This window comes from Dipteris shenzhenensis, chromosome 30, assembly GCF_047967505.1.
Source record: "Dipteris shenzhenensis isolate YYH24624 ecotype China chromosome 30, Dip_SZ_1.0, whole genome shotgun sequence".
NCBI lineage: Eukaryota > Viridiplantae > Streptophyta > Polypodiopsida > Gleicheniales > Dipteridaceae > Dipteris > Dipteris shenzhenensis.
In genome coordinates, this window is record NC_141625.1 from 34,176,238 (window position 1) to 34,320,416 (window position 144,179).

Genomic DNA, 144,179 nt, shown 5'->3' on the forward strand with positions numbered 1-144,179 from the left:
AGGAAATGGCATGCAAGGAACAAGACACTGCTAACCGATCCTCATGCTCAAGATGAAGATGCCAACTTTTCAGTTAATCAGGATCATGTAAGCTTTAAAAAGAGGACTCCAATGTCCGTTATGATTTTCCTCCACTTAATTTTTCAAAGTGTCTAATGATGCTGGGGATGGTGATGTAAATGCAAAATTTCAATGACACTTATAATGGGGTCCCTAATCTAGTAGTTGTGGCCTCTTTGCATTTCTTTCGGATTTTTCCATAGGATATACCTCTCCACATACCAACACTAGAAGACCAAGAGCTTTGATTAAGGTCAAAAGTTGTGTTTGAAAAAGAAGGCATGCATAACACCCAATTTTTGCCACCCCATCACCTTTTTTATCGAATCTCTCAAGGGCTCCTTGACCGAGACCAAGTTGTCCAAGCTACCCAATCTTTTGGAATCCTTCAACTCGCTTGATCCAAGGATGGATCGACATCAAGAAGGGCGGCATGTTAACCGCATTGACTAGCAATGCCATTTTGATGATTTTGAGTAGCGGAGTCAGTAGTCGGGCTGTGCCTTGGAGCCAATTGTGTCCAAGAGGGTTGTAAAGCATGAGTCAAGAGAGTGGTAAAGAAGCATAGGGTTGGACCTCTCTTCAACGTTGGATTGTATTTAAGGGACGAATTTTGAATTTGGTCTTCAGTTGTTGTATGCATCCTTTGGGAGTACAAGCTCAAGCTCTATTTCTCCTTCATGGTGTTTGATTTGCTTCCATGGTATGCCTTTTTGGATTGCCACGCTTGCGTACCCTCTCTCTTCTTCCTCTTCCCCTTCCCCTTCTCATCCTCTTCTTCCTCCTTTCCCTTCCCAGTAGGGGAATTTTGGATTCAAAAAGGGCCTCTTGTTGAAGGTTTCTTTCCTCCTCCTCATTGGTGGAAAAAATGTTTCCCATTCCAAGTTATCCAAGTAAAGATGTGTCTCTATCCTTGGAACATCTCGTGGAGTTGTGTAGATGGTTGGATCAAATTTGATCCAATGTTTGGAGATTGAAGGTGATTTGAAAGAGGTTTTAAGGCCCATAATGGCAAATAGCTTGGTAGTTGATGATGGAGGGCCATTAGATCTACTTTAGATTTAATGGCTTCAAATGCTTTCTAAATGAATGGTGGCCAACCATTAGATATACCTTATATCTAATGGCTACAAATGCTCCCAAGAAGAAGGGCAATTGGCCATTAGATCTAAAGTAGAACTAATGGATGAGAGAAGAAGCATGCGATGGAGTGGATCTTGACCGTGGGATGGTATTCTAATGACATGGCTAGATAATGGCACACCCCACGAACTAGAGGATTGAAATTTCAAAATGCCTACTTACGTGCCCACTTAATGCTTCTCCCACTTGGGGCACCCTTTTCTTTGGGCCATTAGATCGGGTTGCCATTGACTGTAGGTGGGCAGTCCCTACAGTCCTACCACATGGTGCACTCTTGGTGCACTCTCTTGCTCCTCATGTGCAAGACCTCTTACACCATCCAATAAGTCAAAAAATCACATTTAATACATCTAACCAGAGACTTTTCACTAGGTGACCATCACCTTTTCACATGTAATCAGGATCTTAATCCATTTTTTAAATCCTCCCCTTATTAGGACCTTTTTGAGCCCAAAATTTCCCTAATTCCTTCTCCTTCTTATGGAGTCACAGTGCAGGTGCTTTGATTTCTAAGTCAAAATTCTCCAGCTCTATCCTTATTCCTTAGCTACTTGGATAGCCCGCTTCTGTGACTCGTCCCAATTCACATGCAATGCAATTAGTGTCTCTTGCCTCGTTTCTCACCATATGCCTTGGATACCCCTCTTTGCCAAGTAATGGATGAGGTGTACTCTACAGTGCTGCCCCTCAGTACTGCACATAATTAATTAATTGCTGCTCATCTCCAGTCCCATTGCCAGTGCCAGTCCCTGGCAAAACCTCTTGTTTTTGGCTCAAGCATTGTGTATCATAATTCCCATTAATACACCTAAGGTGCACCTGTGTGGCTTGGGGGATAATTTGGACTGGAGCTATTAAAGTCTCCGTCTCTGTAGATAGGGATTTCTTGGCCCCTCGATGGTTCGAATCGGAGGGCTTCATCAACTATTCCACTACTTTACCTCCATGGTTACCCCGTCCATGGTTACCCCGTCAACTAGTCTATATCTTCCCAATGGTTAAGCCTTCCTTCATGACTATCATTTGTTAATCCTTAGCAATATTAATACAGTCGATGATACCTAGTTTAATAGTAGGTTACATCTCCATTTAGGTATATCACGGATGACCCATAGTGACATAAAATAATTTTATATCCCTACAACGAAATTCACGTTATTGTCCATATATATAATTTTATTTGTTTAGCTATAATTGTGAATATAGATATATCCCCAATATTATATGCATGGATGCATTAATCTATAACCACACAACTCCCTTAGTCATATGTCTAGACTTTTGATTGGTAAATCTCTGATTTATAAATGTTTTAACCATCTACACTTGGGGTTCCATCATTACTCCTCATATTCGGGATCTAATATGAAGGATATTCTAACTCATATCACTCTATGCTAGTGGTAAAATACCTATACAATAGGTATTTCCTAGTCCCATCCCCAATGGGAGGGTATATAATTGTGTGTGTGTGTGTGTCCCACCAACCATAATCCTGCAGGTCCGCACACAATCCAAGTGAGGGCAATAGACCACCCATCACTATGGATTGGGTGGGACTACTGCCCCACAAACACATAAAATATATATTTAGTGGAGATATGGATCCAAATTATATATGTACCCAACCACTTTCTCAATTTTTGAGGGTTCAGTTCGCATTTGGGGAAATCTTATTAACTTTTTGCTCTTACCCCCTTTGAATCCATTCTTTTCAAAATTCTCGATCAATTTCTTAATCTATATAAAAGCATTGAAATCTTCTTTCTCTGTGTATAATATGGGCCTTATTTTGGAAAGGATAACCTTTTCTGAAAATGATAACGGCCTATTGCTTTGTGCCGAGATAAACTTACATATCAAGTAATCAAGGGATTCAGTCTTGTCATATTTGCTTGTCACTGCTATTCCATTTGCTCTATTGGTGATCGAGATGGTCATACCTAAGAACTTTGCTTTTATACCTATCATATCACCATCTTCTCCAACTTGCTTATCCACCGTGGTATCCTTTATTTCCACTTCAAGCTCCACTTCCCAAGAACTTCTGTTAGGGCTCTAATACCATGTTAGAAAAAGGAAATCCAAGAGGGTATCTTGTAGCAGTGGAAGACTGATAGATGAGCTCGGGAATTGTACACGGAAGTGTTTCACTATGGAATCAAGCTTCATAAACGTCTATGTACTTCACAACCATTCATGTGTGTGCAAGCCAAAAAACAGATTGTGCATCAAGACAAATATAGAAGCAACACTTATGTAGTTCCATTTGTCGACACAAAAGACACAATACAATATCAAAATGTTCTCCTACTATATGCTTGGGGATAGATCTAAAGTGGGTCTATCTCTACATTCTTCTATTGTTTGAAGAACTCATCAGGGGGACCAATTTTGATCAACAATATGCCATCCATATATCTAAAGAGGCACCCAAATCTCAATAATCTTATCCAATCTTTATTCCTTCATAATTTCTTAATAAAATTGAACTCAAACCAACGTAGATATAGATTACACCACAAGGGTGAATAGGAAAATCCCATGGGTATACCTGAGATTTGTTTGAATATTTGGTCTGCTAGTCTCAGGTGCATGTTTTCTAGGAGCCACATATTGAGCTTAATACATTCCTGTTGGGACGAAGATGTCAAGGTCTTACTTCTCCTATTGCTCCATGAAGCTTTTCTATTTCTCCAATTTATATTGAGATATCATTTCTTTATACTTCCATAAGCCATATTGATAATTTCTGATAAATTTTCTTTCAATCCATACTTCCCTTCTAAGGGGATGTTTTCATAACATTTTCCAATATTGACTGTGAAAACTGAGTAGATTTCTCTTGGTAAATTCAGCTTAACTTTGTAAATGGAATTGACTAGCCAACAAGCACTCACATTGATATTGGCTTCAGATCTTATCATATCTTGAAGCTCCCTCAATAATTCCATGATGGGATCAATGCAAGCTTGTAATGCAAAAGTAATTAAAGAAGCCAATTCCAAGAACACACAAAGGTGGGCGTTAATAATCCATCTGAAAGTATTTTTATGGGCTTTATAAGTCGCCATCAAATATGGTAGTGAATGAGAGTTAAGAGTAATGTTCAAGTGAAAGTCTGTAATATCCTTGACCAGTCGGTCTAGGATGTATGGGTCATCCATCTGCTTGAAGTCTTTGCTAGATAATCTCTGCATTGCTTGGTCAACAATAAATTTCTTACAAATATAAGCCGGAGTTGAAGTAGACTTGTCCATAGATGTAATGAGGAAGGAAGTTGTTAATCTCCTATTTCTTTCTCAATGTTATGAGTTCTCATGGGATTCTCTCTCTCCTCAATTAATAACCTCTTCCTTGTAGCCAATCTCTGTAGGTAATTTCCGCAAAACACTTTAAATTCTTCTTCCATTGGTCTCAGAATTTCAAATAATAGTGGGTTCAGTGTCTATAATTGGTCCCAAATCATAACCAACGTATCCAATGTCCCTTCAATACTTAAGTGTTTCCTAGGGATGTGTCCCAAGACTTTCTTGATATATTCCTTTAATGTGTTCTCATTTATGATCCCATTATCAATAGTACATATTGTGAAGATAGTAGGAGAGAAGGAAGGAGTCTCACTTGCAGCTTTCTCACATACACAATGGGGGAATACACACAAAGGTGGAGGCTGAAAACAGTTTTCCTCTTCTTAGTTATGTAAGCCAAAAGAACTCTAGTACAAAGAAATAGAAGAACCCTATATGTGGGTCTCAAACCAAACTCAGCTAACTAAGGTGGCATACTAACTGAGCCACGAACTAGAGTACATAAGGATAGCTGTCATCCAGCTATCATTCATGGGCGGTGTACCAACCGCATCTGCTGTGAGTCCTCTCAACGGAAGCAAGAACGGAAGAGGGAGAGAGAGAAACAGAGAGCCACACAAGTTTTGGTGGGTGCAGAACTTCTTTTTCATTCATTTATATATGTGTTTGAGTATTGTACATAACTGGGGTAAAGGCACAGTGACCTTTAACCCCCACAACCTCCCACTTAAAGGACAATGTGCCTTTAAGGGAGAACAATCAGTGAGCATACTATCCAATGCCCATCAATACACGACAATACTCAAACCGCTGACTAGGTAGACTCTTCGTCAGCATATCTGCAGGGTTATCATCTGTATGAACCTTGACAAGCTCTATGCGCTTGTCCTCAAGTACCTCCCTGATGAAATGGTACCTGACCTCAATGTGTTTGATCTTTGCATGAAAGACCGGATTCCGTGCTAGCTGAATAATAGCACTCATGGAATCACTATGCAATGTCGGTACACCTCTATGAATCCCCAAATCTCCCACTAGCCGATCAAGCCATATAGCCTCCTTGCAACCCTCTGTGGCTGCAACATACTCAGCCTCTGTGGTAGACAAAGCAACACACTTCTGTGTGCGAGACATCCACGACACTGCACTACCTGCAAATGTGAACACATAACCAAAAGTGGATCTCCTACTATCCACATGCCCTGCATAGTCTGAATCTGTGTACCAAGTACACGCATGTCTCCTCTACCAAAGCAGATGCACATCTCCTTGGTACCCTTCATGTACCTCATGATGCACTTAACTACCTCCCAATGCCTCTTTCCTGGATTAGCCATATACCGGCTAACAACTCCCACTGCAAATGCAATGTCTAGTCTAGTAGCTATCATAGCATACATAAGACTCCCAATTGCTGATGCATAAGGAACCTTGGCCATCATGGCCCTTTCCTCATCTAATTTGGGACTATCTGTATGACTCTGTTTCACATATGGAGGCAATGGAGTACTCACTGCCTCCCCCCCCTCCATATTGAAACGCTGCAATACTTTTGTAACATACTCTTTTTGTGAAAGCCAAAGGAGTTTCCTACTCCGATCACACGTGATGCGCATACCAAGAATATGACCTGCAAGTCCCAAATCCTTCATATCAAAGGCCTCATGCAACTTGGCCTTGAATGCATCTAGCTCATAAGTATTCTTGCTAGCCAATAGCATATCATCCACATATATTGCCAAGATTATCAGGATATTATCCTTAGCCCTTTTAGTGTAGAGGCAGTGATCAATTTCACTCCTTCTAAAACCCTGGGACCGAATGAAAGCATCAAACTTCTGATACCATTCTCTAGGCGGTTGCTTAAGACCATAGAGACTCTTCTTCAGCTTGCAAACTAAATGCTCTTTGCCCTTTTCTTCAAAGCCTTTCGGCTGCACCATGTAAATTTCCTCATGCAAATCCCCATGCAAAAAAGCTGTCTTGACATCCATGTGCATAAGCTCCATATCCTCTGCTACCACTAGTCCAAGCATGCATCTAAGTGTGGTAATCTTCACAACCGGAGAGAATATCTCATCAAAGTCCACACCCTTCTCTTCCTTGAATCCTTTAGTGACCAAACGGGCCTTGTACCTAGGCACATCATCACCTGTGACCTTCATCTTGTAGACCCATTTACATGGCAATGCTTTCTTTCCATGTGGCAAAGAAACCAAGTCCCAAGTCTTATTCTTCATAAGTGAACTCATCTTTGATTGCATAATAGCATACTTCCACTTGCGTTGATCCTCACGCATCATAGCCTCTCTGTAGCAAGAAGGCTCCCCGCAATCAGTAAGCATCACATAGTCTACTCCTGGAACAAACCTATCAGGCGGTCTAGACACTCTAGATGATCTTCTCAAGGGCATTTCAGCTTGCTGTCCCACCTGCATATCAGCCACATTTGGCTCATAATTTCCACCAATAGATGATCCATCATCTACCCTTGATTGTATACCTGTGGGAGTACTTGGTGGTACCATTTCTTGCACATTTGGTGCATGGACAGCTTGCTGTCTATCAACATATGCAGGTGGATTCACATCCTGGAAAGTGATTCTCCTCATTTCCACATCCCTCATGGGTGCCTTATGCATCTTCTTCTGATTGAAGACTACATCATGGCTGCGTATGATCTTCTTTGCTTCTGGATCCTAGAGTTGATAGCCCATCTCTCCACTTTCACCATAACCCAGAAAGATGCATTTCCTAGACTTAGGATCTAGCTCTCCATGCCTCTTCAGGAATACCACCATCCAAACTCTTACTAGGTGATCTATTGATCACATGCACTGCAGTCTTCATTGCCTTAGCCCAAAAACCACCAGAAAAACTTGCATTGGAAAGCATGCATTGCAACCTTTCTTGAATGGTACGGTTCATATTTTTTGCAACTGGATTTTGCTCTGAAGTACGAGGGGATGTGAGCTCCCTCTTAATCCCATGTGTATCACATAAATGCTGAAAGTCATGAGTGAGATACTCTCCACCATTGTCAGTCCGTAGGCATTTAAGCGTTCTACCTGACTGATTCTCAACCAAGGCCAGCCATTTCTGAAACACCTGGAACACATCACTCTTCCGAGCTAAAGCTTAAGCCCACACTTTCCTAGTTGCATCATCAATGAATGTCACATAGTATTCAGCCCCGCCTAATGATCGTGTAGGCATGGGACCACATACGTCTGAATGCACCAAATCAAGCTTTTCAAACTCTTTCTTTCCCCTTCCTTTATGGGTTGATTTAGTCTGCTTCCCATAGAGACAGTGCTCACAAAATTCAAAATCAAAGAAACTCAAATGCGGTATATAACCCAAATGGCATAAGGGTTTCATTCCATTCTGGCTCATGTGCCCCAACCTGCAATGCCACAAAGAAGTGCTTGGCTGCTCGGTTATTGCAACAACATGATCAAATACCCCTGATACATGTAAGGGATACAAAGTCCCACACTTGGCACCCCTGGCCAAAAGCATAGAGCCCTTTTGAATTTTCCAACTCTGAAAGCAAAAAGTGGTGAAAACCAGCATCATCTAGCTGACCCACTGAAATAAGACTCTTGGTCAACTTAGGCACATGTCTCACATGTTTTAAAACAAATGCAGACCCATTTGCAAAAGAAAACTTTATGTCACTTGCTCCCACTATGTCACATGCATAGTCATTTCCAAGTTGCACACAACCTATCTTTCCACTGTCATAAGTGGAGAACCATTCCCTATGGGGAGTAACATGGAAAGAAGCACCAGAATCCAAAATCCAATCTTGGGAATATGCATCATTTGAAGTGGTAAGCAACTCTGCAGATAAACTAGACATGAAGAGAACGTCATTGTCACTATCATGTGTGACTGCATTGATCTCCTCGATCTTCACTTTTCCTTTGTCCTCCCTTGGACTCTCTTCCTTTTAATTTGCACCCCAATTTGCATTCTTTTTCTTATCCTTTTGCTCTCTTTTCAGCTTGTAGCAATCCTTTTTCATATGGCCCTTCTTGCCACAGTGGTAACACTCAATGTTCCGTGCCCTGGATTTGCTACGAGACTTCCCTCTTTCTTGGGACTTCCCCCTGAATTGTGATCTGCCCCTTTGCACATTTAAGGCTGCATCCTGCTTGTTGCCGTCCATAGACTTCCATCTAATCTCCTTGGCCAACAAGCTACCCACAACATCATCAAATTTCAATACTCCACCAGGTGCAGAGTTACTGACAGCTAGACGGAAGGTATCCCATGAGGATGGCAATGAACATAAGAGAAATATTGCCTTAGTCTCCGCATCAAAATTCATCTTCTGAGCCCGAAGCTGGCTGAAAATAATATTGAATTCATTCAAGTGAGAAGTAATGGAGACCCCTTCCTTCATCTGCAGCTCAAACCACCTCTTCATGAGGTAAACTTTATTAGAGGCAGTTTCCTTCTCATAAGTGGCACACAGTTTCTTCCACAAATCTTCCGTAGTCTACTCATTTACTATTGTGAAATAAACTGACTCTGCAAGATGAAGTCTAATAGTAGACTTTGCTAATGCACTCAACTCATTCCAATCATCCTCATACATATTTGCAGGCTTAGCTTCAATCCCTGCCAAGGGTTTAATCTGCTTCTTTTAAATAAGCACATCCATTATTTGTTCTTTCCACAAAGAAAAGTTTGTCCCATCAAACTTTTTAATGCTAAAAAACTCTTTTTCAGACATGGAAGAGGATGCCATGATGCAAATGAAGCAAAAATCCCAAATGCTAGTGCCTACAAGAGAGAATCACATTAAATACCAGGTGCACCCAAATGTGTATGCCATAATAGAGTGAAAAATCACCAAAACTCATGTCTCAAAGCATCTGACTCATGTGCATATACTATGCATCCATATGAGCAAATCTGGTCCAAAAGAATAAAATAGCATCCATGTGCAAAGCATCCATAAAAATAGCATCCCACAAGGCAATTTGGGCCTATCAGCACATCCAATAAGGACCGTAATGCATCCAAATGGCCTATAAATCATCCACTGCAACCCAATGCACACACAAATGAGCGCACACTGCAACCAGAGTGATCTACATAAGGTATGCTCAAGAAATCATAGTCCTACGGTAATGACCGCTTATGAAAATAGAACCTGAGATGCCTCAAAATATGGGCGCCATTGCATAATGGGACTCAGCAAGAAAATTTGCAAATATCTCTCTTCTGCCGGAACTCCAAAATCCCAACCGATGAGTGAGAAATGGGTCAACACTTATCCACTGCCATGTGGCATAAATCTAAGGTTTCAAAACCTTAGAATGAAAAATGCATAATAGAGAGATGAAATCGAATACACAGAGATCTATAACTCAAAAAATCCTCCACCGAATCGCGTAAGAACTGAAAGGTAGGGGTTTTAAGGCATCCGAAACGCAATGGGATAGACGGTTTTGGAAACCATGGTCTCAATCACTGGGTCCAACACATGGACTGAAAAACGTTTTTGGAAATAGAGCTGTTTGTAAACTCCACCGGAGTGTAAATGATGAGCAACATAGAAGTTTTAGGACCTCCTGAGTCCACTGGAACTGACACATCTGCAAATGGTTGCTCCAAACTTGAGTTCCAACACTCGGGTAGAAAAACGCAGAAACTGACACAGTGAGTCAGAAATCCAATGAAATGATCCCAGATTCAAGAATGAAGGTGTTTCCAAGCTCCTGAAGTGAAGTGGACACCAAAAGCAAGCAATAGTTGCCTCTACAAGTTAATACGAAGTCTCTGTCATCGAACGGAACAGGGAAAAGCTCAAAAAACGACTTTTTCTTTGAAAACACTTAACAGGCTCTCAAAACTACTTGGCAAAACCAAAGTGACTTTTCCAAAGGTTCCTCCAAGGTCTCTACACACTCGGATGCAAGTAAAGTCATCTACAAAGCTTCCCACAGAGCTTCTCCTTCCTCCCACAGAGCTGCTGAGCTTCAAGCATTCACAGACGCTCAGCTAGATCACCCGGGCTCTGATACCAGTTGAGAGTGCTCTCAACGGAAGCAAGAACGGAAGAGGGAGAGAGAGAAACAGAGAGCCACACAAGTTTTGGTGGGTGCAGAACACCCTAATCTTCCTTTTCATTCATTTATATATGTGTTTGAGTATTGTACATAACCGGGGTAAAGGCACAGTGACCTTTAACCCCCACACAAGTCGGTGACATAAATGGACAACAGTCACCCTAGCATATCACGAGTGGAGCTCGATATCTCAACACTCCCCCTCGAGCTCAATCCCAATTCCTGCACACCAAGCAGGTCTCTGAACTTGCGCAGCTTCTCTGCGCCCAATGCCTTCGTGAATATGTCAGCTACCTGATCCTCTGTGCTGACATAAACTAGATCAATAAGACCTAGTAAAACCTTCTCCCGCACATAGTGATAATGCACCTCAATGTGCTTTGTTCTAGCATGATAGACTGGGTTATTTGCCAAGTGTATACTGCTCATGTTGTCACAATAAATGACAACTGGCCCATCTCCCCGATGCATATCATAAAGTAGCTTATGCAACCAAGCTACCTCACATGTAGCCATTGCTGCACCCCTGTACTCAGCCTCTGTGCTCGACAAGGCAACTGTAGGCTGTTTCTTGCTGCTCCAAGTGACTGTAGCACTCCCAAAAGAGAACACATATCCACTGGTAGATCGTCTATCAGAAATACTACCAACCCAATCAGCATCAGTGTATCCATGCAACTGTATCTGAACCCCACTCTCATAAAATAGTCCATACTGCAATGTGGACTTCACATACCTGAGTATGCGTCTAGCCGCATACAAATGCGGTTTCCTTGGAGCCTGCATAAACTGACTTACCAATCCAACAGCATAGCTCAAATCTGGCCTGGTAATAGTCATATAAATCAAACTTCCTACTATGCATCTGTACATAGTAGGGTCTTCCAGAAGCTCACCTGCATCTACACTCCGCTGCACATTCTGCTCCAAAGGAACTGAAATAGGCTTACAGCCCGTCATCCCATATTTGGACAGCATGTCCAATCCATACTGCCTCTGCAAGAGCCGTATCCCACTTGGTGATCTAATCACCTCAATGCCCAAGAAATAACGTAGCTCTCCCAAATCCTTCATCTCAAACTTCTGCTTCAATAGCATTTTCACATGAAGGATATCTTCATCACTATCACCTGTGATGATCAAATCATCAACATAAATGACAAGCAACATAATACCTTTCTCTGTTTTTTTCACATAAAGTGAGAAATCTGCCTTGGAAATCTGAAAGCCAATAGTGACAAGATACTATCCTATCTTGTCAGACCATGCTCTAGGTTCTTGCTTCAAGCCATACAAGGCTTTCTTCAACCTGCAAACAAACTCAGGATGAATAGCATGAACATAACTTGGTGGCTGCTCTATAAAGACCTCTTCTTGTAAATCACCATGCAAAAAGGCATTCTTTACATCCATCTGATGTAAAGACCATCCCTTTGATGCAGCCATAGCAATGACTGCTCTTACGGTTGCCATCCTTGCAACTGGACTCAATGTTTCTTCATAATCAATGCCATATGTCTGTGCATACCCCTTGACAACTAATCTTGCCTTGTATCTATTCACAAAACCATCTACATTGTGCTTCACCTTATAAACCCACTTACAGCCAATTGCATTCTTATCTTTAGGCAAAGGCACCAATTCCCATGTAGCATTTGCTTCCAAGGCATCCATTTCTTCATCCATGGCTTTCTCCCATTTTTCTTTTCCCATGGCTTGGTCAAAAGAAGTGGGTTCTGGTTCCTATATCATGTTGACCATATAGGCATAGTGAATGGCTGTAAATCCATCATATTTCAGCCTATCCACAGGATACCTAGCTCTGGTAGACCTGCACAAAATAGGCTCACTTCTAGATGCTCTAAAAACATCCCTGGTCTTCCTTACTCCAGGTGTAACAACAAAAGGAATACCCAACTCATCATCAATGCTCTGTTCTGAGCCATTGGATTCACCATCCACATAAGAGTGACCTACATTCACATCAAACATGGTCTGATCTACCTTCTCTTTTCCTTTTTGTGATACCTGCATACCACTATCTGCATTGCTTTGAGGAGATTCTCCTGATCTCAATCTACTTGTTCATGGCGAAGTATGTGAACCACTACTAGGGGACACTGCAGGTCCACTAATATTTTGTGATTACTACTGTGAATTCTATGCAGCATTACCATTTTGTGCATTTACATCATCAATCACGTTTATTGGTTTATACTAGATGCTCATCTCATCAAAAACAACATCTCTGCTTACTGTAAATTTATGAGTAGAAGGGTTATAGCATCTATACCCTTTCTGCTATAGAGAATAACCAATAAAGATGCACTTCTCAGCTCTTGGATCCAACTTGGACCTCAACTCATCTGGCACATGAACATAGGCAATGCAACCAAAAATTTTCAAATGAGAAATATTTGGTTTCCTACCAGTATACATCTCCTATGGCATCATGCCATGTATTGCTACAGTGGGAGTCCTGTTCATTATGTAAACTACTGTAGCAACTGCTTCAACCCAATAATAATCTGGTAGGTCTTTTTCATTTAGCATGGCCCGAGATACCTCTCTAATATGCCTGTTTTTCCTTTCTGCAAGTCCATTTTGCTGTGGGGTATGACTGCATGAATATTGCTTCTTTATGCCATGCTCCTCCAAGAACCTTGCAAACTCATTTGAGAGGTACTCTCCCCCTCCATCTAACCCTAGGCATTTTATTTGTAGTCCTATTTCTTTTTCAACCATAGTTTTAAAAGCTTTGAAATGTCCAAACACTTCACTTTTCTTTTTCATAAAATACACCCAAACTTTTATGCTGTAGTCATCAATAAAAGTGACAAAATAATGATAGCCTCCAATAGATGCAGCTTTAGTAGTCCACACATCAGAGTGGATTAATTCCAATGGCTTCTTACTCTCTTGAACATGTCTAGGAAATGGTTTCCTTACCTGTTTTCCAAAATTGACATGCTTCACATACCTTATGCATTTCTGCAACCTTGAATTTAGGCAATCCTGCAACAACATTTTGGTCCTACATTGATTTAAGTCGCTATACATTAACATGACCAATGCGTTTATGCCAGATATCAATATCTGCAACTACACCGGTCCCATGTGCAAGCATTGCTGCACTCAATTCAGGCATGTCCGCATCCAACGTAAACATCCTGCCCTTCTTTTTTCCTTTTGCTATCAAGCAGCCGTTATTTTTCATATCCTCAACAAAGCATCCATGAGGATTAAATCTGACCTGCAAGCCCTGCTCAACCATTTGACCAATAGAAACCAGGTTCTTGGTGATATTTGGGACATGAAATACATCAGATAGGTATTTCTTTTTTCCATCCTGCATAGACAAAGGAATTTTACAAATCTGCACAATAGGATGTGCAGTATCATCACCAGTCTCCACAAATCCTGATCTTTCCATTTTCCTTGCATCCTGCATCCATTCTGCATGACCTATCATGTGGTTTGATGCACCTGAGTCAGCATACCACACATCATTGCTTTCTTCTGCACTTGTCACATAATTGGTCATGTGTTGCACCATAATAGATGCTCATTTCTGTCATTACCCTGTCTACTAGAAGATGCATAATTCCCTTGCTGCAATTTTCCATTCATGATGTCATTCTGCTTTTTATAGCAGTCTTTAGCCATATGACCCATTTTACCACAGTAGTAGCATTCAACATTGTTGTTTGCATTTTGGCCTCTCTGCCATCGACCACGACCTCTTGGGCTCCCCCTGCCTCTAGAATTACCATGTCCTCCTCCATAGGACTGGTTTTCTTGAGTTTGCTGCATATTCTAATTTCTACCATGGCCTCCAGATCGGCTTGCTCTACCTCTGCCTCTACCTCTTCCAGCATTTGAGTAGAAGACAGTTTCTTTTAAAGTTCCTCCTAAAGAAGATGTTGGTAAACTGAAAGGAAAGAGTAGAGTGAACAGAAATTCAAAATACTTGCATATAGAATGAAGAAGAGTGAGGTCCTTATGTAGGCACCTCTTACATGCTCACTGACATCACTGATGACTTCAGAGCTCCACAATCATCTCCTCAATCTACTCCTAGATTCTCTCAATCATCCTATGTGGCTTACCACCACCTAACTGTGCTTATGGGCACCTAACTGTGCCTCTAGCACTTACACATAGAAACCAAGGTGTGCCTGAGGGACACATCTTGAGATATCCCAACAAACCCCCCTCAAGGGAATGCCTCAGGCTATGTCAAGGATACAGCTAGCACAAGGTGTCTCATGCCATCTCATGGTGGTCATGGATCTATCAATGGCTAGGATCTCAAGCTAGCAAGGGTTCCCATGGGTGTAAGGTAAACAAAAGGGATACAAAAAGACCTTCCAATGGTTATCTCCCCTGCATGTACATGCACACAATGTTTGCAGGAGGTACCATGGAGCAACACAAATACACATGGCCTACATCATAAGGTGACCAGAGGTGTTTACAAAACACAATAGTTTATTTCATTCATTTTGGAGGACTATCCAGGCTGAGTACCTTGACTCAACATAAAAAGAGAGATCTGGAGCATACATAGAGATGATTTTAAAAAGCATATCTTCAAAGGATGCCTCATCTTGTGGAGGCACCTCAACTGAAAGTAGATTGGCATTTTCTGTCTTTGAAGTTGCTTCCTTTTTGGCTCTACAAAACTTCTCATGATGATTGTTTTTGCCATAGTGTTTGCATGGATTGATTTTGAAGCAGTCCTTTGAGAGGTGATTTGTCTTCCCACAATGATTGCAAGGTGAAAACTTGCCCTTCTGAATTTTAATGGCATAAGCTGTGTCATTGCCTTTCCTGAGCTCCATGTGCCTTTCTTCTTCTTGGAGAGCAAAGATAATACCTTCAAGATTAGGATTAGGAAGATTTTTCAAAGTGGTAACAATATGATCATAATCTTCAGGCATACTCTTAAGCAACACTGCCATAGCATCATCTGTAGTGATAGGAGAGTTGATAGAAGCAAGTTGAGTCATAAGACTCCGCATGTAATTGACATGGGCTGCCAAAGGAGTGCCACTAACCATCTTCAATTCAAAGAAAGAGATTTTAAGTGATAATTTTGAGATGTGAGAGCTAGCACCAAAAATCATGTCAAGCTTCTGCCAAGCTTATGAAGGAGACTCTAAGTCAGAGCTGTGATGAATATAATCATCTCCTAAAGCAAGAGCAATGATACCATATGCTTTATCCTCTCTAGTGGGATCCCTTGCCGGGAGTGTCGGAGCTGAGGATTCTCCAGCATTGGAGGCTGTAGAAGAAGAAGTTGAAGTCGGTTTGACAAGTCCCCAGAGGTTTTCCCTCATCAATGCGAATTTCACCTTCATCTGCCATGTGTGGAAGCCCTTTCCATTGAACTTATCTATATTCAATATGGTAGCCATGAGAGGGTCTAACCTAGGTATTGGGTAGTGTCTTCTCTCTTACAAGGCTAAAATAACAACTGAAAGGCTTCAAAATATAGGCATTTAATGTAGGAAAGACTTGTGACCAAAATTTAATCAATGATGTTTCTTACATGCTTCACAGAGGTGGCTAAATGAAAGCTTTCCAATCAAAACCAGGTATAGCAACTCCAAGAAAAGCTAAAGCCACAGTTGTACTGATGCTATTCAAAACTTCAAAAACTCAGAAATGCTAAAGTAGCATTTTATGTAGCATCTATTTCAAAACTTTGTCAAAACTGTCAAAAAACAAAGGACTAAATTTGGAGGGCTTGTTTCTTACTCTCCATAGCAAAGGAAAAGGGGGTTTCTGAGGCAAAAGAAAGCTTATATACCATAGAAGGTCCACTGAGGAGAAGGGGCACGAATTCGTGTCAGAGTGCCATAGCTTGCCTCTTCATCTTTGACTGGTTTTTCTCTATTTTTAGATTGAATATGCAGCCATTGCTGCTCAGATTTCAGCATAGGATAGCTCAAGGTATGAAGAAGCTCCCTCTGAAAGGAATTAGAGAAGCATGGAGCAGTCTCAGAGAAAACGCAGGAAGAAAAGTCGACGATCTACATAAAATGACGACGAGCAGAGGCAGTGATTCGTTAATTCCTTGCAGCCAAGGGTTCGCCCCTTTGAGGTGTATCTCCAGTAGGAAGGGCGTGGAGAATGGCAAAGAAACGGAGGAGAACAGGCTTAAGCAAGATTTGGGAAGAAGAGGAAGAGATGGTGAAGAAGAAGATGGAGAAGAAGATGATGATGTGGCATAAATGGGATCAAGGGGGATCAAATGGCTCTGATACCATGTTGGTAAACTGAAAGGAAAGAGTAGAGTGAACACAAATTCAAAATACTTGCATATAGAATGAAGAAGAGTGAGGTCCTTATGTAGGCACCTCTTACATGCTCATTGACATCACTGATGACTTCAGAGCTCCATAATCATCTCCTCAATCTGCTCCTAGATTCTCTCAATCATCCTATGTGGCTTACCACCACCTAACTGTGCTTATGGGCACCTAACTGTGCCTCTCGCACTCACACATAGAAACCAAGGTGTGCTTGAGACATACACCTTGAGATATCCCAATAGAAGATGCACCACCATTTCTCTGCTCTTCAGAAATTAGAAGAGCAAACAACTCCTCGAAATTTGGAAATTTTTCACGGACGGCAATGGATGTCCGGAACTGTGCATAATCCTTTCCTAGACCATTCAAGGTCACAAAAACTAAATCATCATCTTCCACTGGCAACCCAATGGAAGCAAGTGCATCTGCAATTTTCTTCACCTTCATGTGGTAGTCATTGATGCTCATATTTTCTCTCTGCACATTGTGCAACTCCTGCTTGAGCTGCATTTTTTTGGCTTGCGTATTTGTGCTATAAATTTTTGCCAAAGTATCCCATGCCTCCTTTGGCATACTTGCATCCTGAATATGCACAATCATAGAAGCTGAAATACTGATAGACAGCCAGTACATAACTTTTCTGGCTCTCTCATGCCATCCTTTAAATGCCTGCATTTCCTGTTGATTGGGAACATTAGGAAGAACTGGTTCTTCTTCATTTCCTGTAATGAACTCCCAATAGCCTTTTCCCATAAGGAAATTTGTCATTCTAAACTTCCATGCTTGGAAGTTGTTCTTGTCAAGCTTTTCAGTGACAATTTGTGAAAGAGAATCAGACGCCATTACATAACACTGCAAAATATTTTGTCACTGCAAAAGACAGTTTCTGCCTCACAAGGGCAAATTTGCAAAACTGACGAAAGTGGTATTTGACCACATAGTCACTTCCTAGTGATGATTTTGCATCAACAGGCAATAAGGATGATTCTGGAACTCCCAATATCTCTGCACATAGGCATACGATGCAATTTTTATGGCAACTTTTCACCGACTTGTAGAGCAGTGGTTGCACAGGAAAAATAGGGCCTTTTTCTCAGTGCTTGCGGAGAACTTCCGCCTCCAAAACGGGCCCCAAAATGCCCTCTCGCCACACCGTGAAGGGCGTCTCAATCTGAGACAATGCACTCTTGCACTTTTTGGCTGTGCTACCTGCTGAGATTTGCTCCCAAACTCGAAAAAAGGAAAGCAACACTGGTCCTCTTACCAGGACACCACAAACTTGGTTTGCTTTCTTGAGCTCCTTACCATGAGCCAAGCTCTGATAACATGTGAAGATAGTGGGAGAGAAGGAAGGAGTCTCACTTGCGACTTTCTCACATACACAATGGGGGAATACACACAAAGGTGGAGGCTGAAAATAGTTTTCCTCTTCTTAGTTGTGTAAGCCAAAAGAACTCTAGTACAAAGAAATAGAAGAACCCTATATGTGCATCTCAAACCAAACTTAGCTAACTAAGGTGGCATACTAACTGAGCCACGAACTAGAGTACATAAGGATAGCTGTCATCCAGCTATTATTCATGGGCGGTGTACCAACCACATCTGTAGCTAACAAGTCACTAACATAAATGCACAAATATCACGAGTGGAGCTCGATATCTCAACACATACATGTCTCCATTCTTATTTGATAAACTTACTAAAGCCTATATTAATTTCCCTCAGGGTGTCACCCAAATCCAAAAAGCCATACTAGATTAGAAAATCAATAAGTAACCTCTTAATTGAAAACATTTCAAGTAGAGGGTTATTAAATAGTGCATGAATGAAGAGATTATAATTCTTTCTCTTAGTCAACAAATTTTTCCTACTATGTGGTCACTGGTAATACCAAGATACTTCTCGTATGGGATCACATACATGTCACCAATTAATCCTTGTCATCATAAAGCAGATGTTGAACAGAAAGGTTCTTAGCTTATTGAAACATCATAACATGATTCGGGTGTCCGATTACAGAAAGTGTAAACATATCATGCACAAGGAATTGGGTAGGCAAAAAGCTTAGATAAAATAATGAAGACGATTTTAAAACTCACAGTTTCTGAAAATAGAGTAGATTGGGACACAAAACTGGATTTGATTTTGTGGGCATTCAAGATAGCATTTAAATCAAGTACTAGGATGACACCCCAATGACATCATTCAAATTAGTGTATGGAATAGAGGCAGTGGTTGCCAACGAAGTGTGTCACTACCAATTTGCAACGTTTTGTAGAAAAAATAAGTCCAAAGGAGTTGATGGAATCTTTACACTATAAGTTAGACAATTGGAGGAGAATCGACTACAAAGCTGGTCCACAGCACAAATAATTCAAGAGCACAAAAAAGAATGGGTAGAGAGCAATATTAAATTCAAACTATTCAAAGAAGGAGATTGGGCTCTCATGTTCAATGCCAGGTTGGGGAAATTTTTGGGGAAGGTGAAGTTGAGGTATGATGGACCATTTAGGATTATGGAAGATCTAGACCCAGGGCACATATGCATGGAAATGTGTCATTTAAGCCAGTGAATGGTTTCCAACTCAACATGACTTGGATACGGCTAGTCCTTGGAATGTTGCATGGCTAGAATGCTGATTAGAGACATCCCATGAAAGGAGATAGGCAAGTTGTTGGCAGAAGTGGGATATACATAGGAAGACATAGAAGGGGTCATGGCAAAAAAGAAAGTCTTGCAAGGAGCCTTGGTGGTTGTTGTAGAACAGAAGGAAGAGGAGCCAGGCTGTGCTCAAAACAGCTACAAGGCAACCATACCCTAAGGATAAAAAAGAAGCATGGGAGACTGAAAAGAAAGAAGAGGTAAATGCAAAATAGGATAATCAGATTGATAGTCCTAGAGACCTTAAACATGGTCGAAGCCTTATGCATCAATCTCCACTTGCAAAAGATGATGTGGATAGCAGGGAAAATGTTTTGGAAGAAGAGGAGAACTAGTAGGAGGAAGAGCCAAGCACTTTTAATGAGGCACATGTAGCCCTTTTTGTATTACAGAAGTTTTAGACACAACAAAGATTACAATTTGTTGGCATGGACAAAGTCTATAATCAATTGTGGGAATTGAAGGATGACAATGATATCCTTTTGCATTAGAACCAGCATTTGAAGTAGGATCTATAGTACAAAGTAGAAGAACAAAAACTTTTGGTTTTGAGTTGGAACAGTTAGTGGTGGATCAAATGAAAGGTAAGTTGCAAGAGAAGGATAAAGTCAAGAAATATCTTCATAAATGGTCCCTATAAGTCCAACACGGTTTTTAGTGGAAATGGGAACATTGGCAAAGTAGAATAGGAAGATAATATCAAAAAATATAATGCTCAAAGAAAAACTAGCAGCTTTAGTCCCAGTAGAGGAACAATTAAGGGCAATGCCATGAAGAGAAGCAGTAGAACTATTTGGGACATTCAACCTAATGTAGAATTGATAGAGATGTAGAATAAGTTGTCTGAGTATATGATAGACCTATGGTCACAAGTGAGCACCAATCTATTGCACTTACAAGAACCACCAATTTAGTTTTGTGACTAGCATACTAAAAATGTGTCTAAATTTTTACTTCATATGGAAGAACAAGAATTAAGAAAATAATTTTACATGCTCAGATCCAAAGTATCCAAAATTGAGAGTTTAAAAGAGAGAATATCTTTTCTACTGGAAAATTTCAAACGGTATATCAAAGAGCAACTTGAGACATCATCAACTCAATTTGCATCACCAAGTAAACCCTTTGTAGCACTTTCTCCTATTGAACTAAAAAAAATTTTGAATATAGAAGAAACCAATGTTGAGGTAGGGTTCAATGAATCAAATTGTTTCATAGAAAAAGAGGCAACTACCACATTGATGATGGCAAAAACAATGGGATTGACAGAGCACAATGAGTGACAAATAGGAAAAGGCAGGTGATGTGACCTTAGCACTAGAGATAGAAAATTCATTAGATGTTCTCGTAGTAGAGAAGATAGTGCTTAATGCTAAAATCAACTTGTTGTGGATGATGGATGACATGCTAACACAATGCAAGGACCAATTACACAACTAATTCATTACATCACTTCGGATCTCAAGGAAGATGAGAATGACCAAGCAAATGACTTTTCACAAAAAGAAGAAATGATGGTAGTGAATATTTTCATTGACAATAAGAATACTTAAGCAAATTCACATCTTAGTTTTAGTTAGTATTTATAGTTTTGAATGCATATTTTAGTTTGCACAATTTATATTTATACTAAAGCATATATTTAGATGTTGACAGATATATAGACATTCAGATGTTGATAGATACACAAATTTTAAACACACTTGCATTATTTTGATATCTGTTTCGACCTAGGGGAATAGTGAATGGATGTGTATGGGATCTATTGGTATCTTTGTACTGCACCAAGCTATGCTAGTGGATAATCACATGGATGTGATGATTACATCAGGGAAGGAGTTTCACTAAATTTTGAAGGTAAGAAGTTTGAAGTTTTTATGGGTTCGAGTCCAAAAATTTGGTCCAAATTCCTATCCATTGAGTGTGCAAGGCGTTAACTGGGAGTTTAGTAAACCTAAAAGCATATCCAAAATGGTTTAAATATGTTTGCAATTAGAATGTTGTAATCGTCTAAAAACTACTTATCGGGTTTATCTCTGCCACATCAGCAAAGAGTTGTATCTTTGAGTGAGTGTTGTGCTCTATTTCTTTGATTATGAATGAAGAATCACATCAGAATACAATTTATTGTATATTGTGTTGTGCCTTTACTATTTTGATGTGATGCTCTATTAATCCGACTATTCTTTTGTCTTTGAGATGCAAGAGAAAGAAATGTGCCATTGTATTTGCAACTGAGTGATCTTGTGAATTCTACATGATCCGACAGAATGTATTGCCAATCCAAATATTTTTTTTTGCATGTATATCAGTGTCTTGTATTCCATTAATAGGATTTAGCAAGAGAGCATCCAATGCGCTAGGCACAATTGGTTTTATAGCTCCTGTTCCCACATTCACCTTGACTGCGGTGTCGTGATTCTGGATTGTTAGTCTATTAGTTCCCCAGTCATGGAGGACTGATGATTCCCATAACCAAGGACATCCCAATAAGATTTGATAGGATTTTTTGGGGGGATCCAAGATTGTGAATTCAAGGGAAAAGCAGACTCCTGCGACCTTTGTGGACACACCATTTACTATTCCCAAGGGTTTAGCCTGTGAATCATCGGCAAGGTGTATGTTGAAATTAGCCTTTTGCATTGGTGGGAGACCCCATTTATCATAGAGCTCCTTTGATAGGACATTTACACCTACTCCACCATCCACTATGGCTTGGACTTCATTATATGCCTTGTGGATCAAAGGCACAGTAATGTTGTGTCTGTCATCTCTCTCACCCATCTGCACAGGGATATCTTCGATGTCACTCATAGGTGGAGAGGGATTTGCGAGTTCAATCCATCCTTTGCATGGATGTTTTTATAGAAGTTATACATATATATTAATATAAAATCTAGGCAAAATTTTATTGATGTACTATTTTTTGTTTCACAATATTGATAGAACATAGTATGATTCTATATATTTTCTTTATAATTTTAAAGTAATCCTATTGAAACTTTCAAATTTTTCATGTAAAATTATCAAATCTTGGTAAATGTTTCAAACTTTTATTTTTATCGGGGCATAAAACTGTCAAAACCAATATAAAGTTTCACTTCTTAATGAAACTAACATGAAAAAATTCATGCATGATCCTAGCCCTTTTAGAGTCTCGATGAAAGTCTCAAGCCCATCTATCTAGAGACCAAACTGTGTTGGACAACCCTGTTTGACCCTAATAGTGCTCATGATCTCCTTTGGCCCCTATCCAAACTCTGCCCTGACCCTCATAAAGTTCCATGATTGCCCATATGATCTCCTAACCATATCCCAGGTCTTGCAAGCATTCAATGAGTTGCACTCTCGACACTGTGTCAAAGGCTTTGTAGAAATCTATAAAGTAGTAATAAACTCGTTGTCTCCATGCTCTAGCCTCCTCAATGACCCCTCAACGTGTAAGTATATGATCCAAGATTGCATGGCCAATCCAAAAACCATCCTATCCCTTGGTGCAGAGTACACATGCCTCTGCAAGCCCACTAACTATTGTGTCAAAGCCCTTATGCATATATCTTGGACATGAGTTGAATCATAATGGTCTTGTAGTTTTTTGGGCTCATCAGACCCTACCTTGTGGATGGGAGTGATGGTTGTAAGGGTCTAGTGAGGAAAGCCCCCTACCTTGTGAATGGGAGTGATGGTGGTAAGGGTCCAAGCATGACAAAAGCTAGTGTAGATTGCTTCATTAAAAAGCTTTGCTAAGATCGAGGCCATAAAACTAATTCCATAGGCCGCATGAACTCTATACATAGTGTCTCATGATCTTCGCCGACCATTATGGATTCATATGGATTAAGATACATAGGGGTGATTGTTGCATATCATAGGGATGATTGTTGCATATCATAGATGATCACAGATTACTTATCTAATTTTCATTTTACTTTCTAGGCATTGCTTGGACACATATGACAATCCCACCACATAAACGTATACCCAGCTCTTAGCTCTTAACCCCATTATACATAGTGAGCTTCTTATCATTCACTTGAAAGAGTGACTAATCTTGTTAGATTGCCTTATAATAACAAGATCATGTATCTACCATTGTCTAGTTTCTGAGAATAAACATAGTGGTCTAAGTGACATCTACGAAAACCTTGCTCTACCATAAACCTATCAAACTTTAAATACCACTGCCTTGGAGCTTGCTTTAAACCATACAGACTTTTCTTCAACCTCGTATCCCTTGGCTACTACATATAAATCTCTTCATTTAACCTTATTTAGAGCAACATTGAGAGAGACTCATATCAAAGCATGGAGGGGTCACATATTGCGCATTACATGGTAATCCTTCTTATATTGAAAATTCATGCATTAACCTTATGTCAATTTATGTTAATAACATGATGTTTATGTTTACAACATGTTCTTTATGTGCACAAACCGTGTTTTGTTTAGAAATGAGGGCCTTTGCCCATTTTGAATACTCAAGGCATGGAGAAATCACACTATAGAAAAAAGGCATCATACTCTAACAAGGCATGGTGGTAGTGGTGTCACCTGTAGTAGCAACGTGCTACATGAAATGTATAGATATTTGCTAGGTAGGACTCTCAAGAGAGAAGGAAAAGGAACCAAGATTTGCAAAGTAGCTTATCTCTTGACGAAGACAAGGAGATGTGCTGCTTGGAAGTCATTTAGAAGGAGTCAAGGTGTTGTGCTTTGGATGTAACATAGAATCTAATTAGGGAACCATTGGATCCATAGAGAACGCAAAGCTACTCATTGAATGAAAAATGTTCTATGATGAATAAAGTGAATTGTTTGGAGTCCATCACTTTCTCTAAATTTGGGGGGTGTGTGTTTTTTAGAGAGTCTCGTTTTAACATTCTGTGTGTGTTTTTTGGACACCCCTCCCTAATGCTCTCTTTCATCTTTATCGATTTGGTGAATAAAGTTTATTTTTTACTCCATCTTGTCAATTTGGCAGCAAATTTAATTTTCTATAAAGATTGTAGCATAATTCTCTGTTAGAAATGACCCAACAGAGGGTACACGCAGTGGAAGACTTATAGTAATGCCCAGGAGCTCACACAGTGTGCGGTGTGGGTGTGGAATCACAAACTTCTTTACTTAATGTGCGTCACATAGATGTGCAGACTCATCAATAGACAATGAACCAACCAGATAGAGAAACCACCAAAATATATATTTCCGTCCACAAATATGGACACAATACAAAAGAGATAGATCCAGAGTCCCACCAATGATGTGGTCCTCTGATCTTACCACAAGGTCCTTCTTCTATCTGCTGGCTATCTCTAGACTCGAGTCCGCGTGCTCGACCTCGAGCTTCTGTAGACTTTCCGTCCAGATCCCTTCCACCTTGCTGTCTTTGCACCAGCCTAGGTGGGCAGCTCTTCCAGCTCTCAATCTGCAGCTCCTTGTCACCTTCTTCACCTCCTGATATATAGGCCCAAGAGAGGGTTCCTTGGCTGCTCCAATCTGCTAGTTCTTGCTGCTGCAAGTGATGTGAAGTGAGGCCTCAAGGACCTCCTTTTATAGGGCCCCAAGGGCTGGTAAAAATACCGACCAGCCTACAGTAGACTGGCCGACCAGTCTGTGGCTAGTCCAGCCCTATAAGGGCTCACAACCCGGGGCTTTTATGGCCCAAACCTCCAGGGCCTTTGGCCCTCCATTCAAGGCAGGGGTCCAGCCTATATAAGGCATGCCTTCTGCCCATTGATAGCCATATTTAGTGCTCCACATCTGCGCCTGCACATCTTGCCATAATTGCGCCTCTGCCAGGCCCTCTCCCAGTTCCGTACAGAGCCGTACACCCTGTAGATGTCAGCGTCATGTGATTGCTTTTTATTCCGGGTTCCTTGTGCTGGCTACTGCTTCGCCTTTTGCTGTTGCAGATCCATCCTAGCTCCAGGTACCCTCCATCTCTTTGATTCTTGCCCACATGGCATCCAATCAGATGCCCATGTGACAGACACTCAAACCCTAGGTTCACCCCCCCATGCTCTCCTCATATGGGGGCTTACAGATGGGGAGGTGACCTTTCCAACACCCTCTCTCACCGACACATCTCGGCCCAATGCCTACACGTTCGATGACAATGCTCCAGTAACTCCCTGGTTGTAGTCCTCTTGAACCTTTCGGCGTCAAAATCTTTTCCTGCCTTTTCATCCAGTGGCTCCTGCTCCACCAGGTCTGGTTCCGCTTCCGCACACCATCCTAGTACACAGGTCCATCTTTGGTAGCACCTCCTGGTACCACCTCCTTTAGTCACGTTCCCGCCTCTGAACTCGAGCAATCCAGCCGTCACGATCTTCCAGTCGTCCCCCTCATAATGAGTGAACAACCTGCAGTCTTCCAAGCACCATGCTCTGAGGGTCTGTTTCAATCGGTCCTTCCAGTGGCAAGGTCTGCAACCAATGAATATTTCCAGATAACCTGGACCATGAACTCTCGCTGAGTTCTCAAGCAGGTACCCTTCTGGCTTCAGTACTCTTTGTCCATCACCTTCTAGCAATCTGCGTCCAAGATTTGAAGAAGCACCAATACTTCCCCTTCTGCCTTCGAAGAAGGCCAATTCCTTCCAATCTCTTATCACCTGAGACAAATGAAGAGCAGAGTCTCTCCACAGCATGCTATAAAGGCTCAAATGCAGAATATTAAATACATACCAAACTGTGATACTGCTTGAATGTTCGCTCTGAAAGCAAACTCTCATTGAGGTACCCATCAAGCGCTTGTGTAATCCTGTACTGTCCCCTTCTGAACTCCAGCATCCATCTAACCATGAGACCCCAGGGCCTTCCATGGAATCCACTCTCGTGTCAATGTCAACAGCCACACCTGGAAGGTACCAAGCGTTCCATGCTGTCCTTCACCTTCACAAAGGCATCTGACTCCTTGTCGACCCACATCTCTATGTCAGACATCCTCACTGTGATTTCTGGATCAACATATCTGACCTCAGTAACACTCGGTGATGTCACCAGGAACAACTCCTTGATTACCACATTTGCTTTGGCCTCTCCCTCTGAATCTGAGTCAGACTTCTTTTTGTTTTTCAGATCCGCCTTTTTCTTTCTGCAGTCCTTTGCAAAATGTCCTGGCGTATCACAATTAGAATACTTCTTCTTATGCTTCCTCTTCGAAGTCCCCTCGTCGTTAGAGTCGTCTTTCTTGGACTTGCCACCGTTGGGCTTGCCCTTTCCTTTGCCAACGAAATCCTTTGCCAACATCGCCTTGTCGTCTCTGTCCTCGTCGTAGAGCTTCTCCCGAGCTTCCTCCTGTAGCAGTAACGGACCCAACTCCTCAAACGTCAGGGGTTTGGTCCTCTGTCCTGCTGTCACAGCCATAACAAAGCTTTTGAAACTCCGAGGCAGTCTCCTCAGTACCATCAAGGCCAAATGGCATGAGTCTGTCTTCTGACCAATTGCTGCCAGCTGATCCCTCACCACCTTGACCTTCGTCAAATGGCTATGTACCATATCTCCTTCTTCCATATCAAGATTGTAGAGTTGATGCTGAAGAAGCACAATCCGGGAGGTGTTGTCCATCTCGTACAGATCCTTCAGGGTGGCCCACGCCTCTACTGACATCTCGACCAACTGGATATGTGGAAGAACGGAGTCCGCCGTAGTCCCTATGATTATCGCCAAGGCATGGGCATCTCTGTCTTCCCAAGCTTCAAGCTCCTCTCTGTCTACTGCCATGAGTATCTCCCCTTTCCTATCCACCATGTCCTCCGGCTTCAACTCCACTCCCGTGGTCAGCTTCCACAACTTCCGAGCCACTAAATGACTCCGGATTTACACTTTCCAAATCGGGTAATTAGTCCTGTCCAGGTTCCCAGACTCTCGAAAGTTAGAGATAGTAAAAGAGAGAAAACTGGGGGAGGAGGAAGGGAAAGCAGGGGCTGAAGAGGCTGTAGAGGTCGACATCTCTGTTGCTTATACCACACAGCAAAGTCAATTAAACTCAATTTCAGTAAACCAGAACTCCGAACGCACCTGACTGAACCTGAGTCACCCTCCTTCTCGCAAGGGCACAATCCTCCAGTCGTGAAGGTTGATTCCCTAGAGCTTCTGAATTAGGGTCGTCCTTCAGCAAGGTCCCTGCCTTCAGGCTCCCACACCTGTGAGCCTCCTACTTGGGCTCTGATACCATGTTAGAAATGACCCAACAGAGGGTACACGCAGCGGAAGACTTATAGTAATGCCCAGGAGCTCACACAATGTGCGGTGTGGGTGTGGAATCACAAACTTCTTTACTTAATGTGCGTCACATAGATGTGCAGACTCATCAATAGACAATGAACCAACCAAAAAGAGAAACCACCAAAATATATATTTCCGTCCACAAATATGGACACAATACAAAAGAGACAGATCCAGAGTCCCACCAATGATGTGGTCCTCTGATCTTACCATAAGGTCCTTCTCCCATCTGCTGGCTATCTCTAGACTTGAGTCCGCGTGCTCCCCACCTCGAGCTTCTGTAGACTTTCCGTCCAGATCCCTTCCACCTTGCTGTCTTTGCACCAGCCTAGGTGGGCAGCTCTTCCAGCTCTCAGTCTGCAGCTCCTTGTCACCTTCTTCACCTCTTGATATACAAGAGAGGGTTCCTTGGCTGCTCCAATCTGCTGGTTCCTGCTGCTGCAAGTGATGTGAAGTGAGGCCTAAAGGACCTCCTATTATAGGGCCCCAAGGACTGGTAAAAATACCGACCAGCCTGCAACAGACTGGCCGACCAGTCTGTGGCTGGTTCAGCCCTATAAGGACTCACAACCCGAGGCTTTTATGGCCCAAACTTCCAAGGCCTTTGGCCCTCCATTCAAGGCAGGGGTCCAGCCTATATAAGGCATGCCTTCTGCCCACTGATAGCCATATTTGCTGCTCCACATCTACGCCTGCACATCCTGCCATAACTGCGCCTCTGCCAAGCCCTCTCCCAGTTCCGTACAGAGCCGTACACCTTGTAGATGTCAGCGTCATATGATTGCTTTTTATTCCGAGTTCCTTGTGCTGGCTACTGCTTCGCCTTTTGCTGCTGTAGATCCATCCTAGCTCCAGGTACCCTCCATCTCTTTGATTCTTGCCCACATGGCATCCAATCAGATGCCCATGTGACAGACACTCAAACCCTAGGTTCACCCCCCCCATGCTCTCCTCATATGGGGGCTTACAAATGGGGAGGTGACCTTTCCAACATTCTCTTTGAAAATGCATCCTAAAAAAGATAAATCAATTGGAACTTGTTAAATTTAAGAATATAAAAAGTCAATAAATAAGAGAACAAGAGTGTTCAAACATAGTTTTAATAATTATCCTCACAATTTGTGTATTTACATTCCTACCAAACTGTAAACTACCATATTACTTATTTTATCTCATAGAGACTTTGGTTTTTATGGTTTGCATCTTTCTAGTAAAGATTCCTAATGCGCATTTTCGCCCTTGGTCTAGCATTGACTTTGTGAGAATACTTTGGACGTGTGATTTAAGGTATTGGATAGGGGCTTTCCCCCTCTTTACATGCTTTTCAAAACAAATTTGGGGAGTCGTTAATGTACCATGTTTCAAGTGTATACATGGATGACCAAGTATATTATGCCAAAAAAAGTTTAGAATATTCAAGACCAAAGGATGGTCCGACAGGTTACCACTAAGGTTAAACAAGGCCATGAGGGGACACCTCATCATCCAAAGGTCCAAATCCTTGCTTAGTTAAATGCCACTAAAGAGCCCTCATATCATCCTTCCCACCTACCTGCTTTTTTTAGTGCATTCCCCTTTGAGCAAGGCATTGTCTCTAAACTTGAGTTGCCTATCGAAGAACCTTCTAGGATGAAGGGAAACTTATGGATGCACTAGTATGCACGGAACAAATTTTCTTGGACTTCAAGGGAAGGTTAATCCTATTGAGCCAAAGGTCACTAAACCGAAGAAACTTACCCCCTTCGAGGCAATTTCATTTGCACACAAGGTTCGTGAAGAAGAGTATGGGTACTCTAATGCAAAGATCTTGGAGATTCTTGAGGGTGTAAATTGCAAGAGATCCCTTACAATGGAAAATCTTTCTATGAGGTGGGCAAAAAGCGTTGTCTTGAGATCCCCTTGCAGCTATTAGCAGTGAGATGGTGCAGCTCACCTCAACGCAAACTACCCCTTCTTCTCTAACAAGCACCCCCTCTTTTAAGGGTGCACCTACTTATAGGTTTTTGGGTCAAGGGGTTCTTTTTGGCCCAGCTAGATTCCAAGGGCTCAATTCCTTGGTCACGTAGATTCTCTATTCCAAGGGCCCAATTCCTCCATCACATTTAGAGTATGCCATCTAGGTAGAGTTTCCAGAGCTCCCACGCAGGAAGGCCTGCATAAGCCCCAACAATAGTATGTCACCCTCCCACAATATTCTCCCAAAGCACACTGGTTTCTACAAAAGCGTTCTAAATCTCTCCCAAATAACTTTGATATAAAGGCAAGAGGTGTGGCACCAGAAGGCTGCATCTATGGAAAGCAGGCTGACCTAGAAGGGAGGTCTTGAGCTGAAAGGGAACATTGGTAAAGCCTACATAGCCTTCGCAGCAAGGCAAACTGCCAATAAATTGACCTGTGATCTGAACTGAAAGAGGAGGTAACCATGAAACACCCCCCCGCTCCTGTAACATAGAAGCAGGAATGCAAGCAGCTCTTTAGAGGGGAGCATCCTGCTTGTTACTCCATGTGAATACTTTCAAGGCCTCATTATGAAGCTAAGCTAAACACTCAACAGATGGCTACGCTCCACAGATAGGGGCTGAACAAACTCACCAAAGGAACTTGTTGACCAAGACTTGGCCATTCAAAGCATACATACAAACAATTCACAGAGTTTCAGTCATCTATCAATTTGGACAGCTTACCGGATTGGGCTGCAACTGCAGTTTCAAGTCTGACACTAATTTATTAATGATTGGTTTGGTTAAAATTTGAACCTTTGTTAGATGTGTAATTATGTGCTGTACTTAATGGGAGGTATCTTTCGTTTTTTCCATTTTCTGTGGAATAATGCAGGTGTTCTTTTGCATTCAAGCATTCAAGCACGTATAATGTGGGGTGTCCCAATTTTTTTAGTCTTGTTCCCACAATTCCCAGTCCATGGGCAGAATTAGAATTGGACTGGAAGTTCGCTGAGATAACGAGAGACAATTAATTATGATCTGCCAGTGGAAAGAATACAAAAACAGCATACAAAATCAAGATCTTGAACTTTGCTTTTTAGGTCTTTGATCAATAAAAGCCATGCGGCGATGCGCATAATCAAATACAAGAATAAAATTTTTCAGCATTTCAGCACAAAGGATCCCCGCACAATATCCAGATAGACCCATTTTCTGGCCGCTTTTGTTAGGGACAAGAGCTACCACATCAGAAAATGTGTAGCCTGCTATTTCAAAATTCCCCACATTTCCATAGTCGGCCTGCAATACAATTTTTATGATATCAATAGGGTTATGGTCTACCATTTAGATTCCACCCGAGTTCGTGACATAAGAGCAGGTGTCCATAAAGGTGAGAATAATCCCCATCACATACCTGAGACACAACCAGTCGTCTTCCTCGAAACATTGTAGGAGTATCTGCTTCCGGATCATCAAAGCCTTGTACAAGATTACTTGGGAACATCAAGCTTGCACCAGCAGCTCCAGAGTCCAACATCAACATCACATCTCGACCGTTGACCTTTGCTAGCACATGTGGAACATTGTCAAACAGGAACATTCTCTGCCACAAGCCAATGAAACATTTGCTGTAAATGGGATAGTCAACAACTTACAGAGCAACATGCCATGCTGAAAGTAGTTTCATCATTTCTTTATATCTCTCTTTGGGTAAAGCAGGGGGTAACCATTTTAAAAACAAGATAGGTCGAAAGACAGACCTGCCACCGTAAATTTTTTGTTCTTGACAATGCTTTATATTCTGCAGGGTCATACAAAGATAGGGTCCGGTGCTTGGGAGACATCTCAATGATAAAACCATAGAACATATCAAACCCACACAACCCATCAACATCCTTTAGCAGCTTATCTATATTGACCTGCATCATTGATTCACACCACAGATGACAACAGGGTAAGTCTTGGTTCCATTGCCAAAACCGTGAACCAACTAAATGCTTCCCCAACTGTGTGCCTATGAGAACAAGGTCCACATGGTATTACAGAATTCAGAGAGTATAATAAATAACTCCACCAGAACATAATTGAACAGTAGATAAGTAAAACCACCCAGCAGGCATGGTACCCATTGTTCAGATAAAATGAATGTTGTGCTGATTCACCTCCATAAACATAGGATCTGTCAATTTCAAGGGTCCAAGTTGAAAGCTTGTTCCACGAAAAAATTGGGTCTTCATCTGCCATACAGGTAATCTTGTTACTATTGGTCCATGGACAAATACTTTATGTGTCACCTACAGATGACTGGCGCTGAACAATGCTTGATCCTTGGGCTCTTTTCACTTACCACGCCCCCACCAGAAATGCTAGTTGCATATACCTCTCCAAAACTATGCATGCCAAGTTGCATCGCCTGCTCATTACAAGGAAACGTCACGATTCTTCAATGCTTAAAACATGGACTTACTTGATTTTCAAAGAAAGAAAGACAGACTGAAGCATAAAATGCAATTAAAGCAGCATGTTGCGTATGTCAATTCGATGACTCGAAAAACTAATCATGTCATTAACTTATCGTTCTTATGAATTGGCAAATCCTGCTTTATTCCCAAGCCTAGCCTTGTACACAAAAGCATGCAGGTGCAGTCCTCACAGGTTTCTTACAAAGCTTTAACTGGTGAACCTATCCATGCACATGATATCACTACTGATACCCTAATGCAGAAATAATGTAATAGGCGAGATGTCTGACCTTGCTCTCTATTATCACTTTACTGTGTGGAATGAATGAATTCTAACGAGGAAGATACAAAAGAACTCATTCACTTTTCTGTCCGAGCTTGTGAGAAATGAGGCAAGATTGGACTGCAATGTATACTCTCCCCCCCCCCTCCTTTCCCCCCCACTTTCCCCCTTTCCCCCTTCCAGTAGAGAGTATGTGTTGTGTTTAATACTCAGCCAAAAGGCTGAGTACAACTGTGGCCTGTTGGGTGTGTGGATTTGTATGTGAGAGCATATTTGTACACTATGGTCTACATCCATCGTTGGGCACTGATGACATCAGTGGGGATGTCATAGTAGATAGTCCTTGCTACACGTGATGGAGTTTATGGTTTTCAACCTTGGAAGTAACTATCATGAATTGAAACTTCACTTGTGTTGCGTTTATAGAGGATCAGTTTGGGCATGTTCCTGGATTCATCTAGATGTATGTGTGCAGCTCATTTCTGAGCAGTCTTTTCCCACGCTCGTGGATGAATAAATTTTATGTTCTTCTCTCTTCTCTGTTGTATTCTTTTGAGTGAGATTTTGTAACAAAGAGTGAATTTACTTAGTTAGCTTTTAGTATGGTGCGCCTTTTAATGGCTTGTAAATAAATAGTTCTTTTAATAAGGGGAGCTATAAGTTGCCACGTGGCTTGTAAAAGTTTGTCGTGGGAAGGTGTCTGTCTTAACAGCTGCCATGTGTCAGCTTGTAAGAAACCCTATTTGTCAAAGTGCTCAGATTTTGGGGCTTTTTACATCAATATAAAGCTCTTGATTTCCTGATTCTCCCTATGTGCTGGAATCACGAAATTATTAGGGTTTGACCCCACATTGCAGTCATAATCCACACGCAGATGGAACCAACAGCCAGTCAACAATCTCCTGGTAGAATGCACCAAATCATGTCATATTTGGCTTGTTCTAGTCACCATAGTCTCTATGTGCTGCTCCTAAACTTTCGTGGAGATCTAAGTTCAAATGGAGTTATGAGCAATTTCGACTAGGTGGCATAGAAGAACTGCTGCAAATTTCAGATTTACAGCTCCATTTCAGGTCAGCTTTAGTGCATATGGTCACCCAGATCCATGGATGCAGCTGATAAAGTTTGAAAGTGATCTGATTTTTTGTTACTGAGAAATTTGAAATTCAGTTGCAACAGCTAGCGCAGGATAGTTATTTGCCATAGCAATTTCTTGCAATCCACGTGCAATGTTACGAATTTCTACTCCTGATTGGCTCTTCGGTTCATTTTTGGCATAAGGATCGCCTAATCAAGTGGAAAATTTCAAGTTTTCTCTCAAAAAATGTGACCTGCGAAATTAGGGCAAGACTGGAATTCGGGGCTTTTGGTACTGGAGTTGCTATTCATCTGCATACTTCCCAATCTATGCTAAATTGAGGGAGACTTACTGATTTTGACCTTTATATGGACGATTTTTGGCTACAGCATTGTATTGTTGTATGAACAGTATGGTTCAATTCTTCCATCACACTGATATATTAAACCCAAACAGTGCTTTTATATGCACCTGTGTACTATTGGGTTCTAAACAGTGCTTTTATATGTTCTCTCCCAATTTTGGGCTCTCAACAGTGCTTATATTGGTCCTTGATCTTCTTTATGGCTCCCAAGAGAGTTGGATCTCCATTGAGGAAGATACCAATAGAAGATGTTGACCCAAATGTGGAGAATGAAGCTGTGGCTGATGCAATAGGGTCAGGGGGTATAGCCATGGATGGAGACCTAATGGTTGATAAAGGTCAAAGTGATATTCCTGTTGGCAGTAAGCAGGGTAATATGGAGGGTTCTTTTCAAATGCAGACTTCTCAAGATATGGAACATCAAGGACTTGGTCAATTTGATCCTATAATACAGGCAATCAAAGAAGTTACAAATGAAATAAAAGTCAATGAGTGAGGATGCAAAATTCATTTGCAAGGAAGCTTGACCACATAAAGAGATCTCAGATTCATGAAGGAAAGAGGCCCATGGAGCAAACCATGGAGGATGACTCAGATTCTGAAACTGACACCAACGCTGAGCCTAATGGAAATCCTCATGTATTAATGTTTTCAGCAAGGAAGGCCTATCTTGTAAATGGGGGAACAGCTCAAAGGAGTAAGGAGTCATTAAGGAATAATGCCCCCAAGGGTGTCTCAGTCAAAGGTTTAATGAATACAAGGCTTTACCAGCTGAACTCAGGTCAGTCTTGCCATTTCATCAGTACATTCAGACTGCTTTAGCTGCTGAACCTAAGTTATCCACTCATCAAGACAAGGATGTCAGGGACAAGATTGTTTTATCTAAGTTAAAGGGAGACACTTATAGAGGAACGGTTGAGTAAGATGGAAGACTATTTCATATTGTACCCAAAGAGTGACCCAAGCAAGGTAAGGTTTGCTATACGTCATTTGAAGGACTATGCCCATACTTGGTGGAGGCATCTCCAGCAAGAAGGTACTCCTATCCACACTCGGGAGGATTTTAAAGAGCAAATGTTCCAAACCTTTGTATCTCCCCTGGCTAGAGATAAATTGGTATGTGAATGGCATGAACTAACTCAGCAGGGATCAATAAGGAATTACATTAAAAGGTTTTGGGAGCTATCCTTGTTTGTTTTTGGGATTGATGACAGAAGCAGGCTGCTTAGGTTCATTCATGGACCCCATCCAAGTATAGCAGCTGATGTATCAGCCCAAAGCCCAAGCACTTTGAGAGAAGCCATGAGGCTGGCGGAGCTCTATGAGCCTAAGTACAATCTCAAGGAGAGGGGTGTGAGCATTGGTCACATGGACAGCAAACCCATTAACAAGAGCAGCCCTCCAGTGGTTACCAAGCAGGTGTTACCCTCTACAACAGTGACTTCTATTCCTAGATACCCATCAGTCTATGGCAGCCATGGTGGTACCTTCAAGCCCTTCAAGGCTGAGGAGGCAAAGCTCCCAAATAGGCCCAATGTAAGAAATCCTAGATTTACTATATTTAGAAGTGTGCTAAGGAGCAGAAAGGAGACTGAATTAGCAGAGAACAAGGAATAATTGTATTGCTTGAATGTCTGTAGGGTATCTGTTGTGTCATCCATACAATTGGGCCTCTCTTATATAGAGAGTGAAGAGTCACACATGAAAAGGTGTGTACTCCAAAGTGTATGTGCATGAAGAGGTGTGTACCCCTTGTGAAGGGTGTGACCCTTAATGAGAGGGTACATTACAATAGAAATGTCTCTTCATAGAATGTCTCTTGTGAAGGGTTGTGCCTCATACGAAAGGGCATACCCTTCCACAAGTTTCCATTCATCAAACCATCCATAAGTCTAGAAATAGAGAAAGGAATACGTCACAGATCGTGACATCCCCTCCCACTCAAAATAAGACCCTGGTGGAGATAATGAACTGATGTAGAAAATATCACTGTAAATTCTGAAAATACTGCTGTAAAATGTCAGGGTACTGCTGTAAGTCTTCATCAGATTGCCAAGTAGCGTCAGAGTCGTCCAGATCTCGCCAAAGAACAAGGAATTCCGTGATAAGTCGATGTCGAGTCTCTCGCTGTTGATGGTCCAGAATACGCTCAGGAATAAGGAGAACATAATCGTCTTCGATTTCTGGGACATAATCACCTGCAGGAGGAACTACTTCATCGCCTGGAATGTACGTCTTTAGCTAAGAAATATGAAATGTTGATGGATTTACCCCATGATGGTGGTAATTCCAATTTGTAACTTAAAGGTGAATTTTTCTTGACGATCCGGAAAGGTCCATAGTATCTTGGTCGCAACTTAGGAAACACAGACTTAACCGTCTTATAGCGATGTGGGGCTACAAATAATAGCACCATGTCACCAATGTCAAATTCCAGGTGACGTCTATGTTTGTTGGCAGACCGTTGATATCGCTCTTGCGCTTTTCGCATATGATCCCTAAGTTGGAGTAGAATGTCTTGCATTTCTTGAACCAGTTAATCAGCTAGGGCCACTCGATGTTGAAGTACAAAATTCGTTGATACAATCGGAGTGTGTCCATAAGCTGCTTGGAATGGAGTCATGCTAATGGCACTATGGAAAGAGTTATTATAAGCAAACTCAAGGAGTGGTAGATACTCTTCCCAAGCTGCTAGGTGTGACTGAATATAATGTCGAAGCATTTCTTCCAGAACTTGGTTGACTCTTTCAGTCTAGCCATCTGATTCTGTGTGGTAGGCTGAACTGAACAGTAGAGTTGTACCCAAAGATTCGAACAGTGAAATCCAAAAGTGACTGGTAAACTTAGGATCTCTGTCGGATATGATATTCTTGGGCAATCCATGGTGTCGAAAGATGTGTTGTATGAAGAGTTTGGCTGTGTCCGGAGCCTGTGCACTGCTTTTGCAAGCAACAAAGTGTGCCATTTTGGACAATCGATCAACAATTACCATAATCTGAGTGTTACCTCTCGAGGATCGTGGTAATGAATCCATGGAAATACTTTCCCACCTTTCAGTTGGAACTGGAAGAGGCTGAAGAAGTCCTGTTGGAAGTCGTCGGCTTGGTTTCATTTGTTGACAAGATAAGCAAGATGTAACCATTTTGATGACGTCTCTTTTCATCTGAGGCCAGTAGTATGTTGCACTGAGTAACCGATAAGTCTTGTTGATGCCTGGATGGGCAACATAAGGAACTACATGATGCTCTTTTAACAAAAGACGTCGAACATCCTTGTCATGTGGTACACAGACGCGATCTTGATAAAACAGAAGGTCGTCCGTATAAGAATAGGATGAGAATCTTCTGTTCGGAAGTCGAAGGTTGATCTTGTGAAAGAACCTGTACAACTGTGCCGAAGTCTTTATCATTGAAATACTTCCCTTTGAATGAATTCGGAACATCCACAGATAATGTAGAGATTACCATAGCTGATGCTAGAGGTAACCTGCTGAGAGCATCTGTAACTACATTGCGTAGTCCCGGAATGTACATAATGGTCATATGAAAGTTGGCTAGAAACTCAACCCAGCGTGCTTGTCGAGCGTTCATGACTGGCTGAGTAAAAATATACTTTAAAGAGTAATGGTCTGTTTTGACCACAGAGCCGGCTCCCATGAGGTAATGTTTCCAAGAGCGATAAGCATGTACAACGTGTTGGGGTAAAGGCACATTGCCACCCCTTTATTAAAGATATGACACCTATGATTGTCTTAAGACAGTCATAGGGTGAAAAACCTAATCCTAATAAAACCTATGACTTTGTGGTGTGGCTCATCACTTCACACCCACATCTTTTGTGTCACCCCTCTCTCTCACTCTCTCCCCGTTGTACTTCTCCCTCATTCTTTCCCTCTCAACTGGTATCAGAGCCTTCATCTCTCCCTCTCCCTCTCCACTCCTGCCTACCTCTCTCTACCCCTCCCTATCCCCTCGGGCCTCGTGTCCTCAGCAGCGACAGCAGCGAGCCCATAGCGGGGCAGCGTGCAGGCAGCGCGGGTGGAGCTGGGCATTGCGCAGGCAGCGTGGGCATTGCGGGCAGAGAGGCGGTGCGCAGGTGCACGCGCAGGCAGCGCGGGCAGAGAGGCATCGAGCAAGGCGGCACGCAGGCACGCGCAGGCAGCGCGGGGCAGCCTTAGTCGCAGCAGCAGCTAGCTGCTGCTAGCTGTGTGTGCGCAACACTTCGCGCACCGTACAGCCGCTGTACGGACGTACGGCCGTCCGTACCGCCGTACTGACACCGTACACGCTGCCGTACTGTACGGACGTCGCCGTACGGGCTGCGTCAGGGAGAACATTTCGAAATTTGTTTTTTGGGATTTGTACCCTGCACAGGTACAGCAGGTCCAGCAAGTACAGTCGGTACAGCACGTACAGCAAGTACACAGGTACAGCAAGTACAGCAAGTACAGCAGTTTTTTTTTTTTTTTGGAAGAAGAAAAAGAGAGAGCACTCTGCTCTACATTCCCGCTTGTTCAGTTCTCACAACTGTGTGTTGAAGGTACAGCAAGTACCCTCGTGTCCCTCGTGCTTGAGGTGACTAGTACCACAGTGTGTGGTGGTTGCACAGTTATCTTGTTTCGGGAAGGTCAAATGCCTTGATTTTGCAGAGGGTTTTTTATGCTTTTGCTGAGTGCAAATCTCAGCTTTTGGGTGACATTTTCAAAGGGCTTTTGCCTGGAAGCTTATGCAGTGTATGCCTTGAGGCAGTGTGGAGCCAGGGAGCCCACATTGGTCTTGTTTCCGCAGTGTATTCAGTGACATTTCTGCAGGTCACATTTTGTGTACGACACCTTGAAAAATCTCAGTTGAGCCACGCTTGGCCAGGGCGCATCGAGTTTACTCGGTCCCTAACTGTCCATCGTTGACAGTGCTCAAAAGATTTTCTCTTCAGTGTTTGTACGTTGGGATCTGTGTTGTTATTGTGTACACAGGGCTGTTTATGCATTGCATTGTCAGGTGAAAGTGCCAGGAGAGCGCTGTATTTTGTATGCTACCTCAGTGTTGAGGTGTTTTTTCACTTGGTACAGGTGTCAAATCAAGGGGCTTTTGCCCAGATTTTGCTTGAGAGCACTAGAGTTACTGTTTGAGACCTTCAGATGCCTTTTATCCCCTTGGCAGAAGGGTGATTGCTTGGGATTTGTCCCATTTTCTGTTGCAGGTTTGTGACAGGCTGAAGTGTCTGGAGCCTTTTTTCAGTGAATAAAACAGTGTATGACAAGTGGTTTATGCATATAAAATCAGTGCAATACCTCATCTGAGGTGGGAGAAGTGTCCAGGACAGCAGTGTTTTGTGCTTCGTCAGCTGATGATGCACTCATAAAGCACTTGTGAAACAGCTGCAGCATTCTGAAATTACTGTTTTATGCCTATTTGAGCACGGTACAGTGTGTCAGAAGGTACAGTAACGCTTTTACTGTGGCAAGAAGGGACATGTGAAGTCTAAGTGCTTCAAGTTTATACGGGATCAGAAAGCCAAGAAGGCTGAGACAAAGGATGCAGGCAGTGGAAGCAAAGGCAAGGGCAAGGCCAAGGCAGATGACTTGGATGCAGTGAATGTTGCAGCAGAGGACAGTGACAGTGACAGACATGATGTTTTATGCTCTTCTGCTGTTATTGCACATACATTGGTTGTTGATGGCCATGACATGCACACCTGGCTCTTGGATTCAGGTGCTTCTTTTCATGTTACTCCTCATAGGGAGTGGTTTACTTCCTACACAGGTACTCATGGAGTTGTTCACCTTGGGAACAACTATGCATGTCAGATTGCAGGGATTGGCAGTATACGGATAGTATTCCCTGATGGACGCACATTTATGCTTGATGGTGTTCGCCATGTGCCGCAAATCAAGAAAAATCTGATTAGCACTGGCTTGTTGGATGACAGTGGTTACCACACCACATTTGGGGATTCCAAATGGGTGATTACTGATGGCCAGGTTGTAGTGGCTGAGGGTTATAAGAGTGATACCTTGTACCCTCTTTATGTTTCCAGTGTAGGTAATCATGTTGTTGCCATAACCGAGCTGCCAAAGGTTTCATTGTGGCATAGCCGGTTGGGACACATGTCCGTTGAAGGAATGCAAGAACTGTCACGTTTGGGTTATCTGCCGTCTCTTTCATTTTCAGATTTGCCTACTTGTGATCATTGCATATTTGGCAAGCATTCTATGACTCCTCATAAGAGGAGAACTCCCCAAAATAGAGCACCGCTTGATCTAGTGCACACTGATTTGTGTGAGATGCCACAGCTATCACTAGGGGGTGCAAAGTATTTCATTACTTTTATTGATGATGCCACACGCAAAGTGTGGGTCTATTTCTTGAAGCATAAGAGCGATGCCTTAGATGCTTTCAAGAAGTTTGTCGCTCAGGTTGAGAATCGGACAGGTCGCAGGCTGAAATGCCTCAGATCCGATAATGGGGGTGAGTATGTGTCAAATGCTTTTGTACAGTTTTGTGAAGCTAGGGGCATTAAACAGGAACTCACAACCCCTCATAATGCATCTCAAAATGGTGTGAGTGAGCGGATGAATCGAACTATTCAGGAGAAGGTTCGATGTATGTTGTCTTATGCTGCATTGCCCCATGGCTTTTGGGCAGAAGCCGTGCAAATAGCAGTTCACATAATTAACACGTCGCCGAACAAGGCTTTGGAGTTGAAAGTGCCAGAGGAGGTGTGGTCTGGCAAGCCACCTTCATATAAGCACTTACGTGTGTTTGGCTACGAGTGCTTTGCTCATATACGCAAAGAACTGCGCACCAAACTGGAGCCAAAGTCTTCCAGATGCATCTTTATGGGTTATGGTGACGAAGGTGAAATGGGGTACAGGTTATGGGATCCCGTTAAACGGAAGATTATACGCAGCAATGATGTCATCTTTAAAGAGGATAGTGTACACAAAGAACCCGTGCAACCTGTGGAATACAGGAGGGTTATTTATGATGATGTCGGACAGCAAAGAATGCCCATTTATATGCAGCAGCAGGCTGCTGCAGATAACCCTGTTCAAGAGGGTATGCAGGCTGAAAATCAGCCAAATAATTTTGCCAATGATGCACCACTGGATATGCCAACAAATGGGGCTGTAGAATAGCCAAATATGGTGGTACAGCCACCCGTCATGCATGACGAATAGGCTAGACAGCAGCCTAATCCGGAACATTTTGTTAGGAGGAGCACTCGTGTACAACGGCCTCCTGACAGGTTTGTTCCAGGAGCCAATAATGTGGCTGATTTTATCATGCTGACAGATTGTGGTGAGCCTTCCAGCTTCAAGGAAGCTATGGGAAGAACAGAGAAAAGGAAGTGGGAGAAAGCCATGCAATCTGAAATGGACTCCCTACTTCAAAATGATACATGGGACTTGGTGCAGCTACCTGCAGGCAGAAAGGTTTTGCCATGCAAGTGGGTTTACAAAGTCAAAGTGGATTCAAATGCTTTACCAAGGTATAAGGCCAGATTGGTTGCCAAGGGATTTAAGCAGGAGAAGGGCATTGACTTTGATGAGATTTTTTCCCCTGTAGTCAAGATGACTACTTTGAGAGCAGTGTTAGCTCTTGTTGCTCATGAGGACATGGATTTATGTCAGATGGATGTGAAGACTGCTTTCTTCATGGAGATCTCCATGATGAGATCTATATGAGTCAGCCAGAGGGATATGCTGTTAAAGGGAAAGAGCAGCTTGTGTGTAAGCTCAAGAGGAGCTTGTATGGACTCAAGCAGGTGCCAAGAGAATGGTACAAGAAGTTTGATGCCTTCATGCAGTCCCAAGGGTATCATAGGTGTGAGACCGATCATTGCTTGTACACCAAACGGGCAAAGGATGGCAGTTTGATGCTACTCATTCTATATGTGGATGACATGCTGATTGCCAGTAAATCTCAGCAGGAGATTAGTGCTTTGAAGAAACAACTGCATAAGTCTTTTGACATGAAAGACTTGGGTGATGCAAACCATATTCTTGGCATGCGGATTACTCGTGACAGGTCCAAGGGACTTTTGTTTCTGTCACAGAAGTACATTGACAAAGTACTGCAGAGGTTTAAAATGGAGGGGGGGAAGTCTATTAGTACCCCGTTGCCTCCACATTTAAAACTCAGCAGTAAGGACAGCCCCAGATCAGATGATGATAAGGCTGAAATGGCCAAGGTTCCGTATGCATCTGCAATTGGTTCTTTGATGTATGCCATGGTTGCCACTCGTCCGGATATTGCTTTTGCGGTGGGAGTCATCAGCAGGTATATGGCAAATCTAGGCAAGCGGCACTGGGAAGCAGTGAAAGGTGTCTTGAGGTATCTCAAGGGTACCAAAGACTTGTGCATATGCTATGGTAGGCAGGATGCATTGGTGCATGGTTTTACAGATTCAGACTATGCAGGGAATGCAGATAACCGGAAGTCTACTACCGGTTATATTTTCACATTTGCAGGAGGTGCTATATCATGGGTGTCTCGGTTGCAGAAATGTGTTGCACTGTCAACCACTGAAGCTGAATATGTTGCAGCCACTGAGGCTTGCAAGGAAGCAATATGGCTTACTCGGCTGATGGGAGATTTGGGCATTACAGGAGATATGCCAGTTTTGCATTGTGATAGTCAGAGTGCTATCATGTTGGCAAAGAATCCGGTCTTTCATCAAAAGACCAAGCACATATGTGAAATACCATTTCATCAGGGAGGTACTGGAAGACAAGCGCCTTGAGCTTGTGAAGGTGCATACTGATGATAATCCTGCAGATTTGCTCACTAAGAGCTTGCCTAGAGAGCGGTTTGCACATTGCCGCCACATCATGGGATTAGGATGAGACCATTCTTATTTTATGGTCGTGTATACAGTAACTGTATATTGCTGTAATTTTTATTCTTTTCTCCCCTTTAGGCACATTGGCCTTTAGGTGGGAGGTTGTTGGGGTAAAGGCACATTGCCACCCCTTTATTAAAGATATGACACCTATGACTGTCTTAAGACAGTCATAGGGTGAAAAACCTAATCCTAATAAAACCTATGAGTTTGTGGTGTGGCTCATCACTTCACACCCACATCTTTTGTGTCACCCCTCTCTCTCACTCTCTCCCCGTTGTACTTCTCCCTCATTCTTTCCCTCTCAGAAGAGAACGTGGGCTACTTTTTGACTGGCCTACTCTTGTAGTGCTAGCCTTTGTCACGGCTGAGTCTGCCCTTCTCGTCCAAATTGCCGACAAAAACTCATACAAAGACCTTTGTATAAATGGATGCTCAAATAAATGTGTTTGGCCTCAAGAGACTTTCATCAAGACACTAAGAGAGGTAGGCGCATGTCTCGCTGACTCCTTGGCTCAGATTCTCCTCTATGCACATGACATGGTCTTTCTCTCCTCTTCAGCTTAGGATCTCCAACGACACGTGGATGCACTTGGTAAAACCAAGGTTATGATCTCCAACACATCCAAGACAATCACACATAGAGAGCAGTTCACCTTCGAGGGGTTGCAAGTAGAGACCGTTGCATCTTACACATATACATGGGAGTTTTCTCCCGCCTAATCTTCATGATGAGACCAGTGATACAGGCCTGACTCAGCAAGGGGCATGCCACGCTTGCCACTACTGACCAGTAACCCTACACAATGGAATGATCTCAAATCATCCCTCACAAATATAGATGAACACACCCTGAAATCTCACTCAGAACATACAGCAGAGAAGAGAGAAGAAGAACTCAGACATTATCCATATAGGTGCATACGGCAGAGAAGAAGAACTCAGAAAATACAGCAGAAGAGAGAAGAAGAATTATTCTCCTCACTGATCTCTCACACAATATAGGTGCGCACGCACACACACACACACACACACACACTCAAATCTGTAACTAGACAAGCCTACAGCCAGCTAGTTTTAGCTTAATACAACAGCCTCGGTGTGAGGAATGGACAGCAGCAAACGCTAAATGTGTAGAACAACAAGAGAATATCAGATTTCATGTACAAATTACCATATGTACCTGGATTATGTGTAGATCCATAGCTAGTGAGGGGCTGCACCAGCAACAGGGCTAGGAAGTAAGATTCCTAGGCTAGGAGAAGGCATCCTAGTTCAGCTTAGAGCTGTACAAGCTTCAGCTGTAATGAGTGACAACAAGTTTGCATCAAGAAATGAATTGAGTACATAGTACAGCATAGCCCCCTTTTATAGGTGTGGGCCTGGCATCAATTACAAGCCTACTTATGGGATGGCCAGCCTATGATGCCACTTGGCAACTTATGGCTCCCCTTATTAAAAGAACTATTGATTTACAAGCCATTAAAAGGCCCACCATACTAAAAGCTTACTATGTAAATTTACCCTTTGTTACAGTCATCCGGGCCCAAAAGAAATTTGCCCTCAAATTTGCAATTGCTGTAACAAGGAATTACAATGATAGAAAAGGAAAAGTAACTCATATCTGGTCAAAACATGTTTTGAAAGCAAGTCCAATCGACACAGTCATCTCTGATATATGTTGAACTGCAACAATGATGGGAGTGTAGAAAGCATTGCAATACAATTTCTGTCAAGAATCAGCTGAGTAGATGTGGATACTGCTCTGCTATTGATGATGGCTTCCAGGATGACTCATCATCAGGTAAACCCCCCCATTTAATGTAATATTTAGTATAAGATCTAGTACCCTGTCCCTGAATCCAATAATTCTTTCAGGTATCTACTGAATTTGACCCTGCTCATCCTTTGGAGGGAGCTCCTCCAAAACCTGATCATTGGACCCAAATACTTCTTTAAAAGGGAAATGTGAAATACATCATGTATCCTTGAGGAGGAAGGCAATTCCAGCATATTAGCCACTTCACCAATTTGCTGCAGCACTTTGTAGGGACCATAATATCTGTGAGCCAATTTAACATTGGTATTCCCGTTCAGTGAGGCATATCTTGTCCTATGAAGTCTGAGAAAAACATAATCCCCAACTTCAAGTTCAAGCTTCCCTCCTATGAGCATCAGCATAGGTATTCATACGTGCTTGGGATTTCATTATGTTGTCTTTGCACTATTGAAGTAGGGCTGTCATATGAGCTATATCCTCAATAGCCTGCTGATTGGACATGGTTCCCTCAGGAATAGTGAAAGGGACATGAATTTTGTACCCATACAATGCCTCAAATGGACTCATCCCTATGGAAGTATGCTTGGCACTGTTATAACAGAATTCAGCCAAGTGAAGCCATTTATCCCATCATCCATGTGGTTAACAATAATGTCTGAGATACTCCTCAAGCCAACTATTGACCCTTTCAGTTTGGCCATCAGTTTGAGGATGGTTAGCCGTGCTTGGAGTCAGGAGAGTGCCCATGGCTTTGAACAATTCTTTCCAAAAGTGACCCATAAATTTAGCATCTCTGTCACTTACTATTGCTTGGGGCATGCCATGTAATTTGAATACATGCTCCATGAACTGAGCTGCCACCATAGAAGCTGAGTAGTGAGTCTTTGTGTGTATAAAATGTGCTGCCTTTGTAAGCCTATCCACAACCACAAAGATGCTGTTCCACCCCTTTGCTGTCACTGGTAATCCAGTTATAAAGTCCATAGAAACGTGGGTCCACTTGCCCTCAGGGATTGGAAGAGGTTGAAGCAAGCCAGCTGGTCTGAGATTTAATTCCCTATTTTGCTGACAGGGTTCGCATGCTTGGACAAATTTATATACATCTCTCCATAACCCCTTCCAAATAAAACTCTGTCTGACCTTTTCATAGGTTTTAAACAATCCTATGTGGCCAGCCATTGGAGAAGAATGCATCTCCTGAAGGACCAGCAACTTATAGGCAGAATTCTCCACAAGAAAAATCCTCCCTTTATGCCACAATAAACCATTTACTTGTAGTGAGGATGTTCTTCACATGAAGGATTTTGTAGGTCCTGGAATATGAATGCAGCTTCATTATCTGAGAGATACCCTTCTTGAATACCATGTATCCACTCTTTATACACCTCTGTGATAGAACTCAAAAGTGCACGCCCACATCCGAGATAGAGAGTCAGCCACTATATTGTACTTTCCTGCCTTATTCTCAATGTCAAAATCATAATTTTGAACTATAGAAAGCCATCTCCTTTGTGACAGATTAGTTTGTGACAGGAAATAGTTGAGTCCTATGATCTGTCTTTACCTTAAAATGACTGCCATAGACATAATGGTGCCACTTCTGAATGGCATGGAGTATACCCAACATCTCCTGATCATATTATATATACGTGATAAGTGACCTCTTTAGCATCCAACTTTCTACTCTCAAAGGCAATAACTCCATGAGGCTGCTGAAGGACTGCACCAATGCCTCTTCCACTAGCATCAGCTTCAATAGTAAAAGGGAGGGAAAAATCAGGGCATACCAATATAGGAGCTGAGGAAAGGGCAATCTTCAATTGCTAGAAACTCTTTTTCTGCATCTGATGTCCATACATAGGAATCCTTCTTGAGTAGGTCAGTGAGGGGAGTAGCAATCTTAGCAAAATGCTCAATAAATCTCCTATAAAAGGAAGCAAGACCAAGAAAACCTCTGAAATGAGTCACATTTGCTGGCTGTGGCCTTTCCACAATACATTTCGCTTTATTGGGATCCACTCTGATTCCATTGCTGCCCACAATGTGTCCTAAATATTCCACCTCTCTAGCCATGAAGTTACACTTAGTAGGCTTTGCACAGAGCTGGTGGGTTCTTAGAACCTCCAAGACCTTCTTCACATGAGAGAGATGCTCCTCCCTAGACTTGCTGTAGATGAGTATATCATAAAAAAACACCAATACAAATTTGCAGAGCTAAGGCTGCAAGATTTTGTTCATAAGGGCTTGGAAAGTGGTTGGAGCATTGTGAGGCTGAATGCCATCACCTTGAACTGATACAATCCCCTTTCAGTTCTAAAAGCTGTCTTGGGTTCATCCTCCTCTCTCATCCTTATCTGATGATAACCCGACCTATGGTCTATCTTGGTGAAGTATGCGGCTCTTTTCAAGAGATCATCAATTCTAGGGATAGCAAACCTGTTCTTTGTACGTTCCATGAATGATGTGCTCTTGGACAATTGGGCTGGCAGTGACCACTTATTTGGGTGTTTCCCAAGGACCACCTGGTTCAAATGGGAAAGAACGTTTTGGACTCATGAGGGCTCACGTCATCATCTTGAACATCATTAGTACAATCATGAAATTCAGAATCTGTTGCTTGAATATCAGAAGATATCAATCTCAAGAATCATGCTCAGTTTAGCCCCAGTTTTTGTGTTGCTTACACTCCTATGTTCCGGGGTCCACTTCTCCTCAAACAAATAGCACAAAATTTTCTTCTGTCTGTCTTCAATGATGGCCTGGGACAATTGCTTGACCACCTTATCCTTCTTGTCTTTTGAATCATCCTTGAGGTTGGGTGTCACGATCTGTGACGTATTCCTTTCTCTATTTCTAGACTTATGGATGGGTTGATGAATGGACACTTGTGAAAGGGTATGCCCTTTCGACGGGACACTTCCTATGAGGCACAACCCTTGCCCTTTCGACGGGACACTTCCTATGAGGCACAACCCTTCACAAGAGACATTCTATGAAGAGACATTTCTATTGTAATGTACCCTCTCATCAAGGGTCACACCCTTCACAAGGGGTACACACCTCTTCATGCACATACACTTTGGAGTACACAACTTTTCATGTGTGACTCTTCACTCTCTATATAAGAGAGGCCCAATTGTATGGATGACACAACAGATACCCTACAGACATTCAAGCAATACAATTATTCCTTGTTCTCTGCTATTTTCAGTCTCCTTTTCAACGCCTACAGGTTTTTCGTCAAATCAGGTTGGTTTCGTAGCCAGCCCCTGCTTGCGCCATCTCGCTGCCAGCCCCTGCTCGCTGCCAGCCCTGCTTGCGCCATTTCGCTGCCAGCCTTGCCTCGCCATCTCGCTGCCAGCCCCTGCTCGCTGCCAGCCCCTGTTTGCGCCATTTCGCTGCCAGCCCCGCCTCGCCATTTCGCTGCCAGACCCTAGCCATTTCGCTGCCAGACCCTCGCCATTTCGCTGCCAACCTTGCCTCGCCATTTCGCTGCCAGCCCCTCGCCATTTCGCTGCCAGCCCCTCGCCATTTCGCTGCCAGCCCTCGCCATTCTGCTGCCAGCCACCTCGCCATTTGCAGCCCCGCTGGTTTTTTCGGCCCTGTTGCGCCATTGATAGCCTGCTCTCCTTGGTTCGCTACATTTTCCTGCCAGATCAGCAGCAGTTTCAGCCTCCTATCGCGATGAAGACAGCCTATTAAAAGCCCATATCTGCTCCTCGCCACCCATTGCAACATGGACCTCCGGACAGAAATCTGCAGGCCTCTTCTACACAACAATTTGGCAGATTACATAATTGCCAGGTGGAGTCTTTCCATTCTACTTCTAAGGATTCTCTTGTCATTATCAAATTACAGCAAATGAAAGACGCTCCCTTAAAGCATGGAAAGCCCTGGTAATTCACCCGGCATTTCAAGGACACCTCAGGCATCATCTACCACACAATATCATGTTCAGATTGCACAACCAGCCCATTTCGGAGCTTTTGCATCGTGGGTCTTCTCTGTCACGTGCCCTCCTAGTGATTTGGACCACATCCTATACCTTCTGCGTGAGGCACCTCAGTTACATTACTTCCAAGTTCCTCAGCACAGTACAGGTTGTGTTCCACGAGACACGACAATACCCAGAACCCGATATTCCTCAAGAGTTTGCTGTCCATCTTTGGAGAGAATTTCACCCCTCACCTTCAGCATCTCCAGGGTACCCTCCACCTCCTTCAGCTCCCAGATATCCTCCTATACAGGTCGTACCTTCCCCAAGACAGTATTTATACTCTGAAGGCACTCCTTCTTCTGGATATCCTCCATTTCCGACAGCAGCTCCTTATCCCTTCTCAGATCCGTGGACTCTGCAACCTACTCCTATCCTCTCACGAGCAGTAACACCACTTTCGGCATCACTAGTGTTACCTCAGACAGGACCTCCTTTACCAGATTTCCACAGGTGGTTCCATCCTGCCTCGCCTGCCCCCTCCAACATGAGCAACCTCATGGAGCAGCCCGAATCTTTTTCCAGGAATGGTACAAACTAGAGCGTAAGTTCGCGCTTTTCTCATAGGGATCTCCAATATGTCGCAACGCTCGCGTGAAGCCTCTCCAGAGATCAAAGACTCGAGTCCAAAAAAGACCCCTGAAGTCAACGTACAAGGCGAAACACTACTGCAACTTCAAATTTCCCAGCTTCAGGACAGCATCTGCGACTTGGTCCAGAAAGTTCAACAACTTTAAGATTCTCGCAATACCACACATACATAGGATGACGTGACGCAACCAGACGACTATGCGGATTCATTCCCACCAGAGGTAGAAAATATTGAACTACGTGCTCTCTACCGTTTACTTCAAGCTTCCAAAACTAAAAGACTTGACATCAAACTTCCGGAAGCCTACACTAGTCAACGAAATCGCCGAACAGTTGACCAATGGCTCACAAAAATACGCATGTATTTTGATACTGTTGACCTCACTGAAGGCAAAAAGATCGCCTTGGCAGCCTCCCTCCTCAAGGATACAGCTTTGCTATGGTGGCAAAGATGCTTAAAGGACGGCAAAAGTGTGTTAACATGGGAACGTTTTGAACACGTGCTCTGTAAGTAGTTCATACCTGCTAATGCGGACTTCCAAGCATAGTTAGGGGGAACGGAAACGGGGAAACGGGGAACGGAAACGTTTCGGGATTTCTGGGAGGGCTGAAACGGGGAAACGCCACGTCAGCAAGGGAGGTTTACAAAAGGGAGTTTGGAGATGAGAACACACACATTTAGAATGCTACAGCCTACAGCCTACCTGTAACTTAAAATATAGTGCATAATACTTACCACATGGCACAATGTCACTTAGAACATAGAAGTTAGAAGTTAGAAGTTAGAACAAGTTACAAATTATAACTTAGAACTTGGAGCTTAGAAGTTAACTTAGCAGTGAGCAATACATATTACAAATATAAATGACAAATCTGAAATCAATGAGAAAAGCTGAAGATTGACAAGTTACAAAATGCCAAAGGCAATATAATATATGATTCATATATTATTATGTCTCATTGTCAAGAGTCAAGACTCAAGACTCAAGAGTCAAAAGTACAAAATTCAGATTCCCAAAAGCCTAGGCTCTAAGCCTTAAGGCCAACCGCTACATCACTGATGATATGATCAAAATCCATAATGTAGAATCTAGATTCTCGAATCTAGATAGCTCAGCTGCTCAAGAGTCCTCCTCCTCCTCCTCCTCCTCCTCCTCCTCCTCCTCCACTGCCATCTCCTCATCGTCGTCGTCGTCGTCGTCGTCATCCTCCCCCTCCTCATCATCATCAGTGAGGATGTCATCAGGCTTATGAAAACCAATGAACTTGTCATGAGTGTACTCTTGTCTCATCCTGTTAAGCAAACGCAAGTTTGCATTAACAAAGACAAAATCGTTCGCCTTGTGTGCTTTGAGACGGTTCCTCTTCTTTGTATGGATGTGGGCAAAGCTGCTCCACATGCGCTCACAAGAGGAGGAGCTACAACCCTGGCTGAGAATCCGAATGGCAAGCGCTTGCAGCTGTGGGGAATCAGCTCCATAATCCTCCCACCATGTAACAGACCCAACTCGAAATCTGAAATTTGAAAGATCATAAAATTCAGATATATGGCAAAGCTCATGAAATCTGAAAATTATGAATCATTAAATAGTAAAATTTAAGAATTTAAATGAGTTAGGATTACCTGTCATGCTGGGCATCTGGCCATCCAAATATGCCCTCCTTATTGCGGTAATTGGCGAGCTGGTCCTTCACTGTCCGGCGAGCCTCTGGCATTTGCACCATCTTCTGAAGAGTGAGGTTCCAACCACGGACCACCTCTGCATCACTTTGTTGTGCAGTTGCCTTGTGTTGAAACTCTGGGTCCAACACAAATGCAGCCGCATGAATGGGAGAGTAGTACTGATTCCACCTAGTCACAGCCAACTCCTCCAGCTCTTTCAACCTGTGGGGATCTTTCTCTAACACTCTGATATTTTCTATCATGCGATCCATCCCCTCATATACCTTGCCAATAAAAGGCATGTCTCCATCAACCTTTTTTAGCAACAAGACAATCGGCTTACACAAGTCATACAAGTGTGATGCATCAGCCCAAAAGTCATCGCTGCCTATGCACAAATCGTACACCAATATCCCAAGAGCCTGCTTTGAAGTGGGCCATGCATCCCACTGTGGGCTTGCCACAACCTGCTTAAGAGCAGGTCTCATTTCAATGAGTCTGCGAAGCATCACATAATTGTATGCAAACCTTGTCTCTGCATACTTCAAAAGCTCCTTCCTTGCATAGGTGCGATACAAAGAGAGAGAAAAATGATGGCGTGTAATGAACCCAACTATCTCTCTTGCATTATCAATTACAATTTTTACCCAAGGTAATTTGCCAATGTCTTTCAACAAATTATTCAAACAATGGGCAACACAAGAACTCCATTGAATATGGGGGTACCTTTGTTCCAATAATGCACCTGCAGCCCTATTGGTATTTTCACCATCTGAAACCAACTGCACAACATTAGACGGGTCCACATACTCCACTGCATCTTCCCACATCTGCATCAAAACATTTGCTGTTTTTTGTTGTACTCCGCACTATATGGAGTGTATGTACAAAGAAGATCCTCTGCAATATGCCAAAATACCCTCTAGTGATCGACTACGTACATCACTCCAGCCATCTGCTACCAAAGTGACCCCATACTTATGCCATTTCTCCTTAACAGGCTGAATGGCCTCATTAACTGCCTTCACCTCATCCTCTAGAAGCTTTCCCCTCAATGCATCAAAAGTGGGAGGGGTGTATGTGGGCCCAAAGGCTGTAATTTCAGTCACCATCTCCTTGAAATAAGCAGACCGTGCCACATTGAAACTAATCCCATTCGAGTAAAAGAAACGGGCCACGGCTGCATCTACCTGTGCCTTCCTTTTTGGATGCCATGCAGTATAAAGAGTGCTTTGCCTTCGTGTAGGTGGGAGAGGTGAAGGAGATGCAATAGGAGTAGAACCTGTAGCTCCAAGAACATGTGCACTCCCAGAAGATGAAATTGTAGTAGCAGCAGCAGAGGGAAGAGGACTCCTTTTTGCAGTAGCCATATGAGCACCTGAAGTAGCTCCTCCACCAGTGGATGCAATAGTCCTAGCTTTCTTCGCGGAAGGAAATGCCTCGACCTCTCGTGCCAACCTTGCTTTCTCTTCCTCGGATATTTCAGTGCATATTGTAATCCCCTCTCCCTTGATGCCAAGAAGATGGGCCTTCACCCTATCAGGAATCCCACCTCTTTTCAATCCACAACGCCTGCACATGAACTTGCGAGTGCCTCCTTTCTTGGAGTCGTAGCCACCCAGGAGATCGACTTGACTCCACCAAAAATCTGATTGGGTGAATTCTACCTCCAACTGAGACTCACGGGTAGGGTGTCTTGAAGCCATGGAACTTTGGAAGCTTGTTGCTTGAAAGGGAGGCTGAAACTGCAAAGAGAGCCAAGGGTTGAAACTTGAAAGAGAGGGCTGAAGCCTGAAACTTGAAAGTGGGGCCTGAAAGAGGAGGGAACAGAAGGCTGAAAGAGAGGGCTGAAAGAGGGGGCTGAAGGAGGGCTGAAGGAGGGCTGGAGGGGAGAAAATGATGATGGAGGGCTGAAGCAGGCTGCAAGAGAGAAAGGAGAGGAAAGGAGTGAATGGGGCTGAAGGAGGGCCCCTAAACCTTGAGGATGGATGGACTCTGGAGAGAGTATAAACTATGAGGCTGAAGGAGTGGAAGGAGGCAAAAATCGGAGGCAGACAGGAAGAAAACGGGGCTGGCGGCGCATCTCGCAAGACATTGAAGACCTAGAAGACATTTGTTGTCTGAAACGCAGCGTTTCAGCAACCTGAAACGCGTTTCAGGCTGGCTGAAACGTTTCAGCCAGCCGTTTCAGGGTCCCGAAACGTTTCGGGCTCTGAAACGCGTTTCAGAAACCCCTGGTCTCTGAAACGGCGTTTCAGGCCTGGCTGGGCTCTGAAACGCGTTTCAGCGTAACAGTGCTTCCAAGCACGATCTAACTCCGACAGTTGGAGCAAACAGGCTCCCTGTCTTCCTACATCTCTCAGTTCACCACATTGGTGCTGAAGATTGATGGTTTAACTGAGGATGATTGCCTTTATGCTTTCATCTCAGGCCTAAATCCCTCGTTACGCATTGATGTCCTTAAAGCAAACATCACCACCACAGCTGGCGCTATTGCTTACGCAGAGCGCATTACAGATTTCCAAAACACAGGGAAGCAGAGTGCTAATCGCACACAGAACTCTACTATGGCCAAAGGTGCTCGCCCTCAAGATAACACCAGGTTTCGAAAAAACTCCGGTAATCAAGGTCAGCGACAGTCTCAAGATCCCCAGAAAACTCAAAAATCATATGCTGGATTTCAACAAAAGCATTCCTCCAAGGATCGCGCCTCTTCTTCTTCACAAAGTTATTACCGACATCCCCAACATAAAGGTACGGCCATTGACAAGAAGACCAACTCTAGCACAAAAGGACTTTGTACCATCTGTACAGGCGACCATAGATGGTTCGATTGTCCCAAGCGACCAACGCAAAATTCCAATATGGAACCTAGCACTTCCCAAAGAGAAGATGCTACCCCAGCACAAGACAAGAAAGGCAAAGCTGCTCGAATGGCAAATACCATCCACCTGAGCCTTGCCAGCAACCCCGAACCTTCCCTGGCCACTCAAGTACTTTGTGTTCAAGGATTGATTCGTGGAACAACGGTCACTATCCTCATCGACAGTGGCTGTTCTCATAACTTTCTAGCTAGTTCTATGGTCGACAAACTTCGGTTGACCACCAGTCCTAGGCTCATGGACTATCAGATTGAACTCGCAAATGGAACTACTTTCTTGTGCAACACCAGGATAAAAAACTTGTCTTTTCGCATCCAACATTATACGGACAAGTTGAACTTCGACATCATGCCTCTTTCTCGGTACGATGTCATACTTGGACAACAGTGGCTCTACGACTATGATCCATCAATCAGTTTTCGCAGCCATACCATCTAGTTTGTCCACCAGGGAAAACTTATTGAGCTAACTGGTTCTAGGGACTCTCCTTCAACCCCAGTTGCCTCTGTCCTACAAGTAAAGAAGTGGGTTCGTAAACGTCAAGTAAAGACTTTACTTCTGTTGGTTACGGCAGTAGAGGAGACACCAACTAAGGATCCTCCTGAATACCTCAAACAACCTTTTTTCCAGCCCTACCTGGATATTTTTCCACAGGAATTGCCAAAGTAGTTACCACCTCGGCGACCAGTGGATCACCCAATCGAACTTATTCCCGGCAGTAATCCACCGTCGAAACCTCCTTATCGGGTTTCTTACACTTAAAATGAAGAAATCCAATGACAGGTGACCGAGCTACTCGACAAAGGTCACATTCGGTCCAGTCGCAGCCCTTTCGGATCTCCTGTACTACTTGTGGAAAAAAAGAATAAGTCAATGCGCCTCTGTAAGAAAATAGTACGCAGCGGAAGATAACAACAAAACGCAAGTACACGATGGAAAGCTGGAGAGAATACAAAAAATTCTGATATACCAAACTGCTGATACAACTGATGGTTGGCTGTCCACCCGTGCGCTCTACAGACAGAGCTTCGATGGTGATCTAGACAGATGCTGGACGGAGGACTATGAGCGTGAAGAACTGGTGATCTGATGATAGGGGGTGGCCACTTATATAGTGTAAGTGGTTGACGGTCGGCCCTGTAAGAGGCAGTCGGCCTAATAGACAGTCGGCCTGGAAGACCAACCGACCCTTCAGAAAACATGCCGTCGGGCAGATGAAGGATCGCGCATAGGTCATACCGTCGGGCCTGGGGCTACCGGTAGCCCCCGGACCCTGCCGCTGGGGGCTTTGCCCCCAGACCCCCACCGGGGGCCTGCGCCCCCCGGACCCCCTGCTATCGGGGGGAGCTATCGCCCCCCCGAACCCCCCCTTTGTGCAAACGGGTATCTACTCTTGGCTCCTAAGCCGTCTCATAACCATCTGGTCTACTCTAAGACCCCTTCCAATGTCTAAACTGGGGATCCCTCCCAATATCCGATACCCATCATGGCTTCTCCTCATATGGGGGCCTTACAACATTGGGTACACAGAATATTGGTGGGTTACATGAGAGGTGGACATTTGAGCTAACTCTAACACCCCCCCTCAATGTTCACCCGAAGATGAACTACGTGTTTGGACCAATGCCGAGTCGATGTAGATGCCGCAACAATAAATCACTCCCAAGAGCCTTCGTGAAGATGTCTGCGCAATTGTCCTCTGTGGGACAATACTCCAGCTCTATGACTCCATCCTCGATGAGCTCTCGTACGTAGTGATACTGGATCTCTATGTGCTTTGTACGAGCATGGAACACAGGATTCTTTGCAATGGCCATGCAACTCTGATTGTCGCATTTTAGAACCGTCGCATCTTCGATTGGAACTCCTATGTCTTGCAGGATCCTCCTTAGCCAAACTGCTTCACAAGCAGCAATGCATGCTGCCTTGTACTCAGCTTCCGTCGAAGATAGTGCCACTGTTGGTTGCTTCTTGCTAATCCAAGAGAACACTCCTGAACCAAGTGAAAAACAATATCCAGAAACTGACTTTCTAGAATCACAATCTCCCGCCCAATCTGAGTCATAGTAACCCGCCAAGGTCTTCCCTGCTCTGTAGGTAATGCCATACTCCAGTGTACCTTTCACGTACTTTAGCACACGCATCCCTGCTTTCCAATGGTTCTCTCGAGGTTGATTTGAGAACCTACTAAGTACACCAACTGCAAAGCTGATATCAGGTCTAGTGTTGCACAGAAAAATGAGACTCCCCACAAGTTTCCTATACTCCTTGATGTCGACAAGTGGTGATGCATCCTCCACTGAGAGCTTACCATTCACCTCCATGGGAGAGACCACGTCCTTACACTCGGTCATACCGAATGCCTTCAAGATCTCGCGAGCATATCTCTGCTGAGAGATGAAAATCCTGCCAGGTTTTTGCCAAACCTCAATGCCGAGGCAAAAGTGCATGAGCCCCAAATCTGTCATCTCAAACTCGGAACTCAACGACTCCCTCAACTGTTGCAGCATCTTCTCATGATCTCCTGTGATGATCAAGTCATCCACGTAAAGGACTATTACCACATACTTGCCATCCTGCTTACAAACATACAGGTTAGCATCAGAAGCACTTTTTGAGAAACCAATAGATATGAGAAAGCTATCAATCCGTTGGTGCCCTTGGGGCCTGTTTCAGCCCGTACAATGCCTTCTTTAGTTTGCAAACCTTGTTCTTTGAATTGGGCACCTCAAATCCTGGTGGCTGGAACACATATACCTCCTCCTTGAGATGTCCATTCAAGAACGCAGATTTCACGTCCATTTGAAACACCGGCCACTGCTTATGAGCAGCCAAGGCAAGTACCACCCGAATAGTTGTCATCCTTGCTGTAGGAGCAAAGGAATCCTCAAAATCAAAGCCTTCAACTTGAGAGTATCCTTGTGCAACAAGCCTAGCCTTGTACTTTTCCAAAGATCCATCAGATTTGTACTTGGCCTTCCATACCCATTTGGTACCAATGATCTTCCTTTTTTCTGGACGATCAACCAAGTCCCAAGTCTGATTCTTCATGATGCTGTCATACTCCTCTTGCATGGCAGCTTTCCAATTTGGATCCGCCATTGCCTCATCCAAATTTGTAGGCTCTTGAACTTTCATAATCTCAGCCATCAAGACCATATTGACTATGTGTTCAGAAGCCCTTTTCTGCTCCTCTATCCTCTTTGATCGTCGAAGTCCATCTGCAGATGACTCCGCCAAGTCTGGAACCGGATTCTTCTCATCAAAGAGCTGCCTTGCCCACTTTGGAAGTGGCTTACCTTGTGGAGCCAAGGCATGTTGTGGTGTTGGTGGAGTTTGTTCCTCGAAGTACTCCTCCTCATTCTGCAACTCTGCTTTAGATACGGGCACAAGGTGAGTTACTTTTACGGCTGATGATAAAGTGGAAGGGCATACCTCCTCCTCCACTGTATGTGGCTGTTCCCAAAACACCACATCACGACTGACCACGATCTTCTTTGCCTCTGGATCATATAGCCGGTACGCCTTTGACTCCTGGCTATAGCCCATGAAGATACACTTTCTGCTCTTTGGATCTAATTTCTTTCTGGTGCTATCTGGAACATGAACAAAACACTCACATCCAAATGTTCTGAAATGAGAAGCGGAAGGCTTTTTACCTGAGTAAGCCTCCAAAGGTGTTTTTCCCGTCAAGGCCTTTGTGAAGCTTCGATTGAGGATGTAGACTGCTGTATTGACTGCCTCAGCCCAAAAAGACTTAGGCAATCCTTTACCTAGTGCCATGCATCGTGCCATCTCCATGGTAGTACGATTGCGACGCTCTACAACACCATTTTGTTGCGGAGTATGTGCAGTCGTGAGTTGGCGCTTAATGCCATTCTCGTGCAAGTATGTGTCGAACTCTTTTGACAGGAACTCTCCTCCTCGATCCGTGCGAAGCTTCTTTACCTTCAGCCCGCTTTCGTTTTCCACCATCTTTTGCCACTGTTTGAATTTTCCAAGAGCTTCAACCTTATCTCGTAAAAAATACACCCACATGTATCTACTGTAGTCGTCGACGATAAGCATATAGTAGTTACATCCCCCCAAAGCTTGAGTTGGAGCTTTCCCACTGAGATCAGCATGAACCAATTGTAGAGGAGCCTTTGCCCGATAGCCGCTCTCATGTGGAAAAGCCTTCCTTTGTTGCTTGCCCATCATACAAGCTTCACAAGGTTCCTGCACCTTTGAGAGTGCAGGCAAGTGTGCAACCATCCCTGTTTTCTGCATTTCCAAAAGAATAGGATAACTAAGATGACCAAATCTTTCATGCCATACCTTACTGATGCCCACTCCTGAAGAGACTGTTAGTGCCGTCAGCTCGTAGAGATTGTTCTTCCTTACTGCCTTGCCGACCACCTTGCCCGCTGCATTAAGGATTTCTGCTCCGGTCCTCTTGAAACGCACCTCCAAGTTGCGATCAGTTATCGCAGCAACCGAAAGCAAGTTCTTCTTTAGCTGAGGAACTAGTAATACATCAGAAAGCTCTTTAGTTTCACCCTCTTGAATGGAAAGAGAGATAGTACCTGTACCTTCCACAGGGCATTTTGCATTATTACCGACCGTCACGTTCATGGGCTCTTGTAGAGGCTTGAAAGAGCTATACCAGTCCTTCTTTCTGGTCATGTGACGGGATGCTCCACTATCAAGGAGCCACGAATCATTCGTTGTTGAAACTTCTGTTGAGGAGCATATTTCTTCAATTGCAACCCATAGCTCCAACTCAGTTTCAACTGTGTTGGCAGATTCCTTACCTTTCGAAGAAGACTGTGTAGTGCCATTCTTTTCGTCCTGCTGCTTCTTTCTGCAATCCTTGATCATGTGACCGCTTTTGTTGCAGTAGTGGCACTTACCTGAAAACTTCTTCTTACCATTCTTCTTCTCTCCACCCTTCCCTTTGGATGTGGTTGAGAATGCTGCATCACTTCCGCCATCGCGGGTCTTCATTCGCATCTCCTCCTCTAAGAGCATCGCGCTAAACTCTTCAAAAGTGAGGGGTGGATTTCTTACCTGCGTGTTGAGTGTCGTGACCAACGCATCGTACTTTTGTGGAAGGATCCGAATGCACCTTCTGGCCAACTCTTCGCTGGTCTTTGTAATCCCAATCGCCGCCATCTGATCACGTAGATTCTTGATCCGTGTGATGAATGTCTCAGCTGATTCTCCATCAGAGCACCTCTCTGCAGCAAGCATATTCTCCAGATTTTGAATTCTGGTCTGATTCCGCGTTTCATACTGACCTTTCAGTATGTTCCAAGCCTCACTTGCCTTGTCTGTATGCTGAATCAGAGTCAAAACAGAATCACTTGAACTGGTAACAAGAGCGCAGAGTGCATCTGCGTTCCTTCGTTTCCATGCCCGAAGAAGATCTGCATTCGGTGGCGTTATGATGTTGGGGTTGTTTGGATTCGGTGATCCAACCGGTTCTGGATCCAATCCCAGAACAGTATCCAGAAGCTCATATGAATCCAAGATCGCGCTGATCTTGAATTTCCACAAAGTATAATTCGTCCCATCGAGCTTGCCTTCATTGAAGGCAGGTGGACGAATTCGCAACGGGGTTGGTGCAGCCATCACTCCTAGTAGCCTTTGCTAACAAAGCTCGTTGAACTTGCAATAAAGTCGTTACTCAGATAGCCTGAGCTCTGATACCATGTAAGAAAATAGTACGCAGCGGAAGATAACAAAAAAACGCAAGTACACGATGGAAAGCTGGAGAGAATACAAAAAATTCTGATATACCAAACTGCTGATACAACTGATGGTTGGCTGTCCCCCCGTGCGCTCTACAGACAGAGCATAGGTCATACCGTCGGGCCTGGGGCTACCGGCAGCCCCCGGACCCTGCCGCTGGGGGCTTTGCCCCCAGACCCCCACCGGGGGCCTGCGCCCCCCGGACCCCCTGCTATCGGGGGGGGCTATCGCCCCCCCGAACCCCCCCTTTGTGCAGACGGGTATCTACTCTTGGCTCCTAAGCCGTCTCATAACCATCTGGTCTACTCTAAGACCCCTTCCAATGTCTAAACTGGGGATCCCTCCCAATATCCGATACCCATCATGGCTTCTCCTCATATGGGGGCCTTACAACATTGGGTACACAGAATATTGGTGGGTTACATGAGAGGTGGACATTTGAGCTAACTCTAACACCTCTGCATCGACTACCGAGCCCTCAATAAGCTCACTATAAAAAACAAGTATCCATTGCCTCGCATCGATGACCTCTTCGATCAACTTCTACACGCAACACAATTCTCAAAGATTGATCTTCGTTCAGGTTATCATCAAATTCGCATACGAGAAGGCGATGAGTACAAGACAGCTTTTCGAACAAAGTATGGACACTATGAATGTTTGGTCATGCCTTTTGGGTTAAACAATGCCCCGGCCACATTCATGACACTAATGAACGACATTTTCAGGCCTTTCCTCGATAAGTTCGTCATCGTTTACCTTGATGACATCATCGTTTTCAGCTGATCCCTACATGAGCACAAACAACATCTTCACCAAGTTTTTAAAGTTCTCCGCGCAAATTCTCTCTACATCAACATTGAGAAGAGTGAGTTCTTCAAGACCCAACTCGAATATTTGGGACATGTTATTTCAGCTCAAGGCATCTCTGTGGATCCCAAGAAGGTCGAGGTAATCAGAAACTGGCCTACTCCTAAGAATGTTCATGATGTCCGCTCTTTTCTCGGATTGGCAAACTTCTACCATACAAAGGTCTATTAGTTTTCCGAAATCGCAGCTCCTATGTCCGAATTATTGAAAAGCACAACAGTTTTTCAGTGGATTCCTGAAACAGAGTATAGTTTCCAACAACTCAAGCAAGCACTCACTACCACACCAGTTATGGCTATTGCTGACCCAAACCTTCCATTTGAGGTCATGACCGACGCTTCCGACATCGCTACACGAGCAGTCTTGATGCAAGAAGGCAGAGTTATTGCTTTTGACAGCCATAAACATTCTGATATCCAAACCCGATACCCGGTTTATGATAAGGAGTTTCTTGCCGTTGTGAGAGGGAAAGAATGAGGGAGAAGTACAACGGGGAGAGAGTGAGAGAGAGGGGTGACACAAAAGATGTGGGTGTGAAGTGATGAGCCACACCACAAACTCATAGGTTTTATTAGGATTAGGTTTTTCACCCTATGACTGTCTTAAGACAGTCATAGGTGTCATATCTTTAATAAAGGGGTGGCAATGTGTCTTTACCCCAACAACCTCCCACCTAAAGGCCAATGTGCCTAAAGGGGAGAAAAGAATAAAAATTACAGCAATATACAGTTACTGTATACACGACCATAAAATAAGAATGGTCTCATCCTAATCCCATGATGTGGCGGCAATGTGCAAACCGCTCTGTAGGCAAGCTCTTAGTGAGCAAATCTGCAGGATTATCATCAGTATGCACCTTCACAAGCTCAAGGCGCTTGTCTTCCAATACCTCCCTGATGAAATGGTATTTCACATCTATGTGCTTGGTCTTTTGATGAAAGACCGGATTCTTTGCCAACATGATAGCACTCTGACTATCACAATGCAAAACTGGCATATCTCCTGTAATGCCCAAATCTCCCACCAGCCGAGTAAGCCATATTGCTTCCTTGCAAGCCTCAGTGGCTGCAACATATTCAGCTTCAGTGGTTGACAGTGCAACACATTTCTGCAACCGAGACACCCATGATATAGCACCTCCTGCAAATGTGAAAATATAACCGGTAGTAGACTTCCGGTTATCTGCATTCCCTGCATAGTCTGAATCTGTAAAACCATGCACCAATGCATCCTGCCTACCATAGCATATGCACAAGTCTTTGGTACCCTTGAGATACCTCAAGACACCTTTCACTGCTTCCCAGTGCCGCTTGCCTGGATTTGCCATATACCTGCTGATGACTCCCACCGCAAAAGCAATATCCGGACGAGTGGCAACCATGGCATACATCAAAGAACCAACTGCAGATGCATACGGAACCTTGGCCATTTCAGCCTTATCATCATCTGATCTGGGCCTGTCCTTACTGCTGAGTTTTAAATGTGGAGGCAACGGGGTACTAATAGACTTCCCCCCCTCCATTTTAAACCTCTGCAGTACTTTGTCAATGTACTCCTTCTGTGACAGAAACAAAAGTCCCTTGGACCTGTCACGAGTAATCCGCATGCCAAGAATATGGTTTGCATCACCCAAGTCTTTCATGTCAAAAGACTTATGCAGTTGTTTCTTCAAAGCACTAATCTCCTGCTGAGATTTACTGGCAATCAGCATGTCATCCACATATAGAATGAGTAGCATCAAACTGCCATCCTTTGCCCGTTTGGTGTACAAGCAATGATCGGTCTCACACCTATGATACCCTTGGGACTGCATGAAGGCATCAAACTTCTTGTACCATTCTCTTGGCGCCTGCTTGAGTCCATACAAGCTCCTCTTGAGCTTACACACAAGCTGCTCTTTCCCTTTAACAGCATATCCCTCTGGCTGACTCATATAGATCTCATCATGGAGATCTCCATGAAGAAAAGAAGTCTTCACATCCATCTGACATAAATCCATGTCCTCATGAGCAACAAGAGCTAACACTGCTCTCAAAGTAGTCATCTTGATTAAAATCTCATCAAAGTCAATGCCCTTCTCCTGCTTAAATCCCTTGGCAACCAATCTGGCCTTATACCTCGGTAAAGCATTTGAATCCACTTTGACTTTGTAAACCCACTTGCATGGCAAAACCTTTCTGCCTGCAGGTAGCTGCACCAAGTCCCATGTATCATTTTGAAGTAGGGAGTCCATTTCAGATTGCATGGCTTTCTCCCACTTCCTTTTCTCTGTTCTTCCCATAGCTTCCTTGAAGCTGGAAGGCTCACCACAATCTGTCAGCATGATAAAATCAGCCACATTATTGGCTCCTGGAACAAACCTGTCAGGAGGCCGTTGTACACGGGTGCTCCTCCTAACAAAATGTTCTGGATTAGGCTGCTGTCTAGCCTATTCGTCATGCATGACGGGCGGCTGTACCACCATATTTGGCTGTTCTACAGCCCCATTTGCTGGCATATCCAGTGGTGCATCATTGGCAAAATTATTTGGCTGATTTTCAGCCTGCATACCCTCTTGAACAGGGTTATCTGCAGCAGCCTGCTGCTGCATATAAATGGGCATTCTTTGCTGTCCGACATCATCATAAATAACCCTCCTGTATTCCACAGGTTGCACGGGTTCTTTGTGTACACTATCCTCTTTAAAGATGACATCATTGCTGCGTATAATCTTCCGTTTAACGGGATCCCATAACCTGTACCCCATTTCACCTTCGTCACCATAACCCATAAAGATGCATCTGGAAGACTTTGGCTCCAGTTTGGTGCGCAGTTCTTTGCGTATATGAGCAAAGCACTCGCAGCCAAACACACGTAAGTGCTTATATGAAGGTGGCTTGCCAGACCACACCTCCTCTGGCACTTTCAACTCCAAAGCCTTGTTCGGCGACCTGTTAATTATGTGAACTGCTGTTTGCACGGCTTCTGCCCAAAAGCCATGGGGCAATGCAGCATAAGACAACATACATCGAACCTTCTCCTGAATAGTTCGATTCATCCGCTCACTCACACCATTTTGAGATGCATTATGAGGGGTTGTGAGTTCCTGTTTAATGCCCTTAGCTTCGCAAAACTGTACAAATACTCACCCCCATTATCGGATCTGAGGCATTTCAGCCTGCGACCTGTCCGATTCTCAACCCGAGCGACAAACTTCTTAAAAGCATCTAAGGCATCGCTCTTATGCTTCAAGAAATAGACCCACACTTTGCGTGTGGCATCATCAATAAAAGTAATGAAATACTTTGCACCCCCTAGTGATAGCTGTGGCATCTCACACAAATCAGTGTGCACTAGATCAAGCGGTGCTCTATTTTGGGGAGTTCTCCTCTTATGAGGAGTCATAGAATGCTTGCCAAATATGCAATGATCACAAGTAGGCAAATCTGAAAATGAAAGAGACGGCAGATAACCCAAACGTGACAGTTCTTGCATTCCTTTAACGGACATGTGTCCCAACCGGCTATGCCACAATGAAACCTTTGGCAGCTCGGTTATGGCAACAACATGATTACCTACACTGGAAACATAAAGAGGGTACAAGGTATCACTCTTATAACCCTCAGCCACTACAACCTGGCCATCAGTAATCACCCATTTGGAATCCCCAAATGTGGTGTGGTAACCACTGTCATCCAACAAGCCAGTGCTAATCAGATTTTTCTTGATTTGCGGCACATGGCGAACACCATCAAGCATAAATGTGCGTCCATCAGGGAATACTATCTGTATACTGCCAATCCCTGCAATCTGACATGCATAGTTGTTCCCAAGGTGAACAACTCCATGAGTACCTGTGTAGGAAGTAAACCACTCCCTATGAGGAGTAACATGAAAAGAAGCACCTGAATCCAAGAGCCAGGTGTGCATGTCATGGCCATCAACAACCAATGTATGTGCAATAACAGCAGAAGAGCATAAAACATCATGTCTGTCACTGTCACTGTCCTCTGCTGCAACATTCACTGCATCCAAGTCATCTGCCTTGGCCTTGCCCTTGCCTTTGCTTCCACTGCCTGCATCCTTTGTCTCAGCCTTCTTGGCTTTCTGATCCCGTATAAACTTGAAGCACTTAGACTTCACATGTCCCTTCTTGCCACAGTAAAAGCATTCAATATCCTTTTTGCCACGGGACTGACTGCGGGATTTGGACTTGCTAGCAGTTTTCCCCTTCTGCTGAGTCCTGCCTCTTTCTTGTACCTGCAAAGCATTTGAAGACTTGCTGCCCGCATTATTCTTTCTGCTCATCTCCTCCATAAGGAGAGAGCTCTCCACATCAGCATATATAAGAGTGACATTTGAATTAGACAGGGTGGTCTTGAAAGTGTCCCAACTCTCAGGGAGGGTACACAACAAGAAAGTAACCTTGAACTCCTCATCAAGGTTCAACCCCTGTGCAATCAGCTGTGTAAAGATGGCATTGAACTCACTCAAGTGTGAGGTCATAGCTGTACCTTCCTTCATGCGAAGATCAACCAGCTTCTTCAACCAATAAACCTTACTGGCTAAACTCTTTTGGGCATACAACTCTGCTAGCCTCTGCCATAGGCCATAAGAGGTCTTTTCAGCCTGAACATTGAACACAAGAGAATCACTGAGAGTAAGCATGATAGCAGCCCTCGCGGACAAATCTAGCTCCTCCCACTCATCATCTGACATCCCAGATGGCTTGACACCCTTCACCCTTATGGGCTTAGAAATCTTCTTTAGCAGAAGTACATTCAAACACTGTTCTGCCCATAATGCATAATTGTGTGCCCCTTCCAATTTTTTTATGTTCAGAATTGATGATTCACTTCCCCCTGATGCCATATCAGATAAGGAAAGTACCTGACTCCCTGTAAGTCAAAAATGACTGAATAAAATTATGATTTCTCAGAAAAACCTGCTCTATCAAGAGCCAGGAGCACTCACAATAGTGCTGTTTTTACTGTCAAAAAGCATGCAGCAAAACAGTAAATTTCCCTCCAGTTACTGTACCTTCTGACACACTGTACCGTGCTCAAATAGGCATAAACCAGTAATTTCAGAATGCTGCAGCTGTTCCACAAGTGCTTTATCAGTGCATCATCAGCTGACGAAGCACAAAACACTGCTGTCTTGGACACTTCTCCCACCTCAGATGAGGTATTGCACTGATTTTATATGCATAAACCACTTGTCATACACTGTTTTATTCACTGAAAAAAGGCTCCAGACACTTCAGCCTGTCACAAACCTGCAACAGAAAATGGGACAAATCCCAAGCAATCACCCTTCTGCCAAGGGGATAAAAGGCATCTGAAGGTCTCAAACAGTAACTCTAGTGCTCTCAAGCAAAATCTGGGCAAAAGCCCCTTGATTTGACACCTGTACCAAGTGAAAAAACACCTCAACACTGAGGTAGCATACAAAATACAGCGCTCTCCTGGCACTTTCACCTGACAATGCAATGCATAAACAGCCCTGTGTACACAATAACAACACAGATCCCAACGTACAAACACTGAAGAGAAAATCTTTTGAGCACTGTCAACGATGGACAGTTAGGGACCGAGTAAACTCGATGCGCCCTGGCCAAGCGTGGCTCAACTGAGATTTTTCAAGGTGTCGTACACAAAATGTGACCTGCAGAAATGTCACTGAATACACTGCGGAAACAAGACCAATGTGGGCTCCCTGGCTCCACACTACCTCAAGGCATACACTGCATAAGCTTCCACGCAAAAGCCCTTTGAAAATGTCACCCAAAAGCTGAGATTTGCACTCAGCAAAAGCATAAAAAACCCTCTGCAAAATCAAGGCATTTGACCTTCCCGAAACAAGATAACTGTGCAACCACCACACACTGTGGTACTAGTCACCTCAAGCACGAGGGACACGAGGGTACTTGCTGTACCTTCAACACACAGTTGTGAGAACTGAACAAGCGGGAATGTAGAGCAGAGTGCTCTCTCTTTTTCTTCTTCCCCAAAAAAAAAAAAACTGCTGTACCTGCTGTACTTGATGTACCTGTGTACTTGCTGTACCTGCTGTACCGGCTGTACTTGCTGGACCTGCTGTACCTATGCAAGGTACAAATCCCAAAAAACAAATTTTGAAATGTTCTCCCTGACGCAGTGTCCCTGACGCAGCCCGTACGGTGGCGTCCGTACAGTACGGCCGCCTGTACGGTGTCCGTACGGCGGTACGGACGGCCGTACATCCGTACAGCGGCTGTACAGTGCACGAAGTGTTGCGCACACACAGCTAGCAGCAGCTAGCTGCTGCTGCGACTAAGGCTACCCCGCGCTGCCTGCGCGCCGCCTTGCTCGATGCCTCTCTGCCCGCGCTGCCTGCGCGTGCACCTGCGCACCGCCTCTCTGCCCGCGATGCCCACGCTGCCTGCGCAATGCCCAGCTCCACCCGCGCTGCCTGCACGCTGCCCCGCTATGAGCTCGCTGCTGCCGCTGCTGAGGGCACGAGGCCCGAGGGGATAGGGAGGGGTAGAGAGAGGTAGGCAGGAGTGGAGAGGGAGAGGGAGAGATGAAGGCTCTGATACCAGTTGAGAGGGAAAGAATGAGGGAGAAGTACAACGGGGAGAGAGTGAGAGAGAGGGTTGACAGAAAAGATGTGGGTGTGAAGTGATGAGCCACACCACAAACTCATAGGTTTTATTAGGATTAGGTTTTTCACCCTATGACTGTCTTAAGACAGTAATAGGTGTCATATCTTTAATAAAGGGGTGGCAATGTGCCTTTACCCCAACATCTTCAATAAGGGGCGCAAAGGTTTGGGGCCAATCTGTGTCTTTGACTTTGTGCAGGGGCACTCTAGCTCCCAATCTGCTGGTAATACTTTTGCGGAATCGTTAATGTAACAGTGTTGACTGGTTACTTGTTAGTTTTACTGCCCCTTGATTTATTCAAGGCCGGCTTCACTTCCAACTTCCACTGATTGAATGTTGGAAAACTGAAAGGAAAGCAAAGAGTGGACACAAACTCAGAATACTTGCATTACTTGGTTGTAGAATGAAGAAGAGTGAGGTCCTTAAGTAGGCACCTCATACATGCTCACTGACATCACTGATGACTTCAGAGCTCCACAATCATCTCCTCAATCTGCTCCTAGATTCTCTCAATCATCCTATGTGGCTCTCCACCACCTAACTGTGCTTGTGGGCACCTAACTGTGCCTCTAGCACTCACACATAGAAACATAAGGTGTGCCTGAGGCATACACCTTGAGATATCCCAACAATCCCCCCCTCAAGGGAATGCCTCAGGCTATGTCAAGGATACATCTAGTCTCATAGTTTCTCATGCCATCTCATGGTGGTCAAGGATAAATCTATGGCTAGGTTCTCATGCTAGCAAGGGTTCCCATGGGTGTAAGGTAAACAAAAGGGATACAGAAAGACCTTCCAATGGTTATCTCCCCTGCATGTACATGCACACAATGTCTGCAGGAGGTACCATGGAACAAAACATACACATGGCCTACATCATAAGGTGACCAGAGGTGTTTACAAAACACACAAAACACAATAGTTTATTTTCATTCATTTTGGAGGACTATCCAGGCTGAGTATCTTGACATAAAAAGAGAGATCTGGAGCATACATAGAGATGTTTAAAATGCATAATCTTCATGGGATGCCTCATCTTGTGGAGGCTCAACTGTAAGTAGATTTGCATTTTCTTTCTTTGCTTTGGCTCTGCAAAACTTCTCATTATGGTTGTTCTTGCCACAGTGCTTGCATGGATTAATTTTGAAGCAGTCCTTTGAAAGGTGATTTGTCTTTCCACAGTGATTGCAAGGAGTATACTTGCCCTTCTGGACTTTTATAGCATAAGCAGTGTCATTGCCTTTCCTGAGCTCCATATGCCTTTCTTCTTCTTGGAGAGCAGAGATAATACCTTCAAGATTAGGATTATGAAGATTTTTCAAAGTGGTAACTATGTGATCATAATCTTCAGGCATGCTCTTAAGTAACACTGCCATAGCATCATCTGGAGAAATAGGAGAGTTGATAGAAGCTAATTGAGTCATAAGACTCCGCATATAGTTGACATGAGCTGCTAAAGTAGTACCACTAGTCATCTTCAATTCAAAGAAAGAGATTTTAAGTGATAGTTTAGAGATGTGAGAGCTTGCACCAAAATCATGTCTAGCTTCTGCCAAGCTTCCGAAAGAGACTCCAAGTCAGAGATATGGTGTATATAATCATCACCTAGAGCAAGAGCAATTATACCATATGCTTTTTCTTCTCTTGCTGGATCCCTTGCCGGTCGTGTCGGAGTTGAAGATTGTCCAGCATTTGAGGCCGTAGAAGAAGCGGTAGGAGTAGGTTTGACAAGTCCCCATAAGTTCTCCCGCATCAATGCAAATTTTACCTTCATTTGCCATGTATGGAATCCCTTTCCATTGAACTTCTCAAGATTATATAAGGTAGCCATGAGAGGGTCTAACCCAGATATTGGGCAGTGTCTATCTCTCTTACAAGGCAAAAATAACTGAAATGCTTCCAAAGTATAGGCACTTGATGTAGCAAATAGTAGTGACTAGTTTTCAAACAATGATGCTACTTTTTGCATGCTTCATAGGAGTGGATGAAATAAACACTTTTCAATCACAACCAGGTCTAGCAAGTCAAAACAAAACTGAAGCAATACTTGTAGTGAAGTTATTGAAAACTTCAAAAGACCAGAAATGCTAGAGTAGCATTTTATGTAGCATCATTTTCAAAAGTATGTCAAAACTGTCAAAACTAGAGAGCTGAACTTGGAGGGCTCATATCACACTCTTCAAAGCAAAAGAAAGGGGGCTTTCTGAGGCAAAAGAAAGCTGGTATACCACAGTAGATCCTCTGGGAAGAAGAGGCGAAAATATGCGTCAGGTCGCCTTCACCTTCTTGAACAAAGTCGACTGGTTTTTCTCTGTTTTCTCCTTCAATATGCAGCCATTGCTGCTCAGATTTCAGCACAAGGTAGCTCTAGGTATGGAGAAGCTTGCCCTGAAAGGAATTAGACAAAGACGGAGCAAGCGCAAAGAAAACGCAGGAAGAAGATTCGACGAAGTTCGTGCAATGGCGACCAGCAGAGCGGGTTATTCTCCAATTGCTTGCAGCCCGAAATTCGCCCTAACAAGAGGGATCTCCAGCTGGAAGGGCGTGGGAAATGGGTGAGAATTGGAGGAGAACAAGCTCAAGCAAATTTTTGGAAGAAGAGGGAGAGATGGTGAAGAAGAAGAAGAGGAAGAAGATGATGATGTGGCAAAAATGGGCTCAAGGGGGATCAAATGGCTCTGATACCATGTTGGAAAACTGAAAGGAAAGCAAAGAGTGGACACAAACTCAGAATACTTGCATTACTTGGTTGTAGAATGAAGAAGAGTGAGGTCCTTAAGTAGGCACCTCATACATGCTCACTGACATCACTGATGACTTCAGAGCTCCACAATCATCTCCTCAATCTGCTCCTAGATTCTCTCAATCATCCTATGTGGCTCTCCACCACCTAACTGTGCTTGTGGGCACCTAACTGTGCCTCTAGCACTCACACATAGAAACATAAGGTGTGCCTGAGGCATACACCTTGAGATATCCCAACATTGAAGCTGGTGAGCCACAAGACTGCCAGGCATTCTGCTTCATTCCAACTCCTCTCCATTAATGCAGACAACTTCCTGCTCGGATCAGCAACCTTTGCAACATGCAGAAGGGATAGCAGCCCCACCCACGATCGTTGAGGGCAGAGGAAGCATGCAGGGGACAAAATCACTCGGCCTGCCTCTCTCCCTCCCTCCGCTCAGCCTGCCTCATATAACTTCTCATTTTCTGTCAATTTGGCAATTTAGACCGCTCTCTGTCTCTCGTGGACATGTTTCCTTCGTGAAAACACCACAAGGCCATGACCCTCTAGATTGAGAGCTCTCAACGCCCTGGACAATGTCAAGACCAAGATCCCCCTAATTTAATCTAACCAGGGAGCAGAGAGGGAGGGAAAGGCGAGAGGGAGTAGGGAGGGAGCGAGGGGCGGGAGGCAGCAGCGAGGAAAAGGCGAGAGGGAGGGAGAGAGTATATGGGGTGGGAGCGATGGAGGAGATGATTGAATTTCACCCTCAAGCTCATCGGAGATGGACAAAGCAAGATGCAGGCCGAGAGGGAAGCTTGAGAGGGAGGCAGACGAAGCTAGAATGCAGGGAATTTTTTTCATCTCAACATATCTCGGAGACGCTCCCTTGTCTTGAATGGTTACATGATGCTGTGCAGTGAAGTTCTATGCTTTGAGTTTTGTTTGTGAACAAAGGCAATCAATTAAGTTGGCTGTATTTTTCATCCTTGTGAGATAGTAGAGACAGATACACTGCCCTTAGTGATCTAAGGCCGGTTACACCCTTCTCTCTGTCAGCTCTTTCTCAGATAATCACTTTGCCATCCCTGTAGGCAGCCCATTTCCCTTCTTCCCTTGCTGCCATTACCTGTGTCATGCCTTCCCTTCTATGTTCTTGCTGTAGAAGGGTGAGGTCATTACCTTCAAGGATGCTCCCATGCTCATGAGGTTGGACCTATCTATTGCAGTTTCAGCACTAATGGTGTTGTTTGTATCTCGGTCTTCCCTACCCTCCAAGCTGTCTCACATGTAAGGTTGACTCCCATCTTGGCAAATAGGGCTTGAGCATCTGCCATTGGGGTATCTCCCACAGTGAGACCTCTAACTAGGACATTCATTGCTTTACCGGCCCATCTTTTCTCTTCCTCTAGTGTCTCAGAAATGAGCTCTTTTTTGGGAGCTGTTGATCCCTTTTTAACAACTTTTGTCCATTCAAGCATCACTTCTTTCCCCTTGTTGAGCTGTTGTGCGAACTCGGCATGTTTACCATTCATGGTAGTTTGCATGGCCTCCATCTCTTTCTTAAGAGCTGCATTTTCTGCTTTGAGCTCATCCATAACTTTGCTGCCTCCATCTGATGTTATTTGCTTGCCCTTCATTTGTTGTAGCTCAGTCCCCAATGTGTGTACTCTGTCTTGTAGCTTGGTCTTCTAATTTTCCCATTCTGCTCTCTCCTTCTCCCATTCTTCTTTGTTGGCCTTCTCCTTCCTCCATTCTTCTTGTACCTTCCCACCTTGTTTCTGAATCTCAGCCAGTGTTTTGTCGACATGCGCTCTCTCAGCCAATAGGGCCACATTGGTGGCCTCCAAGCTGTCTATTTTTTCGATCAGCACGAGGCAGATTTTGTTGAGGCATGTGAGTACCTTTGTAGTGCCTTTGTGAGCTGTCCCTGTAGAAAGGGCTTCCATGGCTGTCTCCAAAGCTAGTTTGCCCCATGTTCTTCGACTCCTGCTCTTGTAGGCATGGTGTTTCAGCCAATTAATAGAAGGTGCAGTAATTATTGGCTTGAAAGTCTGGGGAGTGGAAGATCAAACGGAGGTGTTGAAATTGACGAGAGAGAGAGAGAGAGAGAGAGAGAGAGAGAGGTTTACTAATGTCCGCGGAAGGTCAAAAAGGCCAATGAGACCAAGTATATAATACAGGAACACCCTTTATAGTGGAACTAGATGTGTTTTGCACTCCAAGCATAACACATCTTGAGCATGATTCTCAAGGACATGGGTCCTATCAAGTGTGTGTATGCCATGAGCGATTTGAGCTTTGTGAGGGTACCCTATTATAGAGTAACACATCTTGAGCATGATTCTCAAGCACATGGGTCCTATCAAGTGTATGCCATGAGCGATCTAAGCTTTGTGAGGAGGGACTGACTAGGGTCCCTGCGGGAGTCGTGGTATCTTTGAAACAAGTTGATGGGGCGCTTGCTTATTGACCCTCAAGCCAACCTTCATTGGTCTGACATATACAGAGTGTCAGAGAGTCGTGCTATAGTGGAAGCATGTCTCGATATTTTACCTTATATGTCCCCCAAGAGAACTAAAAATAAATCTTGATCTTCCCCAAATTGCCATGGTAAGTTAAACTAAGTTATCTGTGCCCTAATAAAAGATAAAAATTAACCTAAGGTCCCTCGCCGCCGTTGACATCCATCGCCATGGCTGAGATGTTTGAATGCCCCTACTCAGAAACATAGAGAGTGACACCTCTTGGCCCCAACACTTGGCACCTTTTGCGGTATTTATTTAAATTGGTTAGCTCAAAGATACAAAGGGACTCCCTTCAAGAGCTCACCCGCAGGTGCAACCCAATACAACGCCAACCCGTGGCTGTGCTAGTGACCAACTCCCAGTGCTATTACCTTGGTTCCTTCCAGCAGACATGCATATTCACAAGTAGACCAGTCTGACAGCATGCCAAGCAATGCATTTCCCATTTCCAAGCCATTACCGAGCCCAAGGCCAACCATTGCATCCCCAAGAAGAGAGTATCACAACCAGTGCCCCAATCCTCTTCCGGGCCAACGCAGGGCATCCAACCTAGCAGGAACTCAATAGGAATGGCTGTAGCAAAGAGTGTAGAAGGAAGATGAGAATTCAGCCAACAGAAAGAGCCTGTTTCAGCCCGAAACAGCTCCAGAAGTAGGATGAGAAGCGGACAGCAAACTCTAGTAGGAGAGAGCTGCCTAGGAGTGTCTTCCAGCACCTGAAAAGATCAGAGAGAAGTGCATCCAGCAAGCTGTAGCAGATCAGCCAAGAATGCGTCCACCAGAACAGAGTTTACAACCCACAAACAGCTCCGTTTTCAGTGCACCTTGCACAAGGCAGGAGCAAGAAGAGAGGCGCCCATGAATATGGTTTCAGATGCAGAAAAGAAGAACTTATATCGCAAAGAAAGTTGAAAACAGCTTCAAAATTGGCCCAGAGTGAAGGCGTCCAGGACCCAGAAGCATGCTAGCAATAGAGGGCACCAAGGGGAGGAGAACTGTCGTGAGAAAGCACGAAATTCCAGTTCAGCAAGCAAAGGAAAAGCTGCAGAAATCCGCCATGAAGAGAATGAGGCTGCTCTAGTAGGGGTGAAGTCTCAACACAGAAGGGAAAGCCAAGGAAGGGATCCAGGGGCTTCCAGAGGTGACACAAGGCAAGCAGATAGGCCACCAACAGACACCTAAGCAAAATAAGGCGTGGGATTTTTAATGCCCCTAGGGGGTCACATGGCACACCATGACCCTAGTGCAAAGGAACCAATGACCCTATTTTGAAGGATCTCTAGGGGGTCAATTTTTAAAGGATGACCCCACTCAACCAAACCAATGACCTTAGAAAATTAAACCACTCTAATAGCACCAGGAGTTGCACTTGTTGCACATAAAATCATAGGTACCTTTTGGGCATTAACTAAGGCCCCTAGCCTAGTACGCTAGGCCAAATTCAGTGACAATTAGTTTAGACACTTCACCACCATCACCACGTCCCCGTGACAAGGGAGAAGGGGAGAAGGAAGAGAGGGAACTATGACTATGTCAGAGCCGGGAGGGGAGTGCACAAAACAAGCTAAGTATGGCTGTATGGAATTGTAATGGTACCCTTTGGTCCGACCCACATGGCTTCTCGGAGACATACACAGACAGAGACATCATATTCTACACTGAGACACATGAGAGCCCAGAGAAAGGGCTGCCCACAGTGACAGGGCAGGGTACATTTGGGAGTCACTTCATAGGAGAGAATTGAGGAGAAATAGTGGAGTATGAGGCTCTGGAGGTGTAGCTGTCCTTTTCAAGACACACTTGAGACCACTCATATCTGTGGTACGAAGAGAGGAACATGCACATCATATGTGGATATGAGTACAGTTACTAGATCCCCGACCGATCTTCATTGCAGTATGCTACTTCCCTCCAGACACGTCATCATATGCCCATGATGTCACTACAGAGGGACATAGCCCTTATGAGACGATACATGATGATATCGTAGAGTTCTCTAGACAAGGAGACGCCCTCCTTCTAGGGGATTTCAATGCAAGGACGAGGGATAGGCAAGTGGGCTTACTTGACTTCACATAAGAGAGACCCCCACATGATGCCGGAGTTAGATACAGCAGAGCTTGGGATTCGGAGACATTCTGCAAATACCTCACATGTGACAACATACGAGCAACACCTACTTGAGCTAGGAGCTATTCATGACCTCATCATCTACAATGGGCTCCAGAGATGGCCATCATCTAGGGGATTCACATGTTTCCCACATGGAGGTAGGACTAGCACAGTAGACTACCTACTGGGCCCATTGGCTTTTGTCTCACGGATACATGACCTCACTGTACCCCCCCCCACTCGGAGCCAACCACTCATATCCGACCTACGGTGTTCTTGCTACTACCCCAGTCACAGGGAGAGTTCCTACCGCAGTCCGTACCCAAATCCACTTTGATCGTGCCCTTGATCCAATGTATGTGTGTCACTTAGCCACAGAGCTTCCGGCCCTACTGGAGGGTGATTTAGACCCCGCCCACGCTTCAGCCACCCTTGTCACAGTGATACAGGATGTTGCCACTAGATCCTTTCCTACGACCTGATCTTCACAGGTACGAGATGGGAAGATGCCTCAAAACCCCTGGTTTGATGATGAGTGCAGAGAGATGCAAGGCCACCTCACACGGGAGCGAGCCTTGGGTCAGTTGACGTCACACGAGGCACACCCGACCTTTCAACGGCTGACACACCACAAGAGACGAGCCTTCCTCACACACAAGATGGATGAGATCATCAGATCATTTCACGGAGGAGACCCGACCACTGGCTGGGGACTTCTTTCAGAGGGGAAGCCACCCATCCCCATCACTGATTCGGGAGTGTGGCACACTTATGCATGCTTCCTATATGATGTCCCGAGGCAAACACCGCCAGACGTGTCCTCTATCCAGGCCCACTACCTACCATCTAATCGCAATGCAGACTGTGCAAGCTGCACTTCGCCGGCTCCACAACCGGAAAGCACAAGATCATGAGGGCCTCTAGACAGAGCACTTTGCACATGGGTAGGAGCTGTCATTGAGGAGGCGAGGTTCAAACATTAGAAAGTCTACACATGTTTCATAGACTTTCGAAAGGCTTTCGACACTATCCCACGATCCTGTATGATCAAGAGACTACAGGAGACGCAGATTCTAGAGACACTGATCTGGGGTGTGATCAGCCTATATGAGTCAGTCAGAGGTAGGGTCTGTGCTCAAGGCGATCTATCGGATTGGGTCGTGAGCACAATTGGGGTGAAGCAAAGCTGCCCTCTTTCACCAACTCTCTTTGGACTCTACATCGATGAGATCACATCTTTCATAGATCGCTCTAGGGGGCAAGGGTTCATTACTGGGTGATCTCATACAGACATTGTTATACGCTTATATCCTCTTCTGCGAAGGGGCTGCAAAGAGATCTGGAGGCATTAGAGGGGTTCTGCAGAGAGAGAGACCTGACGGTCAACCTTGGGAAAACTAAGGTTATGATCTTCAACACCTCACGAGCACAATTGGGGTGAAGCAAGGCTGCCCTCTCTCACCGACTCTCTTTGGACTCTACATCGATGAGATCACATCTTTCATACATCGCCTACGGGGCGAGGGTTCATTACTGGGTGATCTCCTCATACAGATATTGTTATACGCAAATAATACAGTCCTTATATCCTCTTCGGCGAAGGGGCTGCAGAGAGATTTGGAGGCATTAGATGTGTTCTGCAGAGAGAGAGAGACCTGACGGTCAACCTTGGGAAAACTAAGGTTATGATCTTCAACACCTCACGAGCAACGATTCGCCAACTTGGTTTCACCTATCGTGGTGAGCTAGTGGAGATAGTGCAGTTGTACACATATTTGGGAGCAGTCTTCACAGGACCCATCTTCACAATGACCCATGCAGTCCAGGCACGGCTCACACGAGGGCGTAGTGCTTTGGCTAGACTAGGGCGACAGTGCTTTCAGGCGCACTTCCAAGATCCACCGACAAAGGGTTGCCTTTTTGACACACTAGTGCGACCGACTGCCATGTATGCAGCATCCTTCTGGAGATGCGATCTTCAGAGGACAAATTGGAGGAGCTTCGAGCGGCTACAAGTGACGATGGTGTCCAGGAGGATCCGATGTAAGCCCTCAGTCCCACATGAGATAGTACAGGCAGAGTTCGCCATGACACCTCTCCAGGTTGATGCCATCTTTCAAACAGCGACTTTCATCCACAGAGTTTGGGACTTACCCCACTAGAGACTTCCGAGGTTGGCCCTAGAGTCATCCAGACGACTAGGGGACAGCAGGGCAGACACATGGTATGCATGCATATCTACATGGCTTGCCAGGCATGGTATCCAGATGGACATGCTTACCCCTTTCAGTACAGCATGGATGCGCCCCCGATCCTGCGAGATGAGATAAATCGTATCATACGATTAGACCTCCTCCAGGTTTATACATCCCGGACCTGGGGGGAGGACCAGGAGCTCCCCACCAAGACCCAATTTTACTGCGACCAATTTTAGAGAGTATTAGAGGAGGGATTCATCACCAAACCCCAGTATCTCGAGGACAAAGAAGTCTCCCATGCACTTGAGGATTGCCATTGGTCATTTCGTCCCATCAACTGAGGATTGAGGCAAGAGAGCAGCAGGTATACCCAGAGAGCAACGGATTTGCACGCTATGTACGCTAGGGGCAGTTGAGACAGAGGAGCATTTTCTTTGTGTTTGCCCAGCCTACTACAAGATCCAGGGGCACTACCACTGTCTCTACCTGGAGGGGAGTGGCTTCGGTCCTTTATCACGACTGATCCATTTCAATGACCAGGTCTGTATCGGGCTTTATCTGATGGAGATGCGTCGGCACAGGGAGACACTACTGCGACAGATCAAAGAGCAGTAGGGGATGGCCAGACCACCACAGGACATAGAGGATGACCGGGCACAGCGACGCGTCACAGACTTCTATACATTTGAGTCAGCCCCAAGACATAGTGGAGTGGAGGAGGAGGAGCTAGCCGACACGAGAGCAGTCTTGATGAGCAGCCGACACGGTACAACCGAGAGAGGGACACAAAGACCACATGCACAACAGAGAGTCCCCATAGTACACTCAATTGAGGTCCGACCTATCACAGCTTTCCTCAAGGGGGCCCGACAGAGACGAGAGGTCACTTTGGACATAGCTCAGAGAGTCCAGAGAGCGAGGAGACCGCGTCCCCCACTGCAGCGCAAGACAGCTCGACAGACACAGATACGAGACATCTTCGCAGCCCACCAGCGAGCCATCACTGTACCAGGCTTTGGTTTCTGATCCTGTTTCTGAGTCCCTGTTTTTCAATTTGTACCTTCCCTGTTTTTCAATTTGTACCTGATACTGGATAGGTTGATCTGGTCCACTATGCAGTTGCAGTTGACTATTTCTATTCATGATTATGATTTTGTTAGCATAGATTAGTACTCAGCAAGGGTCCTAGCGTGCCCTTTGCTTCAGCCCACTGAGGCTTGTATGAGTTCGCTTTTCTGTGTACTTTGTCCCATAGGGCCGTGAGGCCTCCCGTGGACGTTAATCTCTCTCTCTCTCTCTCTCTCTTGCTCTCTCTCTCTCTCTCCCCTCACCCATTTCAGGATAATCTTCTGTTGCATGATCTGTTTGCCTTTAAGCAGATATACGGAATTAAGGAATTGTCTTCATGCTGCATGAGTTGGTTCAGCACGCAATGTACCTTTTTCCTGTTGATGGCAAGACAGCCTGTTCCAGTATCGACTATAAAGTACCTAGCACCGAAAGGGAAAAGATAAGACCATTGATGCACATTAACGGTGGAAAATTTAAATTTTGTTTTGCTGTTACAAGCTGTAAGTTAGGCATTTTATTAAAACCAGCCAGAAAAGAGAACATATTCCCATTCCAATATTCACATACCCAGCTTCTTTCCCATTCACAATCGGTCGGACCATGTAATGGCCGCTCTTGGCATATCTCATCTGCAGCCAGGATTTTATAGTTGTGATGTTAGTTTTCAAAAAAAATTCCAAGACCTTCAGTCCGATCTTGTCAACTACAGTCAAAATATGAAACATCCTCGCTTGCCTGAACAGAAGCTTTGTAATTGCTGTCAAACTCAGCTCGAGGATAGTGCCGATTGTAGCGTGGTACCACCAAGCAAAGGGGACATGAGTACACTGATTTGTCACTCTCAACATTCTCGATTGAATCCACTTCGACTTTCATTAATTTAAAGTTTTCCTGCCCTATTGAAGAAGAGGCCCGAGAGCTGAAGATTGGCAATCGACAGTGGCGGTCTGGCTGCACAAAAGTGACACTTTCCATCAAAATAAAAAGTGCACTTATTTACAAGTTCAAATTACAGACCAACGTTAGCAACAACTTTTTAGGACTTTTCTACAAGAGAGTCCCGCGTTACAGACCAGAATGCTTTGCCAGTTCGAAAATTTCCAGCGGTCCCTGAAACAAAACTTTTGAAAAGACATTCGCACAGGCAACCAACTAGTCTTGTCGACCACTACATGTGCCACCACCTGTTGGCACACGCATGATAGACAATCATTAGACCATTGGAGATGACCAAGCGGCAGAATAAGCAAATAATTCCACCCCTGATTATCTTGAACAGCTCCACAAATCCAATAGATATTTTGAAAGTTCTCACGCCAAAAGCATTGATTTAACAGAGATGTAGGTCACTGCTGTGAAAACCTTTCAACACAATCTAAGTGCTTACTTCGCCTTTAGTTTTCAGAAGTTTATGTTATGCCTATCTTCAGTCGTACGTGTCAAAAACAAAAAGATTCAGGGTTGGTTCAGGATAGGCATGCCTCCTTATCCTTCAGCTTGACAGAGAAAACCAATTCAGAGTCCGCAGAGTAAAGCACTGCAGTCGAGCCACGTTCTTCAAGCTGAACAACTAAACGCTTCTGGGCTTCTTCTGTCACCCAAAACCCGGTTCGAACCCACGCACAAAGCGCACACACCTGCAACAAAATGAAAACGGATAGCATAAGAAGCACGGAAGAATATACAATGCAATCTTTCCCCTTTACAGAACTAACGTACACGGAAAGGATATATTGTTTTAACAAAATGCAAACTACAAGCTTAAATCAAGATAGCTGACCTCTCCCTCGTCCAACTCCAGCCTAGAAACTCGACCACCAGCATCAGTATACCATGTGAGATTGCCGTCATGACCCCATTCGTGTGTAAACTCCTCATTTCTAAATTGCTCGTAGAAACGACCGTCCATACACCATTTCATGGTCCAATCACTCTCCATTCCCCACGTCATAGTCTTCCCTGTCAAGAACCTTCTGAGAATGAGGGGATGGAATATACGCCGTGGATGTCCACAATTCTTTGGAAAGATGTGAGCCAAACCTCTTAGCGTAATGTGCTCATCCAAAAGGTAATCCTGCAACCCCATGGCAGCATGGATGCGTTGGAGATTCTCCGTGATTTCGGTCCAATTAGCCTCGCAAGCCTGCATCGGACTCCACACCTGCCCTCTGAAATGCTCCTCGTAAGGATGATTAAGTTTGCACTTGAATCACACAGAAGAAACACTGACAGAAGACACATAAACAGACTCACCTTGTTGATGAAGCTGCCCTTTCAGTGGAGTAGGCATGCTGAGACGGCTTCCCAGGTGCGTTTGACGCAGCTGCAAGGCAAAATTGGCTTCGAAAAGTTAAAAGGCGTCCGATTTGTGAAGTGCAAGGGATGAGGAAGATGTGCGACTCACCGGAACAAACCGCCGTGGATTGCTGGAGCAAGCGTCGAGGTACTGGCAGGGTGCGGGAGACCAGAGAAGGGTGGTGGAATCCGAGAAGGAAACGAGGAGAGGCAAAACTTCTCATGGCAGCTGCGAGGGCAGATCTATCGAGAGCTGAGCAGAGGGCTCGGTCCATAGACTCTGCGCTCGCTCCTTTCTTGCTCTCTTCCTCTTTCTGCTCCCAGCAGTCTCTTCTGCTTCTTCTCTACTTTCTTCTCCCACCAGTCTCTTCTGCTTCTTCTTCGTTCTTAAACCCTTCTTCTTCTTCTTCCTCTCTTCCTCTTTCTCCCAGCAAGTCTCTTCTCTTCTGCTTCTTCTTCGTTCTTAAACCCCTTCTTCTTCTTCTTCTTCTTCCTTTCTTCTCTTCCTCTTTCTCCCAGCAAGTTTCTTCTCTTCTACTTCTTCTTCGTTCTTAACCCCCTTCTTCTTCTTCTTCTTCTTCTTCCTCCTCTCTTCCTCTTTCTCCTGCTCTTACATCTCCCCTGCTCCTCCTCCTCCTCCTCCTTTCTTCTTGTTTCTTAAACCCTCTCTTCTTCTTCTTCTTCTTCTTCTTCTTCCAACAATTTTCTATGGGTTATTTTCATTTCAACTTTTTTGGCCTGTCTAATTAATTGAAAATTTCGTGTTTAGAGAAGCCAAATTATTGGCCTGCCACTTAAGAACTGGAAGCCTAAGTAACTATGGCCCTGCTTGGAGAGGAGAATTTAGCTTGTAGGCTTTTTTAGAAATTCCATATTCCACTACTCTCTATTTCTTGCTATTTGCACCCCTTCTTTTTTTTCCCTCTTTCTCTCTCTCCTCTGCACCATCTCTGGCAGGCTGCACCATCTCTAGGAGGCCCACTGAAATTACTTCACCTTGTTTTTTGAAATTGGTTCTATGTATTTTTGGCCTATCCTCATGGGAAGGTCTAGAAGGTTCTAGTTGGAGATGAGAAACATACATGTTTACTTGGCCAGCACTAGACAGTTCTTGGCACTTCTCAAATCTAGGCCGTTAGAATCATCCCTTGTCTAAAATTATCGATCGTCCAAAAACAACGTGGGTCCAACTGAGTACACTTCCAAAAACAACGTGCCTTCAACAAGTAAAAACCAAGGAAACAACTTCCATGTTAATTCTTTTGTTTCAAAGCCGACGGCTCACAGGTTTTCAGGTGTGCTTCGGCTTGTTGGTTCGTTTCCCTCAACTCTACGATTGTTTTCTAAACGAATAACTTGAGTGCCCGTGTACGTATAGTGTAAACGAGCTCGTTGGACTTGTAGGTAGTCGGCTCTCTACTCCACGCTTGCGAGGAAAGATTGCCCTAAACAATGTATACCGTATGTAAGCTTTTGTGTAGCAAGAATGAACGCCATTATGTTTGGAGAAGCCTCCTTCACTCTTGAAGCTGTTCGTCACGTTCGGTCAGAGGCTCCGTCTCTGCGAGAGGTAGTTTGACGTTGAGATGCTATAATAATAGTGCCTCCTATTCCTCTCGTTCCCATACCTATTAAAAAATTTGTGAATTCTGGCTTCCTTGCAATCGGTATAGTGTATTTTTTCAACTCCCCTTGCGTATGCATTTGTGATTCGTTCTATTTCTTTATTCTATTGCGTCGTTGTATACCTTCGAGCATACTATTTTTCTCTACTCAAAATAAGCGCATGAATTAGAAAGAAGATCACACAATGATCGTAAGATGAAGCATCGGAACAAAATCTCAGAACGATCATAAGAGCAAGGTACCTACGAATTCATGGATGTGGAAGATTGTGGTAATCGAGGCCGATTGGTGGATCTTTTTCTACCTTGTGTTCATCACGGGTGTACGTGAGCTCTCATTTACCAAGAATTGGTGAAGCCAATAGTGTCCGTGAGCTCTTATTTTACCAAGAGTTGGGCGACGATGGAGGTTTCCGTCTGGGACGCCTGCGCACGAAGCCATGGCTCATAGTGGAGGTCATAGGGGAGGAGCTACCTATCATACTACCACAACATTAACCTCTTGTGACACGGAAGAAATATAGGGTCATCGTAGCCATGACACATTCTCTGTTGATGATACCACGGCGGTTTGGTGTTGGCCTTGCAATGATGCCCGAACTCTACTACTACGGTCCTCCCAAGATCGATGCCCTTTTGAAGGTTCTCAAAGAAGGCAAGTATTGTACTCTCTGTGGTTCGAGACAAAGCGGTAAGAGCATGCCTGTTTTAGTCGCCAGGGCAGTGGAAGAGCTACGGAACAATGTGATGCCGACTATTTATCCTCTTTCTAAGAGATTCCAACGAGTCCATTGGAAGCAGAAAACTTGGATTCTTTGAAGAAACTAAGTCAGGGAGCATTTGAGATAGAAAACTCAAATGATAGGTGGGAAAAACTATGGGAAAATACTAATCGTATGATGATGGCTTTAGGCAATTGTGCACCCTATAGCTCGTTTCTTGTTGCGTGAGGTAATCGTGCTATGGTGGCAAAAGGGAGGTTCAAGCACTCGTGACCTACTATCGACTTGTTCTTGAGGAGCTATCTTAGCATTGCATAGCCCAACAATGGTTGAGAAAACACTACTGTACTCCGTGAACCACTTGACGAGAGCTAGATTAACTCAGCTTGATGAGAGCGAGATTAGTGGCAATGACTTGGATGATTTTGTTGCTGGTCGTCATTGTTTTGTTGAACTTTTTTGTCCACGCATGTTGAGAGCTCCACATGGTGATTAGCAGCAAACCATTATTAGACGGCAAAGTATTAGTCAACTAACTTCGAACCAAGGTTTGTCATTAGAAATCACATGATTTTGAAACACCTAGATTGCAAGAAGGTTTACAAGTGCAGATGAGAGTGATTTAGTGAGAGCCCCATAGATGGTCGTACTCCCTTGTCTTGGCTTATGACAAGGAGAATTACGACGACATTAAATTTCAAAATCAGATGGCAAAACTTTGTGTAATTATACACCGATGAAGGCCATGCCATAATGAAGAATTACAAATTCTCTTTACCTTGTCTCGCAAAAAACAAGTAACGGATGTCTCAATGTTACAGTATAATGCGTGGATGGTTGTACTAAACATAGACTGCTCATTACTTATGACATTAGTTGAACAAACAATCTAATGTGAACGCCTGCCAACCTTAGAAGTAATGAATGCATGCCTTTACATTCAATTGTTTTCATGTTATTAACTACTTCACACATTCTTGGCAGGTACTGTGAATGCCATAGCAAATAAGCGGAGCGAGCCAGCTGATGAAAGTCACGCAGCTGATCATGCACGTAAGTATGATATTACACCAATCTATGTTTTTTGCACAAATATGTTCACGTGACTAAATAGTTGACGCTTCAATTATATATTGTTGCTAGGTACTTTGAATCCGATAGTAAAGAAGTGGAGCGAATCAGCTGACCAAAGTCACACAACTAACCGTGCACGTAAGTATGCTATTACACCAATCCATGTTTTTTTGCACAACGCATCAAAAATATGATGCATGTTTACATACCACGTCTCCAACACTAGAGACGATATTTTACTAAATTGAGAAAAGGCACGTTTCCCTAAGATTGTCATTTTACGAAGAGAGTTGTGCCAACTCTTCGCCATACGTTATGTATGGTTTTTTTTCTCTCATGCCACCTTTTACACACTTCCATGTTCTTCTGCACGCATTCCCATTTAATGTCTTTAGCATTGCCCATCACTAAGTCATTTGATTACTCGCAGCTTTGTTTGTATTTGATAAGGTTGACAGGTTTGATACGAGCCCAATGACAACTTTGATATGAACCCATTGTTGGATAGAAAATTATTTTCGAGAGGTACGCAACACACAATCTCTTACCTATCTTGCAATGCACATACGATGTTCTTATGAAAGAAAATAAACGAAGCTTCCCAACTTGAATATTATTAATTTTTATACCAACCGGTTATCCACTTTGCTTGCATTCATTTTATGAAACTTGGATGGGAGTTATCTAAAAGATGTTTACTTAGTATAGAATGTAAAACATTAGTTGTATACATACATAGTACAAACCTGATTTGAAACTTCTATTTCTAGATATAGATACAATGAATGAGAACATTGTAAGAAAATAATACAACGTCTGTGCTCAAGAGATAACAGGATCTTGTACGCAAGAAAGAAAACCAGATAGTATGGAGAATCAGAAATTTGATTACTATAGAACTGATACAATAGATGGCGTTGCCTCCCAACCGTGCACTCCTGTGAAAGAAGCTTCTATGGCGAGCTAGAAACAGTAGAGAGAGACGGAGGTTGGATGCCAAGGAATCAGGGTTGCTGTAGCCAGTGATGAAATGGGCTTCACGGGCTTGCTCTTATATAGCCACCACTAGTAGTCGATTAGACCTAATTGGGTGACCGACCCAGTCCACCCAAAACAGTCGACTAGGGGTCGGTCCCAAAATAGGCCACTGGCCACACGATAGAACCGGTGCACAAAATAGAGCCATCCAGGATCATCTGAGGCTCCAAACGGGCCCCGCAACCCGAGAGTGGGCTGCCTCGAGAAATGCTCCGTCTACCCTCAGTGCGGTCAGTCATGGGATGCCTTCCCGCACTTGCATGTAGCCTAGTTGGCAGTGTGCCAACTCCGTCCAGCCATCAGGCCACACATGGCCCCCATCTAGTGTCCAAACCAGGACCTACCGGATAACTGAGCTACTCAAATGACTTCTCCTCATATGGGGGGCTTACAAGTAGAGTTAGCTGGTTCCTGCATAGTTACACGAGAGTGGAGCATTGATATCTAACACCCCCCCTAAATGTCCACCCGCAAGTGAACTTACTTTTCGGCCCAATGCCAAGTCGATGAAGATGCCTCTCCAACAAGTCTCTTCCAAGAGCCTTCGTGAAGATGTCCGCAGCATTCTCTGTAGTCGGATAGTACACCAAGTCGACCTCTCCATCCATGATGAGCTCGCATACAAAGTGATATTGAATCTCAATGTGTTTTGTGCGAGCGTGGAACATAGGGTTCTTTGCAATCGCCATGCAACTCTGATTGTCACATGATAACTATGTAGGCTTGTTCTACACTGCACCCATGTCCCCCAAAATCCTCCTTAACCACACTGCCTCCCAAGAAGCAAAGCATGCAGATTTGTACTCGGCCTCGGTAGAAGAAAGAGCAACTGTAGGTTGCTTCTTGCTGACCCATGACACAGCTCCAGATCCAAGTGAGAAACAGTAACCTGTCACTGATCTCCTACTGTCCACATCTCCTGCCCAATCCGAGTCACAAAATCCGGTCAAGATGTTGTCCTTGTTATAGGTGATGCCATAATCAAGTGTGCCTTTGATGTATTTCAGCACCCGCATCCCTGCCCTCCAATGGTTCTCCCAGGGCTTATTGACCTGCTTAGTACACCAATCGCAAAGCTGATGTCCGGCTGCGTGTTGCAGCACAAGTAAATCAAACTGCCCACAAGCCTTCTGTACTTCGCTTCGTCCACCAGTGGTGATGAATCCTCGTTTGAGAGCTTCACGTCAACCTCCATAGGGGTACCAACTGTCTTGCACTCAGCCATGCCAAATGCCTTCAGTATCTCTCCAGCATACTTCAGTTGTGAAATGAAGATCTATTTTGGCTCTTGCCAAACTTCAATCCCCAAACAGAAATGCATCAGTCCGAGGTCTGTCATTTCAAACTCTCTTCCTAGCAAATGCTTCGTCTGTGAGATCTTCTCTTCATGGTTCCCTGTTATGACAAGGTTGTCCACATAAAGGACCATGATCATACACCTACCTCCTTCTCTAAAGATGTACAAATTTGCATCTGATGGGCTCCTCCTGAACCCGTTTTACAGAAAGTAGGCATCAATTCGCTGATACCATGCTTGTGGGGCCTGTTTCAGCCCGTAAAGTGCCTTCTTCAATTTACAGACTTTACCTTCTGAATCGGGGATCACAAAACCTGGTGGTTGTTCCACGTATACCTCCTCCTTGAGATCCCCATTCAGAAAGGCGGATTTTACATCCATCTAAAACATGGGCCAACTTCCCTGGGCAGCTAAAGCCAAAACACTGCGAATTGTGGTTAGTCGAGCTGTGGGAGCAAAAGTATCTTGATAATCAAAACCATGTACCTGTGCGAATCCTTTTGCCACGAGCCGAGCCTTGTACTTATCCAACGTGCCGTTGGACTTGTACTTGGTCTTGTACACCCACTTGGTGCCGATTACCTTGCGTTTTGGTGCTCGATCCACAAGGTCCCAAGTGTTGTTCTTCATTATGGAGCCATACTCCAACTGCATAGCCTCCATCCACCTATCATCACCCTGTGCCTCTTCAAGACACTTGGGTTCATCAACACGGATCACCTCTGTCATCAAAGCATAGTTGACCAAGTGTTCCTGTGCCCTTCTTTGCTCCTCTAATCTCTTGGACCAGCGGTGTTCGGATGGTTCCCCCTCAAGGCTGGAGGTTCTTTGCCATCCAAAATGCCATCCAAAAGCTGCTCTACCCACTTCAGGAATGGCCATTGCCATTGTGGTTCTGCAGGCTCTTCTTCATCTTCTTTATCTTGAATCCTCCCAAGCACCGTTGGGGGAGTTCGGTCTGCTGTTGGTGGTGGTACTGGATGGATATCCTGGTCCTGGTTGTCTGGGAAGGAAGGATCCTCCTCCAATTGATGCGGTTGTTCTAAGAAGACCACATCGCGACTTACTATAACCTTCTTAATAACAGGGTTATAGAGACGGTAACCCTTCGCGTCTTCACTGTAGCCCAAGAAAATACACTTCCAGCTCTTCGGTTCCCATTTGGTCCTGTTAGCATCAGGGACATGCACAAAACAGTGACATCCAAAAACTCTGAAATGTGCAGCTGAAGGTTTCTTACCAAAAAAGGCCTGCAGTGGAGTCATCCCATTCACAGCCTTCGTGTAGCTATGATTCAGAATTGAAACTACAGTGTTACATGCTTCAGCCCAGAAAGTCTTTGGCAAATCTTTCCCTTTCATCATACTCCTTCCCATTTTGCAGATGACGTGCATCTTGCGTTCTGCTACTCCATTTTGCTGTGATGTATGTGGCGGGGGTTTCTGCCTCTTGATCTCGTGACTTTTGCAGTAACTTTCGAATTCAGTTGATGTGAACTCTCCACCTCTGTTTGATCTCAATTTCTTCACCCTTCCCGTTTCTTTCTCGACCATTACATGCCATTCCTTGAACTTACTAAAAGCCTCGTCTTTAGTCTTCAGGAAGTATATCCATATCCTTCTACTGCAGTCGTCGATCAGTGTCATGAAGTAGTAGGAACCACCCAAAGCTTCCGTCTCCCTGTTGGCCTCTTTAGGAAAGGGCTGCCGATGCTGCTTGCCCATCATGCAAGCTTCACATACATCAGGTAGATCTATAATTTCTGGTAGGTCTGCAATCATTCCACTTTTATGCATCTCCTTCAAAGAACTAAGGTTTAGATGACCAAACCTCTCATGCCACAGCTTAGTGTTCTTCACATCGGCTCGAGTATTGAAAGCTGAGAGTTCGTAGATGTTGTTGCGCCGTGTACCTTTACTAATGACCTTCCCTTGAAGATCCAGAATCTGTGCACCATTCTTATTGAATTAAACTTTGAGGTCCCGATCCGTGATCTTAGAAACGGACAAGTTCCTCTTGATATCTGGCACATAAAGAACATCAGATAACTGTTTTACAACTCCATCTGACTTGAGAGCGATCGTACCATTTCCTTTTGCTGGACATTTTGCATCACTGCCGACTGCTACCAGGATGTCATTTCCTACCGGCTGTAGAGAGGTATACCAATCCTTCCGACTGGTCATGTGGCACGATGCACCATTGTCAATGATCCAAGGTTCATCCAGAGGTACATGAACTGCCTCCGTGCAAATCTCCTCAATTGCTACAAACAGCTCTACTGGTACTGCCTGCGCGATGTTGCTGGACTCTTTCTTTACTCCGTTCTTCTCATCTGCAATCTTCTTGCGGCACTCATTCTGCTTGTGCCCTGCCTTGTTGCAATAGAAGCACTTGATCTTCTTCCATCTCTTTTTATCATCAGAAGAAGATGGGTTACCAGAGTCCTTACCCTTACCTTTCTTTGATCTAGCGTAGAAAGCCAAATCTTCTCTAGTCCTCGTCTTTTGACGCATCTCCTCCTCCAGAAGCATCGCGCTGAAATCCTCAAAGTTGAGGGGCGGATTTTTGTTCTGCGTATTCAGCACCGTAACAAGACTATCGTACTTTGGTGGGAGAATCCGTATGCACCTTCGTGCTAGATTCTTACTGGTGATGGTGATGCCAATCGCAGTCATCTGATCGCGTAGATTCTTGACCCTGGTGATGAACTTCTCTGTCGCTTAAGATTCAGACAATTTCTTGTTCATGAGTTGAGTCTCCAGATTCTGAATCTGCATCTAATTCGTGGTCTCGTACTGATTTTTCAAGACCATCCATGCCTCCTCCGCTGTGGTGACATGTTGAATTAACGCCATGACGGAATCACTTACACTGCAGACAATAGAACACAGTGCGTCTGCATTTCTTCTTGTCCACGCGAGAATCTCATCCGCAATTGGTACTATCTGTTGTCCTGCATTAGCTGGATCCGATCTCGCAACCGGCTTCACGTCCACCCCAGTAGCAGTATCCCAAAGCTCGTATGCGCTTAGGATGGTCTTCATCTTGAACTTCCAAAGTGGATAGTTAGAGCCGTCCAACTTTTCGCTTTCACCGAACGGTGGGATTCACAGTCTTGCGGGTTGGGCCATCTCTCACAATCTGCTCGCAAACAGAAACACACTACCAAATCTTCTTGCTAGAGTCTAGGCTTTGATACCATGTAAGAAAATAATACGTCTGTGCTCAACAGATAATAGGATCTCGTACCCAAGAGAGAAAACCAGATAGTATGGAGAATAAAAAATTTGATTACTGTAGAACTGATACAATAGATGGCGCTGCCTCCCAACCATGCGCTCTTGTGAAAGAAGCTTCTATGGCGAGCTGGAAGCAGTAGAGGACGGAGGCTGGATGCTAAGGAATCAGGGTTGCTGTAGCCAGTGATGAAATGGGCTTCACGGGCTTGCTCTTATATAGCCACCACTAGTAGTCGGCTAGACCCAATTGGGTGACCGACCCAGTCCGCCCAAAACGATCGACTGGGGGTCGGTCCCGAAATAGGCCACCGACCACACGATAGAACTGGTGCGCAAAATAGAGCAATCAACCTACAGTCTCCGTTCAGCCCCTCTCCGTTCAGCCCAGAGCCATCTGGGATCATCTGAGGCTCCAAACGGGCCTCGCAACCCGAGAGTGGGCTGCCTCGAGAAATGCTCTGTCTACCCTCAGTGCGGTCAGTCATGGGATGCCTTCTTGCACTTGCATGTAGCCTAGTTGGCAGTGTGCCAACTCAGCCCAGCCATCAGGCCACACATGGCCCCCATCTGGTGTCCAAACCAGGACCTACCGGATAACCGAGCTACTCAAATGCCTTCTCCTCATATGGGGGGCTTACAAGTAGAGTTAGCTGGTTCCCGCGTAGTTACATGAGAGTGGAGCATTGATATCTAACAAACATACATTCCATGACACGACATCAACAAGTACCCTCCCTCAAAGCTGCAACAACCACATGTAGATAAAACCATAGAATGCTCTGTGAGAGGAGATGGATCCATAGCAAAGAAAAATGATTTGATATCTAGAAAACTCTCCTTAAGGCCCTCCTCTTTATCTTGGCCCATGATCGAGCAAACACTTGGTCAATGGATGTCTGACTGCATGTCAATATTCTCATCGATAGATATTTGTGGAATATGTGGTGCTACATCACTACAAGCGAAGCAACAGAAATTTACAGTTTTAAATCTTGCCAACATTTTGGCCCACGTGGCAACATTGGCCAACGTTATTCTCATTGATGCCTGTGAGGATTCGTGTATCGAGGTAACGTGCACACCATGCCACAGTTGCTCGCGAAATACATAGCACTCTGCATATGTGGTTCAATTGCTACTAGATTACATACGTCGATTGTTAAAGTAGAACCACCTCCATACGCAATTGCAGAGCGTTGTAGGCATCTCAGTTTTAGTAATGTCCACAACAAACGCAATTGCAAAAGGCATGCTTGATTGAAGGTCGTTGTTGGACAATCCATTGATTTTGTGGATGAAACCAATAATAGATACAACTTGTACAAGATACATGCTGGCAATTGAGCTCTCGCACATTTTGGCATACAACATAATAGATAACCCAATCATACAAAAATACAAAAAAATGGATGAGCGACCAAATCTCAGGATAGGCATGTGCATCTTGCCTCCCGAAACTATTGCAAGCATCTTACAAGTACACAAAGAGTCACTGCCATTTGAGTCGATGTCAAGAGCAGAATCATAGCCAGAACTATCATTACTGCAGAACATGACAGAACTGATAAACCGGCAAGCTTTTCAAACCAAGGACATGCATGAGTTTGGATCAATACAACTACGAGCCACAGAAATGCTATCAGAGAGAGTGGCGTCATTCCAAGTGAACGGCAACCAACAATGGTTGATGATAGAGGTTGCGGTGTTCCCTTTCCTATTTTCATTTGCACATGGTAACTATGAAGGGTCCATTCAATTTGCTGACTACATCAAATTCAGAATAAGCACATTGTTCTCAATCTACACATTGTACAAGTCATACATGCTAATTATGTACCAACTAAAACAGGCAATCATGATCGCAAACAGTAGCAACACGATGTGTTTATAGTGTGATATTGACCAGTTCAAGAAAAGCAATTGAGATGCTACTGATCACAATCATGTGTTACGATACATCATGCCATCCACGATGCTCGGAACACCATCATGGAATTGAAGACAATTGAAGGACCTAATAGCAATGGTTGACGTATGGGGTCTTCCAAACTTCTTCTTGACATTTACTGTAGATGAGGTATCAGATACTCGATGGCAAGAGATCACTGCTATAGAGAGCATCGCGAACACCACCATAGAGAGCATCGCGAAAAAGTACAACGCATAGTTCTCTTGGAAAGATTGCCCTGTTGAATGCGTGACCCTGTTTCATATACGATTCCATTTATTCATGCACAAATATATACTACCATCAAATGGTCTTCTAGGCCGCATCGACCACCATGTTTTTCGATACGAAATACAAAACAGGGGATCCCTGCATGCACATCTCATACTATGGGTTGATCAAGACGATTGTGCATGAATAACAAATGAGATTGCTGCATACATTCCCAGACAAGATGATGCATGGCCTCAGACTACAACACTACGTAATCTAGTATTATCAAAACAGCTACATATTTGCTGAAGAAGCTACTACACAGGATTGGCACATCACTCATGCAAGTATGGATTTTTGTTTGACATATAGCTGACCCTAGAACCGAGTCCTAGGTCCCCCCACACAAAGATGTCTTTACTTTTGTCCTGCATCCGAGCATCAGAACGTCGTTCCTTACCATCCAGTATTGTTGCTCTTGTGGGGAGCCCACATGAACATACAAGGCATGACGAACTTTGTGATATTAGACTACCTTCTCAAATACGCAATGAAGGCAGAGCCCATGGAAAAATTAAACATTCGGCTAGAGGATGCAGCAAGATTGGGGTTGTAGAATCTTGACACTTTAAAATTGAAACTCATAGCAACAACCCTCCTATCACAACAAGTGTCACTGACAGAAGTTGCGCTAAATTGCTTGCAGATCCCAGTAATCACAAGGAGCGAGTGTGTTCACTCTGTTGACTCATCTCCTCCTACACTACGTCAACGAATGATCTCAAGAAACCACAACATCGTCATGCATTCGATTGACCTCTATTGTGGAAGGCTTGCATGCCTTGAGGATACCACATTCTATGAGTATCACAAAACATACGTCACCCATAAGGCAAAACAAAATATCCGTAACAAAATCGAGAATGATGGTTTCGGTAATCATGTGGTGAAGAATAGCAGGGTCATCAGATTCACGGAATATTACCCTGGTCATCAAGCCGAAGGGTTCTTCTATAATGTGCTTTTGCAGAGAATGAGCTTCCGAAATGAGACTGATCTTATATCAGAAAACAACACTACAAAGTCATACTTTGTGAAATGCCAAATACGTGGCCTCATCTTGAATAACGACGACCTCGAAATGTATGACACATAGCACACAGAACGAAGCCTGCTTACAACCAATCATATAGACCAACTCATCAACATGATTTTACATAAATTCACATTCATCAGAGACAATCCATTGGAGACACCAGCTGTTGACCAATGACCTTTTGAGAGTCAAACAAGATTGAAAATGCTACAAATCTTGCACAAGTTCAAGATGGTCACCAATGCAGCACTTACTATCGAGCAAGATTCGATCTAGAGGAAACTCTCAGCATCAAAGGCAGAATTGCACATCATCACTGGAACTCCAGGAAGTAGAAAGACCTTTCTCATAAAGTACATCTCGTCTCACAAAACAAGACAGTCCTATTGACTGCATCGACTGGAGCAGCCGTGATATGGTTACATTATCAACGAAGAAGAGGCTCTTCGATTCATCGATAGAACCACCACCATTATATGCACACACAAAGTGCACATGCGCACATACAATGAGCTATTGATTGAAAATTTTCATCCGCCAGAGTTAGTTGTTCATATATCTCTTCACATGAATGCGGTTGATGAACCAACAATTCACGAATGGCTTAACGATGGTACTTTCAATGAGATCAACAAAATTAGCATTGGAGCAAGGGTGATGATGATAGAAAACATTGACTTCACCATTGGTGCTGCAAACGGAGCAACATGCGAGATCCATGAACTTAATACATTTGGAATGGGCAATATAATTGGTATTACTATCATTATCGACACAAATAGAGCAAAAATTACAATACATCATCCCAAACATTAGTGAAAGGCGGTCAATGGCAAATGGTACCACAAATCAACATTTTCTTTGACACTCACATATGCAATAATGGGGCACAAATCACAAGGTGCAACAATCTCAAACAAAGTGTTGCTCATTTTTCGTGAAGCGTTTGCACTTGGCCTTGGATACGTGATGCTATCTCGTGGAATTGAGAGATCAAAGTTGCGAATCCTCGCTCTTCCAGATCCGAACTTCTTCACCCCGATGCCGCTAGATATTCTATGACAGCCTTTTTCATGACAAAGTAGGCGTTCACATTTGCATTGCAGAACATGTATACATCTCTCCACTGGTGTGCTACCCTCGAACATAATCTTTTCATTCTTGTTTCTTGCATCTTTTCTTCTACAGGATTCAATTGCTGGTAGATCAAAAGGTGTAAAGAAAAAACACAAATGGATACAAACAAGGTACAAATTACCAAAACACAAAAAAAAAAATGAAATTCTTCTCTTGTATCTTCACTCCTATACTTACGATTACACTTTGTTGTAGTCGTTTGAGATGTACAAAAAGAATGCGAAAACAAGCGCACCCGTGGTAGCCAGGAGAACACAGGACTTGACAACAAACCAAATGCATTTGGTCAATGTTATAGGTGACCACCTAGCTATGTACATCAATGGATTTAGCAATTATAGGGACCTTCGTGAGTATATGGGCAATTACAACGACCAACAGTTAGCCAAACAAGAATCAAAAGGCAACAGATACACAAAAGGTATGTTCCACTTTCCATTTCAAACATAGATTGCTTATATTCATTACCACAAATCTTAGTATCCACCGGGAAGTAGCAAGCTAAGGGTGTCCACTTTTTGTTCACTCCCCAATCCTTAGGAGGTGGAAAAACAAGCTTTTTAGCACACAAAAATGCAAATCTCACCTACTTCCCTATGGATCTAGTCTCTGAAGTCTTTAGACACAACATCACACATGTTATTGTGCACACAATGGTATAGTCTGATCAAAAATTCAATGCACACACAAAAAATTTCTTTGTGTCACACGACATGGTTCCAGGGCGGTCACACTTTTGTCACGAACAGAGAGTGTCATATTAAATTCTAAATTTCTCACTCATTTTAGATTAAATGTTATTGAAACTTTATAGGTGGTCTTTTTACATTCTGTAGAGCTTAACTTGATTTATTGGTAATTATTTGAATGACTTATCTAATTATAAATAATTATTTATAATAAATAAGGTCATAAAATACATGCATTTTAGTAGCACACCACATTTTTTTAGTATTTTGAATAATTAAGAAAATCCAATTTGGTGGAAGGTTAGTAGGCACATAAGGGTGTGTGGTTCAATCATCAAATCCCAAATCCAACGGTTAGATTTAGGAAGATTGAAGTTTCATTTTTACTTTTACTCCTTAGAGGATCAATAAAGAATATTAAAAATAAATCTAGTAATTCTCAAACAGGACCAAACATTTCAAAAATGTCAATATTTTTAGCCCTCCGCATGATGAATAAGAGGAAAAAATTTTGGTTAAATTTGAGTAAGGGAAACGTACAATATGGCCTCCAAGAGTGAAATCTCCCTTTTGTGGGGGGAAAAAGGGCCACCCAAGCCTAATACCAAGACAAGGTAGGCTTGGTATTAGGCTTGGTGAGGTAGGCTAGGAGCATCACCAACCCTAGTGGCAAGCCTTTGGAGTGTGCATGCTGCCCATGTGGAAGGCTGAGTCATCTATTTTTGCCTTGCCACCATGCCACGTTGTTAGACCGCATGGTGCCATGTCATGAAGGAGATGTGACATCACTCCTTGCCATGTCACCTTAGATTGCCACATGTGCTGCCACATCAACCACATGTGCCACCTCATCATTCCACATCATAGGAACTCTTGGAACCATGTCATCACACCTTGCCACCTTGGCATACCTCATCAACATTGCCACATCACCAATCCCTCCACCTCAATTTGCCATGTCAATCTACCACCTCATGAATGCTAACTCATCATGCCACATCACATTTCCATGTCATGGAAGAGACTCATATATTCCACACCATCTTGCCACATCATCACCATGCATGGTGCCACATCAGCCACATGTATACACATCATGATGATGGCGAGCCACATCATCAACATGCATGGTAAGTTATACATGCATATGATTTGAGTGCGTGAGGCATAGAATACCACGATTGAGGCTTTTGACCACGATCGAGGTATTTGGAAGTGGCAAAATCATCAAATTGTCATGGTTTATGACCACGATCAAGGTATTTGGAGGTATCCAAAAAGTGGCAAAATAATCAAATTATCATGGTTTATGACCACGATCGAGGTATTTGGAGATATTTGGAAGTGGAAAAATAATCAAATTATCATGATTTATCACATAGATTATTCTCAAATTGCATTAACAAAAATATTAATCAAGATAAGCACATATGTTATGTGAATATTAAACTAAAATAAAATCAAACGATGCAAATATTAAAAATTAACATTGGATTCCATGTATATATAATATGATTAAAATCAACTCATTTGAGTAGACCACAAAAATTAGTTTCAAAACAAAATTAAACAGAATTTTAGTAGCCAATTATTTTCAATCTTAGCACCTTCTCCACCAATAATAATCAAGAGCAATCTAGTGGATGAGATCAGGCTCTCTATAAGACACCACGTTTTGGTTCATTTCACCCATTCTTAGCCATTCTTGCCTCCCCATCACTTTGTCACACCTTCCATCCTACTTTCATTGAGAATGGGTTCTCAAAGCCATAGAGCTAGTAGACATGAAATTGTATAGGCTCACTGTGTGACCGTACCATTGTAATTTTCATGGACTCATATTTTGTATTTCACTATGATGGTTTTATACACGTTCATACACATCATCGTATTAGATTCTATCTTATACATGATCTCCGTTGCCTTCTCAATGGGATTTGTTGTTTTTGTAAAACAAAAAATTGTTTATTAGTAGTTATGTTGTAATTGTGTTTTGTGCTTTAGGACATTTTAAAAATGTGACTAAGAAAATTCGTGCACGTACTAACCAAATACGCATGTGGACTTATCTGTTGGGGATAAAACTCTGCACGGCTCTTAGGCTACCCTAGACCTAAATCGATGCAAGATTTGGTCTCCAAATGATTTGGTATGTGCCACGTGGAAGATATAATGCATACATTTTTGCAAGCACTCCCTACTAGTGATGCATGTACTAACCAAATATGCATGTGGACTTATCTGTTGGGGATGAAACTTCACATGGCTCTTAGGCTACCCTAGACCTACATCCATGCAAGATTTGGTCTCCAATTGATTTGGCATGTGCCACATGAAAGGTATAATGCGTACATTTTTGCAAGCACTCCCTACTAGTGACTACCTATGGAAAATGGCACACGTACTAACCCAATACGCATGTGGACTTATCTGTTGGGGATGAAACTTTGCACGACTCTTAGGCTACCATAGACCTACATCCATGCAAGATTTGTCTTCGACTGATTTGGTATGTGCCATGTGAAAGGTAAAATGCGTACATTTTTGCAAGCACTCCCTACTAGTGACTACGTATGGAAAATGGCGCACATACTAACCAAATATGCATGTGGACTTACCTGTTGGGGATGAAACTTTGCACAGCTCTTAGGCTACCATAGACCTACATCCATGCAAGATTTGGTCTCCAACTGATTTGGTATGTGCCACATGGAAGGTATAATGCATACATTTTAACAATCCCTACTAGTGACTACGTATGAAAAATGGCGCACGTACTAACCAAATATGCATGTGGACTTATCTGTTGGGGATGAAACTTTGCACCACTCTTAGGATACCCTAGACCTATATCCATGCAAGATTTGGTCTCCAACTGATTTGGTATGTGCCACATGGAAGGTATAATGCATACATTTTTACAATCCCTACTAGTGACTACGTATGAAAAATGGTGCACGTACTAACCAAATACGCATGTGGACTTATCAGTTAGGGTTGAAACTTCCCACGACTCTTAGGCTCCCTAGACCTACATCCACGCAAGATTTGGTCTCCAATTGATTTGGTATGTGCCACATGGAAGGTATAATGCGTACATTCTTACAATCCCTACTAGTGACTACGTATGAAAAATGGCGCACATACTAACCAAATACGCATGTGGACTTATCTGTTGGGGATGAAACTTTGCACAACTCTTAGGCTCCCTAGACCTACATCCATGCAAGATTTGGTCTCCAACTGATTTGGTATGTGCCATGTGGAAGGTATAATGCGTACATTTTTACAATCCCTACTAGTGACTACGTATGAAAAATGGCGCATGTACTAACCAAATACGCATGTGGACTTATCTGTTGGGGCTGAAACTTTGCACCGCTCTTAGCTACCCTAGACCTACATCCATGCAAGATTTGGTCTCCAACTGATTTGGTATGTGCCACGTGGAAGGTATAATGCATACATTTTTACAATCCCTACTAGTGACTACGTATGAAAAATGGCGCACATACTAACCAAATATGCATGTGGACTTATCTGTTGGGGATGAAACTTTGCACGGCTCTTAGGCTACCCTAGACCTACATCCACGCAAGATTTGGTCTCCAACTAATTTGGTATGTGCAACGTGGAAGGTATAATGCGTACATATTTAAAATCCCTACTAGTGACTACGTATGAAAAATGGCGCGCGTACTAACCAAATACACATGTGGACTTATCTGTTGGGGATGAAACTTTGCACGGCTCTTAGGCTACCCTAGACCTACATCCACCTAAGATTTGGTCTCCAACTGATTTGGTATGTGCCACATGGAAGGTATAATGCGTACATTTTTACAATCCCTACTAGTGACTACGCATGAAAAATGGCGCACGTACTAACCAAATATGCATGTGGACATATCTATTCTGGATGAAACTTTGCACGGCTCTTAGGCTACCCTAGACCTACATCCACACAAGATTTAGTCTCCAACTGATTTGGTATGTGCCACATGGAAGGTATAATGCTTACATTTTTACAATCCCTACTAGTGATCGTATGAAAAATGGCGCACTGAAAAATGGTGCACGTACTAACTAAATATGCATGTGGACTTATCTATTGGGGATGAAACTTTGCACGGCTCTTAGGATACCCTAGAGCTACATCTATACAAGATTTGGTCTCCAAATGATTTGGTATGTGCCACTTGGAAGGTATAATGTGTACATTTTTATAATCCCTACTAGTGACTACGTATGAAAAATGGCGCACGTACTAACCAAATACGCATGTGGACTTATCTGTTGGGGATGAAACTTTGCACAGCTCTTAGGCTACCCTAGACCTACATCCACACAAGATTTGGTCTCCAACTGGTTTGGTATGTGCCACGTGGAAGGTATAATGCGTACATTTTTACAATCCCTACTAATGACTGCGTATGAAAAATGGTGCACATACTAACCAAATACGCATGTGGACTTATCTGTTGGGGATGAAACTTTGCACGGATCTTAGGCTACCCTAGACCTACATCCACACAAGATTTGGTCTCCAACTGATTTGGTATGTGCCACGAGGAAGGTATAATGCATACATTTTTACAATCTCTACTAGTGACTACGTATGAAAAATGGCGCACGTACTAACCAAATACACATGTGAAGTTATCTGTTGGGGATGAAACTTTGCACGGATCTTAGGCTACCCTAGACCTACATCCATGCAAGATTCGGTCTCCAACTCATTTGGTATGTGCCACGTGGAAGGTATAATGCGTAGATTTTTACAATCCCTACTAGTGACTACGCATGAAAAGTGGCGCACGTACTAACCAAATACGCATGTGGACTTATCTGTTGGGGATGAAACTTTGCATGGCTCTTAGGATACCCTAGACCTACATCCACGCAAGATTTGGTCTCCAACTGATTTGGTATGTGCCACGTGGAAGGTATAATGCGTACATTTTTACAATCCCTACTAGTGACTATGTATGAAAAATGGCACATGTACTAACCAAATATGCATGTGGACTTATCTGTTGGGAATGAAACTTTGCACGGCTCTTAGGCTACTCTAGACCTACATCCACACAAGATTTGGTCTCCAACTGATTTGGTATGTGCCACATGGAAGGTATAATGCGTACATTTTACAATCCCTACCAAATACGTATGTGGACTTATCTATTGGGGATGAAACTTTGCATGACTCTTAGGCTACCCTAGACCTACATCCATGCAAGATTTGGTCTCCAACTGATTTGGTATGTGCCACGTGGAAGGTATAATGCGTACATTTTTACAATCTCTTAGTGTAATAATTGGAAGCATTGATATATACGAAATTCAATATGATATTCAAAATGATAAAGTTGATAGCACAAGAGAGAGATCGAGAGAGAGAGAGAGAGAGAGAGAGAGAGAGAGAGAGAGAGAGAGAGAGAGAGAGAGAGAGAGAGAGAGCTTATACTTGAACACCTTTTCAATGCTTAATGTTTACAATTACTTCACACGGCAGTATTTTTAAAATACCTTATGTATTAGACGTGTGAATTGAGATATCTGAAATTCAAAATGATACTCCTAATTTTAAATATTTATGTTAGATCTGAACAAACTATAAACTGAGATAAACAAGTAAGAACAACATCATGAAAGTACCAAAATGCTCATACATCATAAAAGTAAGAATAACATCATGAAAGTACCAAAATGAATGTGTACATCATCATCATCATCATCGTGCAGAAGTGTATCCCTAAACAAGATATGTGTGAAGCCTAAACAATCATCCTAAATTAGAATCTGATAGCTCCACATATGATCCTCTAGTCGTCCTCTGACGTGGCTCCTGTATGACCAACTGCCCAACCGTCCGCTGTGTGCCCTCGAGCAAAGCCAGATCAGATGGGCCAACCTCATCTCTTGGATCAGATGGGCCAGCATCATCTTGATGAAGAGGAGGGCATGCTACATGAGCCACTGCTACCATCTCTGCCTCCCTTACCTCCTCTATGTATGTGCGCCTCAGCTCCCAAAGTCATGCATCTGTGAATACTTATGCCTCAAATCTAGCTCGAGTAATCATCTCTACATGTAGAAGACACTGGTCTCGGCCCCGCCCAAGCTGCTGCTGCTCCACCCACTACTATAATGATATATGAAGCTCTGTCTCTCGCTCAATACGACGTGCCTCCTCTGCTCATGCCTCATCACCTGGCATGAAATCACCATATGAGAAGCGTTGAGGAACACAGGCTACAACCATTGAAGTATCAACACCCTCCTGCTGTAGCAAAGCTCTCTGCGCCTCCTCCCTGTAGTGCTTTGTCAAGACCACACGGGCAAATAGATCAATGGCCTGACGATGACTAGGATACAGATCATCCATGCCTAGTCCTCTGTATGTGGCCACATCAATGTCAGCAAAGCATACAGGGCACACTGATCGTGCCACCATGTGGCGGGTCATGCAATGGAGATGTGCGATGTGGCCGCACCCTAGTCCACCCTAGTCCAAACCACCCTCTGGTGTCAAAATCCTCGTGGCAAAGGATGCAAGTGGCAGTAGGAAGCCTATGGGTGTCCTAGTCAGCACATCTATAGGAGAAGTGGGGTACAGGGCCACACTGGGGTGGATCCTATGGCGAGATGGATCACGACTAATATGTCTCAACTGCAAAATATAGTGCTCCACTCGATGGTAGGCTATGCGTGTCCGAATCCTCTGTTCCTCCAAATCTGCCTCCAACTGTCGTACACGAGACTCCATATCCTATCCCAATAGATGTGCCTGCCAAGCAAACATGTCGCATATATGGTGAATGAACAAAAAGACTTCAGTTCAAAACACACAACAAAAAAATAAACTAAAATAATCAGAATAACTAGCCTCGACCCTAGACTCAGCCAACAATGCCTCCAACTCTGCAATCCTGCGTCTTGAGTATCCAACTCATGCTGAGGCGGTGTAGATGTGGGAGGTGGTGTAGATGTGGGAGGCTCCATAGATGTGGGAGGTGGAATCGAAAGTGATCTCAATAGGGCACAGACCATGTCATGCAAGAATGAGGCCACTGAATGAACATCCTCCCTAATCCATCCTCCAACAGCTCGCAATGTCGGTGCAGGGATAGTGTGCAGCTCTGGTGCCTCATGTCGACGTCGAACACCTACAGTCTGACGCTCCTGATGCCCCGTCCTACCATGTCCCGCTCTTGGTACTAAGGTAGTCTACTCGATGACCAAGCACAAACTCGACGTATAGCTGCAAGGAAAATGACCTGGCTATCTAACTGTTGTCAGGGAATCGACCACCATTCGTAGCGAGATATCTCGGATAAATGTGTGCTGCTATGATGGGGTGCCTACAATGTAAAATATAAAAGGGCTGCCTGATCGTGGTCGCATCGACTCAGTGTGACCATCCTAAAACATATCCTTTAAGGCCTGCCTGTGAGGTGACATGCTCAAACAACTCTCGAATGGCTCTCCAATCCAAGCCATGACCATCGATCTCTGCCTCAGCCTGTGCCTGAAAGGTATCCAAAACATCCTCAATTGTGTCTAATTGACTTAGAGCATCAATGACTAAATCGAGACTCGCAACCAAGTGAGGGGGTGCCCCAGCATCCTGCAGTGCCCTCATCTCAGCTCTCAAAATCGCTATTTGCATATGAACAGTGGTGCCAGAACCTGCGCGCTGACTGGCGCATGCACAAAAAAACACATGGAAATTAATATTCTATTTGGGTAATGAAAATTAATATTCTATTCAATGGGACTTAATAAACTATTTGGGTTATGAAAACTCTTAGCTAGCCAATTTTGATTGAATTTTTGCAAAAGCTCATGACAATGTTTCATGGAATCACATAAGTCTTTGTATTTGTCTATGTAACTATATCCATACATAGATCTACAACCTTCCCTAGTTCCCTATTTCTATAGTTTCATGTGCCACCTAAAGGGATTGCTAGCCACATGATCTACCCTCTCCTTACATCAACCTCTCGCACCATATGATTTGAAAATGATGTGTAGGCGAATGTGTTGTTCAAATCATCCTATTTGTTTGATTGATTACACTTAGTCACGTACTCCTTGATGAGGTAGGATGTTGTTGGGATCATCCTATGCACCTAACGGTAGATGGGCCAAATGTGTGGCTATGCCTACAACAGTGCTATGTTGCAAATGCAACACATGCACTTCCTACATGCTCTAAGTTGCTCCACTCTTCAATGGAAGATGCACACACAATAGTTATTTAACGGTGTTATTGAAAAAGGGATTTAGATGTATATCCTTGGTCTTATTTCATTTTCAAAGCAATTTCAAACTTTGTGTTAAAGATGCTACACTTCCCTAATTTGAAAAATAATATTAAAACTACTTTAATCTCTTTTTTAAAATAAACGAAATAGATGATTTTAAAAAACAAAATATATACGTTTTGACATTTAAAAAAAAAACTTGAACAATAATATAAAAGCTACTTTATACTCTTTTTAAAAGATGATTTCTAAAAACAAAATTTAAACGTTTTTATATTTAAATAAAAACTTCACTAACTTGAAAAATAATATAAAAGCTACTTTAAACTCTTATTTTCTTTTTTTTAATAGATAATTTCTAAAAACAAAATTTAAACATTTTTATATTTAATTGAAAACTTCACTAATTTAGAAAATAACATAAAAACTACTTTAATCTCTTTTTTTTTTAATAGATGATTTTGAAAAACAATTATATACGTTTTGACATTTAAATAAAAACTTCACTAACTTAAATAATATAAAAGCTACTTTAAACTCTTATTTTCTTTTTTTTTTTAAAGATGATTTTAAAAAATAAAATTTAAACATTTTTTTATTCAAATAAAAAATTCACTAATTTAAAAAATAACATAAAAACTACTTTAATCTCTTTTTTTTAAAATAGATGATTTTAAAAAACAAAATATATATGTTTTCACATTTTAAATAAAAACTTCACTAATTTGAAAAATAATATAAAAACTACTTTTAACTCTTGTTTTCTTTTTTTAAAAGTTTCTTTTTAAAAACAAAATTGAACCGTTTTTATATTTAAATAAAAAATTCACTAATTTGAAAAATAACATAAAAACTACTTTAATCTCTTTTATAAAAAAAAGATAATTTTAAAATAAAAAACATATACGTTTTGACATTTTCACTTACTATAAAAATAAGATAAAAACTACTTTAAACTCTTGTTTTATTTTATTTTTTAGATGATTTCTAAAAATAAAATTTAAACATTTTTATATTTAATTAAAAACTTCTCCAATTTAAAAAATAACATAAAAAACTACTTTAATCTCTATTTTTTTAAATAGATGATTTTAAAAAACAAAATATATACGTTTTGACATTTACATAAAACCTTAAGTAATAAAAATAATAATTAAAAAAACTTTAAAATGCATTGAAAATTTTGAAATATTTTATAATTAAATTAGATATTCCTATAAACTAAAATTTAAATAAATTTTCGTTTAAAAAAAATGCTACACTTAAAAAACCTTACCTGGAATCTCCCGCTCCATCCATCTCCGTCGATCTCCGCCGATCCTTCTCCATCGCTCCAGCAATTCCATCGATTTCAATGAGGAGGAGCTCGATCGAGGTTTGAAGAATGAGGGGGTCCCTCTCTTTATATATGAAAATTTAGGGTTTCAATACCACGATCGAGGTATGTCGATGCCACGTACCTCGATCATGGTATTTGTAGAGATTGGGGTCACCTAGATAGCCCCTAACAAACTCGACCTTTATAGGACCATTCCGTCTTTACAATTCTAAATTGCAATCAAGCACTTTGGCATAAATGGAATGGTGGCAATTAGGTTCGATCGTGCCAATAACTGGGACCCCATAAGTATTATTTCCTTTGACCTTGTATCCCTTCATGCTTTTATGGAGAGCTAGCCCCAAGCTACTTTCTCACCTTGATGGTTCCACTTTGTTTGCAACAAAAGTTGGAGCAAAGAAAGTATTTGCAGTTGCTCGTGGTGATTGTATCGACGTTCCACTACGATTACAACTATTGACATTCAGGTAATATGCTAGTATCTCATCCATTCGTGAGACTTATCTTGGCGCTAATATTCTTGACGTGTATATTTTCGATGCTAATATTCTTAGCATTATCTCGGCACTCAGGGAAGGGCCTGTTCCCTCAGATTATAACACTTTGGGAAAGGAAGCGCACCACCTTCTCGCCACACTATGTGTGGTTATAATAATTATATATTATATATTATCATATAAATATTTTCAATGCCACATGTTTGGGAACATCAAGGATGATGATCGTGTCATTGCCGAGGCTCCCCAAGGGAAAGAAAGATGAGCAAAGAGCAAAGGGAGAAATTCAACAAGTTTTGTATCCCCAATAGTCCCGAGATGCAAAAATGGATGGAGGGATATGAAGAGGCCAAAGAAGAAAGAATAAATGAAAATGGAGGAAGGTGGAGATCACGACTTAGGAAAGAAGAGGGAGAATTAGCGGGCGCACTAGAGGATCAAGTTTTAGATAGACATACAGTAGAGGATGATGATTTAGGTGATCAATTTATGTAAACCTAGAGATAGACTTATTTGGCATGCAAGACTCAGCTCAAGATGAAGCCGTTGATGTAAATGCTACGGATTGATTGTTTTGACATCAATGAGGCTTCATATCTTTAGCCCTCTCATTTTTATAGTGCCATTTTGTACATTTGTATGTTAAGTTCACCACGAATATATGAGTGTTTTGATCTCAATTTTGGTTTACGTACTCTTGTCTTTTTTATCTTTCAAATGGCCAAACTTGTGGTCAAAAATTATTTTGGCCCCCCTTGGAAACGACATTCTGTAAAAATGTCAGTATGGGAAACTTAACACAGAGTCGGTATCCACGATGATGTCACAGTCGTTGTACGTGTCAATATTTGTGTGGGTATAGGCATGGGTAATACCCACATAAATATCGACACCTATACCCATGGAAATAGCGACACCTCCCCTTGCCCGTGATGTAGTGTTTGTTTGAGGCTTATCACCTGCAAAATGACATATTCATGCTAAACTTAGCTATGCAAAACTCTCCACATACATGAACATGGCAGCATGCTCAAATCACATTGTGGAGTGATATTCCTACATGAGGCAATCATTGTTGTAAGATCAGTCACTCTTTGTCACTCTTGTAAACCTACACCATCATCTCCATGGCTTCTTGCAACTATCTAAGGAGGTGGCTCAGTATTTGTAGTGATGATGACTCACCAGCAGCTAGCATCACATGTACTTGTGTGCTCAGAAGTAGGTAGAGATAATTGTCAGGTTCTTGGAAAGAAGTATTTATAACCTTTAGTTAGTGGGAAACCAATCGATTCAACTAACTTTTCAAGCGTTGATAAGTCGGCTCAAAAGATCTTAATTCACGCAAGAACTCATCGCTATATCATATGTTAGTAGATACAGCCCACATATATAAGGATTTATCTTAATAGATACCCCATATTGAATTTGGGGGCAATTAATATATATCCCTTCCTTTCGGCCCAAAATAAAAACTCATCAATTACTAAGACGATAATCCCCATATGTAAAAGGGATTGAAAGACATATGGATTGAAAGTTTTAAATCGACCTTATATCATGTTCAAGTAGACTCAAATGTGTAGAACTATGTGACGTCTAGCTAGGCTCGATCTACCACAGTCCCCTACTAAGTGGCCCTGTCTTGCTCTATGCTCTATGCTCTATGCTCTGACGCAGAAGGTTCTCTTTATGATGTCTCATCTCCATCAAGTAGAGCCTGCCGTAGACCTGAACCTAGAAATCAATCTGAAGAGAGGCTTGAATCCAAGTCCTAGTTGGGAAAGGCAGTGATAGCGTCCTCATATCTCATAGTAAATAGGGCAAGTAAACCTCTGTCTCTACCTCAACCAATGTGCACAATCTGCAAATCCACTGCTCCCCAAGTGTGCATGTGGCTCTCCCTGCCTCAATCCTCAGATGATGGCCTGAGACTGGCATCAGCCCAGTGGCAATTCTAAGGGCATGTGAGACTCGCATGTTCCCCAAATACTGAGGCTTGATGATCACACCGTCCTCTCACACTCTCAAGAAGTGGTCATGATAGAATCTGGTCTTGGTGGGGTTCTTGGTCTCGTCCCCATACATTTTGTGATGTATAGAGATGAAGTAGGTCTAACTATATGATATTGATGATCTCATCCCATGGGACAAGAGGATTAGGAGCATCAAAATTATATTGGAAGGGGGGTAGATGACCCATCTGAATGCCATGTCTGTCAAACCATTTTGAGATGCAAGCATACAAGGCCATGCTGGCTCCACTCGCAGCTAGATGCACAAATGACTCTAGCGCCACACTCGGTAGCCTCTCTCTAGGTAAGGCCCAGATCCCGTGGAGATAGGTAAACTAGCGGGAAGATGGCATTGATCTCCAGCGGTGTCATCGAAAACTTTTCTTATATGATCTGGTGGGGGACTGACGGCTTGCTTCGAAACATCTTGGATCCCATGGTCACCTTTAGTCTCTTAAAGTGTCACCACTTAGTCTCACTGTCAGGTCACATCCCCTGAATGGTGTCGCCTACATGGCTATAGGCCAATTGATGTGTCAAATAGCCATCCCTTCATGGGGGGGGGGTCTTGAAAATACACCTGAAAAACACTATCGCACCGGTCAGGCCATTGCTCCTTGCCCTCGTGTAAGGCATGCCCTGGCTGCATGGATCATTGTGAAGACTGGTCCAGTAAAGATTGCCCCCAGATATGTGTAAGAGTGTACGATCTCTACTGTTTCTCCTCTATCGATGAAGCTGTGTCGATGAAGTACTAGTAGGGAAGTATTGAAGATCATAACCTTGGCTTTACCAAGGTTAGCTGATAGGTCCCTCTCTCTACAGAACATCTCTATCTGTATCATCCAGTCAGACAGCCACCACGATCCCTTGCCTCCTAATCAATAAATGAAGGTCATGATCTCATCAATATATAGCCCAAACAAAGTTGGTGAGATGGGACATCCCTGTTTCACCCCTATCATACTCTCGATCCAGTCTAATAGGCCTCCACGAGCACATACTCTCCCTTTGATTGACTCATACAGGCTCATCACCCAAAATCATAATAGTTGGGATCTGCATCTCTTGTATTCAACTGATCATATGAGCTCGTGGAATCATATCGAAGGTCTTTCAAAAGTCTACAAAATAGGCGTAAACTTTCTAGGATCGCAAACATGCCTCCTTAATGACTTCCCATAAGGTGAAGATATGATCCAAAGTGGAATGCTATCTCCTAAAACTAATCTACCCCAATGCTTACTGCCCATGCATCTTTGTGTAAAAGCTTGTCTCTCTCTCTAGTATTAACCCGTAGATCTTGGCAAGCATGTGATCAATCATGAGAGTGCGATAGCTCCCCGTGTCCATGGGATCTCCTACTTTGTGTATCGGTACAATGGAGGCGGAGAGAGAGAGAGAGAGAGAGAGAGAGAGAGAGAGAGAGAGAGAGATTTTCTCTGCTCCTATTCCTCTTTAGCCCCTTTCCAACTCCTCCCTTCGCTTCTACTCTTGTAGAAGCCTATACTATGCATGGCAGTTGTCTTGAGAAATGGACCAAATCATAATCATTGCATAACTCATGACAAGATGAATGAAATGAAGACTTGCATACCCAAGGTACAAGCTATACCAAAATGATTGGACCATGTTATGCAACTTCATATAGCCTTATCAGAGATGCTCACCCATGGGCATGGGCATGGGCAATCGGCATATGGAGACTTGTCGTTACCTGGAAAGAGTGACCTGGCTCATTTTCACGAAATCTTGAGAGGTGGGATAGACGTGTATAGTGATATTTTTGACACACAGAGTAGCAAAATGTAAGAATTGTTCTCTAGATTATTGCTAGGAGATGCATTTGTGTAAAGGTGGCCTTGTGAAATGAGGACTAAATAAATGTCAACTTGAGGCCATAACAACTTCAAGAAGAAATATTTTGTGCCAAAAATACACACAACTTCCACAACTTTGTTCAAAGAATGCAAAGTGATAATTGTTTAAAGTCTTACCTTTGCTTATTGCACATGGAGTGTTCCAAACGGTCCAAGTAGGGTGCTTGATGGTGGAACATACACATGAGGGCATCGATGCTTTGTGTAGCTAACTCTAGAGGAATAACTCTACACAAAGCATCAATGCCCTCATGTGTATGTCCCACCATCAAGCACCCTACTTGGACCGTTTGGAACACTCCATGTGCAATCTTCTCAAGTATTATTTGGGAAATCAAAATTAGGCTTAGCCTCTACATTCTATTCTTTGGCAATCTTCTCTCTTTAAAGGACATTGGAGGATTAAACTTGGTCTCGTTTGATGTAATATCCAAGCATTAAGCTTTTTTGAATATTCAAAATAGTTTAATAAGACTCCATTCAAACTCAAGCTTTGTATCCAATTGCCCCCATTGTTATCACACATCAATATTGCCTTCATGATCGTGTTGTTTGATTCCCCATTCCATGTTAAGACAGGCAATCTCCAAATCCAGAGGCCACGGCCAAACAACTGGCCAGAAAGGCCAAAAATGGCAAAACTCCAAACACCCAGGTCAGGGCCAAATAAATGGCCAAAAAGGCCATAACTGGCCAACCAGGTCAGGGCCAAATAAATGGCCAAAAAGGCCATAACTGGCTGACCAAACCTGGCTGACCAGAACTGGCCAACCTAACCGACCAGATCTAGTAACCGACCAGATAGGTCAGGCTTATAAAAGGCTGTAGCCCCCTGGCTACTTATTCACCTTTTCTGGAACAGGCTGCTGCACACCTGCGCTCCAGTATTGCTGCTGTCTCCAGCTTCCTCTGCCTCCACTCCTGCATCCTCCCCAGCATCTCTGCCTCCTTTGCCTCAACTTCAGCATCTCTGCCTCCTCTGCCTCAGCTTCAGCATCTTTGCCTCCTCTGCCTCAGCTTCAACATCTCTGCCTCCTCTGCTTCAGCTCCATCATCCTCTCCTGCTGCTGCTCCAGATCAGCATCGTCTTATATCTCTACTATTGCTGTATTATTTTATCCATATCTGCAGCAAACCTTTGCTCTTCTGGCAATAGGTTACTGACCCAGATCTGGTTCAATTCCAACTAGTGGAGCTAGTGCAGAGCCCACTTCAGTTGGTTGTTCTCGAGGACTACTGTTTGCTCCCTCCACAGTTTCTTTCTCAGATATTTCTTATCTTGTATTGAGTTCCTTTGGTGATATATATTTCTTCTTCAGCTATCATTAGTCTTCAGTATTGTTTTATTTGTCTCCAATAACTTTCTTTATATGGTATCAGAGCAAGGTGTGCCTATCGACACCTGAGCCTTGACCTGGAAAGCTTGGAAGATAGATCATCAACTGAAGATGTCTTCTCCTTCCCCGAAGCGATCTCAGCCTGAATCGACCTCTATTCAACCACCACCGTCGTCATATGTTGAGAGAGAGTCTGCAAGGATTGAAGGTGATGAATACCTCTCCAAACTCTTTAAAGAATTCGCTGAATTTCAGAAATGGAAGGAACTTGAAGCAGGTACCCGCACACCTCGTGCTTCTTCGTCTCCACGTTTTTCTCTAATACATCAACAAGGACCTCTATTCAACTCGAAAGAAGCAGAGCAACATCTCAAGTTCGGTGCCGACGAAGAACAAGTATACCATGACGAAAGAGGACAGGCCGGCATGAGGACAATGGGTTATTCGACAATGCCTATCCCACAAGAATCAGTGCAAGGTATGTTGCCCTATTCCCTTGGTGCAACTCCATCTGTTATGCAAGGCATAGGAACGAGTAATCACGAGGACACAGATCCATACATGCATGTGAACACTCGTAGACGAGAAAGGAGAAATGCGTCAGACAATGAGTTTGCTTTCGGTTCTCATTCTTCCTTCCCTCCCATCCCTCTCATATCTTCCGCTGCCATCTTTCCTCCAATGACTTCTCATCCTCCATCTTCTCCCATGCCACTGGGCTCCTATAGTTTATTTCCCTCTATCTCTCCCACTGCCCCTTTTTCCCCTCTCATGTCGTATCCCGCCTCTCATGTTTATCCCTCCCCCTCAGGGCCTTCTCCGAATCCTTTTGTTCCTCCGGTGGTGCCGCCTCTCCCTCCTTCTCACTCCGCTCCTATTTTGAGTCCTCTCATGCATCCACCGGTTGCTTCTCCCTATCATTCCCTTTCTTCCTCTCACCCTGTCTCTGCAACAGCCAAACATGCTTTTACTGATATGACTCGTTTTAACGGGTCTAATTATACCACATGGTCAAATCTCATGCACCATGTGCTTGATTCTCAAGACCTATGGGAACTCGTTCAAGGTACTGAACCGCAACCCGATCCCCATGTTTATCCTTATCAGGTAGTTTGCTCGTGGCGACATCGTAATGCCATTGCCATTGTCAAAATCATGCAAGGTCTTTTGCCTGAATTTCACTCTCAATTACAGCATATTGACCTTGCCTCTGAGCGATGGGCACATCTCACTGACCGCTATGCAGCCCGAGATCGTACTCATCGCATCAATCTTGACCACAATCTCCAGCAATTTCAGATCACTGCTGACGATGATCTCAAGGTCAAACTGGCAAACTACCGGCAGTTAATTGCTGAATTTGCCACAACTAGTCCTCCCAAATCAGAGGATGACCAAGTTGCTTTCTTTTTGAACAAACTCCCGCCCAAGTATTTTAGTTTTATGCAGCAAATCATTTCTCAACCCTCCCTTTATGAGTTCGAATGTCAACTCTTGCGTTATGCTCATCTCTACTCTCAGGTCCACCAAAAACATAGTGTTCTTGCTTCAGAGGGGGCTCTTCTCTCCGGGATTCAAAAAGATCAACTCAGCTTCGGGAAGCCCTCTCCCACTCCTAACTCCAATAACTCCTCTGGTATTAAACTCGCCTGGCACAACCTTCCCAAAAAGAACCGGTTTTGTCAGCATTGCCAAAAAGTTGGGCATGTTGATGACGAATGTCGCTCCAAAGCCAAAGGCATTCTCCCACAGCCCCCCACCATGACTCCTCTGCCACCTCGTTGGCACCCTAGGAGTGGTCCTCCTCCACCTAATGCTGGTCTTTGGAGACCACAGGGCCATGTCACTAATCATTTCACCCCATCCCCTCCTTTCATCACTTGACTCCTCCCCATCCATATCTAGATCATCCTTTCATACTCTTCCATGTGGCCCTAAAGCCCCTTGGATTGTGGATAGTGGAGCCACTCATCATATGACCCCTCATCATGATCTCTTCATTTCTCGCCAACCGGCAACAGGGGGAGTCCGTTGTGGCAATAACTCTGTCGCTCCTATTCGTGGCGTTGGTTCAATCACATTTGATACCGACAAAGGCCCCAATCTTGGTCAGTTGGATCAAGTGTTTTATGTCCCCCAATTAGGGGTCAATCTTCTTTCCGTCCATCAACTTTGCCTTCTTGGCCGTGCGGTGCTATTTACAAAGATGCATGTTGAAATCATAGATGAGACATCAGGACTCCTTTTAGCTCGGGGCGAAGCCCAACCTCATGGTCTGTACCTCATAACACAATTTCTTGAGACTCCCTCCAATACCGGCTCTGAGTTTCATCGGCTTCATGGTCTTGCTACCCTAAAAGATCCAACTGACACAGAACGATTGTGGCATTATCGTTTGGGACATTTGTCCTATGACTCTTTATATGAAATGTCTCGGGATCATCTGGTTGATGGCCTACCTAAATTATCGCGAGCCAAAGATATTTGCCGTCCATGCCAATTAGGCAAACAAAGCCGAACTCCTTTTCCTTCTCATTCCACTTCTCGAGCCAGTGAGATATTGCCTCTAATCCACCTCGATATTAGTGGCAAATCTTCTGTTCCTGCATTGAATGGCTCACAATATTTCTTCTTAATTGTGGATGATTACTCTCGATATCAATGGGTGTTCTTCATGAAAGAGAAATCTGACACTTTTTCCTTCTTTGCTACTTGGGCTCGATTGGTCATGAATCAAACGGGGAAGCCTATTGGGATTGCTCGTAGTGATAATGGTGGTGAATTCATTTCCCATGAATTCACTCACTTCCTTCACGAGCATGGTATCCAACACCATCTTACATCTCCCAATTCGCCCTCCCAAAATGCTCGTGTCGAACGGAGACAGTGCACAGTCATGAACATGGCACGTTCCATGCTTTTTGCAGCCGAGTTGCATGAACATCTCTGGCCAGAAGCTGTGAATACTTCTGTCTATCTCCTTAATCGTTGCCCTACCCGAGTTGCATGAACATCTCTGGCCAGAAGCTGTGAATACTTCTGTCTATCTCCTTAATCGTTGCCCTACTCAGCCCATCCCGAACATGAAGCCTTTTGAGGCCTTCTATGGCTACCGACCCTCTATTTCTCATATCCGCATCTTTGGATGCCGCGCGTACACTCATACTCCCAATGATACTCGCGGTAAACTAGAACCTCATGCTGAACTTCTACTTCTCGTTGGCTACTCAGCAGAAGCCAAAGCTTATCGCTTATTTGATCCTCGCACAAACAAAGTTCTGGTTCGCCGTGATGTGGTCTTCGATGAAAGAGATGTTCTAAAAAATTCCTCTATTCTCCCTGTTGATGACGCACCTACTCCCGTTCCCTCCGAAACTTCTTTCTCTCCCCCCGAAACTTCTTTCTCTCCACCCATTGCTTCTCCCGTTCCTCGATCCTCTTCTCAAGACCCGCTGCCACGCTGGTATCGACAAACTATGAAGGATTCCGGGATTGTTCCCTTAGAACTTCCTCCTCCCGGTCCTCGACGCTCTACCCGGACAACTTCTTCCTCTACCACTGCCTCCATTTTTACCACAGCCCACACTATCATCTAGTGCTTATAAAAAATAAGTGCAATACTCCTCCAACACTGAGGTGTCTCTCTTATGGTATGATGCAAGCCACCACTTTTCAACCTAAAGGACCATCAAATGAACTGAACTGCTACCTTAAATTTGAAAGGAGGTGATATTAAATACTACTAGGTGATATTAAAACACAAGTTTACCCTTCACACTCTAAAATCTACAAAGAGCCCACACCAAAGCATTTGCAACTAAACATGGACACCAGCAACAATAACCAGATTACATAAGAAGGTAACGCTAGCCTCTGAAATGATTATTTGCTTTTAGTTGAGCTTTAAGATCAATTCCTTAGGTAAATGGGAAGTAATTTGGGTCCCATAAGAAATTTTACAAATGCAGGATTTAGAACCTGATATGATACATCAATATTTTGAACTTGATCTTTTAAATCTTTGATCCAAGAAAGCCATGCGGCGATTGTTATAATCAAACACAAGAATAAAATGCTTTAACATCTCTGCGCACACAACACCTGCACAATATCCAGAGAGTCCCATCTGCTGACCAGTTTTGTTGGGAACGAGGGCTGTAAGATCACTAAAAGAGCAACCTGCTATTTCAAAGTCCTGCACGTTACCATATTCGGCCTGCATAATCAAGGCATAAATTAACTTTTTTGCCCAACATATTAGAATACACATTACAACAATTGGAGATGAGAAACAAGCGGCAACCTGAGACACGTATAATGTTCTTCCTCTTCCTAATGTGGCAGGCATGTCAGCTTGCTGGTTGTCAAACCCATGCACAGCACTACTGGGGAACATCAACCCTGGGCCGGCAGCACCTGTGTCCACCATCAGCATTACTTCTCGTCCATTTATCTTCGCGAGTATATGTGGCACTCTATCGAACAAAAACATCCGCTGCACCAAAATATCCTTGTTAGTGACTGAAGTAACCATACAGACAAGACAGTACATGGGATCCAGAGTCACTCTACCTGTGACAGAGGAAGTAATTTCTTCTACATCATGCTTTTCACTTGTTTTAAAGCTTCGCCACATGTCCATCAAGAAAACTTTCCACATGAACTTTGAAAACAGATTTAATAGACCTCAAACGTTCACTGGAACCAAACTAAACTTCAAAAACATGTGATGAATGCAATTTATGCAGTATCTCAGACAGTACAAGTCTGTGAAGTAGCCCATATGACATCCAACACTAAGCAAGCTTCCAACAGCTTTCAACAATAGACAACAACCATGTCCTGCCTTTTACAGATAAAGCATTAAAGCATCCAGATTCCAGACCTGCCATCGTAAACCGCGAGCACGCGATGATGCTTCATACTCCAACAAGTCATATAATGACAAGGTGCGGTCCTTATGAGACATCTCAACAACAGAACCATGGAATATATCATACCCACAAAGCCCATCAGCATCCTTTAACAACTTTTCTATGCCAATCTGCAATGGTTATCCAGAATACATAGCACACATGATCAGCCAGTAGCCTTGAACAACCACAACGTTTTGAAGAGTGCTTGCTCTACAGAGCATGAATGCTCTGCCACAATTAAAAAGCACTGTGCTTTGCTGCAAACCCAATAGGAACGAAAAAAGGTTCCAAGAAAACTGAAGTGGCAATATTAGCATTCCACCTCAATAAAAATTGGATCGGTTATCTTCAGAGGTCCAATCTGAAAGCTTGCTCCTCGAGAAAATCGTGTAGCCATCTGCACACAGATTCAAAAAAAAGATAGTTGGCAAGGCAATTCTAAGCCTAAATATACCTTTGTAAGACTAGAATAAGTCCAATCATACAAATTTAGATTTTTTGTTGTTCTAAAGACCAAAAATCTACACAAAATAAAAAGGGAAAATGAAAGAGAAGAAAAAAGAGGTAAACAAAAACTTTTATGAAAAACAAAAGGAAGACATACTTAGCAAGCAAAGCAACACTCGTGTCGTCATCAGTGCCCAAGCATAAGCAGCTATACTAGGTTTCTAAAGACCCCCGGAGTCTCCTAAGCCTAAATATTCTCCATCCTTCAATTAATGTAATGATGGGCATACTATGTCAGCTTTAATATAGTTATGGTTTTACAATAATAGTGGAACTGCATCTGTGTATTTAATGATACCCATACAATTTAATGTAGTTATGCTTTTATAATAATGGTGGAGATGCTTCATGCACCCCATTTTGGTGATCTGATGTATAAGCTACTGATGGGTCCAAAAGATAATTTTGGTCTTCTGTGAATGTTATACTCTCTCTCTCTTTCTCTCTCTCTCTCTCTCTCTCTCTCTCTCTCTGTGTCTTTTCATGTCCATGGAAAACTGGTCTTTGTCTACTTTTTTTGGAAGGTGACTTTAAAAGAAAACCTATGTGGACTGCTACTCCATGTTGCTTTGACAGCACTCTTGTTGGTGGTGAATAGTATTGAAACACAGTGGCTGGCTATGCACAATGTAAAAAATAGCACAGACTAGATCTACTGCTATCCCCATCAGCACCGTAAAGTCGAAGTAGACCACACACTGACACACGAGCATAGACTGGTACTCAAGCAAAGACAGAATCATTGAATCATCCGAGAACAGTCAGACAACACAGAACTTTATGATAAAGAGCCTTATTGAATAGGACTTTTCTTCAACAAGATAAATTATAACTAAACAAACATTGGCAATGATCAAATGGTGCATTTCCGTACCACATGGCCCCCTGAAATACTGGTCGCATAGACCTCACCAAATGTCGACAAGCCAAGTTGCCTTGCCTAATCATAATGACAACATATCAGCAGGTTAACAATAGCGTACCTCTTGCACAAGCTTAGGAAGATCTGCTTAATTGTTAATGCCTTTCAAAAATGCAACTAGCGACATAGCTATTACACTTGCATGAATCAAGTGACACTAAAATGAGAAGTGAGATGCCTTCATTTTCTTATTGTACCTTTCTCGAAGTGATAGCAAGACCACCTGTCCCTGTATCGACAATAAAGTACCTGTTCAAAAATAAGAGGTCAGTACATGGATTCGAGAGGCAATCTTTAATGTGTTTCTGACCTGAAATAAACACATGCCCAAAACTAGACACTCCAAGGCTGCAAATCCATTTCTAAAAACTACTCTTCTAGATACAAGATCTATGACCCTAAACCAAAGTAAGTAACATCAGAGTCGGCTACTTTTAACATACCCAACTTCTCTCCCATCAATAAGGGGCCGAACAACATAGTGGCCAGTCCTTGCTTTAGTCATCTGCAGCCATAGTCACTGTTCAGTGACATCCAGAAAGCCGTGCCTCTTAATAGGCCAACCATGACTGCAACCCAAAACTACCAAGAAAGTTTAACGTTCTAAAATCCAATCAAACTATGTATAAAACAGACTTGCCTGAACAAAAGGAGAGCACGATTTATTATACTGGGCGCGTGGATATCGACAGTTGTGACGTGGACGAAGTAAAGAATCTGGAGAGGAATACACAGATCCATTTTCTGCAGTATCGACCTCAACTTTGACACCTCTAAAATTCTCTTTTGCTACAGAAGCAGAAGAACGTATGCACAACATTGGCAGTTGACAGCTGCGGTTCTGCTGCAGATCCAGAAACATGTTCAAACATCAGAGATCAACTGAGGTAATTTTGCACAAGGCACTGTATGAGGGCATTTGTATTGGGCATCATTTCAGGGGCAGCACCCCGATAGAAAGTTTTCTACTAGTAGGTCTTCAAGATATTGATTTTGGAGGGAAAACATGAGGCTCCACAAACCAGAACTTGTTGCCAATTTGAAAATTCCCACTCCCGCCCCTGACGATACCGCTGAAAAGACATCCGCACAGGTAGCCATGTGTTTTTATCGACTACCACATGTGCCACCACCTAGAACACCCAAATCGGTACAATTGAGGTTCACACTCCTTCACTTTACATAACCTCCTACTGTACAGTTGTCTAGGAATTGCAGTGAATGAAAGATGAAAAAAGAGTTTTGTAGGCAGTAGAACAAGATGAGTGACATGCGAGGCTCATAAGCATCTGCCTAGGGCAGCTGCAGGGTCAGCCAAACATCTAAACTACTATAGATCCTCCGAAAAAAATAATGTAAATCTGGCGCACCTCCTTATCCTTGAACTTGACAGCAAAGACCAACTCCGACCCTGCTGCATAACGTACTGCAGTTGGAACCTCTGCTTCATGTTGGATATCAAGATATCTTTGGGCCTCCTCTGTAACCCAATAGCCGATCCGAACCCATGCAGTCAGCAAAAAAACCTGCGGACAGGCAGCCAATAGTAACTGTGAAATAACACAAATCTTTGCAAAGCAAGGAAGTTATGGAGCCTTGAGAATTGACAAACTACAGAAGATCATTACTAAATAGCCTACATTTTACCCTAGCAACATCTACCATTCTTACAAGGAAAACAAAAAACTTCGGGTGCCTACCTCACCCTCGTCCATTTCCATCCTTGCTAATCGACCAGCAGCATCAGCATACCATGTCTGCTTGCCATCATGACCCCACTCCTGTGTAACCTGCTCATTGGAATATTTCTCATAAAACCGACCATCCATGCACCACTTCATGTTCCAATCACTTGGTATTCCCCAAGTTACCGTCTTGCCTGTCCCATCACATTTGTAACGAGCAGTTGATTATTACCTAAGCTTCCAGGCACCTCCGGTGATCAAATTAAGAGCACTGCGCACTTCCGCGTTTAAGGCAATGCCAGCGCATGAAGAATGAGGCCAACCTGCCAAACTGATATGTTCACCAGGACAATAATCCTGCAAGCCCATAGCTGCATGAATGCGTTGTAGGGTTTCATCCACGGTTGCGTTGTGATTTCCTTCTACTTCGGTGGCCCGGAGAGAAGATTGCATGTGACTCCGCACCTGCCCTCTGATTTGCTCGTCATAAAAGTGATTATGGTTGCACTTGGAGCACGGAAACAAAAGAGATGGCTGCTGATACAGACATATTCACCTGGCTGAAAGCGTCGTCCCTTCCCTGCCAAGGCCTTCCTGAAACTTCCGCCGTGACTCGTTTGACAATTCTGCATTCTCTGCATCGCATAGTTGATTTTTTTGTGTTTTTTTGAATAGCCCTTATATTGTATGCAAGACCCAAAATGACAGAAAGGCTAGATTTTAATGCGACATACTTCGACAAGCACCTGCTGCAAAGGATGCCAAGGGGCGCTGTGAACCCAATCGATGAAGTCTTGCTCTGGGGAGACACAGACACATTCGGCAATCGGTGGAGGAGGAAGAGGAGGAAGGAGTGCTCCTTCTGATGGAAACTGCAACGATGGCGGCCCTCTTGATTGATCCGGCGAGTGCCATGTCCATCCTCCAAGCTCAGAGAAAGTCTGCAGGAAAACCCCAAACCCTAATTCGCCATGGGAGCTTCTCAACACGAAGAAAGCACCAAAGCTACAAGGAAGACAATCATCCTAGTTGTTTCGGTTGCTATCATACATGCACTCGGAGGCAAAAATGTCACTTGGTTTTCTTTAGAAGCTCGGCTCACTTGAGAGCCAAACATGTGCCATTAGTGTAAACCTCATGGGCCATCCTCGGAAGAAGACGGCATCGACAACTAATATCAAACACAGAAAACATATGCTCCTGAATCAATAGAACATCCAGTGCCCATCCTAAAGTGTCACATGTTGTGGCTAGTGACGTGCATGATCTTTGAGCCAATGCATGCTCCAAGTCACCATGGTCCAACTCATGGGGACGAGGGAGTTTGAGACAAGGCCCTCCTATGGGTGGGAGCCTGAATGACAACCATGGGATTTTGGTGACTTTGAAGGGGGTCTAGAAGGAGAGTAGTTCAGCATTTTGTTCATGTGGGCTAGCATCTGTGTGAGACAAGGTTTGTAGCTAGCCTTTTTTCATTAGCATGCACAAAGCAGCTTGTTGAGGTCGCTCATAATAGATGGTACCTTGCAATTAGCTGGATGGAAAATAGTGCTTGAGTGCGTAAAACTTCACCCCCCAAAATTACAGTGCCCCAAAATTACAGTGCCATTTTGCGCACGAAATCTGCATTGGAGTTGCATCAATTGGCACCTATTTTAGCATGTAGCCTTGGCAAAGCACAACCAATCTGGCATTTTTGACTTCATGTGCACAACCTCTTATTAAGGAGCATTACATCCACGTCATGTTGCCTCTTTCCACATGCATCGATTGGGCTCTGGGTTTGTTGCAAGCTTATGAATACAACACTGAAAAAACTAGATTTGCGGCAGGCAGCCTTTCCATTGTGGAGCACGTAGCTACTACTCAAAATTGAAGTTGAATCCTACTATTTTAAGGAAAAAAGCAAATGAGTGAAATAGTGGGCATGAAACTCAACAAAGGGTTCGTTAGGACCCGATCCTCCCTACAAATGTTAGGGGTGGTGATTCATTATTGATTTTGTGATGTCCATATTTTGGAAGCTGGAGTCCAACAAATACATGAATAAGGCGATACAATAATTGATCCTCATTGTAGTTTATACAATATTATCAGATTGACTACAACCATATGAATAAAGGTGTAGTCATCCTTCAATCTTGCATCCATCTTGGATTTGAAAAAGAAAGGGGGAAGAGTAAATGAAAGAATGGAAAGGAAAAATGGGGGGGGGGGGGGGGTTAATTAATAGAGAAGGGGAAAGGAAATAAATAACCAAAAAAAAAAAGTTGGTGATATATCGACAGAGAAAATGAAAGGGGGAAGAGTTTAATGAATGAATGAAAAGAAAAAGGGGGGGGGGGGATTTTCCAGTTTCAAATAAAAAATGAAATGAAGGAAGGGAAAATATTAAAGAGAAGGGGGTGTGAGGGGGTCAAAAAAGTAAAACCTGTGAGTCTATAATGGCCAATTCGTTGGAGACTGTGAAGATTGGGGAGCGGGGTCCATGGGAGCCGCGAGACACGGCCCAAAAGTAGGGAGGAGGGAAGGCATTAAACGAGAGGAATGTTATAAGAATTCAAATTAAAAACAAGAAATTTTTAATGGACGAGTAATTGAATATATATATATATATATATAATTATTATAACCACACATAGTGTGGGCAGGGAGGCGGCACGCTTCCTTTCCCAAAGAGTTATAATCTAAGGGAACAGGCCCTTCCCTGGGTGCCAAGATAACATCAAGAATATAAACGCCAAGAGTCTTAGGGCCGAGGATAAGTCTCGCAAATGGATAAGAAACTGGCATATTACCTGAATGTTAATAGTCGTAATCATAGTCGAACGTCGAGAGACAATATCCCAAAAATTTGCCAATGCGAGCTTGAGAGGATTTGCGTGTGTCCGTGAGTGAGATGATTCCAACATTCTTAGATCATTTAGTAGACTCTAGACATCACCAAAAGACAACTATCATTAGAGGAAGAGCACGTAACATTCTCACTCTCCACTTAGCCAGCATTACGTGCCTCTCCAACCTCGAAAAAATGGGAGTTTGAACACTGTAATAAGTCAAGCTTTTAGGCTTGTGAGAGTAGAGCATAAGGTCATCATGAGACTCTCCAAAGCTTCACATGCTAAGGCTATGCCACGCTGGGCTTCATCTTTTCAAGGCCATTGCTACACTTATGTGCTAGCACCTGCTTAAACACAAATCCATCTCAGCTGCTTAACCTAGAGGTTGGCTGACTTCCAACAACCTCACCCTAGTGTATCCACTATAGCTAACATGATGCGCTAAGTGATAGACAGACAGATAGATCGATCGGCAATCATTCAATTGTCTGGCAACCTCAAATCTATAAGCAAAAAATACTGAATGCACATCGATTGGGAGAGAATCTTACCTCGGAACCTTGGTTGAAGACACTGCAAGCAACTAGACCTCTCCACTGTTGCTTGAAGACACAGACAATGCTGCCAATCATGTGGTTGTTACGAATTATATAGATTTATGACAAAAGCACTTCTATGCTTTTCTCCCATCCTTTTGATAAAAAGCTTAACTATGCTTTTATGCCTTGCTTTTCACACCATTAGATTTTCTTGAAATCAATGCCCACGATTGTGACAAGTGGCTCAAGGAGAGCTAAAAAAACTCAAACTTCCCCCTAGGATGTTTCACACCGTTAGATTGTCTTGAAATCAATGCTCACGATTGTGACAAGTGGCTCAAGGAGAGCTCAAAAAACTCAAACTTCCCCTTAGGCTGCTTGCTGTAAATATGTAAGTTAGCACATGCATTCAATAGAAGGGTTTTAGAGTACCCAAAATTATGCATACAAAAGGAGTCTTTTAATACAAAAGGGGTACTTTTATCATTGCAAAATTTATAGAAGGGGCATACATAGGCTATTAAAATTCATAGGTAGGGGGTTCTTAAAAATCCCATGAATCTCATGTGCTATATGGACGTTTTACATAGTATTCATAGAGCTCCAACCTTGTTACTATGTAGAGGTCACAACATGAACATCTCATTGCTTGATAAACTTATAAGATGTAATGTTGATTACTTATTCCTAGGAACAAAAGTAGATTCTCTATCTAATGTTAAGACACCATGGTTTTGTTCTAGCTCACAAAATAATTGTCCTAATTACACCAACAAACATATGAGGACCAAATAAATGAACCCAAGAATAGCAACCAAAGCATAGACACAATTTTAAAAACAAAATAGTATGCACATACAAACACACATACAAAAGAAAAATGCAAAATACAGAGACAAATAGAAATAGAAAAAACAATTATCAACATGCACCTATGACACATGCCACACAATAAACGTGCAAAGATACTCCACCCATTGACAAAAAAATGGCACACCTTAAGCAAAACATAGCAAAGGCAAAATAGACAACATAGGAATGGTAGAGAGCGCAAAAATTATAAACAAAAACATGCAAGCAACAAGCAAAGACAAAAAACATATGTTCTAAGGTTATAACCAAAACTAATGCTAAATTGTGCTAACGCGAGCCTCATATATATCCTTTAGTCATTGGTTTATCCATTCCATCATCAATAATATTGAGGAGGCTTCTCTTTTAGCCTAGAACTTGATTGTTGAATGAATCTCCCTCAAGGAAAGTATTATGGTGGAAATGGGAACAAGTCAAATGAGTTTGTTAGTTGTCAAAAGGGAGCATCTGTAGATCTTTCACGTATCAACTACAAACTGAGTTGGAGCTCAAACTCATAGGTCCTTTAAATTAGACTCAGCTTGCATAAGAGCTCAACACTACTTGTGTGTTTGTTATGTGGTGTGCTACTTGTACAAGATCAAGCATTTTGCATGATAATCAATAAGAAAATAATGGCAAATTTTTTGTTAAAAGTTTATGTAGTCTATAGTGGAAGATACTTTAGATGAAGATGATATGTACATTGTCAAGTTGGTGGGTCAATACTCTAAGCTTGCTTGGAATTTCAATTGTTGAGGACTAGACATTGAAATATTTTTAAAATCTAATTTGAAATTGTCTTTCTTGTAGGTTGTGTATGGATAGTGACTTGAAAACAATATAGAGCTGTAAGTCATCATGATAGGGAGGCAATGAGACATCTTGAATAAATTCTTTAAAGGCAACACAATTACCTAGCCCCATTTCATTGAAGAAAAAGGTATGACAATAAGCCACAAGACGGGTTTGATGAGAGCTTGTAAGTTTCCAGTTCCACCACTGGAAAGCAATCAATCATAAAATCAAACCATCCAAAAAGTGAACAAGTGATGGAGCCCAACTGATGGTGGATTCTCACAAGGAATAATGACCTCAAGACAACGGCGTGGATTCATGAGAGGTCTAGAAAACAATGATGACAATCTTAGTTTAAGAACGTCTTGAATAGGGAAAGGACAATTATGGGCTTTCTTACCTTGCATGTATATGCACAACTACACATGCCACATGAGGCTTGAAATGACTATTTGCCTAGGTTGCATCATTTGTATTTGAGGGTATTTGTTTAGACAATTTATATTACCGTGCTACATTTTGGAATTCGTTGGTCCAGTGAAATAAAATTTATTTCATTTACAAAAATATCATCTAAAATTTTGCTCTACATGAAATGATATTTCATATGACATATCTTTTTGATGAAGCACTTAGACAAGATACATTGTGACTTTGAGTTGTCTCTCCTTGCATTCTTGTTGTTGTGAGCATGACAACAAGTTTACAAAATGCAAAAACCAATACTTGTTGAGCATGATCCAAGTAAAAAGGTCTTTATTTATGGAAAGGCAACCCTTTCCTATGCCACGTAAAATCTAGAGATTTTGAAATGTAAGCAATAGGTATATGTGGTTGTAATGTACATTAAATTAACTTAAATAATCTTAGAAATCTTAGTAAGAATGAAGATGTTAGAATTAAGAGCTCGCAGCCTAATATTGCATGCGAATAGAATAACTAGTACAAGACAATGCTCTCCTACTTCATGTGCATAAGTTGCAAAAGAGACACGAAAATAAGCTATGACTAAGGCATGAAGTGCTTGATCAACACACTTGTGAAACAAGTCGAATAATCAATCTGCTCAAATTATGTATTCCTCCAGAATCACTACAGACCAAGATTCATTGCACGACTTGGACAACGGCTCATCCCTACGGGGCTTTTCGCCAATACAATCAACACGGCTCAACTAAGGACCCTACTATGAGTAGCTCTAAGACACTAGGTTTGACGACACAGACAGAAAGCCGTGAGGGCTCGGACAAGAAGATAGAGCCCATCAACCTACAAAACTATGTAGGATGAAAGACCGCCACAGTTCACACCGCTAGTGAGTTCCAGGATTATCTTCCACGATCGCCAAGGGTCACCATGCATCAAAACCTCCAGATCCACCAGCATCGAAATGCCAATAGATGCATGTCAAATGCCTTCTACAAATCTCATGCACTGATCAGCATGCATGGACCAATCACAACATATATAACACCACGTAGAGAAGCACCATCCCAATCATTGACTTCTTGTCAAACCTTAGATCATTTAAGCCCCCCCATGAGGGAGTGCCTAAATCACAAGAATTCCAACAATCCCCCCATAATCGAAATTGGGAGTTGACAACACAAGACAAACCAATAAAGAAAAGAAACTGAACACTTATATCATGAACATCTAAAACATGACCAGTTCAACCAATCGAGCTCGATCATCTAAGACAATTGCCAAACCAAAGCAATTCTAACAACATGTTCACAATTCTAGAACGCCCAGTTGTCTTCAATAGTATCATTAGATACCAAACCCGCTATCTTTGATGTCGATGGAGTTTCATCTGCAATGCATGCCTTGTCTTTTTCCTTCCGTGCTTCTTCATCCTTTTGCTTTTTGAAACATTGTCATTCAAAATGACCTGGCTTACCGCAGTAGGTTACAAGTTCGTTTCTTTTCCTTCACTATGTATGCAATGTCACCTCTTGGTTGCAAGGACTCCTCTCGTCATTATTCATTGAGTAAAAGAGCTACACAATCTAAATAGTCAGCATCATCATCCATATGTAGTATTCAAACAGTTTCACTGTAACATTAAGGTAGACTCCCTGTAGACTCTTCAACAGAATGGCCTTTTAATCTTTGTCTTCAAGTCTGGCTCCAAGGTCATTGAGTTTCTTCAAAAGAGCTTGCATTTTATTAAGAAATGTTCCCAGACTGTCAAACTCTTCCATCTTCAAGTCGTAGAGTTCATGTTTCAGCATGGCCTTGGAATGTTTCGTACGGACTCCAAACAATGTCTCCAAAATGACCCAGTTCTCGGCTGTAGTGCTTGTATCAAGATGATGAAAATATTTAGACCCAAGTGCTTGAGCCATCAATCCGATAGCCTTCTCGTTCTTGCTCTCCCACACAAGTATACAATCCGCTTCATGATGACCACTGCTTTTGGGCTTTTTCTCACTACGAAAGACCACACTCCATAATCCTTTTTACATGAAAAGCAATCGAGTAGCCAACTGCCAAGAAGGAAAAATTTTCCCATTGAACTTTACGACGGGGTAACTTCGAAATCCTTCTCCTTCATTACCAACTCCATCTCTATCTTTCAAAAATCTTCAAGAAATGCTCTAAAGCATGCTTCGAGGTCATCACGCTTATCTTGCAAAAGCCTGGATCTCCCACAAAACCTTCTATCCTTGCTTTGATACCAAATGTTAGAATTAAGAGCTCGTAGCCTAATATTGCATGCGAATAGAATAACTAGTACAAGACGATGCTCTCTTATTTCATGTGCATAAGTTGCAAAAGCGACATGAAAATAAGCTGCACAAGGCATGAAGTGCTTGATCAACACACACGTGAAACAAGTTGAATAATCAATCTACTCAAATTACGTATTCCTCCCGAATCACTATAGACCAAGATACGTTGCATTACCTGGACAACGGCTCATCCCTACGGGGCTTTTTGCCAGTACAATCAACACGGCTCAACTAAGGACCCTACAATGAGTAGCTCTAAGACACTAGGTTTGACGACATAGACAGAAAACCGCGAGGGCTCGGACAAGAAGACAGAGCCCATCAACCTACAAAACTATGTAGGATGAAAGATTGCCACAGTTCACACCGCTAGTGAGTTCCAGGATTATCTTCCACAATCGCCAAGGGTCACCATGCATCAAAACCTCTAGATCCACCAGCATCGAAATGCCAACAGATGCATGTCAAATGTCTTCTACAAATCTCATGTACTGACCAGCATGCATGGACCAATCATAACACATCTAACACCATTTACTGAAGCACCACCCCAATCATTGACTTCTTCTCAAACCTTAGATCATCTAAGCCCCCCCATGAGGGAGTGCCTAAATCACAAGAATTCCAACAGAAGAAACATAGAAAAATATACTTTGTGTACGAAAAGAATGTAAGTGAAAGAAAAAAGATAATACAAAGAGAAAATCCCTTAGCCAAACATGGAGACAAAGGAAAAAATGTTAGAAACATAAAAATAATATTTGTTATATGGAAAGAAAGAAAAGTATTAGCTAAATTATCATATTTAGCTCTTAAACTTATAGAAAATGTATTAGCTCTTAAGTTCATGGTTGGAAAATTGAAAGTCTTTAATTGATTTTTGAGTTCTCTACATTATGTGGAAGATTTCAACTTTGTAGATGTCTTATTCCTTTGGGAATGATGGCATTTTTTATGTGTAAGGCTACATAACCATACATTTACCCCTGGTAAGGGTTAAAGTTACCCTTACATGTGGAATTCACATGCATGTCTTGAGCATGGGTCACGATTACAATAATGCAAATTGGATTAGGCATCTTTTATCCATTGAGTTGCTAGTATGAGGACCATATGCGACTAGTATGGGCATCTAAGTATGGTGTAATTGGAATGTTGCTATGAGTGCCATGATGGGTGTTGGATGTATGAGCCATAGAGGTCTTTGGTTCTTAGCTTGATGATGTGTATATACAGATGAGAGTTGTGGGTGACAGGATATTTGGTTGCCAGGTCTTCTTGATTGGTTTTGTAGCATGCAATAGGGTCATATAGTTTCTCAGCTAAGTGTAAGAAGCAAAAATCCTAAGTAGAGGTGAGCTTCAATCCAATGTTTGTCCTTGGTTATTGAGTCTATCGTAACATGAATTTTTTGGTCTTTTATTGTTTTGCCATATTAGATTCTATCCCATATTTTGTGTCAAAAGTTATTTCAATATTTATAGTTGATTGCATAGGTTGATAACGGAGAGAGGGTGTGGATATTTTGGAATATTTTCCTACATATGACTTTGTGCTAGTATTAATCCTAAGAGTTTCTTTTTGCATTTAGATTCTCAATGAACTACGATACTAAAGTAATTGAGTACTTCCTCTTCTAGGTTTCCTCTACCTTTGGGATTCTATGTCCCCCTCTGAGTGGAAGCACCTTGATGTTGATAGTGATAATGTGATGAAGATTGAGAACATCTAGGGTTGTGTGAAAAGTTTCCTCTACCCTTGGGATTCCATGTTCCCCTTTGAGTGAAAGGACCTTGATGTTGATAGTGATAATGTGATGAATATTGAGAACGTCTAGGGTTGTGTGAAAAGTTTCTTTTGGACTGATTATTAAATCTACTAGAATTTTTTCCTTTTCCTTTGGTGAAAATGTTTGATCATGGCTTACGGTATTGGTATTTGCACCTCTTCTTATTTTCTCTTGCATTATATGATCTCAAAGGATGGTGGTGCATCTTTGATGATCATTTCTATCACAAATTGATCATAATCATTGCCTAGACAATTGAGGGCAATCTATACTAGTCCCTCTATTTTGATATCTTGAAAAATGGATTTTCGTTGATCTCCAATGTCCTTTAGTTTGACGAGGTAATTGAGGCATGTCTTTGTCTATGGTTTGGTTGTATTGTTTAAGTGGTTCTCAAGCATAATGTTTCTTGACACATTCTTTGCATTAAACCTATTCTCAAGAGTTTTCCATGTAGATAACTACAAGAGGTGATCCTCTTTCAACGCCTTTATCGATGGAATCTACTTCATTGTTTTTTAAATTTAGAAAAACATGTTGTTGATGGTGGCATGTATCTAGACTCTCCTATTCAATAAAAGAGATGCTTATCAGGACTTCACGAAGCTCCTTTTTTTTTTTTTGGGCAATTTTTTCTTTTGCAAAAGTATTATTGTCATTTCTTATGAAAGCTCTTATATACTTTTTATGCAATTTTGTAGGTGCTTTACCTACATACTCAAACTCTTTCTTAATTCTATAATGTTCTCTTTCTATCCTTAATCCTGACTCTTTTGTCTTTTCACTGTGCAAAAGGGTTGTTGTCTTGTCTTTCACACACATGTCCTTCCCTTGCAACTCTGGATGGTTGCACATAGTACACTTAAGTCATTAAGGCCTTTTTTGACTTCTTGACTCCTTTCTCTAACTTGTATCCTATTTTCCTTCCATAATTTTTCATGGGATGTTTTGCTACAATCAAAAGCTCTGAACACCCTCTTCCAGCTCCTTCTCCATCATCCCAAGCATCTTTGGATGGTTGTATTTATTACATTTAAGTCATCCTGACATTGCCTTTTGACTCACTTCATTGCTCACCGATAAATTTTCTCTGTATTTTGGTTTTTTCTTCTTTCTAAGAAGTCTTCCACCCCAAACAATTCCCATATTAGTGCACTCCATCCCTGCTATGTGTGGGGGTTAAAGGTCACTGTGCCTTTACCCCGGTTATGTACAATACTCAAACACATATATAAATGAATGAAAAAGAAGATTAGGGTGGCTCTGCACCCACCAAAACTTGTGTGGCTCCTTGTCTCTCTCTCTCTTTCTTTCATTCTTGCTTCCGTTGAGAGCACTCTCAACTGGTATCAGAGCTTGGGTGATCAAGCTGAGCGTGTGTGAATGTCTCAAAGCTCAGCAGCTTTGTGGGAGGAAGGAGAAGCTCTGTGGGAAGCTTTGTGGGTGACTTTACTTGCATCCAAGTGTGCAGAGACCTTGGAGGAACCTTTGGAAAAGTCACTTTGGCTTTGCGAAGTGGTTTTAAGAGCCTGTCAAGTGTTTTCAAAGAAAAAGTCGTTTTTTGAGCTTTTCCCTGTTCCGTTCGATGACAGAGACTCTGTATTGACTTGTAGAGGCAACTATTGCTTGCTTTCGGTGTCCACTTCACTTCAGGAGCTTGGAAATACCTTCATTCTTGAATCTGGGATCATCTCATTGGATTTCTGACTCACTGTGTCAGTTCCTACGTTTTTTTTGAGCAACCATTTGCAGATCTGTCAGTTTCGGTGGACTGAGGAGGTCCTAAAACTTCTATGTTGCTCATCACTCGCACTCCGGTGGAGTTTACAAACAGCTCTGTTTCCAAAAACGTTTTTCAGTCCGTGTGTTGGACCCAGTGATTGAGACCACGGTTTCCAAAACCGTCTGTCCCATTGCGTTCCGGACACCCAAAAACCCCTACCTGTCAGTTCTTGCACGATTCGTTGGAGCATTTTTAGAGTTATAGATCTCTATGTATTCAATTTCGTCTCTCTGTTATGCATTTTTTCATTCTAAGGTTTTGAAACCTTAGATTTATGCCACATGGTAGTGGATAAGTGTTGACTCCCATTTCTCACTCATCGGTTGGGATTTTGGAGTTCCAGCAGAAGAAAGATATTTGCATATTTTCTTGCTGAGTCCGATTATGCAATGGCGCCCATGTTTTGAGGCATCTCAGGTTCTATTTTCAGTAGCAGTCTTTTTCGTGGGACCATGATTTCTTGAGCATACCTTATGCAGATCCCTCTGGTTGCAGTTTGAGCCATGTGCACTCATTCGTGGTGTGTATTGGGTTGTAGTGGATAATTTATAGGCCATTTGGATGCATTGCGATCCTTATTGGATGCGCTGATAGGCCTAGATTGCCTTGTGGGATGCTATTTTTATGGACGCTTTGCACATGGATGCTATATTATGCTGAGGGACAACTTTGACACATTGCAGGTGATGCATTGATAGTGTTATGCTCTCTTGGATGAGATATTATTAATGCATATGCCCATGGATGGTGTTTATGCTTGAGCCATTTGGCACTTATTGGCATTTTGGATTGCCATTGCAGTTGGCATTTTCTTTTGGGCCAGATTTGCTCATATGGATGCATAGTACATGCACATGAGTCAGCTGCATCTTTTGATGCTTTGAGCTTTGAGTTTTGGTGATATTCCAGTCTATTGTGGCATACACATTTGGGTGCACTTGGTATTTGGTGTGATTCTCTCTTACAGGCACTAGCATTTGGGATTTTGCTTTATTTGCATCATGGCATCCTCTTCCATGTCTGAAGAGGAGATTTTCAACATTAAAAAGTTTGATGGGACAAACTTTTCTTTGTGGAAAGAACAGATAAGGGATGTGCTTATTCAAAAGAAGCAGATTAATCCCTTGGTAGGGATTGAAGCTAAGCCTGCAAATATGTCTGAGGATGATTGGAATGAGTTGGATGCATTAGCAAAGTCTACTATTAGACTTCATCTTGCAGAGTCAGTTTATTTCACAGTAGTAAATGAGCAGACTATGGAAGATTTGTGGAAGAAATTGTGTGCCACTTATGAGAAGGAAACTGCATCTAATAAAGTTTACCTCATGAAGAGGTTGTTTGAGCTGCAGATGAAGGAAGGGGTCTCCATTGCTTCTCACTTGAATTAATTCAATATTATTTTCAGCCAGCTTCAGGCTCAAAAGATGAATTTTGATGCGGAGACTAAGGCAATATTTCTCTTATGTTCATTGCCATCCTCATGGGATACCTTCCGTACAGCTGCCAATAACTCTGCACCTAGTGGAGTACTGAAATTTGATGATGTTGTGGGTAGCTTGTTGGCCGAGGAGATTAGATGGAAGTCTATGGATGGCAACAAGCAGGATGCAGCCTTAAATGTGCAAAGGGGCAGATCACAGTTCAGGGGGAAGTCCCAAAAAAGAGGGAAATCTCATAGCAAATCCAGGGCACGGAACATTGAGTGTTACCACTGTGGCAAGAAGAGCCATATGAAAAAGGATTGCTACAAGCTGAAAAGAGAGCAAAAGGATAAGAAAAAGAATGCAAATTGGGATGCAAATCAGGAGGAGGAGAGTCCAAGGGAAAAGGAAAAGTGATCGAGGAGATCAATGCAGTCACACATGATAGTGACAATGACGTTCTCTTCATGTCTAGTTTATCTGCAGAGTTGCTTACCACTTCAGATGATGCATATTCCCAAGATTGGATTTTGGATTCTGGTGCTTCATTCCATGTTACTCCCCATAGGGAATGGTTCTCCACTTATGACAGGGGAAAGACAGGTTGTGTGCATCTTGGAAATGACTATGCATGTGACATAGTGGGAGTAGGTGACATAAAGTTTTCTTTTGCAAATGGGTCTGCATTTATTTTGAAACATGTGAGACATGTGCCTAAGTTGACAAAGAGTCTTATTTCAAAGGGTCAACTAGATGATGCTGGTTTTCACACCACTTTTGGCTTTTAGAGTTGGAAAATTCAGAAGGGCTCTATGCTTTTGGCTAGGGGTGTGAAGTGTGGGACTTTGTATCCCTTACATGTATCAGGCGTATTTGATCATGTTGCAATAACTGAGCAGCCAAGCACTTCTTTGTGGCATTGCAGGTTGGGGCACATGAGACAGAATTGAATGAAACTCTTATGCCGTTTGGGTTATGTACCGCATTTGAGTTTCTCTGATTTTGAATTTTGTTAGCACTGTCTCTATGGGAAGCAGACTAAATCAGCCCATAAAAGAAGGGGAAAGAAAGAGTTTGAAAAGCTTGATTTGGTGCATTCAGACGTATGTAGTCCCATGCCTACACGGTCATTAGGCGGGGCTGAATACTATGTGACATTCATTGATGATGCAACTAGGAAAGTGTGGGCTTATGCTATAGCTCGGAAGAGTGATGTGCTCCAGGTATTTCAGAAATGGCTGGCCTTGGTTGAGAATCAGTCAGGTAGAACACTTAAATGCCTATGGATTGACAATGGTGGAGAGTATCTCTCTCATGACTTTCAGCATTTCTGTGATACACGTGGGATTAAGAGCGAGCTCACATCTCCTCGTACTCCAGAGCAAAATCTAGTTGCAGAAAAGATGAACCGTACCGTTCAAGAAAGGTTGCAATGCATGCTTTCCAATGCAAGTCTTTCTGGTGGTTTTTGGGCTGAGGCAATGAAGACTGCAGTGCATGTGATCAATAGATCACCTAGTAAGAGTTTAGATGGTGGTATTCCTGAAGAGGCATGGAGTGGCAAGAAGCCCTCTTACTCTCATTTGCGTATATTTGGGTGTGAGGCATATGCACATGTGTCGAAAGAGCTTCGAATGAAGCTAGATCCTAAGTCTAGGAAATGCATCTTTCTGGGTTATGGTGAAAGTGGAGAGATGGGCTATCGTCTCTGGGATCCAAAAGCAAAGAAGATCATACGCATCCATGATGTAGTCTTCAATGAGAAGAAGATGCATAAGGCACCCATGAGGGATGTGGAAATGAGGAGAACCACTTTCCAGGATGTGAATCCACCTGCATATGTTGATAGACAACAAGCTATCCATGCACCAAATGTGCAAGAAATGGTACCACCAAGTACTCCCAGATGTATACAATCAAGGGTAGATGATGGATCATCTATTGGTGGAAATGATGAGCCAAATGTGGCTGATATGTAGGTGGGACAGCAAGCTGAAATGTCCTTGAGAAGATCATCTAGAGTGTCTAGACCGCCTGATAGGTTTGTTCCAGGGGTAGACTATGTGATGCTTACTGATTGCGGGGAGCTTTCTTGCTACAGAGAGGCTATGATGCATGAGGATCAACACAAGTGGGAGTATGCTATATGCAATCAAAGAGGAGTTCACTTATGAAGAATAAGACTTGGGACTTGGTTTCTTTGCCACATGGAAAGAAAGCATTGCCATGTAAATGGGTCTACAAAATGAAGGTCACAGGTGATGATGTGCCTAGGTACAAGGCCCGTTCGGTCGCTAAAGGGTTCAAGCAAGAGAAGGGTGTGGAATTTGATGAGATATTCTCTCCGGTTGTGAATATGACCACATTTAGATGCATGCTTGGACTAGTGGCAGCAGAGGATATGGAGCTTATGCAGATGGATGTCAAGACAGCTTTCTTGCATGGGGATTTGCATGAGGAAATTTACATGGTGCAGCCGGAAGACTTTGAAGAAAAGGGCAAAGCGCATTTAGTTTGCAAGCTGAAGAAGAGTCTCTATGGTCTTAAGCAAGTGCCTAGAGAATGGTATTAGAAGTTTGATGCTTTCATTCGGTCCCAGGGTTTTAGAAGGAGTGAAATTGATCACTGCCTCTACATTAAAAGGGCTAAGGATAATAGCCTGATAATGCTAGCACTATATGTGGATGATATGCTATTGGCTAACAAGAATACTTATGAGCTAGATGCATTAAAGGCCAAGTTGCATGAGGCCTTTGATATGAAGGATTTGGGACTTGCAAGTCATATTCTTGGTATGCGCATCACGTGTGATATGGCTAATCAAGGAAAGAGGCATTGGGAGGCAGTTAAGTGCATCATGAGGTACATGAAGGGTACCAAGGAGATGTGCATCTGCTTTGGTAAAGGAGACATGCGTGTACTTGGGTACACAGATTCAGACTATGTAGGGCATGTGGATAGTAGGAGATCTACTTCTGGTTATGTGTTCACCTTTGGAGGTGGTGCAGTGTCGTGGATGTCTTGCGCACAGAAGTGCGTTGCTTTGTCTACCACAGAGGCTGAGTATGTTGCAGCCACAGAGGGTTGCAAGGAGGCTATATGGCTTGATCAGCTAGTGGGAGATTTGGGGATTCATACAGGTGTACCGACATTGCATAGTGATTCCATGAGTGCTATTCAGCTAGCACGAAATCCGGTCTTTCATGCAAAGACCAAACATATTGAGGTCAGGTACCATTTCATCAGGGAGATACTTGAGGACAAGCGCATAGAGCTTGTCAAGGTTCATATAGATGATAACCCTGTAGATATGTTGACGAAGAGTCTACCTAGTCAGCGGTTTGAGTATTGTCGTGTATTGATGGGCATTGGATAGTATGCTCACTAGTTTTTCTCCCTTAAAGGCACATTGTCCTTTAAGAGGGAGGTTGTGGGGGGTTAAAGGTCACTGTGCCTTTACCCCGGCTATGTACAATACTCAAACACATATATAAATGAATGAAAAAGAAGATTAGGGTGGTTCTGCACCCACCAAAACTTGTGTGGCTCTCTGTCTCTCTCTCCCTCTTCCGTTCTTGCTTCTGTTGAGAGCACTCTCATTATGGCTATCATATAAACTCTTTTCCCCTTAGTTACTTGCAAAACCAATAGTTCTCATTGCTCCAAAATTGCATGTCTTCCTCAAGCACTTCTCTTACTCTTTTTCCACTGCTTATTTGACACTTCTAAAACATTACTAGTCCTTTTCGGGTAGACAATAGGTCCTCACACTAGGTGATGACCTAATGTCTCACCTAGTGTGTTGTATCCTATTGAGGCAAAGTTGGGCACACACACACACACACACACACACACTACTATTCTCCTTTTTCTTTTGCATCCACTTATTTTCTTAATTTTTTCCTTTTCCTATTTTTTCTAATTTCTTTTCCTTCTATCTCACAAACACTCCCTAATTTTTCTAGATTCCTCCTTTTTTTTTTCCAATTTCTTTCTTAAAGGTCTCTCTCTCTCTCTCTCTCTCTCTCTCTCCCCCCCCCCGCATCTTTAACTAATTTTCTCCTATTTTCTTCCCTATTTTTTCCTCTTCCTTCCCCATAATTTTTCCTAATTTCACTTGATTTCCCCCAATTATTTTTATTAATTTTTAAAACTAACTTTCAAAATCCTTTTTCCTTTTTTTCAAATTCTCTCTAGGCCCTTTTTTTAACACCTTCAAAGTCTACATCGAACTGTTTAAGTCTATGTTTAAGCCACTATTTTATTGTGACTCTAATAATAAGGGAGGGGTGTTAATGACACCTATCTTCCCAATTAAAGTTAAGCTAGTTCTTACCATGTTTTCTTGTTGGATGGTGGCAGGTATGCAGACTCTCCTCTTCAAAAAAGAGATGCTTATTAGGTTTCACCAAGCTCCTTTTTTTTTTGCAAAAATATGATTGTCATTTCTTATCAAAGATCTTATATTCTTTTAATGCAATTTGGTAGGTGTTTTACCTACATACTCAAACTCTTCCTTAATTCTATAATGTTCTCTTTCTATCCTTTACCCTAAGTCTTTTGTCTTTTCACTATGCAAAAGGGGTTGTTGTAATGTTCTCTTTCTATCCTTTACCCTGACTCTTTTGCCTTTTCACTATGCAAAAGGCTTGTTTTCCACACACACACACACACACACACACACACACACACACACATGCATGCACGCATGCACATATGGATGATTACATTGCGAGAAGCCATTGGTGTGTGTATTGCATTGTTTGCATTACATATTTTATGAGTAATAAATTGTTTGTATCATACAAAATTAATCATATCCATATAAAATTGATCGTATCTATATAAAATAACCTTGTCTACTTCCTAGCCCTCTACTCATTGTCCTCATCATTGCTATTTGAGTCCTCATTTTCTCCATGGCTATTGCCATCCTCTTCATCATCCTCACTCCTCACTGAGCCCCTCCACTTTATACCGCAACTTGTTGCGCCTCGTTGAAGGCTTCATCGATATCTCTTGGGTTATTCAAGAAGCACACATATTAGAGGTTAGTTCATCATGTAATTGTTTGATTTAAGCATTTAATGAAAAATAAGAATGTCTGTTTTGAAGAGCTTACATCAACAAAGGGGGTGAACTCCCCCCATCTTCAATCCTCTTGAATAGAGCCCCATTCCATGTTGGTACGCATACATTGTTCTTTGTCTGTATAGACCTTCCCATTCTGATAGACTAGACTTTACAAGAATAAGTGTTAGATCAATGATGTAGATGATACAACAAACATACTAAAAAAAGTAAATAGTAGATAGTGAAATTACAAAAGCTTTAAGGAAGGTATCCCTTTCCTCCCAAGCCTAAGTGTGATTAGCTCAGTTTAGCCTTCATAGTTGTAGTTGCCCCCTCTTATTGGTCAAAATTTTTGGGCTCATCCTTCATCTCCTTTTTTGGCTTCTTCCAATCATCATTATGAGCCCAAGCCCGCTTGCCTCCTGCACTGTTTCTCAAGGCCTTGCAGATTTGATCTTTTCTAGATTTAAGGAATGTTTTTTTTGTTAAAACTCTACTAGCTTTAATTGTCAACCTCCCCTAATTATCCCTTAATTATATTTTTTTCCCTAATCTAAACACACTCATAAAATAACCCCATTTATCTTACTCACAACACAAACTTATGCACATACACACACACTTCTATGCTTTTAACCTTCACTGGTAGTCATTTTTTGACCCTTACTTACTTAATATTGTTATAATTGCTAATTTCCTTTGCTTATAAGATACATGATCTTATGGCTTTAAGTCACAAGAGTCCCTTTGTTTATATGAGTTTGGTTTGTTAATTAATCCTTTTGTTAATTAATCCTTTAAGTGTTATATTTTGATGTCTTTTTTATACATTAGCTTGATTTTATTGATTTATACAAACCGAACTACTTGCATGAAAACCCAAACCTACCATTCCCTCCACCACGATTGCCATTTTCCACCGCCCATGCATTTTACCCTTCCCACACTTCCTTCTTTGCTGTTATCCATTGCCCACGCAAAGGTCCTATTTAGACCCTCTACACCCTTCACCTCCCTATCCTTCTCTCATGGCCTCCTTCACTTCTCCGTACACTTGGCCACCCTAGTCTCTTTGTGCTTTTCCTCTACCTCTCACGACACCTTATAGCTCTCCTCCTTAATGATTTTGATGATGGCGGTTGTGCTTGTCTTTACCTCCTCTTCCTGCTTTGCTCTTTAGTACTTCTCCCCTAGCTCCTTGCCCTCTTGCTCTTGGTGTCCTAGACTCATAAATCTTGGCTTTCCCTTCTTGGCGATGCAACCACGCACCTTTTCGATCGACCTTCCAGCTCCAAGGTGTCTAGAGGTACTGCGTGGTTGCTTGCCCCCACTCTGAAGAAACCAAGCACTCTTGGCAACAACCCATGATCACATTAGTTTTTTCTCCTCACTACTACTGCTCGCTTTCTGTACGTAGCATTTTAGAGGTGCTTGGCTCTGTGTCTTTCTCCTTTATTCTAAGAACAGGTTTTTGAGCATTTTTTCGCCTCCAACTGTGGGTCTACTTGTTGTTTTTCGTTCTCACTTGCCTTAAGCATTTATATGTTTATCTGATGCTCATTCTTCACTATGTCCTTTTCCCCAAACTCAGCTTCACTTGGTTTGCTACTAAGCTACTTTACATTATTTGTGATGGCTAGCAAGCAACCGGACTGTCTATTCTTCATTGCGACCCTTGCTAGCTTCCTTGACTACGTTTCTCTTCTCTATGCATGGCCGTTCGCACTTTGATAGTTTTCGTTCGTTTGTTGCGCAAACCCTTTGCCTCTCTTAACTGATTCTTTCTCCCTATGGGCTCGCTTTTTAGAGTGTTTTCTCTTAGTTTGCTTCGCTTACTCCTTACGTGGCAGCTGCTTGCTTTTTTACGTGCTTGTTGGTCTTGTCAACATTTTGGTTGACTTTTTGATTTAATAACTTTTTGATTTAATAACTTTTTCTCTTTACACTGTCCTTTAATTTTTAAATAGATAGTTACACACACACATTTATTTATAACATATGTATATATATATTTCATTTATAGATTTTTTGTCTTTATTTTATGTTTACAACTAGGTAAATTTATTAGACCCTCTACAATTTCACCTTTATTTCTTATTTTTTGTTTATTTTTTCTTTGTTTTTAATTATTGCTTGTAACCCCTTATCTCTTAATCATTTCTTGTTTTCTAATTTGCATGTGTCCCCTGGTTACCCTTTTGCTCATAACCCCAAGTGCTTTATTGTAGTCATTCATTTGCTCTATTTAAAGTTTTCATTTTCAAATCAATTAGTTCTATTTAGATACTTTATTCACTTTAATCTTTCCCACCCTTTAGGGCCTCATTCTTTTTAAAAAATTTCTCTACCTCTAGGCCCTTATCCCTTTTAGTATTTTCTTATTTCATCTTATTAATTTATGTGTCAATCTTATTGTATAAAGGTGTGGATAAACCCCTAATGTGTTTTGTTAAGGGTGTGGACTACCCCCCATGGATTTTTCTCTAAATTATTATTTCCCATTCAAGCAAATTTGCAAACATTTCTCCTCTCTCTATAAACAATAAACTTTTTTATCATTCTTAAAAGTTGCTCTAGTGGTTGATTCATTTTTCTTATAGAATCTGAAAGGTTAGGTCAAGTTCTTAGGTAAAGCGATAACAAGCCAGGGAATACAGGCATTACCTGTCTACCCAAGCTCAACTTTATTGTTCTAACAAATGGTTGGTTTGGATGGTGGCAGGTAAGTAGACCCTGACCTCAAAGCCTGGACTACCTGACAGATTCGACTTTTTTGTACTAATTCTAGTCAGCAAACTCAATATAAAGAAAAATTATTTTGCCAGCTCACCTATTTTCTTTTTTATAAAAGTTTTGGATTGCAATATTGTCAAAAGGTACTTCAATTTAGTTGTATTTTTTTATATTTTCCAACCAATGCTTTTTTGTCCAATTGATTGAATTAATTGTATGGTTCATTTATTGATGGGATTATTAAATCTAAACAAACACACACACACACACACACACACACACAACAAGACTCCAATCCATAAGAAAGTATATGTCATTGATGGGGGAAAGAGAGAAAAAGATATTTGCCAAGCCTTTTCCTTTTGGTTTGTGGAGCATTGGACAAGACTAGATAAACTTAAACTTTATTAGATTTTTCCAAAAAAATGAGAAATATTAGGACACATTTGGTTTGAAAAAATGAATTTGTTTCCAATTAAATTTGTATATTGGGGAGATCAAAAGCCTATTGATGCCAAACAATGGAAAAACACTAGGGCACATGTGCATGTTAGGCAGCGAGGCCAGCCCCCCCAAAAGTGGTCATTTGAATACTTTTAGCAGTAAGTGTTTAAAGTGTGCAAATGACCACTTTTGGGTGTGGCTACCTTAGGCACCTGACACACAAATGTGTCCTAATTGTTTTACATATTTTGGGGTAGTTTGGACATATGGTGAAGATTCCAGTAAAATTCTTATGTTGGGGTGAGGAAAATCCAAGGTTGATGTGACAAATAATATCAAAAAGCTAGGAGACATTTGTAGGTCAGGTGCCTAGGTCAGAACTCCCAAAAAAAGGTCATTTAGGCACTTTCACTAAGCATTTTAAAATACGTAGTGAGAGTTCCCAAACAACCTCTTTTTGGGGGGTTTGGCTTGGGAACCTGACATGCAAATGTGTCGTAATTTTTTGACATATTTTCAGGGTGGTTTGGACATATGGTTAAGTTTCAAAAAAAAAAAGGTATCGAGGTGAGAAAAAACCAAGATTGATGCCAAATAATGTCAAAAATAAGGAGAGATTTGCAAGGTTGGTGCCCAAGCCAGACCCCTAAAAAGTGGTCATTTGGGCACTTTCACTAAACATTTTTAGTGCCAAAATGACCTCTTTTCTAGGGCCTTGGCTTGGGCACTTGATATGCAAATGTGTCCTAAATGTTTGGCATATTTACAGGGTGGTTTAAACAAATATATTTGTTTCCAGTAAAATTTAAATCCAAGGTTGATGCCAAATAATGCCAAAAACCCAAGAGACATTTGCAGGTCTAGTTGTTAGACCAACGCGATAACGGAGCAACAATGGTAGTAAAATACACAATATAGAAAGCACACGGAATGGAAGTGAAAGAGAGACACCAATATATGTGGTTCACCTAGTGTGGGCTACATCGATTGAGAAATAGCCAGGCCTATGCTTTTCTTATCTAGCAAGCGAAAAGATATAAGATACAAGCAGTATATCCACTACTCTCTTGCTATGTGAGCTATGCCCTTATCTTACAATTTTGACCACAAAACTCATGAGCAACTCATGCACCAATTTTCATGTATTTTTGGGCTTCGAGGGCGCTTCCCCCAAACCCTCGCCAAGGGGGGCCTAGTGCATGTTGTCGGCCCCCCTTGGAACCCCTCAAAGATGTCCTAGGGGGGTGTTTGCCCCCCTACTCCCCCCTTCATGGATTGGGTATAAGCACGCTTGGGTCCAAAGCACAACCCAAAAACAACCTCTATAAAAAGGACATGCTCCACATACAAAACTAGTGCTAAGGCCAGGCCCCCCAAAAAGTGGTCATTTGGGCACTTTCACTAAGTATTTTAAAATTCTTAGTAAAAGTGCCCAAATGACCACTTTTTGGGGGGCCTGGCCTTAGCACGTGATATGCAAATGTGCCCATATTTTTTGGCATATTTGGAAAAATGGAATTGTTTCTAGCAAAAATTGTTTATTGGGGTATCAAAGTCTAAAATTGATGTCAAAAAATGCGGAAAAACCAGGAGACATTTGCAAGTTTGGTGCCCATGCCAGATGCATTAAAAAGCAGTCATTTGGGCATTTTCACTAACTGTTTTAAAACACTTAGTGGAATTGCCCAAAAGACTAGTTTTTGGGGAGTTTGGTCAAGGCACCTGACCTGCAAATGTATCCTAGTTTTTTGGCATAATTTTGGAGTGATTTGGACAAATGTTGAAAATTCGAGTAAAATTTGTCTATTATGGTGAGCAAAATCCAAGATTGGTTTCAAAAAATGCCAAAAACCTAGGACACATTGCATGTCAAGTGCCTAGGCCAGACCCCCAAAAAAGTGGTCATTTTAGTACTTTTAGTAAGCATTTTTAAAGTGCCCAAATGACCACTTTTTTGGGGATCCAGTTGGGCACCTGACATGCAGATGTGTCCTAGCTTTTTCCAATAATTTTGGGGTGGTTTGGACATATGGCAAAGTTTCCAATAAAATTTGTGTATTAGGGTTATCAAAATCCAATATTGATCCCAAAATATGTCAAAAACCTAGGACACGTGGCATGTGAGGTGACTAGGCCAGACCCCCAAAAAGTGGTGATTTGGACACCTTCAGTGAAAGTGCCCAAATGACCACTTTTTGGGGGGTTTGGCCTAGGCACCTGACATGCAAATGTGTCCTAGTTTTTACCCATAGTTTTAGGTGGTTTGGACATATGGTGAATTTTCCAATAAAACTTCTTTGTTAGGGTGATCCAAATCCAAGATTAATCCCAAAAGATGCCAAAAAACTAGGACATGTTTTTAGTTTTGATCACCAAGAGAGACCGCCCAAAAAGTGGTCATTTGGGCACTTTCACTAAGCATTTGAAAATGTTTAGTGAAAGCGTCCTAATGGCCACTTGTTGGGGGTTCTACCCAAGGCACCAAACCTACAAATGCACCCTAGTTTTTTTGCATATTTTGGGATCAGTTTTGAATTTTGATGACCATATGTCCAAACCACCCCTAAGAATATGAGGAAAAATTAGCACACATTATATTACATTTAGAAATACATCAAGATTTTTTTGTGTGAGCATGGACATATATAGAAGTTTTTGGGAGACATTTATGGATGTATAAATGTAGTTATTTATACATGGACATGTATATAAATCTAAGATATCTACATTTGGAGAGCAAGATATTTAGACATTTATGGATGTATAAATGTAGATATTTATATATGAACGTGTTTAAATCCAAGATATCTACATTTGGAGAGCAAGATATTTAGATATATATGGAGTGAGAAATATATAGACATTTATAAATAGCTCTTTGCATTTTCGTGTATATAGGGACATAGATGTTTAGAGTGGCATATAAATATAGAAATATTAGTATGAAAACATATATATTCGAGATAGATATACTTCAAAATACATAGCTTTAGCTAGAGATACGCATATTGAAATATACATGTATATTGATATATACATATAGAGATATATTTATATCTATAGATACACAAAATTTTATGGGAATAGGTATATATACACATATAGAGATAGAGATATATTTATATCTATAGCTATAAGTATATCTATATATGTACATGTAGTGATATCTATAGAATTATACATACATAGCTATATCCGAAGATGTGTATATACAAAGATATATTTTGCTATATATTTGTATTGAGATCTACATATATTTAGATATATAAATAAAAAAATACATACATATAAGTAGATTATATACATGAATATATAAACATATAAATATATACATCTAAAGACATATATAAGCATATGTCTCTACAAATACAAAAATTCTCATATATCTACACATACACACGAGTGAACTAAAAATGACTAGAAATTGCATACATGACTCTTGTGTTGTTCATTATCATAAAATTTTCTTCACTTTTCTTCTACATCTTCTTCTTGCTAATCTTATCTTCAAATTTTCATGGAATACTCATAAATGCTCTATGTTTATGACTTTCAAGTTTTGGATTGGGACCCTTGTAGCATCTAAGGTAAGGTCCCTTTGTTTGCCATTACTATTTGAATTTATCACCTCACTATTATTTTGGGCTTGGATTTTGCATGAGCCTCCATATATACATAAAGCTTCTGTAGAAGCCTCTTCATTTTGTCATTTCTTTGAGCTTTCTGAAATAATCATATGCTCATTTACCATCATAGAAATACCTAGTCATAAAACTTATGCTGGATGTGTTCACGTAAATTTCTTATCTTGTAATTGTGTATGCAAGTGAGAACCTTGTGCTCATTTAACAAGGTAAATTAAAATCACATGTACATGTAGAAGGCTCTGTCAGATGGCCTTGCAAAAGGCTCTTTTATGAAAGACAATAAGAAGCTCTTTCTCAATCATGGGCCTTACTCTCCATTGAACTCTTTTTTGTCTATCTTAAGATGGTTTTTTTGTGGATCTTTCTATCTGTGTGAAAGTTATAAAATTCTTTATAGTTCATTCTTAGTTACTATGTGTACTTTTTTTGGGAAGAATAACACAAATTGGTATAAGTTATCATTTACACTTGCCTCTCTTAAATTTTTGTATCCTACGGTATGTTCATTGGTTGCTAGTTTTTGCATCTAGTTCTTCAATTCTTCTTATTCATGGTATGGATGCTTTTGTAGGCTTATTCATCACTTTTGTAGTATCATGGGTAGAAAGAAGCTTGTGAAACCGGTTTAGAGAGAAAAGCCTCCTCTTTGCACCCCTACACGGCTACAAAGGGAAAAAAGAAAAGAACAAAAAAGTGAGGGATTCGCACATGAAGATACACCTAGTGGTGACAAAGAGGTCCCTTTGGAGAGCCTTGAAATTCCGTTGCCTTAGAAAAATGTTAAGACAGAGGGAGAGGCTTTACATAGAGAGGAGGATGAAGAGATGGACATTGATCTAGGGAAGAAGGAATTAGAGATAGAGAAAGGGAGCGGCATAATCCATAAGTATAGAATCCTTAGTTTGAATGAATGTCCACAAATCCCTCTATGCCGTCTGATTCCATATGCCTGTGTGAGAGGTCTTAGGATATGTTGCTACCTTAAAACTACTTTTCAATATGAAGGGTATATGCTTGACAAAGGAACTTTTATTATGTCTCTTTGCAAAGCCAATGGGAAGGAGACAATGTTCCAATGAGATCAAAGATCCTTGGGGTCCTTTGTGGAGAGAGGTGCAAAGCAAATTTGAAAAGGAGGTAGCATGCAAAAGAGAGTGCCAACTTATGTCCAAGAGAATGTTTTATGTGTGGGAGGGCAACATATCATTACTTGGATCCAGTTAATTTCAGAAGCATACATGGAGATGAAGGCAAGGCGGCACATCAAGGTTATGTGCACCAACAACACAATACGTTGTACTTTATATACATTAGCATAAAGAGTTTGTACATCATCCCATTGTATATGATTTTCATCTTTGTACTCTGTGTGTGTGTGTGTGTCCCCCTTGCTATTCCCCTTGAAGAAATGGAGGAAATGAAAGGGCTTTGCTTTTTAAAAACAAGACTTAAGACCATTAAAAAAAATTTCAAACCCAACTTATATTAAAGGGATGGTCAACCTTGAAAAGAAATACCTTAATACAAAGGCTAATGACAATTGGGCACAATGCCCGTAGCAAATACTACTATTGCAGAGTAGTACTAGGATTATTTCCGAGATAAAGATAGACATACATCATCAAGGCAAGAGCTCGTCAATGAGTCCTTTGCTCGAGGCAAACACCCCTCGGAGGCAGACAACCACTTTAAGCTGAATGCTTAAAGTGACTTCCTTTCCAAGCAAAGCCCCTTGCGCAGTGGAGTCACTTCAAGTTGAATGGTTAGTTTTGGAGTTGCATATAGCATCTGGTGGCTAGAATGTCCCTCTTATGTTCTCTTAATGAAGAGTGTGGAAATGTTGTATGGGTAAGTTGATGGTTCTTAAGTTGAAGTCAAAAGGGATTTCCTTGAGAAAGGCAGGCTCACAATGGATGGGAGAGGCCATGATGGCTTTTCTCAATCTTTGAGATTGTAGAAGCGCCTTGTTAACTTTAACTAAAGCTCTTGTTTACATTGTAATGATAAGGATCTCACTTTATTAAAGTAAAAAGGATCTTGTTTTATTGAGGGAATGAAGATGTTGTGAAGAACAATGATCTCCATCTTCATTGCATTAGGATCTTTGCCACCTATGCAAAACTTGAAGGGGCAATTTCAAAAATGGAAATCTCCAAGATTTAAGGGAATGCAATGGTAGTAAAAGTGTTAAGGAAATGTGAGCCCCATGATTGCAATTTC

The 144,179-nt window shown here is 42.6% G+C and overlaps 2 protein-coding genes and 1 pseudogene across 5 annotated transcripts; all 3 read right to left on the reverse strand.

Moving 5' to 3' along the window:
- Nucleotides 1-30,758: 30,758 nt before the first annotated feature.
- Nucleotides 30,759-80,520, reverse strand: LOC147882019 (uncharacterized). 3 transcript variants are annotated; one of them, XM_087401629.1, is made up of 14 exons: nucleotides 79,960-80,520; nucleotides 79,809-79,878; nucleotides 79,596-79,723; nucleotides 79,336-79,514; nucleotides 79,037-79,192; nucleotides 78,629-78,739; nucleotides 78,291-78,506; nucleotides 78,123-78,184; nucleotides 77,923-77,974; nucleotides 32,101-32,166; nucleotides 31,916-31,990; nucleotides 31,514-31,672; nucleotides 31,168-31,356; nucleotides 30,759-31,052 (listed from the first exon to the last, which is right to left on the reverse strand). In XM_087401629.1, exons 1-14 carry the CDS (start codon nucleotides 80,123-80,125, stop codon nucleotides 30,828-30,830), a joined length of 1,854 nt encoding a protein of 617 aa, XP_087257755.1. In that variant the 5' UTR covers nucleotides 80,126-80,520; the 3' UTR covers nucleotides 30,759-30,827. The 3 variants fall into 3 exon arrangements, with proteins under 3 accessions (XP_087257755.1, XP_087257756.1, XP_087257757.1); XM_087401630.1 differs by having other exon boundaries at nucleotides 79,596-79,716; nucleotides 79,960-80,025; XM_087401631.1 differs by lacking the exons at nucleotides 79,809-79,878; nucleotides 79,960-80,520 and having other exon boundaries at nucleotides 79,336-79,525.
- Nucleotides 50,271-52,005, reverse strand: LOC147882020 (uncharacterized; annotated as a pseudogene).
- Nucleotides 80,521-113,146: 32,626 nt separating the features above from the next.
- On the reverse strand, nucleotides 113,147-118,416 carry LOC147882021 (uncharacterized). Of its 2 annotated transcripts, none has more exons than XM_087402086.1 (14): nucleotides 118,049-118,416; nucleotides 117,859-117,937; nucleotides 117,626-117,774; nucleotides 117,318-117,496; nucleotides 116,988-117,143; nucleotides 116,640-116,750; nucleotides 116,258-116,461; nucleotides 116,061-116,122; nucleotides 115,815-115,866; nucleotides 115,570-115,635; nucleotides 114,511-114,585; nucleotides 114,158-114,316; nucleotides 113,576-113,767; nucleotides 113,147-113,488 (listed from the first exon to the last, which is right to left on the reverse strand). In XM_087402086.1, the coding sequence occupies exons 1-14, from the start codon at nucleotides 118,221-118,223 to the stop codon at nucleotides 113,264-113,266; spliced, it is 1,884 nt and encodes a 627-aa protein (XP_087258212.1). In that variant the 5' UTR covers nucleotides 118,224-118,416; the 3' UTR covers nucleotides 113,147-113,263. The 2 variants fall into 2 exon arrangements, with proteins under 2 accessions (XP_087258212.1, XP_087258211.1); XM_087402085.1 differs by having other exon boundaries at nucleotides 118,037-118,416.
- Between the last annotated feature and the right edge of the window lie 25,763 nt (nucleotides 118,417-144,179).

Coding starts and splice junctions, on each gene's coding strand:
- LOC147882021 (XM_087402085.1), bottom strand. CDS start 118,223: ATGGACATGGCACTCGCCGGATCAATCAAGAGGGCCGCCATCGTTGCA. Junction 113,768..114,157: donor CTCGCGGTTTACGATGGCAG/GTCTGGAATCTG, acceptor ATTTTGGTGCAG/CGGATGTTTTTGTTCGATAG. Junction 113,489..113,575: donor GAACATTATACGTGTCTCAG/GTTGCCGCTTGT, acceptor TTGATTATGCAG/GCCGAATATGGTAACGTGCA.
- LOC147882019 (XM_087401629.1), bottom strand. CDS start 80,125: ATGGACCGAGCCCTCTGCTCAGCTCTCGATAGATCTGCCCTCGCAGCT. Junction 77,975..78,122: donor GTGAATGGGAAAGAAGCTGG/GTATGTGAATAT, acceptor TTTCGGTGCTAG/GTACTTTATAGTCGATACTG. Junction 31,053..31,167: donor GACGACTGGTTGTGTCTCAG/GTATGTGATGGG, acceptor ATTGTATTGCAG/GCCGACTATGGAAATGTGGG.